Source organism: Oncorhynchus mykiss, chromosome 3 (assembly GCF_013265735.2).
Source record: "Oncorhynchus mykiss isolate Arlee chromosome 3, USDA_OmykA_1.1, whole genome shotgun sequence".
Taxonomy (NCBI): Eukaryota; Metazoa; Chordata; class Actinopteri; order Salmoniformes; family Salmonidae; genus Oncorhynchus; species Oncorhynchus mykiss.
This window is the reverse complement of record NC_048567.1, coordinates 1,594,553-1,733,846: the sequence shown is the minus strand read 5'-3', so window position 1 is coordinate 1,733,846 and position 139,294 is coordinate 1,594,553. Positions and strand designations below refer to the sequence as shown.

At 48.4% G+C, this 139,294-nt stretch overlaps 12 protein-coding genes and 1 long non-coding RNA gene across 15 annotated transcripts in view; 2 read left to right on the top strand and 11 right to left on the bottom strand.

The window, feature by feature from the left end:
- LOC118944745 (polysialoglycoprotein-like) overlaps nucleotides 1-929 on the bottom strand; it is a 3,323-nt gene extending 2,394 nt beyond the window's left edge. Inside the window, exons 1-4 of the mRNA XM_036965425.1 lie at nucleotides 869-929; nucleotides 629-694; nucleotides 408-491; nucleotides 167-272 (exon numbers count right to left, since the gene is read on the bottom strand). Of these exons, the coding sequence (XP_036821320.1) occupies nucleotides 167-272; nucleotides 408-491; nucleotides 629-694; nucleotides 869-929 (317 nt within the window). The remainder of the gene's footprint in view (nucleotides 1-166; nucleotides 273-407; nucleotides 492-628; nucleotides 695-868) is intronic.
- Nucleotides 930-15,929: 15,000 nt separating this feature from the next.
- On the bottom strand, nucleotides 15,930-24,739 carry LOC118944744 (polysialoglycoprotein-like). Its single transcript, XM_036965416.1, has 5 exons — nucleotides 24,665-24,739; nucleotides 24,425-24,490; nucleotides 24,204-24,287; nucleotides 23,388-24,068; nucleotides 15,930-17,306 (listed from the first exon to the last, which is right to left on the bottom strand). Exons 1-5 carry the CDS (start codon nucleotides 24,723-24,725, stop codon nucleotides 16,330-16,332), a joined length of 1,869 nt encoding a protein of 622 aa, XP_036821311.1. The 5' UTR covers nucleotides 24,726-24,739; the 3' UTR covers nucleotides 15,930-16,329.
- Nucleotides 24,740-28,849: 4,110 nt separating this feature from the next.
- On the bottom strand, nucleotides 28,850-32,091 carry LOC118944747 (polysialoglycoprotein). Its single transcript, XM_036965430.1, has 5 exons — nucleotides 32,031-32,091; nucleotides 31,791-31,856; nucleotides 31,570-31,653; nucleotides 31,320-31,434; nucleotides 28,850-30,152 (listed from the first exon to the last, which is right to left on the bottom strand). The coding sequence occupies exons 1-5, from the start codon at nucleotides 32,089-32,091 to the stop codon at nucleotides 28,850-28,852; spliced, it is 1,629 nt and encodes a 542-aa protein (XP_036821325.1).
- Nucleotides 32,092-36,236: 4,145 nt separating this feature from the next.
- LOC118944749 (polysialoglycoprotein-like) lies at nucleotides 36,237-38,134 on the bottom strand (the record flags this gene model as incomplete). The annotated part of the gene is made up of 4 exons (XM_036965438.1): nucleotides 38,074-38,134; nucleotides 37,834-37,899; nucleotides 37,613-37,696; nucleotides 36,237-37,477 (listed from the first exon to the last, which is right to left on the bottom strand). Coding segments are annotated over exons 1-4 (1,452 nt in total), but the record flags the coding sequence as incomplete, so codon positions are not given.
- Nucleotides 38,135-42,275: 4,141 nt separating this feature from the next.
- On the bottom strand, nucleotides 42,276-44,089 carry LOC118944750 (polysialoglycoprotein-like; the record flags this gene model as incomplete). The annotated part of the gene is made up of 4 exons (XM_036965454.1): nucleotides 42,276-43,438; nucleotides 43,574-43,657; nucleotides 43,795-43,860; nucleotides 44,035-44,089. Coding segments are annotated over 4 exons (1,368 nt in total), but the record flags the coding sequence as incomplete, so codon positions are not given.
- A 16,174-nt stretch (nucleotides 44,090-60,263) lies between these two features.
- On the top strand, nucleotides 60,264-72,187 carry LOC110519742. 3 transcript variants are annotated; one of them, XM_036965382.1, is made up of 11 exons: nucleotides 60,264-60,417; nucleotides 62,834-63,044; nucleotides 63,135-63,269; nucleotides 63,336-63,422; nucleotides 63,575-63,699; nucleotides 64,078-64,114; nucleotides 64,361-64,635; nucleotides 67,263-70,879; nucleotides 71,124-71,377; nucleotides 71,725-71,812; nucleotides 71,947-72,187. In XM_036965382.1, the coding sequence occupies exons 2-11, from the start codon at nucleotides 62,940-62,942 to the stop codon at nucleotides 72,120-72,122; spliced, it is 4,899 nt and encodes a 1,632-aa protein (XP_036821277.1). In that variant the 5' UTR covers nucleotides 60,264-60,417; nucleotides 62,834-62,939; the 3' UTR covers nucleotides 72,123-72,187. The 3 variants fall into 3 exon arrangements, with proteins under 3 accessions (XP_036821277.1, XP_036821271.1, XP_036821269.1); XM_036965376.1 differs by having other exon boundaries at nucleotides 62,834-62,987; nucleotides 63,135-63,422; XM_036965374.1 differs by having other exon boundaries at nucleotides 63,135-63,422.
- A 690-nt stretch (nucleotides 72,188-72,877) lies between these two features.
- On the bottom strand, nucleotides 72,878-80,283 carry LOC110512625 (polysialoglycoprotein-like; the record flags this gene model as incomplete). The annotated part of the gene is made up of 5 exons (XM_036975423.1): nucleotides 72,878-72,886; nucleotides 77,996-79,632; nucleotides 79,768-79,851; nucleotides 79,989-80,054; nucleotides 80,229-80,283. Coding segments are annotated over 5 exons (1,851 nt in total), but the record flags the coding sequence as incomplete, so codon positions are not given.
- A 9,207-nt stretch (nucleotides 80,284-89,490) lies between these two features.
- LOC118944469 (polysialoglycoprotein-like) lies at nucleotides 89,491-92,160 on the bottom strand. Its single transcript, XM_036963990.1, has 4 exons — nucleotides 92,100-92,160; nucleotides 91,860-91,925; nucleotides 91,639-91,722; nucleotides 89,491-91,503 (listed from the first exon to the last, which is right to left on the bottom strand). Exons 1-4 carry the CDS (start codon nucleotides 92,158-92,160, stop codon nucleotides 89,891-89,893), a joined length of 1,824 nt encoding a protein of 607 aa, XP_036819885.1. The 3' UTR covers nucleotides 89,491-89,890.
- Nucleotides 92,161-96,294: 4,134 nt separating this feature from the next.
- Nucleotides 96,295-103,741, bottom strand: LOC118944468 (polysialoglycoprotein-like). The gene is made up of 5 exons (XM_036963978.1): nucleotides 103,665-103,741; nucleotides 103,425-103,490; nucleotides 103,204-103,287; nucleotides 102,579-103,068; nucleotides 96,295-97,462 (listed from the first exon to the last, which is right to left on the bottom strand). The coding sequence occupies exons 1-5, from the start codon at nucleotides 103,723-103,725 to the stop codon at nucleotides 96,295-96,297; spliced, it is 1,869 nt and encodes a 622-aa protein (XP_036819873.1). The 5' UTR covers nucleotides 103,726-103,741.
- A 3,815-nt stretch (nucleotides 103,742-107,556) lies between these two features.
- LOC118964347 (polysialoglycoprotein-like) lies at nucleotides 107,557-111,690 on the bottom strand. Its single transcript, XM_036975422.1, has 5 exons — nucleotides 111,616-111,690; nucleotides 111,376-111,441; nucleotides 111,155-111,238; nucleotides 109,386-111,019; nucleotides 107,557-107,589 (listed from the first exon to the last, which is right to left on the bottom strand). The coding sequence occupies exons 1-5, from the start codon at nucleotides 111,674-111,676 to the stop codon at nucleotides 107,557-107,559; spliced, it is 1,878 nt and encodes a 625-aa protein (XP_036831317.1). The 5' UTR covers nucleotides 111,677-111,690.
- A 4,110-nt stretch (nucleotides 111,691-115,800) lies between these two features.
- Nucleotides 115,801-118,301, bottom strand: LOC118944466 (polysialoglycoprotein). The gene is made up of 5 exons (XM_036963971.1): nucleotides 118,241-118,301; nucleotides 118,001-118,066; nucleotides 117,780-117,863; nucleotides 117,530-117,644; nucleotides 115,801-117,103 (listed from the first exon to the last, which is right to left on the bottom strand). Exons 1-5 carry the CDS (start codon nucleotides 118,299-118,301, stop codon nucleotides 115,801-115,803), a joined length of 1,629 nt encoding a protein of 542 aa, XP_036819866.1.
- Nucleotides 118,302-122,342: 4,041 nt separating this feature from the next.
- On the bottom strand, nucleotides 122,343-124,143 carry LOC118944738 (polysialoglycoprotein-like; the record flags this gene model as incomplete). Its single annotated transcript, XM_036965368.1, has 4 exons — nucleotides 122,343-123,492; nucleotides 123,628-123,711; nucleotides 123,849-123,914; nucleotides 124,089-124,143. Coding segments are annotated over 4 exons (1,269 nt in total), but the record flags the coding sequence as incomplete, so codon positions are not given.
- Nucleotides 124,144-124,248: 105 nt separating this feature from the next.
- On the top strand, nucleotides 124,249-126,806 carry LOC118944737. Its single transcript, XR_005040038.1, has 3 exons — nucleotides 124,249-124,821; nucleotides 126,028-126,086; nucleotides 126,430-126,806. It is a non-coding gene; the product is annotated as an uncharacterized LOC118944737 (long non-coding RNA).
- Nucleotides 126,807-139,294: the final 12,488 nt, after the last annotated feature.

The following is a 139,294-nucleotide window of genomic DNA, read 5'->3' as shown; positions in this document are numbered from 1 at the left end:
GGCGTCGCCAGACGGGCCGGTCGCAGCTTCAGAGGTGGCGGCGTCGCCAGACGGGCCGGTCGCAGCTTCAGAGGTGGCGGCGTCGCCAGACGGGCCGGTCGCAGCTTCAGAGGTGGCGGCGTCGCCAGACGGGCCGGTCGCAGCTTCAGAGGTGGCGGCGTCGTCCGAGGACATGCGCCTCAGCTTCTCCTCAGAGGACAGGGCATCATTTGCCGGAGAGCTACCATGGTTTGGAGAAGCTTGGGATTCTACTTCATTGGTCTCTAAATACTCTTGAGAAAAAACAAAAGGAACAGTTGGGTATTCTACAGCAACACATCTGTTCTACACGGTCTAGGCCAAATTGCTAATCGAATTTTGAGCAACATGAACCCAACAGTTTTCAAAGTATATGTTTCAGGCCGTACCTTCTCTGGCTTGTTTAGCGTCAGACCCTATGGATCGGAGCAAGGCCAGGGCATGCACAATGGAGACGTCATTTGATGACAGCTCTGAAAAATGTAGGTTAAGGTTTGACAACATTATTTAGACTGAGTTACTCTATGCTGTTGAATGAGTGTCAAACACAGCAGCACCATAGACAGTGACAAAGAACATAGCTAGAAGGGTTGCGGAAAGAAACACTTACCTCCAAGTCTCCTCTGCAGAGAGACTTGATCTTGCTTCTGGGACTTTCCAACAGGGTAACAAGAAACTGAGGAGAAAGTGTTGACAGAAGTTGAGTTCACACAAAATAGCTACATATATTAATAGCAGTGAAGAATAAAAGATGACCAACGCGGAAGATACAGACAGTCAAATATTAATACCCAACTTATAAAGTTAAGCATATTTACCAAACAAATCCCTTAAACATTAGTGAACCAACCTTTGACAACCCCCACAGTCATCACAACGAGCAGCAATTCTCTCACACCTCCCATGATCATGAAAATAGTCTGTGTTATCAACAGGTAATGTCTTCCCATGGCCTGTATGAGGCTTATATAGGCCACTAATGACCTTAGTTTACCTGACAAACATGGCTTAACGATCAATTAACAAGCTTGATTGAGTTGTTACGTTCAGATAGAAATAGACCATGTAGAACATATGTTGATTCTTATCAAGTTGGTGGGCAGGCAATCTTTTCTACTCCATATATTGCATTTATATCTGTAATGATTAACCCTAATGGTCTCAGATCAGCAGTAGAAAGAAGTATTCCTAATTATTTTAGGTGTAATCTTCAAAGATATTAGGGGGAAATAAACACTGTACCCAAATCCACGTTTTACGTTTTTCAGACAGTGAGAGAGAAGAGGGAGGGATAGGGGGAAGCACAACAGGCCCACACTCATCCTCTCGTACCACCAGGTTCCCTTCCAGCAGATACTGGACTTCAGAGGAACTTCTGCTGCTATACCCCATCTTTACCTTTACCCACAAAGGTCCTAAACGGTAGAAAGTGTCCGGCCAACAGACAGACGCACACCTTATGACGGCAATAACCTGTAGTCCAAGGGGATAGTAGCACTTCACTGAGAGCAAAACAGACAGGGACCAAAAGATGTGGAAGAAGCAATTAGGAGGCCTGCGTCTTGTGACCGTAGCGTACGTGTAGGTATGTACGGCAGGACCAAATCAGAGAGATAGGTACGAGCAAGCCCATGTAATGCTTTGTAGGTTAGCAGTAAAACCTTGAAATCAGCCCTTGCCTTGACAGGAAGCCAGTGTAGGGAGGCTAGCACTGGAGTAATATGATATATTTTTGGGGTTCTAGTCAGGATTCTAGCAGCCGTATTTAGCACTAACTGAAGTTTATTTAGTGCTTTATCCGGGTAGCCGGAAAGTAAGAGCATTGCAGTAGTCTAACCTAGAAGTGACAAAAGCATGGATACATTTTTCTGCATCATTTTTGGACAGAAAGTTTGATTTTTGCAATGTTACATAGATGGAAAAAAGCTGTCCTTGAAACAGTCTTGATATGTTCTTCAAAAGAGAGATCAGGGTCCAGAGTAACGCCGAGGGCCTTCACAGTTTTATTTGAGATGACTGTACAACCATTAAGATTAATTGTCAGATTCAACAGAAGATCTCTTTGTTTCTTGGGACCTAGAACAAGCATCTCTGTTTTGTCCGAGTTTAAAAGTAGAACGTTTGCAGCCATCCACTTCCTTATGTCTGAAACACATGCTTCTAGCGAGGGCAATTTTGGGGCTTCACCATGTTTCATTGAAATGTTCAGCTGTGTGTCATCCGCATAGCAGTGAAAGTTAACATTATGTTTTCGAATGACATCCCCAAGAGGTAAAATATATAGTGAAAATCAATAGTGGTCCTAAAACGGAACCTTGAGGAACATCGAAATTTACAGTTGATTTGTCAGAGGACAAACCATTCACAGAGACTGTAACAGTTTTCTTCTATCTCCTCCTCTGACGAGGAAGGCAGAGGCTGCGCAACAGCCTTTTCTAAACATTTTGAGAGGAATGGAAGATTCGATATAGGCCGATAGTTTTTTATATTTTCTGGGTCAAGGTTTGGCTTTTTCAAGAGAGGCTTTATTACTGCCACTTTTAGTGAGTTTGGTACACATCCGGTGGATAGAGAGCCGTTTATTATGTTCAACATAGGAGGGCCAAGCACAGGAAACAGCTCTTTCAGTAGTTTAGTTGGAATAGGGTCCAGTATGGAGCTTGAAGGTTTAGAGGCCATGATTATTTTCATCATTGTGTCAAGGGATATAGTACTAAAACACTTGAGTGTCTCTCTTGATCCTAGGTCCTGGCAGAGTTGTGCAGACTCAGGACAACTGAGCTTTGAAGGAATACGCAGATTTAAAGAGGAGTCCGTAATTTACTTTGTAATAATCATCTTTTCCTCAAAGAAGTTCATGAATTTATTACTGCTGAGGTGAAAGCCATCCTCTCTTGGGGAATGCTGCTTTTTAGTTAGCTTTGCGACAGTATCAAAAACGAATTTCGGATTGTTCTTATTTTCCTCAATTAAGTTGGAAAAATAGGATGATCGAGCAGCAGCAAGGGCTCTTCGATACTGCACGGTACTGTCTTTCCAAGCTAGTCGGAAGACTTCCAGTTTGGTGTGGCGCCATTTCCGTTCCAATTTTCTGGAAGCTTGCTTCAGAGCTCGGGTATTTTCTGTATACCAGGGAGCTAGTTTCTTATGAGAAATGTTTTTGGTTTTTAGGGGTGCAACTGCATCTAGGGTATTGCGCAAGGTTAAATTGAGTTCCTCAGTTAGGTGGTTAACTGATTTTTGTCCTCTGGCGTCCTTGGGTAGACAGAGGGAGTCTGGAAGGACATCAAGGAATCTTTGTGTTGTCTGTGAATTTATAGCACGACTTTTGATGTTCCTTGGTTGGGGTCTGAGCAGATTATTTGTTGCAATTGCAAACGTAATAAAATGGTGGTCCGATAGTCCAGGATTATGAGGGAAAACATTAAGATCCACAACATTTATTCCATGGGACAAAACTAGGTCCAGAGTATGACTGTGACAGTGAGTAGGTCCAGAGACATGTCGGCTGATTATTCGTTTTAAGTCTAATACTGCGGGTAATGGAGTCGCCAATGACTAGAGTTTTCAATTTGTCAGAGCTAATGGTGGGAAGCTTCGGCGTCTCTGACCCCGTAACGGGAGGAGTAGAGACAAGAGAAGGCTCGGCCTTTGACTCCGACTCGCTGCTTAATGGGGAAAACCGGTTGAAGTTTGTCGGCTGAATGAGCGACACCGGTTGAGCATTCCTACAGCATTTCTCTCCAGAAACCGTGAGAAAGTTGTCCGGCTGCGGGGACCGTGCGAGGGGATTTATACTAACGTTACTATCTGTACTTACTGGTGGCACAGACGCTGTTTCATCCTTTCCTACACTGAAATTACCCTTGCCTAACGATTGCGTCTGAAGCTGGGCTTGTAGCACAGCTATCCTCACCGTAAGGCGATCGTTCTCCTGTATGAGTACAGCGACTGCAATTAGAAGGCATCATGTTAATGTTACTACTTAGCTTCGGCTGTTGGAGGTCCTGACGAACCATGTCCAGATAAAGCGTCCGGAGTATGAGGATTCTGTGTTATGCACTATAGCCCGTTACCATATGTGATTTAATATTATCTGCTGTTGGCTTGTGTGGATGTATGTATGTATGTGTTATGCAACATAGCTGACTTGAACCATTGTTCAGTTTCAGGGCCATGGGCCTTTCTCATGATGGAAAAATACAGAACTGTGCAATGAGTTGGGGGGGGGGCACATTCAGAACAGTCTTTTGTTAGATAACAGGAGCCAGGTGCCTGATAACTGCATATTCTACACAGCTACAACGACTGACCGCTGAAGCGCTTAAGGGGCTGGGACCAGCCTCTGCGCCAACAATCAACGATAGGCTGGGTGAGTCTAAACCACGCCCAGTCTACTCTGACAGGCCGGCTCGGAAGCAGGAACTACTGTCAGAGTATATTAAATATCTTTGTCAGGAACAAGTCAGTTCTGTTTTGCCCTGCGAGGTGGGACAGAGCCCATATATACGAAAATTGCATTTACCACTTATTGCTTAGCTAATAAAAGCCTCATTGTGATATTTATCCTGATACCAGATTCGAATTGACGCAACCCTGACACGAGTGAAAAAATTGAGGGAAAAACCAAAAATATAAACGGTAATTAAAAAGTAAAAACCGTAAAGTTGTCATGGAGCAAAGTAAGCAACAACACCGCAACACGTAAACAAGTCTGCAAGTTGTGACCGGAAATGGCGTCAAAATGCTGTTGAGGTATCATGTGATGCTACTAGCATAAATGGACCAACACTGAGCACATGTAGCTTAAGTCAATTGGTAATTTAAAACACAGGGGTCTGAGTAATATTGCTGGCGCATGGATATAATGCAAAATAAATGTTGCCATCACCCCAGTTACTCAAGTCAGGTCATACACCTCAACTCCAAGTAGGAACCACCAAAACAATACAGAGGACACAAGTATTACAGTTAATGTTTAATTGAGCCAAAACAAGCAAATGCAGTTACACACTGGACTAGAGTACCCATGAACTCTTGCATGTCCCACGTCAGATATCCATGGCGTCGTCGCCGGACGGGCCGGTCGCAGCGTCAGAGGTGGCGTCGTCGCCAGACGGGCCGGTCGCAGCGTCAGAGGTGGCGTCGTCGCCAGACGGGCCGGTCGCAGCGTCAGAGGTGGCGTCGTCGCCAGACGGGCCGGTCGCAGCGTCAGAGGTGGCGTCGTCGCCAGACGGGCCGGTCGCAGCGTCAGAGGTGGCGTCGTCGCCAGACGGGCCGGTCGCAGCTTCAGAGGTGGCGTCGTCGCCAGACGGGCCGGTCGCAGCTTCAGAGGTGGCGTCGTCGCCAGACGGGCCGGTCGCAGCTTCAGAGGTGGCGTCGTCGCCAGACGGGCCGGTCGCAGCTTCAGAGGTGGCGTCGTCGCCAGACGGGCCGGTCGCAGCTTCAGAGGTGGCGTCGTCGCCAGACGGGCCGGTCGCAGCTTCAGAGGTGGCGTCGTCGCCAGACGGGCCGGTCGCAGCTTCAGAGGTGGCGTCGTCGCCAGACGGGCCGGTCGCAGCTTCAGAGGTGGCGTCGTCGCCAGACGGGCCGGTCGCAGCTTCAGAGGTGGCGTCGTCGCCAGACGGGCCGGTCGCAGCTTCAGAGGTGGCGTCGTCGCCAGACGGGCCGGTCGCAGCTTCAGAGGTGGCGTCGTCGCCAGACGGGCCGGTCGCAGCTTCAGAGGTGGCGTCGTCGCCAGACGGGCCGGTCGCAGCTTCAGAGGTGGCGTCGTCGCCAGACGGGCCGGTCGCAGCTTCAGAGGTGGCGGCGTCGCCAGACGGGCCGGTCGCAGCTTCAGAGGTGGCGGCGTCGCCAGACGGGCCGGTCGCAGCTTCAGAGGTGGCGGCGTCGCCAGACGGGCCGGTCGCAGCTTCAGAGGTGGCGGCGTCCTCCGAGGACATGCGCCTCAGCTTCTCCTCAGAGGACAGGGCATCATTTGCCGGAGAGCTACCATGGTTTGGAGAAGCTTGGGATTCTACTTCATTGGTCTCTAAATACTCTTGAGAAAAAACAAAAGGAACAGTTGGGTATTCTACAGCAACACATCTGTTCTACACGGTCTAGGCCAAATTGCTAATCGAATTTTGAGCAACATGAACCCTACAGTTTTCAAAGTATATGTTTCAGGCCGTACCTTCTCTGGCTTGTTTAGCGTCAGACCCTATGGATCGGAGCAAGGCCAGGGCATGCACAATGGAGACGTCATTTGATGACAGCTCTGAAAAATGTAGGTTAAGGTTTGACAACATTATTTAGACTGAGTTACTCTATGCTGTTGAATGAGTGTCAAACACAGCAGCACCATAGACAGTGACAAAGAACATAGCTAGAAGGGTTGCGGAAAGAAACACTTACCTCCAAGTCTCCTCTGCAGAGAGACTTGATCTTGCTTCTGGGACTTTCCAACAGGGTAACAAGAAACTGAGGAGAAAGTGTTGACAGAAGTTGAGTTCACACAAAATAGCTACATATATTAATAGCAGTGAAGAATAAAAGATGACCAACGCGGAAGATACAGACAGTCAAATATTAATACCCAACTTATAAAGTTAAGCATATTTACCAAACAAATCCCTTAAACATTAGTGAACCAACCTTTGACAACCCCCACAGTCATCACAACGAGCAGCAATTCTCTCACACCTCCCATGATGATGAAAATAGTCTGTGTTATCAACAGGTAATGTCTTCCCATGGCCTGTATGAGGCTTATATATGACAAACATGGCTTAACGATCAATTAACAAGCTTGATTGAGTTGTTACGTTCAGATAGAAATAGACCATGTAGAACATATGTTGATTCTTATCAAGTTGGTGGGCAGGCAATCTTTTCTACTCCATATATTGCATTTATATCTGTAATGATTAACCCTAATGGTCTCAGATCAGCATTAGAAAGAAGTAGGCCTAATTATTTTAGGTGTAATCTTCAAAGATATTAGGGGGAAATAAACACTGTACCCAAATCCACGTTTTACAATGCTCCTGGGAAATGGGTAGGCCTCCACCTATAGTCCTTCACAGTTTTACAGCTGTGATATATTTATTTATTTACATAGATCACATACATAAATAAATATGTTAGCTGTAGGTAGCGTTGAGATAAAATTCCCATATTCTATTGCTACTAACATAAATCCTAATATATCATGTTTTCCTCATTTGCTCTGTAGGAGGTTCGTCATATGAAGGACATTCAAGTGGATGTGACCCCTAACCTGCAATAGGGGCTCAGTGAGGTGACAGACATCCTGTAATGGATCTCCAGCTAGTGTCTGAGGACCTGGAGAAGGCTGTGTCTACAGCTGTGGGGCAGGACAAGCATGGTATGAAGGATTTTATTGTTATGGATAGTCATCTCCAATCTGTTCAAATATCACTGTTGTTGATAACACACATTACCAAAATGATTCACACTTGTCTTCCTATTTCCACATAATCTGTCATGGTTCCCCACCCCAACAGGGCATAAAACCAACCTCTCTTTATTGCTACTGCTAATACACCCAAATCCAACAGCGTTTGAGTATCTTTTTGCTGTTCTTCTAACCCTGAATGGCAACATTTTATCCTAGTACACAAGCATGTCACTTTATCCATCCACACCCACTCTACTGCCGCATGGCCACTGCGGCTGAGACTTTCACCCTCTCGTTACAGGTATAGCAGGTAACCAACCCCGCCCGGGTCTTACCACCTAGGACTTACCCTTTGCAGGTACCTGCCTGCTCGGGCTTACCTTCCGGGACTCACCCTATTCTTATAGTACAAGCAGGAACCAACCTACTCGGGATTTACCCCCTAGGAGTTACCCTCTACAGGTTTGGGTTTACCTTCCGGGACTTACCATATACCACAAAGCTACGACCGGTCGTAATACAATGGGACTACTGAATAAGCTCAGGCTTTCTAGGTTCGTACCCTATAATTGGTTCAGCCTACGACTCTCATCTCCCCAAGATGTCAGAATTAGTGATAACGGGTGTAGGAACTTTGCTTACCTTGTTTCTGTTTCACTGTTTCTTAATCTCTAGTTCGACTGCAAATCGCGGTGAACCCTGCTCGCAGTGCCAACTGTTAGGTTCTAATTCTCAGAGTAAAAACTCGACGGACACTATGAATGCTTGAACCAAGTTTATTCTTCCCAGAGGGTCAAGACAGCTGCATTAGACAAAAAACATATTCACACAAGCACTGATATTTAATCCTCTCTCCAATGCTGAGTCTGCTCCTACACCTCTAAACAGCCAATGCATCTCTGTTGCTAGACAGAACCTTGGTGATATCTGTTCTTCCTCAATTCATCTGACCTGACCGCTACCCCAAAGTGCTCACTCCTCCCCAACTCAAGGCTGACATGGTGATTGGTACCAGACTGTGTCTCTTCTCATCCCAGAGGATCCCACCCATAGGATGCCTGATGGCTAACAATAACATATCCTGACATAATGTAAACGTTATACATTAAGCTCTCTCCCTCAGTGACATGAATTAGTATATTTCATATTCTCAGAACCCAACAGTAGGTTTTAAGGTGTGGCTGCATGTTTGTCGTGGACGCATCGTCACTCTTGATGTTCTTTTTCCAAGTCTGAACTGGCCGTTCTTGTCTTTCCTCAACTAATTGAAACCTCAGGGACAGACATCCTGAACGACTCTGATGTCAGAGCTCCCATCAGCCCTCTACACCTCGCTGTGAGTAAAGCCTACCTGCTCCTGTAGTGGTCTCCATATGACAAATGGCACCCTATTCCCTATTTAGTACACTACGTTTGACCAGAACCTTATAGGCCCTGATCAAAAGTAGTTCACTACATAGGGAATAGGGTGCTATCGGGGATGCAAGCATGGTGTAGATTTTCCACAGGAAGTTGACTGTCCAGACAGACTTACACACCATATTCCGATCTATTCCCGATTAGTGTAAAATACATATTCTACACAGTGATGATGAGGATGATTTCCTTATTTTGCCATTTGAGTTAATCAACCTCAGAAGAGAAGTAGAGTTTTTGTTTCTCAATCCCACGCTTGGCAGGAACCTCCGATGTTGATGCTGGGCGGGAGCAAAAATGGGCTCCCGATTGAAAGACTCTGGTCTACTTTAGAGGTCTAGCACTGTATTTCTGTTCAGGCGTACCACGGGTCTACTCTAGGACATTGATTATATTAAGAGTGAATATCTATTCAGGCGTACCACAGTCACCACCATGCTATGGAGGTCCTGGTTCAGTCTCTGCTGGATCTAGACGTGAGGGACAGCCAGGGGCGCACCCCTCTGGACCTGGATGACTTTCACTTTAGCAGTAATAAATTCATGAACTTCTTTGAGGAAAAGATTATGATTATTAGAAAGCAAATTTTGGACTCCTCCTTAAATCTGCGTATTCCTTCAAAGCTCAGTTGTCCTGAGTCTGCACAACTCTGCCAGGAGCTAGGATCAAGAGAGACGCTCAAGTGTTTTAGTACTATATCTCTTGACACAATGATGAAAATAATCATGGCCTCTAAACCTTCAAGCTGCATACTGGACCCTATTCCAACTAAACTACTGAAAGAGCTGCTTCCTGTGCTTGGCCCTCCTATGTTGAACATAATAAACGGCTCTCTATCCACCGGATGTGTACCAAACTCACTAAAAGTGGCAGTAATAAAGCCTCTCTTGAAAAAGCCAAACCTTGACCCAGAAAATATAAAAATCTATCGGCCTATATCGAATCTTCCATTCCTCTCAAAAATTTTAGAAAAGGCTGTTGCGCAACAAGTCACTGCCTTCCTGAAGACAAACAATGTATACGAAATGCTTCAGTCTGGTTTTAGACCCCATCATAGCACTGAGACGGCACTTGTGAAGGTGGTAAATTACATTTTAATGGCATCGGACCGAGGCTCTGCATCTGTCCTCGTGCTCCTAGACCTTAGTGCTGCTTTTGATACCATCGATCACCACATTCTTTTGGAGAGATTGGAAACCCAAATTGGTCTACACGGACAAGTTCTGGCCTGGTTTAGATCTTATCTGTCGGAAAGATATCAGTTTGTCTCTGTGAATGGTTTGTCCTCTGACAAATCAACTGTAAATTTCGGTGTTCCTCAAGGTTCCGTTTTAGGACCACTATTGTTTTCACTATATATTTTACCTCTTGGGGATGTTATTCGAAAACATAATGTTAACTTTCACTGCTATGCGGATGACACACAGCTGTACATTTCAATGAAACATGGGAAGCCCCAAAATTGCCCTTGCTAGAATAATGTGTTTCAGACATAAGGAAGTGGATGGCTGCAAACGTTCTACTTTTAACTCGGACAAAACAGAGATGCTTGTTCTAGGTCCCAAGAAACAAAGAGATCTTCTGTTGAATCTGACAATTAATCTTAATGGTTGTACAGTCGTCTCAAATAAAACTGTGAAGGACCTCGGCGTTACTCTGGACCCTGATCTCTCTTTTGAAGAACATATCAAGACCATTTCAAGGACAGCTTTTTTCCATCTACGTAACATTGCAAAAATCAGAAACTTTCTGTCCAAAAATTATGCAGAAAAATTTATCCATGCTTTTGTCACTTCTAGGTTAGACTACTGCAATGCTCTACTTTCCGGCTACCCGGATAAAGCACTTAGTTAGTGCTAAATACGGCTGTTAGACTAGAACCAAAAAATGTGATCATATTACTCCAGTGCTAGCGTCTCTACACTGGCTTCCTGTCAAGGGCTGATTTCAAGGTTTTACTGCTAACCTACAAAGCATTACATGGGCTTGCTCCTACCTATCTCTCTGATTTGGTCCTGCCGTACATACCTACACGTATGCTACGGTCACAAGACGCAGGCCTCCTAGTTGTCCCTAGAATTTCTAAGCAAACAGCTGGAGGCAGGGCTTTCTCCTATAGAGCTCCATTTTTATGGAACGGTCTGCCTACCCATGTCAGAGACGCAAACTCGGTCTCAACCTTTAAGTCTCTACTGAAGACTCATCTCTTCAGTGGGTCATATGATTGAGTGTAGTCTGGCCCAGGAGTGGGAGGGTGAACGGAAAGGCTCTGGAGCAACGAACCGCCCTTGCTGTCTCTGCCTGGCCGGTTCCCCTCTTTCCACTGGGATTCTCTGCCTCTAACCCTATTACAGGGGCTGAGTCACTGGCTTACTGGGGCTCTCTCATGCCGTCCCTGGAGGGGGTGCGTCACCTGAGTGGGTTGATTCACTGATGTGGTCACCCCCCCCCCCCCCCCCCACACCCCCCACCCCCACCTTGGGTTGTGCCGTGGCGGAGGTCTTTGTGGGCTATACTCAGCCTTGTCTCAGGATGGTAAGTTGGTGGTTGAAGATATTCCTCTAGTGGTGTGGGGGCTGTGCTTTGGCAAAGTGGGTGGGGTTATATCCTTCCTGTTTGGCCCTGTCCGGGGGTGTCCTCGGATGGGGCCACAGTGTCTCCTGACCCCTCCTGTCTCAGCCTCCAGTATTTATGCTGCAGTAGTTTATGTGTCGGGGGGCTAGGGTCAGTTTGTTATATCTGGAGTACTTCTCCTGTCCTATTCGGTGTCCTGTGTGAATCTAAGTGTGCGTTCTCTAATTCTCTCCTTCTCTCTTTCTCTCTCTCGGAGGACCTGAGCCCTAGGACCATGCCCCAGGACTACCTGACATGATGACTCCTTGCTGTCCCCAGTCCACCTGGCCGTGCTGCTGCTCCAGTTTCAACTGTTCTGCCTGTGATCATTATTATCTGACCATGCTGGTCATTTATGAACATTTGAACATCTTGGCCATGTTCTGTTATAATCTCCACCCGGCACAGCCAGAAGAGGACTGGCCATCCCACATATGCTCTCTCTAATTCTCTCTTTCTTTCTCTCTCTCGGAGGACCTGAGCCCTAGGACCATGCCCCAGGAATACCTGACATGATGACTCCTTGCTGTCATCAGTCCACCTGACTGTGCTGCTGCTCCAGTTTCAACTGTTCTGCCTTATTATTATTTGACCATGCTGGTCATTTATGAACATTTGAACATCTTGGCCATGTTCTGTTATAATCTCCACCCGGCACAGCCAGAAGAGGACTGGCCATCCCACATATGCTCTCTCTAATTCTCTCTTTATTTCTCTCTCTCGGAGGACCTGAGCCCTAGGACCATGCCCCAGGAATACCTGACATGATGACTCCTTGCTGTCCCCAGTCCACCTGACTGTGCTGCTGCTCCAGTTTCAACTGTTCTGCCTTATTATTATTCGACCCTGCTGGTCATTTATGAACATTTGAACATCTTGGCCATGTTCTGTTATAATCTCCACCCGGCACAGCCAGAAGAGGACTGGCCACCCCACATAGCCTGGTTCCTCTCTAGGTTTCTTCCTAGGTTTTGGCCTTTCTAGGGAGTTTTTCCTAGCCACCGTGCTTCTACACCTGCATTGCTTGCTGTTTGGGGTTTTAGGCTGGGTTTCTGTACAGCACTTTGAGATATCAGCTGATGTATGAAGGGCTATATAAATAAATTTGATTTGATTCACAGAGACTGTAACGGTTTTCTTCTATCTCCTCCTCTGACGAGGAGGTGTAGCAAGGATCGGACCAAAATGCAGCGTGTTAATTTTCATACATGTTTAATAACGAATAAACACGAACAATACAAAACCGAAACAGCCTAGACTGGTGCAAAATAACACAGAAACAGGAACAATCACCCACGAAACACTCAAAGAATATGGCTGCCTAAATATGGTTCCCAATCAGAGACAACGATAAACACCTGCCTCTGATTGAGAACCACTCCAGACAGCCATAGACTATACTAGATAACCCTACTATAATACAATCCCAATACCTACCAAAAAAAACCAAGACAAAACACACCACATAATAAACCCATGTCACACCCTTGCCTGACCAAAATAATAAAGAAAACACAAAATACTAAGACCAGGGCGTGACAGAGACAAACTGATATCTTTCCGACAGATAAGATCTACAGATCTACCAGGCCAGAACTTGTCCGTATAGACCAATTTGGGTTTCCAATCTCTCCAAAAGAATGTGGTGATCGATGGTATCAAAAGCAGCACTAAGGTCTAGGAGCACGAGGACAGATGCAGAGCCCAGGTCTGATGCCATTAAAAGGTAATTTACCACCTTCACAAGTGCAGTCTCAGTGCTATGATGGGGTCTAAAACCAGACTGAAGCATTTCGTATACATTGTTTGTCTTCAGGAAGGCAGTGAGTTGCTGCGCAACAGCCTTTTCTAAACATTTTGAGAGGAATGGAAGATTCGATATAGGCCGATAGTTTTTTATATTTTCTGGGTCAAGGTTAGGCTTTTTCAAGAGAGGCTTTATTACTGCCACTTTTAGTGAGTTTGGTGCACATCCGGTGGATAGAGAGCCGTTTATTATGTTCAACATAGGAGGGCCAAGCACAGGAAGCAGCTCTTTCAGTAGTTTAGTTGGAATAGGGTCCAGTATGGAGCTTGAAGGTTTAGAGGCCATGATTATTTTCATCATTGTGTCAAGGGATATAATACTAAAACACTTGAGTGTCTCTCTTGATCCTAGGTCCAGGCAGAGTTGTGCAGACTCAGGACAACTGAGCTTTGAAGGAATACGCAGATTTAAAGAGGAGTCCGTAATTTACTTTCTAATCATCATCTTTTCCTCAAAGAAGTTCATGAATTTATTACTGCTGAGGTGAAAGCCATCCTCTCTTGGGGAATGCTGCTTTTTAGTTAGCTTTGCGACAGTATCAAAAACGAATTTCGGATTGTTCTTATTTTCCTCAATTAAGTTGGAAAAATAGGATGATCGAGCAGCAGCAAGGGCTCTTCGATACTGCACGGTACTGTCTTTCCAAGCTAGTCGGAAGACTTCCAGTTTGGTGTGGCGCCATTTCCGTTCCAATTTTCTGGAAGCTTGCTTCAGAGCTCGGGTATTTTCTGTATACCAGGGAGCTAGTTTCTTATGAGAAATGTTTTTAGTTTTTAGGGGTGCAACTGCATCTAGGGTATTGCGCAAGGTTAAATTGAGTTCCTCAGTTAGGTGGTTAACTGATTTTTGTCCTCTGGCGTCCTTGGGTAGACAGAGGGAGTCTGGAAGGACATCAAGGAATCTTTGTGTTGTCTGTGAATTTATAGCACGACTTTTGATGTTCCTTGGTTGGGGTCTGAGCAGATTATTTGTTGCAATTGCAAACGTAATAAAATGGTGGTCCGATAGTCCAGGATTATGAGGGAAAACATTAAGATCCACAACATTTATTCCATGGGACAAAACTAGGTCCAGAGTATGACTGTGACAGTGAGTAGGTCCAGAGACATGTTGGACAAAACCCACTGAGTCGATGATGGCTCCGAAAGCCTTTTTCGAGTGGGAATATTATCTGCTATGACTACATGGTCCGATAGGAATTCAGGGAACTGTATATGGCCCAGGAGGCCTGTAAACAGTAGCTAAAAAAAAGTGATTGAGTAGGCTACATAGATTTCATGACTAGAAGCTCAAAAGACGAAAACGTCTTTTTTTTTTGTAAATGTACATTTGCTATCGTAAATGTTAGCAACAGCTCCGCAGGATGCACGGGGGATATGGTCACTAGTGTAGCCAGGAGGTGAGGCCTCATTTAACACAGTAAATTCATCAGGCTAAAGACATGTTTCAGTCAGGCCAATCACATCAAGATTATGATCAGTTCATTGACTATAATTGCCTTTGAAGTAAGGGATCTGACATTAAGTAGCCCTATTTTGAGATGTGAGGTATCATGATCTCTTTCAATAATGACAGGAATGGAGGAGGTCTTTATCTTAGTGAGATTGCTAAGGCGAACACCGCCATGTTTAATTTTGCCCAACCTAGGTCGAGGCACAGACACGGTCTCAATGGAGATAGCTGAGCTGACTACACTGACTGTGCTAGTGGCAGACTGGCTAACAGCCTTGCCTGCACCCTATTTCATTGTGGAGCTAGAGGAGTTAGAGCCCTGTCTATGTTAGTAGATAAGATGAGAGCACCCCTCCAGCTAGGATGAAGTCCGTCACTCCTCCGCAGGTCAGGCTTGGTCCTGTTTGTGGGTGAGTCCCAGAAAGAGGGCCAATTATCTACAAATTCTATCTTTTGGGAGGGGCAGAAACCAGTTTTCAACCAGCTATTGAGTTGTGAGACTCTGCTGTAGAGCTCATCACTCCCCCTAACTGGGAGGGGGCCAGAGACAATTACTCGATGCAGACACATCTTTCTAGCTGATTTACACGCTGAAGCTATGTTGGTGGTGATCTCTGACTGTTTCATCCTAACATCGTTGGTGCCGACGTGGATAACAATATCTCTATACTCGCCAGTTTTAGCTTTAGCCAGCACCATCTTCAGATTAGCCTTACGTCGGTTGCCCTGCCCCCTGGTAAACAGTGTATGATCGCTGGATGATTCGTTTTAAGTCTAATACTGCGGGTAATGGAGTCGCCAATGACTAGAGTTGGGGGGGGGGGGGGACACATTCAGAACAGTCTTTTGTTAGATAACAGGAGCCAGGTGCCTGATAACTGCATATTCTACACAGCTACAACGACTGACCGCTGAAGCGCTTAAGGGGCTGGGACCAGCCTCTGCGCCAACAATCAACGATGGGCTGGGTGAGTCTAAACCACGCCCAGTCTACTCTGACAGGCCGGCTCGGAAGCAGGAACTACTGTCAGAGTATATTAAATATCTTTGTCAGGAACAAGTCAGTTCTGTTTTGCCCTGCGAGGTGGGACAGAGAGCCCATATATACGAAAATTACATTTAGCTAATAAAAAAAAGCCTCATTGTGATATTTATCCTGATACCAGAGTCGAATTGACGCAACCCTGACACGAGGGGAAAAACCAAAAATATAAACGGTAATTAAAAAGTAAAAACCGTAAAGTTGTCATGTAGCAAAGTAGGCAACAAAACACCGCAACAAGTCTGCAAGTTGTGACCGGAAATGGCGTCAAAATGCTGTTGAGGTATCATGTGATGCTACTAGCATAAATGGACCAACAGTGAGCACATGTAGCTTAAGTCAATTGGTAATTTAAAACACAGGGGTCTGAGTAATATTGCTGGCGCATGGATATAATGCAAAACTAATGTTGCCATCACCCCAGTTACTCAAGTCAGGTCATACACCTCAACTCCAAGTAGGAACCACCAAAACAATACAGAGGACACAAGTATTACAGTTAATGTTTAATTGAGCCAAAACAAGCAAATGCAGTTACACACTGGACTAGAGTACCCATGAACTCTTGCATGTCCCACGTCAGATATCCATGGCGTCGTCGCCGGACGGGCCGGTCGCAGCTTCAGAGGTGGCGTCGTCGCCAGACGGGCCGGTCGCAGCTTCAGAGGTGGCGTCGTCGCCAGACGGGCCGGTCGCAGCTTCAGAGGTGGCGTCGTCGCCAGACGGGCCGGTCGCAGCTTCAGAGGTGGCGTCGTCGCCAGACGGGCCGGTCGCAGCTTCAGAGGTGGCGTCGTCGCCAGACGGGCCGGTCGCAGCTTCAGAGGTGGCGTCGTCGCCAGACGGGCCGGTCGCAGCTTCAGAGGTGGCGTCGTCGCCAGACGGGCCGGTCGCAGCTTCAGAGGTGGCGTCGTCGCCAGACGGGCCGGTCGCAGCTTCAGAGGTGGCGTCGTCGCCAGACGGGCCGGTCGCAGCTTCAGAGGTGGCGTCGTCGCCAGACGGGCCGGTCGCAGCTTCAGAGGTGGCGTCGTCGCCAGACGGGCCGGTCGCAGCTTCAGAGGTGGCGTCGTCGCCAGACGGGCCGGTCGCAGCTTCAGAGGTGGCGTCGTCGCCAGACGGGCCGGTCGCAGCTTCAGAGGTGGCGTCGTCGCCAGACGGGCCGGTCGCAGCTTCAGAGGTGGCGTCGTCGCCAGACGGGCCGGTCGCAGCTTCAGAGGTGGCGTCGTCGCCAGACGGGCCGGTCGCAGCTTCAGAGGTGGCGTCGTCGCCAGACGGGCCGGTCGCAGCTTCAGAGGTGGCGTCGTCGCCAGACGGGCCGGTCGCAGCTTCAGAGGTGGCGTCGTCGCCAGACGGGCCGGTCGCAGCTTCAGAGGTGGCGTCGTCGCCAGACGGGCCGGTCGCAGCTTCAGCGGTGGCGTCGTCGCCAGACGGGCCGGTCGCAGCTTCAGCGGTGGCGTCGTCGCCAGACGGGCCGGTCGCAGCTTCAGCGGTGGCGTCGTCGCCAGACGGGCCGGTCGCAGCTTCAGCGGTGGCGTCGTCGCCAGACGGGCCGGTCGCAGCTTCAGCGGTGGCGTCGTCGCCAGACGGGCCGGTCGCAGCTTCAGCGGTGGCGTCGTCGCCAGACGGGCCGGTCGCAGCTTCAGAGGTGGCGTCGTCGCCAGACGGGCCGGTCGCAGCTTCAGAGGTGGCGTCGTCGCCAGACGGGCCGGTCGCAGCTTCAGAGGTGGCGTCGTCGCCAGACGGGCCGGTCGCAGCTTCAGAGGTGGCGGCGTCGTCCGAGGACATGCGCCTCAGCTTCTCCTCAGAGGACAGGGCATCATTTGCCGGAGAGCTACCATGGTTTGGAGAAGCTTGGGATTCTACTTCATTGGTCTCTAAATACTCTTGAGAAAAAACAAAAGGAACAGTTGGGTATTCTACAGCAACACATCTGTTCTACACGGTCTAGGCCAAATTGCTAATCAAATTTTGAGCAACATGAACCCTACAGTTTTCAAAGTATATGTTTCAGGCCGTACCTTCTCTGGCTTGTTTAGCGTCAGACCCTATGGATCGGAGCAAGGCCAGGGCATGCACAATGGAGACGTCATTTGATGACAGCTCTGAAAAATGTAGGTTAAGGTTTGACAACATTATTTAGACTGAGTTACTCTATGCTGTTGAATGAGTGTCAAACACAGCAGCACCATAGACAGTGACAAAGAACATAGCTAGAAGGGTTGCGGAAAGAAACACTTACCTCCAAGTCTCCTCTGCAGAGAGACTTGATCTTGCTTCTGGGACTTTCCAACAGGGTAACAAGAAACTGAGGAGAAAGTGTTGACAGAAGTTGAGTTCACACAAAATAGCTACATATATTAATAGCAGTGAAGAATAAAAGATGACCAACGCGGAAGATACAGACAGTCAAATATTAATACCCAACTTATAAAGTTAAGCATATTTACCAAACAAATCCCTTAAACATTAGTGAACCAACCTTTGACAACCCCCACAGTCATCACAACGAGCAGCAATTCTCTCACACCTCCCATGATCATGAAAATAGTCTGTGTTATCAACAGGTAATGTCTTCCCATGGCCTGTATGAGGCTTATATAGGCCACTAATGACCTTAGTTTACCTGACAAACATGGCTTAACGATCAATTAACAAGCTTGATTGAGTTGTTACGTTCAGATTGGTGGGCAGGCAATCTTTTCTACTCCATATATTGCATTTATATCTGTAATGATTAACCCTAATGGTCTCAGATCAGCAGTAGAAAGAAGTATTCCTAATTATTTTAGGTGTAATCTTCAAAGATATTAGGGGGAAATAAACACTGTACCCAAATCCACGTTTTACGTTTTTCAGACAGTGAGAGAGAAGAGGGAGGGATAGGGGGAAGCACAACAGGCCCACACTCATCCTCTCGTACCACCAGGTTCCCTTCCAGCAGATACTGGACTTCAGAGGAACTTCTGCTGCTATACCCCATCTTTACCTTTACCCACAAAGGTCCTAAACGGTAGAAAGTGTCCGGCCAACAGACAGACGCACACCTTATGACGGCAATAACCTGTAGTCCAAGGGGATAGTAGCACTTCACTGAGAGCAAAACAGACAGGGACCAAAAGATGTGGAAGAAGCAATTAGGAGGCCTGCGTCTTGTGACCGTAGCGTACGTGTAGGTATGTACGGCAGGACCAAATCAGAGAGATAGGTACGAGCAAGCCCATGTAATGCTTTGTAGGTTAGCAGTAAAACCTTGAAATCAGCCCTTGCCTTGACAGGAAGCCAGTGTAGGGAGGCTAGCACTGGAGTAATATGATATATTTTTGGGGTTCTAGTCAGGATTCTAGCAGCCGTATTTAGCACTAACTGAAGTTTATTTAGTGCTTTATCCGGGTAGCCGGAAAGTAAGAGCATTGCAGTAGTCTAACCTAGAAGTGACAAAAGCATGGATACATTTTTCTGCATCATTTTTGGACAGAAAGTTTGATTTTTGCAATGTTACGTAGATGGAAAAAAGCTGTCCTTGAAACAGTCTTGATATGTTCTTCAAAAGAGAGATCAGGGTCCAGAGTAACGCCGAGGGCCTTCACAGTTTTATTTGAGATGACTGTACAGCCATTAAGATTAATTGTCAGATTCAACAGAAGATCTCTTTGTTTCTTGGGACCTAGAACAAGCATCTCTGTTTTGTCCGAGTTTAAAAGTAGAACGTTTGCAGCCATCCACTTCCTTATGTCTGAAACACATGCTTCTAGCGAGGGCAATTTTGGGGCTTCACCATGTTTCATTGAAATGTTCAGCTGTGTGTCATCCGCATAGCAGTGAAAGTTAACATTATGTTTTCGAATGACATCCCCAAGAGGTAAAATATATAGTGAAAATCAATAGTGGTCCTAAAACGGAACCTTGAGGAACATCGAAATTTACAGTTGATTTGTCAGAGGACAAACCATTCACAGAGACTGTAACAGTTTTCTTCTATCTCCTCCTCTGACGAGGAAGGCAGAGGCTGCGCAACAGCCTTTTCTAAACATTTTGAGAGGAATGGAAGATTCGATATAGGCCGATAGTTTTTTATATTTTCTGGGTCAAGGTTTGGCTTTTTCAAGAGAGGCTTTATTACTGCCACTTTTAGTGAGTTTGGTACACATCCGGTGGATAGAGAGCCGTTTATTATGTTCAACATAGGAGGGCCAAGCACAGGAAACAGCTCTTTCAGTAGTTTAGTTGGAATAGGGTCCAGTATGGAGCTTGAAGGTTTAGAGGCCATGATTATTTTCATCATTGTGTCAAGGGATATAGTACTAAAACACTTGAGTGTCTCTCTTGATCCTAGGTCCTGGCAGAGTTGTGCAGACTCAGGACAACTGAGCTTTGAAGGAATACGCAGATTTAAAGAGGAGTCCGTAATTTACTTTGTAATAATCATCTTTTCCTCAAAGAAGTTCATGAATTTATTACTGCTGAGGTGAAAGCCATCCTCTCTTGGGGAATGCTGCTTTTTAGTTAGCTTTGCGACAGTATCAAAAACGAATTTCGGATTGTTCTTATTTTCCTCAATTAAGTTGGAAAAATAGGATGATCGAGCAGCAGCAAGGGCTCTTCGATACTGCACGGTACTGTCTTTCCAAGCTAGTCGGAAGACTTCCAGTTTGGTGTGGCGCCATTTCCGTTCCAATTTTCTGGAAGCTTGCTTCAGAGCTCGGGTATTTTCTGTATACCAGGGAGCTAGTTTCTTATGAGAAATGTTTTTAGTTTTTAGGGGTGCAACTGCATCTAGGGTATTGCGCAAGGTTAAATTGAGTTCCTCAGTTAGGTGGTTAACTGATTTTTGTCCTCTGGCGTCCTTGGGTAGACAGAGGGAGTCTGGAAGGACATCAAGGAATCTTTGTGTTGTCTGTGAATTTATAGCACGACTTTTGATGTTCCTTGGTTGGGGTCTGAGCAGATTATTTGTTGCAATTGCAAACGTAATAAAATGGTGGTCCGATAGTCCAGGATTATGAGGGAAAACATTAAGATCCACAACATTTATTCCATGGGACAAAACTAGGTCCAGAGTATGACTGTGACAGTGAGTAGGTCCAGAGACATGTCGGCTGATTATTCGTTTTAAGTCTAATACTGCGGGTAATGGAGTCGCCAATGACTAGAGTTTTCAATTTGTCAGAGCTAATGGTGGGAAGCTTCGGCGTCTCTGACCCCGTAACGGGAGGAGTAGAGACAAGAGAAGGCTCGGCCTTTGACTCCGACTCGCTGCTTAATGGGGAAAACCGGTTGAAGTTTGTCGGCTGAATGAGCGACACCGGTTGAGCATTCCTACAGCATTTCTCTCCAGAAACCGTGAGAAAGTTGTCCGGCTGCGGGGACCGTGCGAGGGGATTTATACTAACGTTACTATCTGTACTTACTGGTGGCACAGACGCTGTTTCATCCTTTCCTACACTGAAATTACCCTTGCCTAACGATTGCGTCTGAAGCTGGGCTTGTAGCACAGCTATCCTCACCGTAAGGCGATCGTTCTCCTGTATGAGTACAGCGACTGCAATTAGAAGGCATCATGTTAATGTTACTACTTAGCTTCGGCTGTTGGAGGTCCTGACGAACCATGTCCAGATAAAGCGTCCGGAGTATGAGGATTCTGTGTTATGCACTATAGCCCGTTACCATATGTGATTTAATATTATCTGCTGTTGGCTTGTGTGGATGTATGTATGTGTTATGCAACATAGCTGACTTGAACCATTGTTCAGTTTCAGGGCCATGGGCCTTTCTCATGATGGAAAAATACAGAACTGTGCAATGAGTTGGGGGGGGGGCACATTCAGAACAGTCTTTTGTTAGATAACAGGAGCCAGGTGCCTGATAACTGCATATTCTACACAGCTACAACGACTGACCGCTGAAGCGCTTAAGGGGCTGGGACCAGCCTCTGCGCCAACAATCAACGATGGGCTGGGTGAGTCTAAACCACGCCCAGTCTACTCTGACAGGCCGGCTCGGAAGCAGGAACTGTCAGAGTATATTAAATATCTTTGTCAGGAACAAGTCAGTTCTGTTTTGCCCTGCGAGGTGGGACAGAGCCCATATATACAAAAATTGCATTTACCACTTATTGCTTAGCTAATAAAAGCCTCATTGTGATATTTATCCTGATACCAGATTCGAATTGACGCAACCCTGACACGAGTGAAAAAATTGAGGGAAAACCAAAAATATAAACGGTAATTAAAAAGTAAAAACCGTAAAGTTGTCAGGTAGAAAAGTAGGCAACAAAACACCGCAACACGTAAACAAGTCTGCAAGTTGTGACCGGAAATGGCGTCAAAATGCTGTTGAGGTATCATGTGATGCTACTAGCATAAATGGACCAACACTGAGCACATGTAGCTTAAGTCAATTGGTAATTTAAAACACAGGGGTCTGAGTAATATTGCTGGCGCATGGATATAATGCAAAATAAATGTTGCCATCACCCCAGTTACTCAAGTCAGGTCATACACCTCAACTCCAAGTAGGAACCACCAAAACAATACAGAGGACACAAGTATTACAGTTAATGTTTAATTGAGCCAAAACAAGCAAATGCAGTTACACACTGGACTAGAGTAACCATGAACTCTTGCATGTCCCACGTCAGATATCCATGGCGTCGTCGCCGGACGGGCCGGTCGCAGCTTCAGAGGTGGCGTCGTCGCCAGACGGGCCGGTCGCAGCTTCAGAGGTGGCGGCGTCGCCAGACGGGCCGGTCGCAGCTTCAGAGGTGGCGGCGTCGCCAGACGGGCCGGTCGCAGCTTCAGAGGTGGCGGCGTCGCCAGACGGGCCGGTCGCAGCTTCAGAGGTGGCGGCGTCGCCAGACGGGCCGGTCGCAGCTTCAGAGGTGGCGGCGTCGCCAGACGGGCCGGTCGCAGCTTCAGAGGTGGCGGCGTCGCCAGACGGGCCGGTCGCAGCTTCAGAGGTGGCGGCGTCGCCAGACGGGCCGGTCGCAGCTTCAGAGGTGGCGGCGTCGCCAGACGGGCCGGTCGCAGCTTCAGAGGTGGCGGCGTCGCCAGACGGGCCGGTCGCAGCTTCAGAGGTGGCGGCGTCGCCAGACGGGCCGGTCGCAGCTTCAGAGGTGGCGGCGTCGCCAGACGGGCCGGTCGCAGCTTCAGAGGTGGCGGCGTCGCCAGACGGGCCGGTCGCAGCTTCAGAGGTGGCGGCGTCGCCAGACGGGCCGGTCGCAGCTTCAGAGGTGGCGGCGTCGCCAGACGGGCCGGTCGCAGCTTCAGAGGTGGCGGCGTCGCCAGACGGGCCGGTCGCAGCTTCAGAGGTGGCGGCGTCGCCAGACGGGCCGGTCGCAGCTTCAGAGGTGGCGGCGTCGCCAGACGGGCCGGTCGCAGCTTCAGAGGTGGCGGCGTCGCCAGACGGGCCGGTCGCAGCTTCAGAGGTGGCGGCGTCGCCAGACGGGCCGGTCGCAGCTTCAGAGGTGGCGGCGTCGCCAGACGGGCCGGTCGCAGCTTCAGAGGTGGCGGCGTCGCCAGACGGGCCGGTCGCAGCTTCAGAGGTGGCGGCGTCGCCAGACGGGCCGGTCGCAGCTTCAGAGGTGGCGGCGTCGCCAGACGGGCCGGTCGCAGCTTCAGAGGTGGCGGCGTCGCCAGACGGGCCGGTCGCAGCTTCAGAGGTGGCGTCGTCGCCAGACGGGCCGGTCGCAGCTTCAGAGGTGGCGTCGTCGCCAGACGGGCCGGTCGCAGCTTCAGAGGTGGCGTCGTCGCCAGACGGGCCGGTCGCAGCTTCAGAGGTGGCGTCGTCGCCAGACGGGCCGGTCGCAGCTTCAGAGGTGGCGTCGTCGCCAGACGGGCCGGTCGCAGCTTCAGAGGTGGCGTCGTCGCCAGACGGGCCGGTCGCAGCTTCAGAGGTGGCGTCGTCGCCAGACGGGCCGGTCGCAGCTTCAGAGGTGGCGTCGTCGCCAGACGGGCCGGTCGCAGCTTCAGAGGTGGCGTCGTCGCCAGACGGGCCGGTCGCAGCTTCAGAGGTGGCGTCGTCGCCAGACGGGCCGGTCGCAGCTTCAGAGGTGGCGTCGTCGCCAGACGGGCCGGTCGCAGCTTCAGAGGTGGCGTCGTCGCCAGACGGGCCGGTCGCAGCTTCAGAGGTGGCGTCGTCGCCAGACGGGCCGGTCGCAGCTTCAGAGGTGGCGTCGTCGCCAGACGGGCCGGTCGCAGCGTCAGAGGTGGCGTCGTCCGAGGACACGCGCCTCAGCTTCTCCTCAGAGGACAGGGCATCATTTGCCGGAGAGCTACCATGGTTTGGAGAAGCTTGGGATTCTACTTCATTGGTCTCTAAATACTCTTGAGAAAAAACAAAAGGAACAGTTGGGTATTCTACAGCAACACATCTGTTCTACACGGTCTAGGCCAATTTGCTAATCGAATTTTGAGCAACATGAACCCAACATTTTTCAAAGTATATGTTTCAGGCCGTACCTTCTCTGGCTTGTTTAGCGTCAGACCCTATGGATCTGAGCAAGGCCAGGGCATGCACAATGGAGACGTCATTTGATGACAGCTCTGAAAAATGTAGGTTAAGGTTTGACAACATTATTTAGACTGAGTTACTCTATGCTGTTGAATGAGTGTCAAACACAGCAGCACCATAGACAGTGACAAAGAACATAGCTAGAAGGGTTGCGGAAAGAAACACTTACCTCCAAGTCTCCTCTGCAGAGAGACTTGATCTTGCTTCTGGGACTTTCCAACAGGGTAACAAGAAACTGAGGAGAAAGTGTTGACAGAAGTTGAGTTCACACAAAATAGCTACATATATTAATAGCAGTGAAGAATAAAAGATGACCAACGCGGAAGATACAGACAGTCAAATATTAATACCCAACTTATAAAGTTAAGCATATTTACCAAACAAATCCCTTAAACATTAGTGAACCAACCTTTGACAACCCCCACAGTCATCACAACGAGCAGCAATTCTCTCACACCTCCCATGATCATGAAAATAGTCTGTGTTATCAACAGGTAATGTCTTCCCATGGCCTGTATGAGGCTTATATAGGCCACTAATGACCTTAGTTTACCTGACAAACATGGCTTAACGATCAATTAACAAGCTTGATTGAGTTGTTACGTTCAGATAGAAATAGACCATGTAGAACATATGTTGATTCTTATCAAGTTGGTGGGCAGGCAATCTTTTCTACTCCATATATTGCATTTATATCTGTAATGATTAACCCTAATGGTCTCAGATCAGCAGTAGAAAGAAGTATTCCTAATTATTTTAGGTGTAATCTTCAAAGATATTAGGGGGAAATAAACACTGTACCCAAATCCACGTTTTACGTTTTTCAGACAGTGAGAGAGAAGAGGGAGGGATAGGGGGAAGCACAACAGGCCCACACTCATCCTCTCGTACCACCAGGTTCCCTTCCAGCAGATACTGGACTTCAGAGGAACTTCTGCTGCTATACCCCATCTTTACCTTTACCCACAAAGGTCCTAAACGGTAGAAAGTGTCCGGCCAACAGACAGACGCACACCTTATGACGGCAATAACCTGTAGTCCAAGGGGATAGTAGCACTTCACTGAGAGCAAAACAGACAGGGACCAAAAGATGTGGAAGAAGCAATTAGGAGGCCTGCGTCTTGTGACCGTAGCGTACGTGTAGGTATGTACGGCAGGACCAAATCAGAGAGATAGGTACGAGCAAGCCCATGTAATGCTTTGTAGGTTAGCAGTAAAACCTTGAAATCAGCCCTTGCCTTGACAGGAAGCCAGTGTAGGGAGGCTAGCACTGGAGTAATATGATATATTTTTGGGGTTCTAGTCAGGATTCTAGCAGCCGTATTTAGCACTAACTGAAGTTTATTTAGTGCTTTATCCGGGTAGCCGGAAAGTAAGAGCATTGCAGTAGTCTAACCTAGAAGTGACAAAAGCATGGATACATTTTTCTGCATCATTTTTGGACAGAAAGTTTGATTTTTGCAATGTTACGTAGATGGAAAAAAGCTGTCCTTGAAACAGTCTTGATATGTTCTTCAAAAGAGAGATCAGGGTCCAGAGTAACGCCGAGGGCCTTCACAGTTTTATTTGAGACGACTGTACAGCCATTAAGATTAATTGTCAGATTCAACAGAAGATCTCTTTGTTTCTTGGGACCTAGAACAAGCATCTCTGTTTTGTCCGAGTTTAAAAGTAGAACGTTTGCAGCCATCCACTTCCTTATGTCTGAAACACATGCTTCTAGCGAGGGCAATTTTGGGGCTTCACCATGTTTCATTGAAATGTTCAGCTGTGTGTCATCCGCATAGCAGTGAAAGTTAACATTATGTTTTCGAATGACATCCCCAAGAGGTAAAATATATAGTGAAAATCAATAGTGGTCCTAAAACGGAACCTTGAGGAACATCGAAATTTACAGTTGATTTGTCAGAGGACAAACCATTCACAGAGACTGTAACAGTTTTCTTCTATCTCCTCCTCTGACGAGGAAGGCAGAGGCTGCGCAACAGCCTTTTCTAAACATTTTGAGAGGAATGGAAGATTCGATATAGGCCGATAGTTTTTTATATTTTCTGGGTCAAGGTTTGGCTTTTTCAAGAGAGGCTTTATTACTGCCACTTTTAGTGAGTTTGGTACACATCCGGTGGATAGAGAGCCGTTTATTATGTTCAACATAGGAGGGCCAAGCACAGGAAACAGCTCTTTCAGTAGTTTAGTTGGAATAGGGTCCAGTATGGAGCTTGAAGGTTTAGAGGCCATGATTATTTTCATCATTGTGTCAAGGGATATAGTACTAAAACACTTGAGTGTCTCTCTTGATCCTAGGTCCTGGCAGAGTTGTGCAGACTCAGGACAACTGAGCTTTGAAGGAATACGCAGATTTAAAGAGGAGTCCGTAATTTACTTTGTAATAATCATCTTTTCCTCAAAGAAGTTCATGAATTTATTACTGCTGAGGTGAAAGCCATCCTCTCTTGGGGAATGCTGCTTTTTAGTTAGCTTTGCGACAGTATCAAAAACGAATTTCGGATTGTTCTTATTTTCCTCAATTAAGTTGGAAAAATAGGATGATCGAGCAGCAGCAAGGGCTCTTCGATACTGCACGGTACTGTCTTTCCAAGCTAGTCGGAAGACTTCCAGTTTGGTGTGGCGCCATTTCCGTTCCAATTTTCTGGAAGCTTGCTTCAGAGCTCGGGTATTTTCTGTATACCAGGGAGCTAGTTTCTTATGAGAAATGTTTTTAGTTTTTAGGGGTGCAACTGCATCTAGGGTATTGCGCAAGGTTAAATTGAGTTCCTCAGTTAGGTGGTTAACTGATTTTTGTCCTCTGGCGTCCTTGGGTAGACAGAGGGAGTCTGGAAGGACATCAAGGAATCTTTGTGTTGTCTGTGAATTTATAGCACGACTTTTGATGTTCCTTGGTTGGGGTCTGAGCAGATTATTTGTTTCAATTGCAAACGTAATAAAATGGTGGTCCGATAGTCCAGGATTATGAGGGAAAACATTAAGATCCACAACATTTATTCCATGGGACAAAACTAGGTCCAGAGTATGACTGTGACAGTGAGTAGGTCCAGAGACATGTCGGCTGATTATTCGTTTTAAGTCTAATACTGCGGGTAATGGAGTCGCCAATGACTAGAGTTTTCAATTTGTCAGAGCTAATGGTGGGAAGCTTCGGCGTCTCTGACCCCGTAACGGGAGGAGTAGAGACAAGAGAAGGCTCGGCCTTTGACTCCGACTCGCTGCTTAATGGGGAAAACCGGTTGAAGTTTGTCGGCTGAATGAGCGACACCGGTTGAGCATTCCTACAGCATTTCTCTCCAGAAACCGTGAGAAAGTTGTCCGGCTGCGGGGACCGTGCGAGGGGATTTATACTAACGTTACTATCTGTACTTACTGGTGGCACAGACGCTGTTTCATCCTTTCCTACACTGAAATTACCCTTGCCTAACGATTGCGTCTGAAGCTGGGCTTGTAGCACAGCTATCCTCACCGTAAGGCGATCGTTCTCCTGTATGAGTACAGCGACTGCAATTAGAAGGCATCATGTTAATGTTACTACTTAGCTTCGGCTGTTGGAGGTCCTGACGAACCATGTCCAGATAAAGCGTCCGGAGTATGAGGATTCTGTGTTATGCACTATAGCCCGTTACCATATGTGATTTAATATTATCTGCTGTTGGCTTGTGTGGATGTATGTATGTGTTATGCAACATAGCTGACTTGAACCATTGTTCAGTTTCAGGGCCATGGGCCTTTCTCATGATGGAAAAATACAGAACTGTGCAATGAGTTGGGGGGGGCACATTCAGAACAGTCTTTTGTTAGATAACAGGAGCCAGGTGCCTGATAACTGCATATTCTACACAGCTACAACGACTGACCGCTGAAGCGCTTAAGGGGCTGGGACCAGCCTCTGCGCCAACAATCAACGATAGGCTGGGTGAGTCTAAACCACGCCCAGTCTACTCTGACAGGCCGGCTCGGAAGCAGGAACTGTCAGAGTATATTAAATATCTTTGTCAGGAACAAGTCAGTTCTGTTTTGCCCTGCGAGGTGGGACAGAGCCCATATATACGAAAATTGCATTTACCACTTATTGCTTAGCTAATAAAAGCCTCATTGTGATATTTATCCTGATACCAGATTCGAATTGACGCAACCCTGACACGAGTGAAAAAATTGAGGGAAAAACCAAAAATATAAACGGTAATTAAAAAGTAAAAACCGTAAAGTTGTCATGTAGCAACAAAACACCGCAACACGTAAACAAGTCTGCAAGTTGTGACCGGAAATGGCGTCAAAATGCTGTTGAGGTATCATGTGATGCTACTAGCATAAATGGACCAACACTGAGCACATGTAGCTTAAGTCAATTGGTAATTTAAAACACAGGGGTCTGAGTAATATTGCTGGCGCATGGATATAATGCAAAATAAATGTTGCCATCACCCCAGTTACTCAAGTCAGGTCATACACCTCACCTCCAAGTAGGAACCACCAAAACAATACAGAGGACACAAGTATTACAGTTAATGTTTAATTGAGCCAAAACAAGCAAATGCAGTTACACACTGGACTAGAGTACCCATGAACTCTTGCATGTCCCACGTCAGATATCCATGGCGTCGTCGCCGGACGGGCCGGTCGCAGCTTCAGAGGTGGCGTCGTCGCCAGACGGGCCGGTCGCAGCTTCAGAGGTGGCGTCGTCGCCAGACGGGCCGGTCGCAGCTTCAGAGGTGGCGTCGTCGCCAGACGGGCCGGTCGCAGCTTCAGAGGTGGCGTCGTCGCCAGACGGGCCGGTCGCAGCTTCAGAGGTGGCGTCGTCGCCAGACGGGCCGGTCGCAGCTTCAGAGGTGGCGTCGTCGCCAGACGGGCCGGTCGCAGCTTCAGAGGTGGCGTCGTCGCCAGACGGGCCGGTCGCAGCTTCAGAGGTGGCGTCGTCGCCAGACGGGCCGGTCGCAGCTTCAGAGGTGGCGTCGTCGCCAGACGGGCCGGTCGCAGCTTCAGAGGTGGCGTCGTCGCCAGACGGGCCGGTCGCAGCTTCAGAGGTGGCGTCGTCGCCAGACGGGCCGGTCGCAGCTTCAGAGGTGGCGTCGTCGCCAGACGGGCCGGTCGCAGCTTCAGAGGTGGCGTCGTCGCCAGACGGGCCGGTCGCAGCTTCAGAGGTGGCGTCGTCGCCAGACGGGCCGGTCGCAGCTTCAGAGGTGGCGTCGTCGCCAGACGGGCCGGTCGCAGCTTCAGAGGTGGCGTCGTCGCCAGACGGGCCGGTCGCAGCTTCAGAGGTGGCGTCGTCGCCAGACGGGCCGGTCGCAGCTTCAGAGGTGGCGTCGTCGCCAGACGGGCCGGTCGCAGCTTCAGAGGTGGCGTCGTCGCCAGACGGGCCGGTCGCAGCTTCAGAGGTGGCGTCGTCGCCAGACGGGCCGGTCGCAGCTTCAGAGGTGGCGTCGTCGCCAGACGGGCCGGTCGCAGCTTCAGAGGTGGCGTCGTCGCCAGACGGGCCGGTCGCAGCTTCAGAGGTGGCGTCGTCGCCAGACGGGCCGGTCGCAGCTTCAGAGGTGGCGTCGTCGCCAGACGGGCCGGTCGCAGCTTCAGAGGTGGCGTCGTCGCCAGACGGGCCGGTCGCAGCTTCAGAGGTGGCGTCGTCGCCAGACGGGCCGGTCGCAGCTTCAGAGGTGGCGTCGTCGCCAGACGGGCCGGTCGCAGCTTCAGAGGTGGCGTCGTCGCCAGACGGGCCGGTCGCAGCTTCAGAGGTGGCGTCGTCGCCAGACGGGCCGGTCGCAGCTTCAGAGGTGGCGTCGTCGCCAGACGGGCCGGTCGCAGCTTCAGAGGTGGCGTCGTCGCCAGACGGGCCGGTCGCAGCTTCAGAGGTGGCGTCGTCGCCAGACGGGCCGGTCGCAGCTTCAGAGGTGGCGTCGTCGCCAGACGGGCCGGTCGCAGCTTCAGAGGTGGCGTCGTCGCCAGACGGGCCGGTCGCAGCTTCAGAGGTGGCGTCGTCGCCAGACGGGCCGGTCGCAGCTTCAGAGGTGGCGTCGTCGCCAGACGGGCCGGTCGCAGCTTCAGAGGTGGCGTCGTCGCCAGACGGGCCGGTCGCAGCTTCAGAGGTGGCGTCGTCGCCAGACGGGCCGGTCGCAGCTTCAGAGGTGGCGTCGTCGCCAGACGGGCCGGTCGCAGCTTCAGAGGTGGCGTCGTCGCCAGACGGGCCGGTCGCAGCTTCAGAGGTGGCGTCGTCGCCAGACGGGCCGGTCGCAGCTTCAGAGGTGGCGTCGTCGCCAGACGGGCCGGTCGCAGCTTCAGAGGTGGCGTCGTCGCCAGACGGGCCGGTCGCAGCTTCAGAGGTGGCGTCGTCGCCAGACGGGCCGGTCGCAGCTTCAGAGGTGGCGTCGTCGCCAGACGGGCCGGTCGCAGCTTCAGAGGTGGCGTCGTCGCCAGACGGGCCGGTCGCAGCTTCAGAGGTGGCGTCGTCGCCAGACGGGCCGGTCGCAGCTTCAGAGGTGGCGTCGTCGCCAGACGGGCCGGTCGCAGCTTCAGAGGTGGCGTCGTCGCCAGACGGGCCGGTCGCAGCTTCAGAGGTGGCGTCGTCGCCAGACGGGCCGGTCGCAGCTTCAGAGGTGGCGTCGTCGCCAGACGGGCCGGTCGCAGCTTCAGAGGTGGCGTCGTCGCCAGACGGGCCGGTCGCAGCTTCAGAGGTGGCGTCGTCGCCAGACGGGCCGGTCGCAGCTTCAGAGGTGGCGTCGTCGCCAGACGGGCCGGTCGCAGCTTCAGAGGTGGCGTCGTCGCCAGACGGGCCGGTCGCAGCTTCAGAGGTGGCGTCGTCGCCAGACGGGCCGGTCGCAGCTTCAGAGGTGGCGTCGTCGCCAGACGGGCCGGTCGCAGCTTCAGAGGTGGCGTCGTCGCCAGACGGGCCGGTCGCAGCTTCAGAGGTGGCGTCGTCGCCAGACGGGCCGGTCGCAGCTTCAGAGGTGGCGTCGTCGCCAGACGGGCCGGTCGCAGCTTCAGAGGTGGCGTCGTCGCCAGACGGGCCGGTCGCAGCTTCAGAGGTGGCGTCGTCGCCAGACGGGCCGGTCGCAGCGTCAGAGGTGGCGTCGTCCGAGGACACGCGCCTCAGCTTCTCCTCAGAGGACAGGGCATCATTTGCCGGAGAGCTACCATGGTTTGGAGAAGCTTGGGATTCTACTTCATTGGTCTCTAAATACTCTTGAGAAAAAACAAAAGGAACAGTTGGGTATTCTACAGCAACACATCTGTTCTACACGGTCTAGGCCAAATTGCTAATCAAATTTTGAGCAACATGAACCCTACAGTTTTCAAAGTATATGTTTCAGGCCGTACCTTCTCTGGCTTGTTTAGCGTCAGACCCTATGGATCGGAGCAAGGCCAGGGCATGCACAATGGAGACGTCATTTGATGACAGCTCTGAAAAATGTAGGTTAAGGTTTGACAACATTATTTAGACTGAGTTACTCTATGCTGTTGAATGAGTGTCAAACACAGCAGCACCATAGACAGTGACAAAGAACATAGCTAGAAGGGTTGCGGAAAGAAACACTTACCTCCAAGTCTCCTCTGCAGAGAGACTTGATCTTGCTTCTGGGACTTTCCAACAGGGTAACAAGAAACTGAGGAGAAAGTGTTGACAGAAGTTGAGTTCACACAAAATAGCTACATATATTAATAGCAGTGAAGAATAAAAGATGACCAACGCGGAAGATACAGACAGTCAAATATTAATACCCAACTTATAAAGTTAAGCATATTTACCAAACAAATCCCTTAAACATTAGTGAACCAACCTTTGACAACCCCCACAGTCATCACAACGAGCAGCAATTCTCTCACACCTCCCATGATCATGAAAATAGTCTGTGTTATCAACAGGTAATGTCTTCCCATGGCCTGTATGAGGCTTATATAGGCCACTAATGACCTTAGTTTACCTGACAAACATGGCTTAACGATCAATTAACAAGCTTGATTGAGTTGTTACGTTCAGATAGAAATAGACCATGTAGAACATATGTTGATTCTTATCAAGTTGGTGGGCAGGCAATCTTTTCTACTCCATATATTGCATTTATATCTGTAATGATTAACCCTAATGGTCTCAGATCAGCAGTAGAAAGAAGTATTCCTAATTATTTTAGGTGTAATCTTCAAAGATATTAGGGGGAAATAAACACTGTACCCAAATCCACGTTTTACGTTTTTCAGACAGTGAGAGAGAAGAGGGAGGGATAGGGGGAAGCACAACAGGCCCACACTCATCCTCTCGTACCACCAGGTTCCCTTCCAGCAGATACTGGACTTCAGAGGAACTTCTGCTGCTATACCCCATCTTTACCTTTACCCACAAAGGTCCTAAACGGTAGAAAGTGTCCGGCCAACAGACAGACGCACACCTTATGACGGCAATAACCTGTAGTCCAAGGGGATAGTAGCACTTCACTGAGAGCAAAACAGACAGGGACCAAAAGATGTGGAAGAAGCAATTAGGAGGCCTGCGTCTTGTGACCGTAGCGTACGTGTAGGTATGTACGGCAGGACCAAATCAGAGAGATAGGTACGAGCAAGCCCATGTAATGCTTTGTAGGTTAGCAGTAAAACCTTGAAATCAGCCCTTGCCTTGACAGGAAGCCAGTGTAGGGAGGCTAGCACTGGAGTAATATGATATATTTTTGGGGTTCTAGTCAGGATTCTAGCAGCCGTATTTAGCACTAACTGAAGTTTATTTAGTGCTTTATCCGGGTAGCCGGAAAGTAAGAGCATTGCAGTAGTCTAACCTAGAAGTGACAAAAGCATGGATACATTTTTCTGCATCATTTTTGGACAGAAAGTTTGATTTTTGCAATGTTACGTAGATGGAAAAAAGCTGTCCTTGAAACAGTCTTGATATGTTCTTCAAAAGAGAGATCAGGGTCCAGAGTAACGCCGAGGGCCTTCACAGTTTTATTTGAGATGACTGTACAGCCATTAAGATTAATTGTCAGATTCAACAGAAGATCTCTTTGTTTCTTGGGACCTAGAACAAGCATCTCTGTTTTGTCCGAGTTTAAAAGTAGAACGTTTGCAGCCATCCACTTCCTTATGTCTGAAACACATGCTTCTAGCGAGGGCAATTTTGGGGCTTCACCATGTTTCATTGAAATGTTCAGCTGTGTGTCATCCGCATAGCAGTGAAAGTTAACATTATGTTTTCGAATGACATCCCCAAGAGGTAAAATATATAGTGAAAATCAATAGTGGTCCTAAAACGGAACCTTGAGGAACATCGAAATTTACAGTTGATTTGTCAGAGGACAAACCATTCACAGAGACTGTAACAGTTTTCTTCTATCTCCTCCTCTGACGAGGAAGGCAGAGGCTGCGCAACAGCCTTTTCTAAACATTTTGAGAGGAATGGAAGATTCGATATAGGCCGATAGTTTTTTATATTTTCTGGGTCAAGGTTTGGCTTTTTCAAGAGAGGCTTTATTACTGCCACTTTTAGTGAGTTTGGTACACATCCGGTGGATAGAGAGCCGTTTATTATGTTCAACATAGGAGGGCCAAGCACAGGAAACAGCTCTTTCAGTAGTTTAGTTGGAATAGGGTCCAGTATGGAGCTTGAAGGTTTAGAGGCCATGATTATTTTCATCATTGTGTCAAGGGATATAGTACTAAAACACTTGAGTGTCTCTCTTGATCCTAGGTCCTGGCAGAGTTGTGCAGACTCAGGACAACTGAGCTTTGAAGGAATACGCAGATTTAAAGAGGAGTCCATAATTTACTTTGTAATAATCATCTTTTCCTCAAAGAAGTTCATGAATTTATTACTGCTGAGGTGAAAGCCATCCTCTCTTGGGGAATGCTGCTTTTTAGTTAGCTTTGCGACAGTATCAAAAACGAATTTCGGATTGTTCTTATTTTCCTCAATTAAGTTGGAAAAATAGGATGATCGAGCAGCAGCAAGGGCTCTTCGATACTGCACGGTACTGTCTTTCCAAGCTAGTCGGAAGACTTCCAGTTTGGTGTGGCGCCATTTCCGTTCCAATTTTCTGGAAGCTTGCTTCAGAGCTCGGGTATTTTCTGTATACCAGGGAGCTAGTTTCTTATGAGAAATGTTTTTAGTTTTTAGGGGTGCAACTGCATCTAGGGTATTGCGCAAGGTTAAATTGAGTTCCTCAGTTAGGTGGTTAACTGATTTTTGTCCTCTGGCGTCCTTGGGTAGACAGAGGGAGTCTGGAAGGACATCAAGGAATCTTTGTGTTGTCTGTGAATTTATAGCACGACTTTTGATGTTCCTTGGTTGGGGTCTGAGCAGATTATTTGTTGCAATTGCAAACGTAATAAAATGGTGGTCCGATAGTCCAGGATTATGAGGGAAAACATTAAGATCCACAACATTTATTCCATGGGACAAAACTAGGTCCAGAGTATGACTGTGACAGTGAGTAGGTCCAGAGACATGTCGGCTGATTATTCGTTTTAAGTCTAATACTGCGGGTAATGGAGTCGCCAATGACTAGAGTTTTCAATTTGTCAGAGCTAATGGTGGGAAGCTTCGGCGTCTCTGACCCCGTAACGGGAGGAGTAGAGACAAGAGAAGGCTCGGCCTTTGACTCCGACTCGCTGCTTAATGGGGAAAACCGGTTGAAGTTTGTCGGCTGAATGAGCGACACCGGTTGAGCATTCCTACAGCATTTCTCTCCAGAAACCGTGAGAAAGTTGTCCGGCTGCGGGGACCGTGCGAGGGGATTTATACTAACGTTACTATCTGTACTTACTGGTGGCACAGACGCTGTTTCATCCTTTCCTACACTGAAATTACCCTTGCCTAACGATTGCGTCTGAAGCTGGGCTTGTAGCACAGCTATCCTCACCGTAAGGCGATCGTTCTCCTGTATGAGTACAGCGACTGCAATTAGAAGGCATCATATTAATGTTACTACTTAGCTTCGGCTGTTGGAGGTCCTGACGAACCATGTCCAGATAAAGCGTCCGGAGTATGAGGATTCTGTGTTATGCACTATAGCCCGTTACCATATGTGATTTAATATTATCTGCTGTTGGCTTGTGTGGATGTATGTATGTGTTATGCAACATAGCTGACTTGAACCATTGTTCAGTTTCAGGGCCATGGGCCTTTCTCATGATGGAAAAATACAGAACTGTGCAATGAGTTGGGGGGGGGCACATTCAGAACAGTCTTTTGTTAGATAACAGGAGCCAGGTGCCTGATAACTGCATATTCTACACAGCTACAACGACTGACCGCTGAAGCGCTTAAGGGGCTGGGACCAGCCTCTGCGCCAACAATCAACGATGGGCTGGGTGAGTCTAAACCACGCCCAGTCTACTCTGACAGGCCGGCTCGGAAGCAGGAACTGTCAGAGTATATTAAATATCTTTGTCAGGAACAAGTCAGTTCTGTTTTGCCCTGCGAGGTGGGACAGAGCCCATATATACGAAAATTGCATTTACCACTTATTGCTTAGCTAATAAAAGCCTCATTGTGATATTTATCCTGATACGAATTGACGCAACCCTGACACGAGTGAAAAAATTGAGGGAAAAACCAAAAATATAAACGGTAATTAAAAAGTAAAAACCGTAAAGTTGTCAGGTAGCAAAGTAGGCAACAAAACACTGCAACACGTAAACAAGTCTGCAAGTTGTGACCGGAAATGGCGTCAAAATGCTGTTGAGGTATCATGTGATGCTACTAGCATAAATGGACCAACACTGAGCACATGTAGCTTAAGTCAATTGGTAATTTAAAACACAGGGGTCTGAGTAATATTGCTGGCGCATGGATATAATGCAAAATAAATGTTGCCATCACCCCAGTTACTCAAGTCAGGTCATACACCTCAACTCCAAGTAGGAACCACCAAAACAATACAGAGGACACAAGTATTACAGTTAATGTTTAATTGAGCCAAAACAAGCAAATGCAGTTACACACTGGACTAGAGTACCCATGAACTCTTGCATGTCCCACGTCAGATATCCATGGCGTCGTCGCCGGACGGGCCGGTCGCAGCTTCAGAGGTGGCGTCGTCGCCAGACGGGCCGGTCGCAGCTTCAGAGGTGGCGTCGTCGCCGGACGGGCCGGTCGCAGCTTCAGAGGTGGCGTCGTCGCCAGACGGGCCGGTCGCAGCTCCAGAGGTGGCGTCGTCGCCGGACGGGCCGGTCGCAGCTCCAGAGGTGGCGTCGTCGCCGGACGGGCCGGTCGCAGCTCCAGAGGTGGCGTCGTCGCCGGACGGGCCGGTCGCAGCTCCAGAGGTGGCGTCGTCGCCGGACGGGCCGGTCGCAGCTCCAGAGGTGGCGTCGTCGCCGGACGGGCCGGTCGCAGCTCCAGAGGTGGCGTCGTCGCCGGACGGGCCGGTCGCAGCTCCAGAGGTGGCGTCGTCGCCGGACGGGCCGGTCGCAGCTCCAGAGGTGGCGTCGTCGCCAGACGGGCCGGTCGCAGCTCCAGAGGTGGCGTCGTCGCCAGACGGGCCGGTCGCAGCTCCAGAGGTGGCGTCGTCGCCAGACGGGCCGGTCGCAGCTCCAGAGGTGGCGTCGTCGCCAGACGGGCCGGTCGCAGCTCCAGAGGTGGCGTCGTCGCCAGACGGGCCGGTCGCAGCTCCAGAGGTGGCGTCGTCGCCAGACGGGCCGGTCGCAGCTCCAGAGGTGGCGTCGTCGCCAGACGGGCCGGTCGCAGCTCCAGAGGTGGCGTCGTCGCCAGACGGGCCGGTCGCAGCTCCAGAGGTGGCGTCGTCGCCAGACGGGCCGGTCGCAGCTCCAGAGGTGGCGTCGTCGCCAGACGGGCCGGTCGCAGCTCCAGAGGTGGCGTCGTCGCCAGACGGGCCGGTCGCAGCTCCAGAGGTGGCGTCGTCGCCAGACGGGCCGGTCGCAGCTCCAGAGGTGGCGTCGTCGCCAGACGGGCCGGTCGCAGCTCCAGAGGTGGCGTCGTCGCCAGACGGGCCGGTCGCAGCTCCAGAGGTGGCGTCGTCGCCAGACGGGCCGGTCGCAGCTCCAGAGGTGGCGTCGTCGCCAGACGGGCCGGTCGCAGCTCCAGAGGTGGCGTCGTCGCCAGACGGGCCGGTCGCAGCTTCAGAGGTGGCGTCGTCGCCAGACGGGCCGGTCGCAGCGTCAGAGGTGGCGTCGTCCGAGGACACGCGCCTCAGCTTCTCCTCAGAGGACAGGGCATCATTTGCCGGAGAGCTACCATGGTTTGGAGAAGCTTGGGATTCTACTTCATTGGTCTCTAAATACTCTTGAGAAAAAACAAAAGGAACAGTTGGGTATTCTACAGCAACACATCTGTTCTACACGGTCTAGGCCAAATTGCTAATCGAATTTTGAGCAACATGAACCCTACAGTTTTCAAAGTATATGTTTCAGGCCGTACCTTCTCTGGCTTGTTTAGCGTCAGACCCTATGGATCGGAGCAAGGCCAGGGCATGCACAATGGAGACGTCATTTGATGACAGCTCTGAAAAATGTAGGTTAAGGTTTGACAACATTATTTAGACTGAGTTACTCTATGCTGTTGAATGAGTGTCAAACACAGCAGCACCATAGACAGTGACAAAGAACATAGCTAGAAGGGTTGTGGAAAGAAACACTTACCTCCAAGTCTCCTCTGCAGAGAGACTTGATCTTGCTTCTGGGACTTTCCAACAGGGTAACAAGAAACTGAGGAGAAAGTGTTGACAGAAGTTGAGTTCACACAAAATAGCTACATATATTAATAGAAGTGAAGAATAAAAGATGACCAACGCGGAAGATACAGACAGTCAAATATTAATACCCAACTTATAAAGTTAAGCATATTTACCAAACAAATCCCTTAAACATTAGTGAACCAACCTTTGACAACCCCCACAGTCATCACAACGAGCAGCAATTCTCTCACACCTCCCATGATCATGAAAATAGTCTGTGTTATCAACAGGTAATGTCTTCCCATGGCCTGTATGAGGCTTATATAGGCCACTAATGACCTTAGTTTACCTGACAAACATGGCTTAACGATCAATTAACAAGCTTGATTGAGTTGTTACGTTCAGATAGAAATAGACCATGTAGAACATATGTTGATTCTTATCAAGTTGGTGGGCAGGCAATCTTTTCTACTCCATATATTGCATTTATATCTGTAATGATTAACCCTAATGGTCTCAGATCAGCAGTAGAAAGAAGTATTCCTAATTATTTTAGGTGTAATCTTCAAAGATATTAGGGGGAAATAAACACTGTACCCAAATCCACGTTTTACGTTTTTCAGACAGTGAGAGAGAAGAGGGAGGGATAGGGGGAAGCACAACAGGCCCACACTCATCCTCTCGTACCACCAGGTTCCCTTCCAGCAGATACTGGACTTCAGAGGAACTTCTGCTGCTATACCCCATCTTTACCTTTACCCACAAAGGTCCTAAACGGTAGAAAGTGTCCGGCCAACAGACAGACGCACACCTTATGACGGCAATAACCTGTAGTCCAAGGGGATAGTAGCACTTCACTGAGAGCAAAACAGACAGGGACCAAAAGATGTGGAAGAAGCAATTAGGAGGCCTGCGTCTTGTGACCGTAGCGTACGTGTAGGTATGTACGGCAGGACCAAATCAGAGAGATAGGTACGAGCAAGCCCATGTAATGCTTTGTAGGTTAGCAGTAAAACCTTGAAATCAGCCCTTGCCTTGACAGGAAGCCAGTGTAGGGAGGCTAGCACTGGAGTAATATGATATATTTTTGGGGTTCTAGTCAGGATTCTAGCAGCCGTATTTAGCACTAACTGAAGTTTATTTAGTGCTTTATCCGGGTAGCCGGAAAGTAAGAGCATTGCAGTAGTCTAACCTAGAAGTGACAAAAGCATGGATACATTTTTCTGCATCATTTTTGGACAGAAAGTTTGATTTTTGCAATGTTACGTAGATGGAAAAAAGCTGTCCTTGAAACAGTCTTGATATGTTCTTCAAAAGAGAGATCAGGGTCCAGAGTAACGCCGAGGGCCTTCACAGTTTTATTTGAGATGACTGTACAGCCATTAAGATTAATTGTCAGATTCAACAGAAGATCTCTTTGTTTCTTGGGACCTAGAACAAGCATCTCTGTTTTGTCCGAGTTTAAAAGTAGAACGTTTGCAGCCATCCACTTCCTTATGTCTGAAACACATGCTTCTAGCGAGGGCAATTTTGGGGCTTCACCATGTTTCATTGAAATGTTCAGCTGTGTGTCATCCGCATAGCAGTGAAAGTTAACATTATGTTTTCGAATGACATCCCCAAGAGGTAAAATATATAGTGAAAATCAATAGTGGTCCTAAAACGGAACCTTGAGGAACATTGAAATTTACAGTTGATTTGTCAGAGGACAAACCATTCACAGAGACTGTAACAGTTTTCTTCTATCTCCTCCTCTGACGAGGAAGGCAGAGGCTGCGCAACAGCCTTTTCTAAACATTTTGAGAGGAATGGAAGATTCGATATAGGCCGATAGTTTTTTATATTTTCTGGGTCAAGGTTTGGCTTTTTCAAGAGAGGCTTTATTACTGCCACTTTTAGTGAGTTTGGTACACATCCGGTGGATAGAGAGCCGTTTATTATGTTCAACATAGGAGGGCCAAGCACAGGAAACAGCTCTTTCAGTAGTTTAGTTGGAATAGGGTCCAGTATGGAGCTTGAAGGTTTAGAGGCCATGATTATTTTCATCATTGTGTCAAGGGATATAGTACTAAAACACTTGAGTGTCTCTCTTGATCCTAGGTCCTGGCAGAGTTGTGCAGACTCAGGACAACTGAGCTTTGAAGGAATACGCAGATTTAAAGAGGAGTCCATAATTTACTTTGTAATAATCATCTTTTCCTCAAAGAAGTTCATGAATTTATTACTGCTGAGGTGAAAGCCATCCTCTCTTGGGGAATGCTGCTTTTTAGTTAGCTTTGCGACAGTATCAAAAACGAATTTCGGATTGTTCTTATTTTCCTCAATTAAGTTGGAAAAATAGGATGATCGAGCAGCAGCAAGGGCTCTTCGATACTGCACGGTACTGTCTTTCCAAGCTAGTCGGAAGACTTCCAGTTTGGTGTGGCGCCATTTCCGTTCCAATTTTCTGGAAGCTTGCTTCAGAGCTCGGGTATTTTCTGTATACCAGGGAGCTAGTTTCTTATGAGAAATGTTTTTAGTTTTTAGGGGTGCAACTGCATCTAGGGTATTGCGCAAGGTTAAATTGAGTTCCTCAGTTAGGTGGTTAACTGATTTTTGTCCTCTGGCGTCCTTGGGTAGACAGAGGGAGTCTGGAAGGACATCAAGGAATCTTTGTGTTGTCTGTGAATTTATAGCACGACTTTTGATGTTCCTTGGTTGGGGTCTGAGCAGATTATTTGTTGCAATTGCAAACGTAATAAAATGGTGGTCCGATAGTCCAGGATTATGAGGGAAAACATTAAGATCCACAACATTTATTCCATGGGACAAAACTAGGTCCAGAGTATGACTGTGACAGTGAGTAGGTCCAGAGACATGTCGGCTGATTATTCGTTTTAAGTCTAATACTGCGGGTAATGGAGTCGCCAATGACTAGAGTTTTCAATTTGTCAGAGCTAATGGTGGGAAGCTTCGGCGTCTCTGACCCCGTAACGGGAGGAGTAGAGACAAGAGAAGGCTCGGCCTTTGACTCCGACTCGCTGCTTAATGGGGAAAACCGGTTGAAGTTTGTCGGCTGAATGAGCGACACCGGTTGAGCATTCCTACAGCATTTCTCTCCAGAAACCGTGAGAAAGTTGTCCGGCTGCGGGGACCGTGCGAGGGGATTTATACTAACGTTACTATCTGTACTTACTGGTGGCACAGACGCTGTTTCATCCTTTCCTACACTGAAATTACCCTTGCCTAACGATTGCGTCTGAAGCTGGGCTTGTAGCACAGCTATCCTCACCGTAAGGCGATCGTTCTCCTGTATGAGTACAGCGACTGCAATTAGAAGGCATCATATTAATGTTACTACTTAGCTTCGGCTGTTGGAGGTCCTGACGAACCATGTCCAGATAAAGCGTCCGGAGTATGAGGATTCTGTGTTATGCACTATAGCCCGTTACCATATGTGATTTAATATTATCTGCTGTTGGCTTGTGTGGATGTATGTGTTATGCAACATAGCTGACTTGAACCATTGTTCAGTTTCAGGGCCATGGGCCTTTCTCATGATGGAAAAATACAGAACTGTGCAATGAGTTGGGGGGGGGCACATTCAGAACAGTCTTTTGTTAGATAACAGGAGCCAGGTGCCTGATAACTGCATATTCTACACAGCTACAACGACTGACCGCTGAAGCGCTTAAGGGGCTGGGACCAGCCTCTGCGCCAACAATCAACGATGGGCTGGGTGAGTCTAAACCACGCCCAGTCTACTCTGACAGGCCGGCTCGGAAGCAGGAACTGTCAGAGTATATTAAATATCTTTGTCAGGAACAAGTCAGTTCTGTTTTGCCCTGCGAGGTGGGACAGAGCCCATATATACGAAAATTGCATTTACCACTTATTGCTTAGCTAATAAAAGCCTCATTGTGATATTTATCCTGATACGAATTGACGCAACCCTGACACGAGTGAAAAAATTGAGGGAAAACCCAAAAATATAAACGGTAATTAAAAAGTAAAAACCGTAAAGTTGTCAGGTAGCAAAGTAGGCAACAAAACACCGCAACACGTAAACAAGTCTGCAAGTTGTGACCGGAAATGGCGTCAAAATGCTGTTGAGGTATCATGTGATGCTACTAGCATAAATGGACCAACACTGAGCACATGTAGCTTAAGTCAATTGGTAATTTAAAACACAGGGGTCTGAGTAATATTGCTGGCGCATGGATATAATGCAAAATAAATGTTGCCATCACCCCAGTTACTCAAGTCAGGTCATACACCTCAACTCCAAGTAGGAACCACCAAAACAATACAGAGGACACAAGTATTACAGTTAATGTTTAATTGAGCCAAAACAAGCAAATGCAGTTACACACTGGACTAGAGTACCCATGAACTCTTGCATGTCCCACGTCAGATATCCATGGCGTCGTCGCCGGACGGGCCGGTCGCAGCTTCAGAGGTGGCGTCGTCGCCAGACGGGCCGGTCGCAGCTTCAGAGGTGGCGTCGTCGCCGGACGGGCCGGTCGCAGCTTCAGAGGTGGCGTCGTCGCCAGACGGGCCGGTCGCAGCTTCAGAGGTGGCGTCGTCGCCAGACGGGCCGGTCGCAGCTCCAGAGGTGGCGTCGTCGCCGGACGGGCCGGTCGCAGCTCCAGAGGTGGCGTCGTCGCCGGACGGGCCGGTCGCAGCTCCAGAGGTGGCGTCGTCGCCGGACGGGCCGGTCGCAGCTCCAGAGGTGGCGTCGTCGCCGGACGGGCCGGTCGCAGCTCCAGAGGTGGCGTCGTCGCCGGACGGGCCGGTCGCAGCTCCAGAGGTGGCGTCGTCGCCGGACGGGCCGGTCGCAGCTCCAGAGGTGGCGTCGTCGCCGGACGGGCCGGTCGCAGCTCCAGAGGTGGCGTCGTCGCCGGACGGGCCGGTCGCAGCTCCAGAGGTGGCGTCGTCGCCAGACGGGCCGGTCGCAGCTCCAGAGGTGGCGTCGTCGCCAGACGGGCCGGTCGCAGCTCCAGAGGTGGCGTCGTCGCCAGACGGGCCGGTCGCAGCTCCAGAGGTGGCGTCGTCGCCAGACGGGCCGGTCGCAGCTCCAGAGGTGGCGTCGTCGCCAGACGGGCCGGTCGCAGCTCCAGAGGTGGCGTCGTCGCCAGACGGGCCGGTCGCAGCTCCAGAGGTGGCGTCGTCGCCAGACGGGCCGGTCGCAGCTCCAGAGGTGGCGTCGTCGCCAGACGGGCCGGTCGCAGCTCCAGAGGTGGCGTCGTCGCCAGACGGGCCGGTCGCAGCTCCAGAGGTGGCGTCGTCGCCAGACGGGCCGGTCGCAGCTCCAGAGGTGGCGTCGTCGCCAGACGGGCCGGTCGCAGCTCCAGAGGTGGCGTCGTCGCCAGACGGGCCGGTCGCAGCTCCAGAGGTGGCGTCGTCGCCAGACGGGCCGGTCGCAGCTTCAGAGGTGGCGTCGTCGCCAGACGGGCCGGTCGCAGCGTCAGAGGTGGCGTCGTCCGAGGACACGCGCCTCAGCTTCTCCTCAGAGGACAGGGCATCATTTGCCGGAGAGCTACCATGGTTTGGAGAAGCTTGGGATTCTACTTCATTGGTCTCTAAATACTCTTGAGAAAAAACAAAAGGAACAGTTGGGTATTCTACAGCAACACATCTGTTCTACACGGTCTAGGCCAAATTGCTAATCGAATTTTGAGCAACATGAACCCTACAGTTTTCAAAGTATATGTTTCAGGCCGTACCTTCTCTGGCTTGTTTAGCGTCAGACCCTATGGATCGGAGCAAGGCCAGGGCATGCACAATGGAGACGTCATTTGATGACAGCTCTGAAAAATGTAGGTTAAGGTTTGACAACATTATTTAGACTGAGTTACTCTATGCTGTTGAATGAGTGTCAAACACAGCAGCACCATAGACAGTGACAAAGAACATAGCTAGAAGGGTTGTGGAAAGAAACACTTACCTCCAAGTCTCCTCTGCAGAGAGACTTGATCTTGCTTCTGGGACTTTCCAACAGGGTAACAAGAAACTGAGGAGAAAGTGTTGACAGAAGTTGAGTTCACACAAAATAGCTACATATATTAATAGAAGTGAAGAATAAAAGATGACCAACGCGGAAGATACAGACAGTCAAATATTAATACCCAACTTATAAAGTTAAGCATATTTACCAAACAAATCCCTTAAACATTAGTGAACCAACCTTTGACAACCCCCACAGTCATTACAACGAGCAGCAATTCTCTCACACCTCCCATGATGATGAAAATAGTCTGTGTTATCAACAGGTAATGTCTTCCCATGGCCTGTATGAGGCTTATATATGACAAACATGGCTTAACGATCAATTAACAAGCTTGATTGAGTTGTTACGTTCAGATAGAAATAGACCATGTAGAACATATGTTGATTCTTATCAAGTTGGTGGGCAGGCAATCTTTTCTACTCCATATATTGCATTTATATCTGTAATGATTAACCCTAATGGTCTCAGATCAGCATTAGAAAGAAGTAGGCCTAATTATTTTAGGTGTAATCTTCAAAGATATTAGGGGGAAATAAACACTGTACCCAAATCCACGTTTTACAATGCTCCTGGGAAATGGGTAGGCCTCCACCTATAGTCCTTCACAGTTTTACAGCTGTGATATATTTATTTATTTACATAGATCACATACATAAATAAATATGTTAGCTGTAGGTAGCGTTGAGATAAAATTCCCATATTCTATTGCTACTAACATAAATCCTAATATATCATGTTTTCCTCATTTGCTCTGTAGGAGGTTCGTCATATGAAGGACATTCAAGTGGATGTGACCCCTAACCTGCAATAGGGGCTCAGTGAGGTGACAGACATCCTGTAATGGATCTCCAGCTAGTGTCTGAGGACCTGGAGAAGGCTGTGTCTACAGCTGTGGGGCAGGACAAGCATGGTATGAAGGATTTTATTGTTATGGATAGTCATCTCCAATCTGTTCAAATATCACTGTTGTTGATAACACACATTACCAAAATGATTCACACTTGTCTTCCTATTTCCACATAATCTGTCATGGTTCCCCACCCCAACAGGGCATAAAACCAACCTCTCTTTATTGCTACTGCTAATACACCCAAATCCAACAGCGTTTGAGTATCTTTTTGCTGTTCTTCTAACCCTGAATGGCAACATTTTATCCTAGTACACAAGCATGTCACTTTATCCATCCACACCCACTCTACTGCCGCATGGCCACTGCGGCTGAGACTTTCACCCTCTCGTTACAGGTATAGCAGGTAACCAACCCCACCCGGGATTTACCCCCTAGGAGTTACCCTCTACAGGTTTGGGTTTACCTTCCGGGACTTACCATATACCACAAAGCTACGACCGGTCGTAATACAATGGGACTACTGAATAAGCTCAGGCTTTCTAGGTTCGTACCCTATAATTGGTTCAGCCTACGACTCTCATCTCCCCAAGATGTCAGAATTAGTGATAACGGGTGTAGGAACTTTGCTTACCTTGTTTCTGTTTCACTGTTTCTTAATCTCTAGTTCGACTGCAAATCGCGGTGAACCCTGCTCGCAGTGCCAACTGTTAGGTTCTAATTCTCAGAGTAAAAACTCGACGGACACTATGAATGCTTGAACCAAGTTTATTCTTCCCAGAGGGTCAAGACAGCTGCATTAGACAAAAAACATATTCACACAAGCACTGATATTTAATCCTCTCTCCTATGCTGAGTCTGCTCCTACACCTCTAAACAGCCAATGCATCTCTGTTGCTAGACAGAACCTTGGTGATATCTGTTCTTCCTCACTTCATCTGACCTGACCGCTACCCCAAAGTGCTCACTCCTCCCCAACTCAAGGCTGACATGGTGATTGGTACCAGACTGTGTCTCTTCTCATCCCAGAGGATCCCACCCATAGGATGCCTGATGGCTAACAATAACATATCCTGACATAATGTAAACGTTATACATTAAGCTCTCTCCCTCAGTGACATGAATTAGTATATTTCATATTCTCAGAACCCAACAGTAGGTTTTAAGGTGTGGCTGCATGCTTGTCGTGGACGCATCGTCACTCTTGATGTTCTTTTTCCAAGTCTGAACTGGCCGTTCTTGTCTTTCCTCAACTAATTGAAACCTCAGGGACAGACATCCTGAACGACTCTGATGTCAGAGCTCCCATCAGCCCTCTACACCTCGCTGTGAGTAAAGCCTACCTGCTCCTGTAGTGGTCTCCATATGACAAATGGCACCCTATTCCCTATTTAGTACACTACGTTTGACCAGATCCTTATAGGCCCTGATCAAAAGTAGTTCACTACATAGGGAATAGGGTGCTATCTGGGATGCAAGCATGGTGTAGATTTTCCACAGGAAGTTGACTGTCCAGACAGACTCACACACCATATTCCGATCTATTCCTGATTAGTGTAAAATACATGCATATTCTACACAGTGATGATGAGGATGATTTCCTTATTTTGCCATTTGAGTTAATCAACCTCAGAAGAGAAGTAGAGTGTTTGTTTCTCAATCCCACGCTTGGCAGGAACCTCCGATGTTGATGCTGGGCGGGAGCAAAAATGGGCTCCCGATTGAAAGACTCTGGTCTACTTTAGAGGTCTAGCACTGTATTTCTGTTCAGGCGTACCACGGGTCTACTCTAGGACATTGATTATATTAAGAGTGAATATCTATTCAGGCGTACCACAGTCACCACCATGCTATGGAGGTCCTGGTTCAGTCTCTGCTGGATCTAGACGTGAGGGACAGCCAGGGGCGCACCCCTCTGGACCTGGCTGCCTTAAAAAGCCATGTGGAGTGTGTTGACGTCCTCATCAACCAGGAAGCCTCCATCCTGGTTAAAGACTTCACTCTGAAGAGGACCCCCATCCACGCTGCAGGTAGACATTTATTTTTTATTTTTATTTCACCTTTATTTAACCAGGTATGCAAGTTGAGAACAAGTTCTCATTTACAATTGCGACCTGGCCAAGATAAAGCAAAGCAGTTCGACACATACAACGACACAGAGTTACACATGGAGTAAAACAAACATACAGTCAATAATACAGTATAAACAAGTCTATATACGATGTGAGCAAATGAGGTGAGATAAGGGAGGTAAAGGCAAAAAGGCCATGGTGGCAAAGTAAATACAATATAGCAAGTAAAACACTGGAATGGTAGATTTGCAATGGGAGAATGTGCAAAGTAGAAATAACAATAATGGGGTGCAAAGGAGCAAAATAAATAAATAAATTAAATACAGTAGGGAAAGAGGTAGTTGTTTGGGCTAAATTATAGGTGGGCTATGTACAGGTGCAGTAATCTGTGAGCTGCTCTGACAGTTGGTGCTTAAAGCTAGTGAGGGAGATAAGTGTTTCCAGTTTCAGAGATTTTTGTAGTTCGTTCCAGTCATTGGCAGCAGAGAACTGGAAGGAGAGGCGGCCAAAGAAAGAATTGGTTTTGGGGGTGACTAGAGAGATATACCTGCTGGAGCGTGTGCTACAGGTGGGAGATGCAATGGTGACCAGCGAGCTGAGATAAGGGGGGACTTTACCTAGCAGGGTCTTGTAGATGACATGGAGCCAGTGGGTTTGGCGACGAGTATGAAGCGAGGGCCAGCCAACGAGAGCGTACAGGTCGCAATGGTGGGAAGTATATGGGGCTTTGGTGACAAAACGGATTGCACTGTGATAGACTGCATCCAATTTGTTGAGTAGGGTATTGGAGGCTATTTTGTAAATGACATCGCCAAAGTCGAGGATTGGTAGGATGGTCAGTTTTACAAGGGTATGTTTGGCAGCATGAGTGAAGGATGCTTTGTTGCGAAATAGGAAGCCAATTCTAGATTTAACTTTGGATTGGAGATGTTTGATATGGGTCTGGAAGGAGAGTTTACAGTCCAACCAGACACCTAAGTATTTGTAGTTGTCCACGTATTCTAAGTCAGAGCCGTCCAGAGTAGTAATGTTGGACAGGCGGGTAGGTACAGGTAGCGATCGGTTGAAGAGCATGCATTTAGTTTTACTTGTATTTAAGAGCAATTGGAGGCCACGGAAGGAGAGTTGTATGACATTGAAGCTTGCCTGGAGGGTTGTTAACACAGTGTCCAAAGAAGGGCCAGAAGTATACAGAATGGTGTCGTCTGCGTAGAGGTGGATCAGAGACTCACCAGCAGCAAGAGCGACCTCATTGATGTATACAGAGAAGAGAGTCGGTCCAAGAATTGAACCCTGTGGCACCCCCATAGAGACTGCCAGAGGTCCGGACAGCAGACCCTCCGATTTGACACACTGAACTCTATCAGAGAAGTAGTTGGTGAACCAGGCGAGGCAATCATTTGAGAAACCAAGGCTGTCGAGTCTGCCGATGAGGATGTGGTGATTGACAGAGTCGAAAGCCTTGGCGAGATCAATGAATACGGCTGCACAGTAATGTTTCTTATCGATGGCGGTTAAGATATCATTTAGGACCTTGAGCGTGGCTGAGGTGCACCCATGACCAGCTCTGAAACCAGATTGCATAGCAGAGAAGGTATGGTGAGATTCGAAATGGTCTGTAATCTGTTTGTTGACTTGGCTTTCGAAGACCTTAGAAAGGCATGGTAGGATAGATCTGTAGCAGTGTGGGTCAAGAGTGTCACCCCCTTTGAAGAGGGGGATGGCCGCAGCTGCTTTCCAATCTTTGGGAATCTCAGATGACACGAAAGAGAGGTTGAACAGGCTAGTAATAGGGGTGGCAACAATTTTGGCAGATAATTTTAGAAAGAAAGGGTCCAGATTGTCTAGCCCAGCTGATTTGTAGGGGTCCAGATTTTGCAGCTCATTCAGAACATCAGCTGAGCATATTTGGGAGAAGGAGAAATGGGGAAGGCTTGGGCGAGTTGTTGTGGGGGGTGCAGTGCTGTTGACCGGGGTAGGAGTAGCCAGGTGGAAAGCATGGCCAGCCGTAGAAAAATGCTTATTGAAATTCTCAATTATGGTGGATTTATCAGTGGTGACAGTGTTTCCTATCTTCAGTGCAGTGGGCAGCTGGGAGGAGGTGTATTCTCCATGGACTTTACAGTGTCCCAGAACCTTTTTGAGTTAGTGTTGCAGGAAGCAAATTTCTGCTTGAAAAAGCTAGCCTTGGCTTTTCTAACTGCCTGTGTATAATGGTTTCTAGCTTCCCTGAACAGCTGCATATCACGGGGGCTGTTCGATGCTAATGCAGAACGCCATAGGATGTTTTTGTGTTGGTTAAGGGCAGTCAGGTCTGGGGAGAACCAAGGGCTATATCTGTTTCTGGTTCTAAATTTCTTGAATGGGGCATGTGGGGCATTTTTTTTAAATATCCAGGCATCCTCTACTGACGGGATGAGATCAATATCCTTCCAGGATACCCCGGCCAGGTCGATTAGAAAGGCCTGCTCGCTGAAGTGTTTCGGGGAGCGTTTTACAGTGATGAGTGGAGGTCGTTTGACCGCTGACCCATTACGGATGCAGGCAATGAGGCAGTGATCGCTGAGATCTTGGTTGAAAACAGCAGAGGTGTATTTAGAGGGCAAGTTGGTTAGGATGATATCTATGAGGGTGCCCGTGTTTAAGGCTTTGGGGAGGTACCTGGTAGGTTCATTGATCATTTGTGTGAGGTTGAGGGCATCAAGTTTAGATTGTAGGATGGCTGGGGTGTTAAGCATGTTCCAGTTTAGGTCGCCTAGCAGCACAAGCTCTGAAGATAGATGGGGGGCAATCAGTTCACATATGGTGTCCAGAGCACAGCTGGGGGCAGAGGGTGGTCTATAGCAGGCGGCAACGGTGAGAGACTTGTTTTTAGAGAGGTGGATTTTTAAAAGTAGAAGTTCAAATTGTTTGGGTACAGACCTGGATAGTAGGACAGAACTCTGCAGGCTATCTTTGCAGTAGATTGCAACACCGCCCCCTTTGGCAGTTCTATCTTGTCTGAAAATGTTGTAGTTTGGAATTAAAATGTCTGAATTTTTGGTGGTCTTCCTAAGCCAGGATTCAGACACAGCTAGAACATCCGGGTTGGCAGAGTGTGCTAAAGCAGTGAATAGAACAAACTTAGGGAGGAGGCTTCTAATGTCAACATGCATGAAACCAAGGCTATTACGGTTACATAAGTCGTCAAAAGAGAGCGCCTGGGGGATAGGAGTGGAGCTAGGCACTGCAGGGCCTGGATTCACCTCTACATCGCCAGAGGAACAGAGTAGGAGTAGAATAAGGGTGCGGCTAAAAGCAATAAGAATTGGTCGTTTAGAACGTCTGGAACAGAGAGTAAAAGGAGGTTCCTGGGGGCGATAAAATAGCATCAGGCTATAATGTACAGACAAAGGTAAGGTAGGATGTGAATACAGTGGAGGTAAACCTAGGTATTGAGTGATGAAGAGAGAGATATTGTCTCTAGAAACATCATTGAAACCAGGAGATGTCATTGCATGTGTGGGTGGTGGAACTAATAGGTTGGATAAGGTATAATGAGCAGGACTAGAGGCTCTACAGTGAAATAAGCCAATAAACACTAACCAGAACAGCAATGGACAAGGCATATTGACATTAAGGAGAGGCATGCTCAGTCGAGTGATCAAAAGGGTCCAGTGAGTGGAGAGGTTGGTTGGGGGTCACGGCGATTTAGACAGCTAAATCGGTAGCAAGCTAGCATAGGAGCAAGCTAGCAAAGGATGGAGGTCTGTTATTAGCCAACTCTTGCGTTCCGTCAGTAGATTAGTGGGTTTCCGTGTGGTAGAGGGGATTAATCCAAATCACACAACAACAACAAAAATAAAAACAATAGATATAGTTATAGAGGCCCAAGAAGAAAAATAAATAAATAAAAATAAAATAAACATAGAGCATAGAGCTTCTGTAATTAAAACGTTTTTCTGACCAAGATGGCCATTTGTTTGGTCATGTTGCTAGGACGACAATGTCCACTCTAGGGATGTTACATGGTATCGTGTGAAAATGCCCACGAGACACTGATCTAAGGTCATTTTTTGTCATGTTCTCCACTAATGATTGAGGATCTAGGGAGGGTAAGCTGATCCTAGATCAGTGCACAGGGGAGACTACTATCCAGAGCCAGGTACACAGCTAGCAGGTGACAGGCTTCGATGGCCTCAGCCCCAAAATTCTTTATTATCTGCTGTGTTAACATCATGAGGATGTCATCTACCAACACCACTGTTCTAGAAATCTGTCTGTTCATGTGAAGGTTATAGTCGTCCAGCAATCTGCTCATATCCTCTCTGTTTATCCTACTCTAGCTACCAACGGTCAATCATCTCACATTCTTATATCCTCTATGTTTATCCTCCTCTAGTTACCAATGGTCAATCATCTCACATTCTTATATCCTCTCTGTTTATCCTCCTCTAGTTACCAATGGTCAATCATCTCACATTCTTATATCCTCTCTGTTTATCTGCTTAAATCACCACAGCCAGCTTCGGGAGGGCACGAACCAAGCCATCCGCACAGGAACCTTAAGAGTCCCTCAGACAGTGAGAGAGAAGAGGGAGGGATAGGGGGAAGCACAACAGGCCCACACTCATCCTCTCGTACCACCAGGTTCCCTTCCAGCAGATACTGGACTTCAGAGGAACTTCTGCTGCTATACCCCATCTTTACCTTTACCCACAAAGGTCCTAAACGGTAGAAAGTGTCCGGCCAACAGACAGACGCACACCTTATGACGGCAATAACCTGTAGTCCAAGGGGATAGTAGCACTTCACTGAGAGCAAAACAGACAGGGACCAAAATATGTGGAAGAAGCAATTAGGAGTCCAGAGACAATTACTCGATGCCGACACATCTTTCTAGCTGATTTACACGCTGAAGCTATGTTGGTGGTGATCTCTGACTGTTTCATCCTAACATCGTTGGTGCCGACGTGGATAACAATATCTCTATACTCGCCAGTTTTAGCTTTAGCCAGCACCATCTTCAGATTAGCCTTAACGTCGGTTGTCCTGCCCCCTGGTAAACAGTGTATGATCGCTGGATGATTCGTTTTAAGTCTAATACTGCGGGTAATGGAGTCGCCAATGACTAGAGTTTTCAATTTGTCAGAGCTAATGGTGGGAAGCTTCGGCGTCTCTGACCCCGTAACGGGAGGAGTAGAGACAAGAGAAGGCTCGGCCTTTGACTCCGACTCGCTGCTTAATGGGGAAAACCGGTTGAAAGTTTGTCGGCTGAATGAGCGACACCGGTTGAGCATTCCCCTCCAGAAACCGTGAGAAAGTTGTCCGGCTGCGGGGACCGTGCGAGGGGATTTATACTAACGTTACTATCTGTACTTACTGGTGGCACAGACGCTGTTTCATCCTTTCCTACACTGAAATTACCCTTGCCTAACGATTGCGTCTGAAGCTGGGCTTGTAGCACAGCTATCCTCACCGTAAGGCGATCGTTCTCCTGTATGAGTACAGCGACTGCAATTAGAAGGCATCATGTTAATGTTACTACTTAGCTTCGGCTGTTGGAGGTCCTGACGAACCATGTCCAGATAAAGCGTCCGGAGTATGAGGACTCTGTGTTATGCACTATAGCCCGTTACCATATGTGATTTACTATTATCTGCTGTTGGCTTGTGTGGATGTATGTGTTATGCAACATAGCTGACTTGAACCATTGTTAACAGTTTCAGGGCCATGGGCCTCTCATGATGGAAAAATACAGAACTGTGCAATGAGTTGGGGGGGGGGGGCACATTCAGAACAGTCTTTTGTTAGATAACAGGAGCCAGGTGCCTGATAACTGCATATTCTACACAGCTACAACGACTGACCGCTGAAGCGCTTAAGGGGCTGGGACCAGCCTCTGCGCCAACAATCAACGATAGGCTGGGTGAGTCTAAACCACGCCCAGTCTCTACTCTGACAGGCCGGCTCGGAAGCAGGAACTACTTCTTTCAGAGTATATTAAATATCTTTGTCAGGAACAAGTCAGTTCTGTTTTGCCCTGCGAGGTGGGACAGAGAGCCCATATATACACGAAAATTGCATTTACTACTTATTGCTTAGCTAATAAAAGCCTGTCATATTTATCCTGATACCAGATTCGAATTGACGCAACCCTGACACGAGTGAAAAAATTGAGGGAAACCAAAAATATAAACGGTAATTAAAAAGTAAAAACCGTAAAGTTGTCATGTAGCAAAGTAGGCAAAACACCTCAACAAGTCTGCAAGTTGTGACCGGAAATGGCGTCAAAATGCTGTTGAGGTATCATGTGATGCTACTAGCATAAATGGACCAACACTGAGCACATGTAGCTTAAGTCAATTGGTAATTTAAAACACAGGGGTCTGAGTAATATTGCTGGCGCATGGATATAATGCAAAATAAATGTTGCCATCACCCCAGTTACTCAAGTCAGGTCATACACCTCAACTCCAAGTAGGAACCACCAAAACAATACAGAGGACACAAGTATTACAGTTAATGTTTAATTGAGCCAAAACAAGCAAATGCAGTTACACACTGGACTAGAGTACCCATGAACTCTTGCATGTCCCACGTCAGATATCCATGGCGTCGTCGCCGGACGGGCCGGTCGCAGCTTCAGAGGTGGCGTCGTCGCCGGACGGGCCGGTCGCAGCTTCGCCAGATGGGCCAACCGCAGCTTCGCCAGATGGGCCGGTCGCCGCCAGACGGGCCGGTCGCAGCTTCAGAGGTGGCGTCGTCGCCAGACGGGCCGGTCGCAGCTTCAGAGGTGGCGTCGTCGCCAGACGGGCCGGTCGCAGCTTCAGAGGTGGCGTCGTCGCCAGACGGGCCGGTCGCAGCTTCAGAGGTGGCGTCGTCGCCAGACGGGCCGGTCGCAGCTTCAGAGGTGGCGTCGTCGCCAGACGGGCCGGTCGCAGCTTCAGAGGTGGCGTCGTCGCCAGACGGGCCGGTCGCAGCTTCAGAGGTGGCGTCGTCGCCAGACGGGCCGGTCGCAGCTTCAGAGGTGGCGGCGTCGCCAGACGGGCCGGTCGCAGCTTCAGAGGTGGCGGCGTCGTCCGAGGACATGCGCCTCAGCTTCTCCTCAGAGGACAGGGCATCATTTGCCGGAGAGCTACCATGGTTTGGAGAAGCTTGGGATTCTACTTCATTGGTCTCTAAATACTCTTGAGAAAAAACAAAAGGAACAGTTGGGTATTCTACAGCAACACATCTGTTCTACACGGTCTAGGCCAAATTGCTAATCGAATTTTGAGCAACATGAACCCTACAGTTTTCAAAGTATATGTTTCAGGCCGTACCTTCTCTGGCTTGTTTAGCGTCAGACCCTATGGATCGGAGCAAGGCCAGGGCATGCACAATGGAGACGTCATTTGATGACAGCTCTGAAAAATGTAGGTTAAGGTTTGACAACATTATTTAGACTGAGTTACTCTATGCTGTTGAATGAGTGTCAAACACAGCAGCACCATAGACAGTGACAAAGAACATAGCTAGAAGGGTTGCGGAAAGAAACACTTACCTCCAAGTCTCCTCTGCAGAGAGACTTGATCTTGCTTCTGGGACTTTCCAACAGGGTAACAAGAAACTGAGGAGAAAGTGTTGACAGAAGTTGAGTTCACACAAAATAGCTACATATATTAATAGCAGTGAAGAATAAAAGATGACCAACGCGGAAGATACAGACAGTCAAATATTAATACCCAACTTATAAAGTTAAGCATTTTTACCAAACAAATCCCTTAAACATTAGTGAACCAACCTTTGACAACCCCCACAGTCATTACAACGAGCAGCAATTCTCTCACACCTCCCATGATGATGAAAATAGTCTGTGTTATCAACAGGTAATGTCTTCCCATGGCCTGTATGAGGCTTATATATGACAAACATGGCTTAACGATCAATTAACAAGCTTGATTGAGTTGTTACGTTCAGATAGAAATAGACCATGTAGAACATATGTTGATTCTTATCAAGTTGGTGGGCAGGCAATCTTTTCTACTCCATATATTGCATTTATATCTGTAATGATTAACCCTAATGGTCTCAGATCAGCATTAGAAAGAAGTAGGCCTAATTATTTTAGGTGTAATCTTCAAAGATATTAGGGGGAAATAAACACTGTACCCAAATCCACGTTTTACAATGCTCCTGGGAAATGGGTAGGCCTCCACCTATAGTCCTTCACAGTTTTACAGCTGTGATATATTTATTTATTTACATAGATCACATACATAAATAAATATGTTAGCTGTAGGTAGCGTTGAGATAAAATTCCCATATTCTATTGCTACTAACATAAATCCTAATATATCATGTTTTCCTCATTTGCTCTGTAGGAGGTTCGTCATATGAAGGACATTCAAGTGGATGTGACCCCTAACCTGCAATAGGGGCTCAGTGAGGTGACAGACATCCTGTAATGGATCTCCAGCTAGTGTCTGAGGACCTGGAGAAGGCTGTGTCTACAGCTGTGGGGCAGGACAAGCATGGTATGAAGGATTTTATTGTTATGGATAGTCATCTCCAATCTGTTCAAATATCACTGTTGTTGATAACACACATTACCAAAATGATTCACACTTGTCTTCCTATTTCCACATAATCTGTCATGGTTCCCCACCCCAACAGGGCATAAAACCAACCTCTCTTTATTGCTACTGCTAATACACCCAAATCCAACAGCGTTTGAGTATCTTTTTGCTGTTCTTCTAACCCTGAATGGCAACATTTTATCCTAGTACACAAGCATGTCACTTTATCCATCCACACCCACTCTACTGCCGCATGGCCACTGCGGCTGAGACTTTCACCCTCTCGTTACAGGTATAGCAGGTAACCAACCCCACCCGGGATTTACCCCCTAGGAGTTACCCTCTACAGGTTTGGGTTTACCTTCCGGGACTTACCATATACCACAAAGCTACGACCGGTCGTAATACAATGGGACTACTGAATAAGCTCAGGCTTTCTAGGTTCGTACCCTATAATTGGTTCAGCCTACGACTCTCATCTCCCCAAGATGTCAGAATTAGTGATAACGGGTGTAGGAACTTTGCTTACCTTGTTTCTGTTTCACTGTTTCTTAATCTCTAGTTCGACTGCAAATCGCGGTGAACCCTGCTCGCAGTGCCAACTGTTAGGTTCTAATTCTCAGAGTAAAAACTCGACGGACACTATGAATGCTTGAACCAAGTTTATTCTTCCCAGAGGGTCAAGACATCTGCATTAGACAAAAAACATATTCACACAAGCACTGATATTTAATCCTCTCTCCTATGCTGAGTCTGCTCCTACACCTCTAAACAGCCAATGCATCTCTGTTGCTAGACAGAACCTTGGTGATATCTGTTCTTCCTCAATTCATCTGACCTGACCGCTACCCCAAAGTGCTCACTCCTCCCCAACTCAAGGCTGACATGGTGATTGGTACCAGACTGTGTCTCTTCTCATCCCAGAGGATCCCACCCATAGGATGCCTGATGGCTAACAATAACATATCCTGACATAATGTAAACGTTATACATTAAGCTCTCTCCCTCAGTGACATGAATTAGTATATTTCATATTCTCAGAACCCAACAGTAGGTTTTAAGGTGTGGCTGCATGTTTGTCGTGGACGCATCGTCACTCTTGATGTTCTTTTTCCAAGTCTGAACTGGCCGTTCTTGTCTTTCCTCAACTAATTGAAACCTCAGGGACAGACATCCTGAACGACTCTGATGTCAGAGCTCCCATCAGCCCTCTACACCTCGCTGTGAGTAAAGCCTACCTGCTCCTGTAGTGGTCTCCATATGACAAATGGCACCCTATTCCCTATTTAGTACACTACGTTTGACCAGATCCTTATAGGCCCTGATCAAAAGTAGTTCACTACATAGGGAATAGGGTGCTATCTGGGATGCAAGCATGGTGTAGATTTTCCACAGGAAGTTGACTGTCCAGACAGACTCACACACCATATTCCGATCTATTCCTGATTAGTGTAAAATACATGCATATTCTACACAGTGATGATGAGGATGATTTCCTTATTTTGCCATTTGAGTTAATCAACCTCAGAAGAGAAGTAGAGTGTTTGTTTCTCAATCCCACGCTTGGCAGGAACCTCCGATGTTGATGCTGGGCGGGAGCAAAAATGGGCTCCCGATTGAAAGACTCTGGTCTACTTTAGAGGTCTAGCACTGTATTTCTGTTCAGGCGTACCACGGGTCTACTCTAGGACATTGATTATATTAAGAGTAAATATCTATTCAGGCGTACCACAGTCACCACCATGCTATGGAGGTCCTGGTTCAGTCTCTGCTGGATCTAGACGTGAGGGACAGCCAGGGGCGCACCCCTCTGGACCTGGCTGCCTTAAAAAGATATGTGGAGTGTGTTGACGTCCTCATCAACCAGGAAGCCTCCATCCTGGTTAAAGACTTCACTCTGAAGAGGACCCCCATCCACGCTGCAGGTAGACATAAGGATATCACATAGAGCTTCTGTAATTAAAACGTTTTCCTGACCAAGATGGCCATTTGTTTGGTCATGTTGCTAGGATGACAATGTCCACTCTAGGGATGTTACATGGTATCGTGTGAAAATGCCCACTAGACACTGATCTAAGGTCCTTTTTTGTCATGTTCTCCACTAATGATTGAGGATCTAGGGAGGGTAAGCTGATCCTAGATCAGTGCACAGGGGAGACTTCTATCCAGAGCCAGGTACACAGCTAGCAGGTGACAGGCTTCGATGGCCTCAGACCCAAAATTCATTATTATCTGCTGTGTTAACATCATGAGGATGTCATCTACCAACACCACTGTTCTTGAAATCTGTCTGTTCATGTGAAGGTTATAGTCATCCAGCAATCTGCTCATATCCTCTCTGTTTATCCTCCTCTAGCTACCAATAGTCAATCATCTGACATTCTTAAATGCTCTCTGTTTATCCTCCTCTAGCTACCAATGGTCAATCATCTCACATTCTTATATCTTCTCAGTTTTTCCACCTCTAGCTACTGAAGGTCAATCATCTCACATTCTTATATCCTCTCTGTTTATCTTCCTCTAGCAACCAACGGTCATTCGGAGTGTTTGCGTTTGCTGATTGGAAATGCTGACCTCCAGAGTGCAGCGGACATTCAAGACGGGAATAGTCACTTGGGTTTTGGATACAATTCCTGAAATAAAGAGATTTTGAAACTGGGGCTGCATCCCAAATGGCAACCTATACCCTACTTGGTACAGTACTTTAAACCAAAGTCCTATGGGCTCAGGTCAAGAGTAGTGTACCATATAGGGAATAGGTTGCCATTTGGGACTCAGCCTGGTTATTACCAGTTTGTAATATGACCTGTTGTCTTGTGTATCAGAACCCCTCTGACGCTGTCGGTGCTGAGCGGACACACAGACTGTGTGTACTCACTGTTTCAACAAGGGAGCCAGCGTAGAAGCCAAAGACAAATGGCACAGAACAGCTCTACACAGAAGGGTTGCGAGGAGAGTTGGCTGTACGCGCTCACACACAGAAAGAGAGGGGGAGGCTTGTTCTGATCTAGGGATGGGGCCATTGAACTACTAGGGATGGCTTTGGTGTGGGATCTAGCATGGAATATGAATTATGCCCAAATATACCTATTATGATTCCTTATTATTTAATTGATTATAAATTATTCAAATCCATTCTTGCCTCCCCTCCCTTCCCTTCCTCCTAGGCGGTGACGGGTCACGAGGAGTGCAGCACAGCGCCAGCTTCCTGGTTCGGGAAGGTAAGGTGCGGAGCCATGTCCACCTGGTGGCGTTGTCCGGACACATCGGGTTGCTGGGGTGGCTCCTACACACCGCCCAGTCAGTGTGGACCCTCCCCGTCATCACAGACAACCAGGGCTACACGCCACTACACTGGGCCTGCTACAACGGTACGTACTGGACAGAGGGACAGCGAAGTGGGCCAGAGGCCACAAACAAATACACACATAAACACAGCGTTGCTTAAATCACCACAGCCAGCTTCGGGAGGGCACGAACCAAGCCATCCGCACAGGAACCTTAAGAGTCCCTCAGACAGTGAGAGAGAAGAGGGAGGGATAGGGGGAAGCACAACAGGCCCACACTCATCCTCTCGTACCACCAGGTTCCCTTCCAGCAGATACTGGACTTCAGAGGAACTGCTGCTGCTATACCCCATCTTTACCTTTACCCACAAAGGTCCTAAACGGTAGAAACCTGCGTTTCGGCATTTTCAAAACCTGTTTTGAGTATAGAAATTGGGCTGAGTGTTTGTGCTGAGAAAAGACATAAGGAGTGATGTTTCATTTAAGTTTCATGAGAGTGATTGTCATGTTTATCCGCACACTAAGACAGTCAGAACGCCACTAGCCTCTTGTCTGTAATCCATGTGGGAGGAGGGGAAATCATACATTTTGTATGAACAAATATTTTAATAAAATCATTCATGTCTTAAGCTCTGTGGGAATAAAAAAATGGTACCATTTGCTCTGATGAGTAATTGTAAAGATTTAATGCATCCCAAATGGAACCCTATACTGAATAGTACACTACTGTTGAACAGGGTCCATAGGGTTCTGGTCAAAAGCAGTGCCATTTAGGATGCTGGTATGTGAGCAACAGGACTATTTGAAGGGACCTATTACATTATTAAACCTACCTGTCCTTTGGCCTCTAGAAAGTATTTTAGAAAGTTAATAATTAATTCATGTTTTCTTTCTTGTGATATTTGTCATTTTGTGCCTTCGTTAGTTACTGAGGGGAGGTTAGGAGAGTAGGGGCACCTGTATGAGCGACAACAATGATGCACACTAAGTACTACAACGTTTGTGAAAAGCACTGATACTATCCAGAGGCATGTGAGGTGGAAAACATGTCTCCCTTGGAGAGGAGAAACATTGTAATCCAATGGTAGGACAGCAGCATTTAGATTTTCTTCTGTTGGAAAATAAATATCGATATTATTTGTCTTTGGTCTTATAATCAATGTTTTTTAACAGGTGTTGCTTGCTTTCACTTCTTCAAAAAATGAAACCTCTCAATCCTTGTATGTGATTGAATGTTCATATCCCCGTTTTTGTCTCTTTTTGAAAATCATTTTAACTGGAAATATGTGCAATACATTTGCTATGTTCACCAAATCAGCAACAAGAGTCACAGGTTCACAGGTTTTTCGTGTCATTATCATTATTTTAAACGGATGAAACTAGCATGTACATATGAAATGGTGACTGAATTCGAAACTCCCATGAATTCTTTCAGTATCTGAAGTTTGCTGTATATTTTATGAGTAATAAATGTTATTTAATGATGAACTCTGGGTTATCGGTGTGGGTTATGTATTTTATTTTATTTTGCATTGCGTCCACAACATGACATTTTTAAGGGCAATAGTAGCCTACATTTGTGTACAACTCGCAGGATTTCCATGCGTGAGCTTTCAACCGCTCAGGGCGTTGCATCAGCACGAGATTGGAAGTGCGTCAAATCTGTACAGCATTGTTACGTCATCACTGATAAACGTTGAAACTGATGAGAAACCGGGAGCAGTTCAGTCTGATTCTCGCTAGTCCTGGAGGAGCGTTCATTTTGGCAAGGAAATGTGCTGATTTTGCAAGGACGTGAGAAGAAAGAGTTCAAGGTAGGCATGTTATTTAAGCAATAAGGCCCAAGCGGTTGTGGTATATGGTCAATATACCACGGCTAAGGGCTGTTCTTACAACCCGAAGTGCTAGGACACAGCCCTTAGCCATGGTATATTTATTTTATTTATTTCACCTTTATTTAACCAGGTAGGCTAGTTGAGAACAAGTTCTCATTTGCAACTGCGACCTGGCCAAGATAAAGCATAGCAGTGTGAACAGACAACACAGAGTTACACATGGAGTAAACAATTAAGTCAATAACACAGTAGGAAAAAAAGTCTATATACATTGTGTGCAAAAGGCATGAGGAGGTAGGCGAATAATTACAATTTTGCAGATTAACACTGAAGTGATAAATAAATGATCAGATGGTCATGTACAGATATTGGTGTGCAAAAGAGCAGAAAAGTACATAAATATAAACAGTATGGGGATGAGGTAGGTAAAATTGGGTGGGCTATTTACCGATAGACTATGTACAGCTGCAGCGATGGGTTAGCTGCTCAGATAGCAGATGTTTGAAGTTGGTGAGGGAGATAAAAGTCTCCAACTTCAGCGATGTTTGCAATTTGTTCCAGTCACAGGCAGCAGAGAACTGGAACGAAAGGCGGCAAAAAGAGGTGTTGGCTTTAGGGATGATCAGTGAGATACACCTGCTGGAGCGCGTGCTACGGGTGGGTGTTGCCATCGTGACCAGTGAACTGAGATAAGGCGGAGCTTTACCTAGCATGGACTTGTAGATGACCTGGAGTCAGTGGGTCTGGCGACGTATATTGGCCATATATCACGAATCCCCGAGGTGCCTTATTGCTATTATAAACTGGTTACCAACATAATTAGAGCAGTAAAAAATACATGTTTTGTCATACCCATGGTATACAGTCTGATATACCACGGCTTTCAGCCAATCAGCATTCAGGTCTCAATCCACCCAGTTTATAATTATTTTGAAATACCCATTTATATTAATTACTGTGGATTAAATATTGTTAAATAAATGAAATTATGTGCTATTCATTCTGTAATATCAAACTACAAATTCTATGGCCGGGGAGTCATGAGAGTTGGCTAAAGGTACAGTAGAATCTGTTGTGGGTCAAATGGGGGTCTAGGGTCAAAGGCTATGACACCACCTTCACATTTACGTCCTAAATGGCACCCTATTCCCTATGTAGGCTAGTGCACTACTTTTAACTAAGATCCATACACTGGTTGGCTGGTCATGAAAAACATGCGCTCGCTCATCAATGGCCGGAATGCGTGTATCTTGTTATGACTCTAAACCTCAGCTAGCAAGTGCTCATTATGCAAATGTATTTGTTTGTCGGTAACATTTAGAGACTAAATATAGTTTACATGTTGTCAACGTTCTAAGCGAACCCTGTCTATTTACTTTGTCAATTTTACCCAGTTACATGCCAGTTTTGTTGCTAAACAACCAACCCGTCTTTTTAGGTGTCATAATACCCATAAAACCTTGCAGTCAAACAGGGAAGGAAATGGTTCCAATCGTTTTTCCACCATTCATTTTTCCCATAGGCGATTTCAGAAACACATAAAATAAGGGCTGTGTTTCATGTAGGCTTACCCTGGTGTGCCATTTTTAGAACCATGTACATCTGTCACGGACAAGGTGACTTTTAGCAATACATTTGGCTCTATTTACTCTGATTCGAAATTTGTAATTAGCATCAAAGAAGACATGCAAAACTACAAATCCCTGCAAGCTCCTAAACGTCATTTCTAGCTGACACCTTTGCTAACAGGTTTTGTGTCAATTTAAAACTTTCACTAAACAGTTCACAGAATTGGCCATTTAAAGAAATGAAGCCAATTTATTAATTACTAAATTTAGCTAACATTAGATAGTTAATCAAGAGATTCTTACCTTTGCCTCGATCAGCATGATCATCGTGGCATTTGTAGTTCTTTATGATAGCCACATTAGCAGATAATTAGCATTTCATTTAAAAATACAGGCAAATATATTGATAAAAGTCACCTTGTCCTAGAGAGATTTACAGTTATCAAAATGTCACACCAGGGTAAGCCTACCTGAAACACAGCCCTTATTTTAAGTGTTTCTAAAATCCACTATGGGAAAAGTGTATGGTGTAAAAACGATTGGAACCATTTCCCTGTTTGACTACTATGTTTTATGGGGATTATGACTCATTCCTGTGGCACTCTATAGGGCTCCGGCCAAAAGAAGTGCATTATATTGGAAATAGGGTGCTATTTCGGACACAAGCATAGATATGATGCATTATGATGTGACCATAGAAATATAATCACTAGAAAGGATAGAGCCTCTGATCACGGCAATTTGACTGGTAAACTGAACTGTACACCTGACATGATGTTCTGGTGATTTTATAGTGACCTTAGAGAGATTCCTTTTTCTGTATCTAGATCTGATAAAGATCACAGAGAGGTTGAGAGACAGACCAAGTTGGAAGAGGCTGTTCTAGAGACAGATATCCCAACTCTGTCACTAGAGGCTGAAGGAGAGATTGAGATGCAGGAAGCTGATCTGAAGACAGATGGCACATCTCAGTCACAGGAGGTTGAAGGAGAGAGTGAGTTGGACGAGGCCATTGTCATCCCATCTCAGTCACAGGAGGTATGATGTTTTGTGTTTTAATGACGCATTGAAGATTAAAATGACAAATTAATTGTCCAAGCTTGAGCTAGTAAAGGTATTCTAATCTAGGAGGCCAAAGGAGAGAGTGAGTTGAATCAGGTTGATCTGAAGACATCCACATCAACTCTAACACTGGAGGTCGAAGGAGAGAGTGAGTTGAATCAGGTTGATCTGAAGACATCCACATCAACTCTGACACTGGAGGTCGAAGGAGAGAGTGAGTTGAATCAGGTTGATCTGAAGACATCCACATCAACTCTGACACTGGAGGTCGAAGGAGAGAGTGTGATGCAGGAGAGTGATGATGTAGAAACAGCCGGGCCATCTCAATGCCAGGAGACTGAACGAGTGGCAAAGGTAAATGCTTCCAGATAACAGTGTGTGTGTGTGTGTGTGTACATGTCTGTTTGTGCACGCAGACAGTAGTTTGTAAACAGACATTACGTTAACACTGCATGGCGAATTTGATTGAATTCCAGCCTAAGTCTGCTTTCTGTCGTCCCCATCAGGCTAAAGTGGTGACCTTCACTACCATGACCCGCAAGGCTGCAGCCTCCCAGACCAGCCTCACCCTCAGCAGGGGAAAGAGAAGCTACCCAGACCTACACACCTTTGTGCAGGACATGAAGGATGGGTTAGTTGCTCTTTGGTTCCCTGTGCATCCCCTAGATATGTTCCCTATTAGAGCCTTGGTCAACAATAGTTCCGTATTTAAGGAATAGGGGCCATTTGGGACGTACCCATAGGGACAATCTCAATTGCATTCTCCTCGAGTCCTCTCTTCTCGCCTCCTTCTCAAAACCCATTGGATGAGAAAGCCCTCCCTTTTGACCATCTCGTCCTATGGGTTTTGAGAAGGAGGTGAGGTGTCTCGGGCAAATACAAGGGACTCAACTGACCAATCAGGGATGTTTGGATGTGGCCTAGTTCCGTAGAGGTCCATCCATACCGTAATCTAAGAGAATAGAGGTAATGTCATGTAGTTTAATTGTGTACCTTTTTTAATTTTCAGCCATTGGAATCTGCTGAGTGAGAATATGCGTGCCGGGGTGAGTTATAGTCACTTCTAAAGTAGTTCATGTTGGTAAGATGGACCAAACATTCCAAACTCCTATTGGTGGAAATCGTGCAGGACCTTTAATTCAGAGGTTCCCAAATTTTTCCCTCAGGCCCCCCTTTCCAGCATTGTGGAACATCCTGAACCACTGCTTTAATTGACTAGCTTGAGTAAACACATGGTGCAGCAGTGCAGCTCCGTTAACAAACTAACTCTGTATGGTCTTTTAACATTTCAGATGAGCAGAGATGAGTTTAGTGCTAGGTGCATGGATATTACAAATTGGGTGATGGAGTCTACATCCACTGTGGTCGTTCCCGCCCTTGACCTCACCATGCAGATCAGGCTCTCTGATTCGTCAAGCTCTTCTGGATCAGGAAGTAATGAGGCTAGAGAAGTGACCTCTCTTGGCCGCAGCGTCAGATTCAGCTTTCGTGGTGGACCCAGTAGACGCATCAGTTCAAGAACTACTTGCAGCACACAAACTCCCACGCCTTTCCCCTCCTCTCACAGGTACCTACCCCTATCCCCTCCTCTCATAGGTACTTACCCCTATCCCCTCCTCTCACAGGTACTTACCCCTATCCCCTCCTCTCACAGGTACCTACCCCTATCCCCTCCTCTCATAGGTACTTACCCCTATCCCCTCCTCTCACAGGTACTTACCCCTATCCCCTCCTCTCACAGGTACCTACCCCTATCCCCTCCTCTCATAGGTACTTACCCCTATCCCCTCCTCTCACAGGTACTTACCCCTATCCCCTCCTCTCACAGGTACCTACCCCTATCCCCTCCTCTCATAGGTACTTACCCCTATCCCCTCCTCTCACAGGTACTTACCCCTATCCCCTCCTCTCACAGGTACTTATCCCTATCCCCTGCTCTCATAGGTACCTACCCCTATCCCCTCCTCTCACAGGTACCTACCCCTATCCCCTCCTCTCACAGGTACCTACCCCTATCCCCTCCTCTCACAGGTACCTACCCCTATCCCCTCCTCTCACAGGTACTTATCCCTATCCCCTCCTCTCATAGGTACCTACCCCTATCCCCTCCTCTCACAGGTACTCACCCCTATCCCCTCCTCTCATAGGTACCTACCCCTATCCCCTCCTCTCACAGGTACTTATCCCTATCCCCTCCTCTCACAGGTACTCACCCCTATCCCCTCCTCTCATAGGTACCTACCCCTATCCCCTCCTCTCACAGGTACTTATCCCTATCCCCTCCTCTCATAGGTACTTACCCCTTTCCCCTCCTCTCATAGGTACCTACCCCTATCCCCTCCTCTCACAGGTACTCACCCCTATCCCCTCCTCTCATAGGTACCTACCCCTATCCCCTCCTCTCACAGGTACTTATCCCTTTCCCCTCCTCTCACAGGTACTTTTCCCTATCCCCTGCTCTCATAGGTACCTACCCCTATCCCCTCCTCTCACAGGTACTCACCCCTATCCCCTCCTCTCACAGGTACTTACCCCTTTCCCCTCCTCTCATAGGTACCTACCCCTATCCCCTCCTCTCACAGGTACCTACCCCTATCCCCTCCTCTCACAGGTACTTACCCCTTTCCCCTCCTCTCACAGGTACTTACCCCTTTCCCCTCCTCTCATAGGTACCTACCCCTATCCCCTCCTCTCATAGGTACTTACCCCTTTCCCCTCCTCTCATAGGTACCTACCCCTATCCCCTCCTCTCACAGGTACTTATCCCTTTCCCCTCCTCTCACAGGTACTTTTCCCTATCCCCTGCTCTCATAGGTACCTACCCCTATCCCCTCCTCTCACAGGTACTCACCCCTATCCCCTCCTCTCACAGGTACTTACCCCTTTCCCCTCCTCTCATAGGTACCTACCCCTATCCCCTCCTCTCACAGGTACTTACCCCTATCCCCTCCTCTCACAGGTACTTACCCCTATCCCCTCCTCTCACAGGTACTTATCCCTTTCCCCTGCTCTCACAGGTACTTATCCCTATCCCCTGCTCTCATATGTACCTACCCCTATCCCCTCCTCTCACAGGTACTTACCCCTATCCCCTCCTCTCACAGGTACTTACCCCTATCCCCTCCTCTCACAGGTACTTATCCCTTTCCCCTGCTCTCACAGGTACTTATCCCTATCCCCTGCTCTCATATGTACCTACCCCTATCCCCTCCTCTCACAGGTACTTACCCCTATCCCCTCCTCTCACAGGTACTTACCCCTTTCCCCTCCTCTCACAGGTACCTACCCCTATCCCCTCCTCTCATAGGTACCTACCCCTATCCCCTCCTCTCATAGGTACCTACCCCTATCCCCTCCTCTCATAGGTACCTACCCCTATCCCCTCCTCTCATAGGTACCTACCCCTATCCCCTCCTCTCACAGGTACTTACCCCTATCCCCTCCTCTCACAGGTACTTACCCCTTTCCCCTCCTCTCACAGGTACCTACCCCTATCCCCTCCTCTCACAGGTACTTACCCCTATCCCCTCCTCTCACAGGTACTTACCCCTATCCCCTCCTCTCATAGGTACCTACCCCTATCCCCTCCTCTCACAGGTACTTACCCCTATCCCCTCCTCTCACAGGTACTTACCCCTATCCCCTCCTCTCATAGGTACCTACCCCTATCCCCTCCTCTCATAGGTACTTACCCCTTTCCCCTCCTCTCACAGGTACTTATCCCTTTCCCCTGCTCTCACAGGTACTTACCCCTTTCCCCTCCTCTCACAGGTACTTACCCCTATCCCCTCCTCTCATAGGTACTTACCCCTATCCCCTCCTCTCACAGGTACTTACCCCTTTCCCCTCCTCTCACAGGTACTTATCCCTATCCCCTCCTCTCACAGGTACCTACCCCTATCCCCTCCTCTCATAGGTACCTACCCCTATCCCCTCCTCTCATAGGTACTTACCCCTATCCCCTCCTCTCACAGGTACTTATCCCTTTCCCCTCCTCTCACAGGTACTTACCCCTTTCCCCTCCTCTTCTTGTAGGTCTTTCTAAAAACATTATTCCCATGTCCCTTGTTATAAGTACAAATATCCATTCCAGATCCACCTAGAGAGAAATACTACTTAGGTACTTCCAAATTCTTGGATCATATGTTGTATTTTGTTATCATGTACTATTCATTTCTGTTGTGCATTCTGCAGGTCCATGACCTCTTTGCTGAGTGATGACGAAGAGCGATATGTCTCCTCACCTGAGGGTGGTGATAGAGAGATGAGACACAGACCCCACTCGGCACCACTGAGTTCTGTGTTTGGAATCTCTGAGGATTCTGTCTTCAACATGGTCCAGAGAGGCCAGTCGCAGAGTGGCATCGTACTGTCGTCCAGTTGGAGTAGACGGGAGAAATACAGACCTGTCAAAATACCAACGGACACCAGGTTTATGATGGGTATTGTAGAGTTGGTAATGAACCTTCTCAACTCCAGATTGGCTGAGCTAATGCGAAGTTTCAGTCAGGGAACTCTAGGTCCGCTGTCTGGTAGTATCTCAGCAAGTCAGCAGTTTGCCCAAGAAATGCTAAGCATGGTGTCTGCTAAGATGTATTCCCATGCCATAGAGCATATTGCGCACGGCTACAAGTCTCCCCTTGAGTTAGAGAGGGAGCTTGAGGCCATATTGGGTCCTCTGGCTGGACAGGTTATAGTCATCATCATAGATAGCATCTTTAAGGCTAAAGCCAACGGAGGAAACAAGGGACGAGCGACCAGCCCCTTGACCTATTTTCTCACTGCCGTTTCGGCAGAAATACAAAGCCTAGTTGTTCAGAGATCGGCTAGCAGACCGTCCACCAGACTGTCCAACAACGACCCACTGCTGAACATTTCCAAGTCAAAGGTCTTAAGATCAGTTCTGCTCAAAATGGCAGAACTCTTTGGCCAAGGTCCAAGTGAAACCTGTCTAGTTCCAGTAGTCCAGAGTCAGTCCGACAACTCTGTTTGCGACTGGACTCTGAATGCAGGCACCGTTCATCCAAGTCAATTTCTGTCCCACAACAGAATGTCAGAAGTGTCATCCGATGTTGTGGATCTTGTACTTGAGGTTTTTGGGATAACAGGATTTTTGGATAGCAGGAGCCCGTCAAGGCCACAGAGTGCCTGCTCCTACAACTCAGCTAGTGGAGCAATAGATATGAGAGCTCTTGCTGGGGACTTGGTCAGACAGGTGTCTGTCAAACTCAGACCCTTTGTCTCTGAGAGTCAACTCTCCACCATGTCCATGACAGATCTGTCATATATTTCTGACTCCACCTTGAAGCAGTTGTGTTGTAGCTCTGCTGTTGCTGCAGCAACGGTCTGTCAAGCAATCAAAATGGAGCTCGAGAACCAGAGACCAACCGACCTGTCAGCCAGAGACCTACTATCGTCTCTGGTAGAGAGCATTGAGGACATGGATATTTCTGACATCCTCCAGGGCCCGTCGGCCATTTTGGAGGAGGCTGCTATGATTAAGCACCCAGAGATCTCCACCTCGACAATATACAGGTCTCTGCTTCTCGACTCATCTCTCGCCTCCTCTAACATGGTCACTGAGAGCATTATCTTCAACAGCCCACGCCCATCAGAGGAGAATGTGAGTATTCAGAATGTGCTCCCTGTTGATAAAGTTGACATCCTCCATGGTCAACCAGTGGAGGGGTATATCGTCAAAGCTGAGCAATGCATCACTCAGGTCATTCAGGATGCAGCTGTGACATATACTAGCGTGCTGGATAAAACCGACACTGGGAAACTGTCAGAAGTTCTGTCTGTCTGCGTTTCCGCTGAGAATATTGAGGATGCATCCTCTGATCTATTTGGTGGAATTATTTCCGACCTGCATGAGGTATCTGAGGTCAATAAGACCTCCATGCGTACGAAATCAGGTCGCAAAATGTTCTGGATGGAAGTGAGTTCAGGTTCCCAGAAGATTTATACCAAAACCCTGGACAAACTGAGGAAGCTTTTCACCTCTCACCTTCTCACTGAGGGAAAAAATACTCCTGTGCAAATTGAGTTATATGACACTGGACTACTTGTAACTGAGACCACTGTGGAGGTATCTCCTGTACAGAAGACAGACAGTAATACCTCTTCAATGTCCTCAGCCCACCAGCTCACCCTCGACACCTGCACTAAAGGGGTCATCAAACAGGTGATCTCGGTGCTGAGGGTGGAGACTTCAAAGGAAGTCAAATGCGAGAGCATGTCAAATGCATCCTTCGACTTCAACCAGAAGTTGGACTCTATAATTTCGAAATTAGAGAGCCTCACCATTTCGAGTGACGGGACGTCAGCCAAGATTGCCAGGCTCACGCGATCTCGTAGTGCAGCCAGCAGATCCTCTAACATTTCCATCCAGAGCTTTCACAGTGCTGAGTTCCAAGCTACGGCCAAACTGATTGTGCGTGAGGCCATTCTCAGAGCTGCTAGCGAAGCCAACTGTTCTTTGCCGCAGAGCATGACTAGCAGCACCTTCTCACACCATGTGGTTTCTACAACTGAAGATATAGTGAATATGATCATGCAAGACCTTGAAAGTCTATCCCGGTACACAGTGGAGGACACAGACTCCTTCCCACTAGGAGAGAAAAAGCTGCAGTCCCAGCTCAATCCCAGAGTTGTCTTTGACACCTTATTGGATGCTGCTCATACCATGTACCACAGAGTAAAGGATAGACTGAACGTCTTTTTGTCTTTTCCACCCGTGTCAGTCACCACAGCCAAAGATGTGCTGGACTCCACCCCTGTGGAGACACTCAGATGCTCAAAGTCCCCTGACACTGCTCTTGTTAAGGACAGGAGCCGCCCTCCGTCTGTGAGAAGTGAGAAGCCATTTTCAAAAGTCAGTTTGACTAAAAGGTCTAAAGCCCTTGTGTCTTCGAGTGGCTCCTCCACAGACCACCATGTAATTGACACATGCAGTGAGGATGTCACTCTGCCTACCAGGAGTATGTCAGTTGTGAGCGACACCAGTTTGAAGAGAACCTCTCCTCTCCATGGTAGTGGATTGAGTGCAAGTTGTGAACCTCTTGTGGCTCTACAAGACGGAACAGTGGCAGTCAGCCAAGAAGGCTTTAGCAAAACTGCAAAGGAGACGCTCAGCTTGATCCTAAATGTGATCAAGTGCAGATTGGCCAACTCTGAGAGTTCATCTGTTGGGCAGAATGCAAGGGAGGAGCGTCTGATAACCACTAACATGTTAGACTCTCTACTGGAGAGCCTTGACCTGTTGCCTGACATGAGTGCTGCCAATGAGATCACAAGGACAGAATGCCATACCTCTAACGCAATGGACAAGACAGGTTCACAGTCAGCGCTTGTGAATCAACAAGAAATAAACATATCTGACACCAGTCTCATAGTGAAAACTATAATGGACACATTGAAGACAGACGACCCAGAGATGGCTTCAGCAGAAGAACATCTGGATAGACTCCTGTCAATTGAAGCCCTTCAAGATGCGTCTGGCAACCTGATCGCAAAGGTCCATGGTCTCATTCAGGAGATAACCATAAGCCGCCAGCTTCAATCCACAACTGGCCACAGAAGCCTCTCTCAACCAGCGCTGCCAAAGCCAGCACTGAGGAAGCTGTCAAAGGACGATGCGTCAGAGCTCGTTTACAGCTTTGCCCAGACTTCTGTTAGCAGACTCCTGGGGCAGTGTGTGGTTAGGCCTATGCCACCCACCGCTGACAGGGTTTTGGATCAGGTCATCAAGTTGATGACAGACATGGTGATGGACAGCCTGACTGATCTGTCCAAGTCTGCAATGGAGGATGGTAAGTGAAAGTACCTCTTCATCTGCATAGGACTTCATTGTAACATGATGCTCACTACATTGCATTTTATGATGTGAACTTTGCTGTTTGCGTCCAAAATGGCACCTTCTTCCATATTTAGTGCACTACTTTTGACCAGAGCCAGACCCTATGGGCCCAGTTCAAAAGTTGTGCACTATAAAGGGAAGAGAAGGCCTTTTGGGACACAGTGACTGATTTCTATTGTTGCGTCCTCTTCTCCCAGTTATTGTACCCAGGTCGGTCACACCAGCTTGCTCTTCTTACTCAGACACCAGCAATGCCGCAAGTGACATCACTCATGGTATTGTGGCTGACCTTAATGCTACTGAGGAATTCCCTGCCAGGGGCCTTAGCCCGGCTGATGTAAAGGCTGACGGCATGGCCCGCCTTCCCTCTGCCAGGGGGGAAGAGACTAAGAAGAACAGGAAGTGGCATTTCCTACCCAAAATTGTCAAGATTCCAAAGATCAGGATTAAGGTAGAGGGCTCAGTGTCTTTAGATTACCTCTGTAAGGCAGGGCTGAAATGTACCCTACAGATTCACTAAACCCCTATTGTCTCTGCATTAGAACAATGCTGTTGTCATTGTCTTTAGGAGGTTGAGTGAGGCCGCTGTAATACAATCCTAATACACATGGGAGAGAGAGTCAATGGATGTGTTCCAAATTGCACCCTATTCCCTATATAGTGCACTACTTTTGACCAGAGCTCGATGGGCCCTCGATGGGTCAAAAGTAGTGCCTTAAGTAGCCAATAGGGTGCCTTTTGGGATCCATGCCATATATTTTACACATGCTCAGTTGTCCTGATGTGTTTTGTCTTCAGCTGTTCAAGACAAAGGGGGAACCAAAGAGCCACCCTGAACAGGATTCTCTGCCTACCAAACGTCTCAGAGAGACTCGTATTTCACAGGGTAAGTGATAAGCATCGATAATGTCATATTGATGTATCACCCTATGGCCAGCTTGTTAAAACGGTGACTACAGATACAGGCGGACAGACAGATACACACATTCATTTTCTGATTATGAAATATTATTTTCACAGATGCTGAGTGTGAGGTTCCATCCACTTCCCCACCCAAAGAGGACCTGACAACCACACTGGCCCCTGCTCCCCAGGAGTCCCAGTCCCGTAAACGCCCTCTCATAGTCAGGGTGTTACGAGCTATCTCCAGAGCCGTCTCCAAACCATTCAGAGAAGCTTTTGGGAAGAAGAATTAGCCAAATGCCAGATTTTATTACTATTTTAATCAGAGCCTTTATTTAATAAAACATTACTGCATTGATTTCTGTCTATAGTCGTCTTACTGTTTGTGCAAGATAATGGTACTTCAAACCACATGGTCAAACGTAGTTATAGTGAAGCACTGTTTATGATTATTGATTGTGGAAATCACATTTTAATACAGAAAAGATGTCGTCACATAAAGACAGACATATAGGAGAAAACTCTGTCGACTATTCACATGATCAAGACACAACTAAAGCCATGAATGGATCATATTATTATTATTATACCTTGATTTCAACAAGGAACACAGACAGACCAAGGTTTATTTTACAGCTGGGCCCTGCGTAGACATGTTACACATTCAGTTTAGCTACAATGATTAAGAAACTACACAAGACAAACAAGACCATCACAGATAACACAAAAATACAGCAGCAGATTATTACGTTTGCACACAGGTTATTCCCCTAACAGCACAATAACTTGCATTACCCGAAAGTTACAAGCAATACAGAAATAAAAATCCTCCAATAATTATTTAAAATGGGCAACAGGGGGACAAGAGTCTCAAATTTAAGTTTAGTCTGCAGGCTTTTCCATTGGCAAGGAGCGTAACAGGAAAAGGCAGCCATACCCAACTCTGTGGAAATCGCATGGACCTCAAGTGTAATCCATGCTTGAGACCTGGTTTTAGGAATTCTAATTCTAATATTGATGAGTGATGATAAATAAGATGGTAGTTTATTCAGAAGTGCTTCATAGACAAACACGAGAACATATTCTCGTCTCATGGACAGCGAAGTCCAACCCACATTTTGATACAAAACACAGTGGTGAGTTCTGTAGCTAGCGTCCGTAATAAACCTAAGTACTCAATGATAAATAGCATCCAGCGATTTAAGTGTTGATGCCGTAGCATGCATGTAGATAATATCCCCACAATCTATAACAGACATAAAAGTAGCTTGCACAATTTGTCTTCTATTTGTACAGGACAAACATGTCCTGTCTCTAAAGAGGAAGCCTAGCTTGATTTTTAGCCGTTTATAAAGTTCGTCAATATGCATTTTAAAAGACAGTTCATCATCCAACCATATCCCTAAGTATTTATATGCAGAGACCTGATTCATTCGAGAACCATGTAAGCTCTTGTAAGTGCAAGTGTATTTTCAACCAACTTTTTGAACCTATTAAAAATCATAAAATGTGTTTCCTTTGTTTCTTGTTTTAAATGTACATTTTATTTTAACAATTTTAAAACAAGATGAACAGAGAACAGTTGTTACACTTTCTATGAAGCCCATATATATAATGCATACACTCAAGTCATACACTCATAATTACTTAATTACTTAGTGATTGAGTAGGCTACATAGATTTCATGACTAGAAGCTCAAAAGACGAAAACGTATTTTTTGTTGTTGTAAATGTACATTTGCTATCGTAAATGTTAGCAACAGCTCCGCAGGATGCACGGGGGATATGGTCACTAGTGTAGCCAGGAGGTGAGGCCTCATTTAACACAGTAAATTCATCAGGCTAAAGCCATGTTTCAGTCAGGCCAATCACATCAAGATTATGATCAGTTCATTGACTATAATTGCCTTTGAAGTAAGGGATCTGACATTAAGTAGCCCTATTTTGAGATGTGAGGTATCATGATCTCTTTCAATAATGACAGGAATGGAGGAGGTCTTTATCTTAGTGAGATTGCTAAGGCGAACACCGCCATGTTTAATTTTGCCCAACCTAGGTCGAGGCACAGACACGGTCTCAATGGAGATAGCTGAGCTGACTACACTAACTGTGCTAGTGGCAGACTGGCTAACAGCCTTGCCTGCACCCTATTTCATTGTGGAGCTAGAGGAGTTAGAGCCCTGTCTATGTTGGTAGATAAGATGAGAGCACCCCTCCAGCTAGGATGGAGTCCGTCACTCCTCCGCAGGTCAGGCTTGGTCCTGTTTGTGGGTGAGTCCCAGAAAGAGGGCCAATTATCTACAAATTCTATCTTTTGGGAGGGGCAGAAACCAGTTTTCAACCAGCTATTGAGTTGTGAGACTCTGCTGTAGAGCTCATCACTCCCCCTAACTGGGAGGGGGCCAGAGACAATTACTCGATGCCGACACATCTTTCTAGCTGATTTACACGCTGAAGCTATGTTGGTGGTGATCTCTGACTGTTTCATCCTAACATCGTTGGTGCCGACGTGGATAACAATATCTCTATACTCGCCAGTTTTAGCTTTAGCCAGCACCATCTTCAGATTAGCTCTAACGTCGGTTGCCCTGCCCCCTGGTAAACAGTGTATGATCGCTGGATGATTCGTTTTAAGTCTAATACTGCGGGTAATGGAGTCGCCAATGACTCGAGTTTTCAATTTGTCAGAGCTAATGGTGGGATGCTTCGGCGTCTCTGACCCCGTAACGGGAGGAGTAGAGACAAGAGAAGGCTCGGCCACACCGGTTGAGCATTCCTACAGCATTTCCCTCCAGAAACCGTGAGAAAGTTGTCCGGCTGCGGGGACCGTGCGAGGGGATTTATACTAACGTTACTATCTGTACTTACTGGTGGCACAGACGCTGTTTCATCCTTTCCTACACTGAAATTACCCTTGCCTAACGATTGCGTCTGAAGCTGGGCTTGTAGCACAGCTATCCTCACCGTAAGGCGATCGTTCTCCTGTATGAGTACAGCGACTGCAATTAGAAGGCATCATGTTAATGTTACTACTTAGCGTCGGCTGTTGGAGGTCCTGACGAACCATGTCCAGATAAAGCGTCCGGAGTATGAGGATTCTGTGTTATGCACTATAGCCCGTTACCATATGTGATTTATTATTATCTGCTGTTGGCATGTGTGGATGTATGTGTTATGCAACATAGCTGACTTGAGCCATTGTTCAGTTTCAGGGCCATGGGCCTTTCTCATGATGTAAAAATACAGAACTGTGCAATGAGTTGGGGGGGCACATTCAGAACAGTCTTTTGTTAGATAACAGGAGCCAGGTGCCTGATAACTGCATATTCTACACAGCTACAACGACTGACCGCTGAAGCGCTTAAGGGAATGGGACCCGCCTCTGCGCCAACAATCAACGATAGGCTGGGTGAGTCTAAACCACGCCCAGTCTACTCTGACAGGCCGGCTCGGAAGCAGGAACTACTTCTGTCAGAGTATATTAAATATCTTTGTCAGGAACAAGTCAGTTCCGTTTTGCCCTGCGAGGTGGGACAGAGGGCCCATATATGCGAAAATTGCATTTACCACTTATTGCTTAGCTGATAAAAAATAAAATAGCCTCATTGTCATATTTATCCTGATACCAGATTCGAATTGACGCAACCCTGACACGAGGGGAAAAACCAAAAATATAAACGGTAATTAAAAAGTAAAAACCGTAAAGTTGTCATGTAGCAAAGTAGGCAACAAAACACCGCAACAAGTCTGCAAGTTGTGACCGGAAATGGCGTCAAAATGCTGTTGAGGTATCATGTGATGCTACTAGCATAAATGGACCAACACTGAGCACATGTAGCTTAAGTCAATTGGTAATTTAAAACACAGGGGTCTGAGTAATATTGCTGGCGCATGGATATAATGCAAAATAAATGTTGCCATCACCCCAGTTACTCAAGTCAGGTCATACACCTCACCTCCAAGTAGGAACCACCAAAACAATACAGAGGACACAAGTATTACAGTTAATGTTTAATTGAGCCAAAACAAGCAAATGCAGTTACACACTGGACTAGAGTACCCATGAACTCTTGCATGTCCCACGTCAGATATCCATGGCGTCGTCGCCGGACGGGCCGGTCGCAGCTTCAGAGGTGGCGTCGTCGCCAGACGGGCCGGTCGCAGCTTCAGAGGTGGCGTCGTCGCCAGACGGGCCGGTCGCAGCTTCAGAGGTGGCGTCGTCGCCAGACGGGCCGGTCGCAGCTTCAGAGGTGGCGTCGTCGCCAGACGGGCCGGTCGCAGCTTCAGAGGTGGCGTCGTCGCCAGACGGGCCGGTCGCAGCTTCAGAGGTGGCGTCGTCGCCAGACGGGCCGGTCGCAGCTTCAGAGGTGGCGTCGTCGCCAGACGGGCCGGTCGCAGCTTCAGAGGTGGCGTCGTCGCCAGACGGGCCGGTCGCAGCTTCAGAGGTGGCGTCGTCGCCAGACGGGCCGGTCGCAGCTTCAGAGGTGGCGTCGTCGCCAGACGGGCCGGTCGCAGCTTCAGAGGTGGCGTCGTCGCCAGACGGGCCGGTCGCAGCTTCAGAGGTGGCGTCGTCGCCAGACGGGCCGGTCGCAGCTTCAGAGGTGGCGTCGTCGCCAGACGGGCCGGTCGCAGCTTCAGAGGTGGCGTCGTCGCCAGACGGGCCGGTCGCAGCTTCAGAGGTGGCGTCGTCGCCAGACGGGCCGGTCGCAGCTTCAGAGGTGGCGTCGTCGCCAGACGGGCCGGTCGCAGCTTCAGAGGTGGCGTCGTCGCCAGACGGGCCGGTCGCAGCTTCAGAGGTGGCGTCGTCGCCAGACGGGCCGGTCGCAGCTTCAGAGGTGGCGTCGTCGCCAGACGGGCCGGTCGCAGCTTCAGAGGTGGCGTCGTCGCCAGACGGGCCGGTCGCAGCTTCAGAGGTGGCGTCGTCGCCAGACGGGCCGGTCGCAGCTTCAGAGGTGGCGTCGTCGCCAGACGGGCCGGTCGCAGCTTCAGAGGTGGCGTCGTCGCCAGACGGGCCGGTCGCAGCTTCAGAGGTGGCGTCGTCGCCAGACGGGCCGGTCGCAGCTTCAGAGGTGGCGTCGTCGCCAGACGGGCCGGTCGCAGCTTCAGAGGTGGCGTCGTCGCCAGACGGGCCGGTCGCAGCTTCAGAGGTGGCGTCGTCGCCAGACGGGCCGGTCGCAGCTTCAGAGGTGGCGGCGTCGCCAGACGGGCCGGTCGCAGCTTCAGAGGTGGCGTCGTCGCCAGACGGGCCGGTCGCAGCTTCAGAGGTGGCGTCGTCGCCAGACGGGCCGGTCGCAGCTTCAGAGGTGGCGTCGTCGCCAGACGGGCCGGTCGCAGCTTCAGAGGTGGCGTCGTCGCCAGACGGGCCGGTCGCAGCTTCAGAGGTGGCGTCGTCGCCAGACGGGCCGGTCGCAGCTTCAGAGGTGGCGTCGTCGCCAGACGGGCCGGTCGCAGCTTCAGAGGTGGCGTCGTCGCCAGACGGGCCGGTCGCAGCTTCAGAGGTGGCGTCGTCGCCAGACGGGCCGGTCGCAGCTTCAGAGGTGGCGTCGTCGCCAGACGGGCCGGTCGCAGCTTCAGAGGTGGCGTCGTCGCCAGACGGGCCGGTCGCAGCTTCAGAGGTGGCGTCGTCGCCAGACGGGCCGGTCGCAGCTTCAGAGGTGGCGTCGTCGCCAGACGGGCCGGTCGCAGCTTCAGAGGTGGCGTCGTCGCCAGACGGGCCGGTCGCAGCTTCAGAGGTGGCGTCGTCGCCAGACGGGCCGGTCGCAGCTTCAGAGGTGGCGTCGTCGCCAGACGGGCCGGTCGCAGCTTCAGAGGTGGCGTCGTCGCCAGACGGGCCGGTCGCAGCTTCAGAGGTGGCGTCGTCGCCAGACGGGCCGGTCGCAGCTTCAGAGGTGGCGTCGTCGCCAGACGGGCCGGTCGCAGCTTCAGAGGTGGCGTCGTCGCCAGACGGGCCGGTCGCAGCTTCAGAGGTGGCGTCGTCGCCAGACGGGCCGGTCGCAGCTTCAGAGGTGGCGTCGTCGCCAGACGGGCCGGTCGCAGCTTCAGAGGTGGCGTCGTCGCCAGACGGGCCGGTCGCAGCTTCAGAGGTGGCGTCGTCGCCAGACGGGCCGGTCGCAGCTTCAGAGGTGGCGTCGTCGCCAGACGGGCCGGTCGCAGCTTCAGAGGTGGCGTCGTCGCCAGACGGGCCGGTCGCAGCTTCAGAGGTGGCGTCGTCGCCAGACGGGCCGGTCGCAGCTTCAGAGGTGGCGTCGTCGCCAGACGGGCCGGTCGCAGCTTCAGAGGTGGCGTCGTCGCCAGACGGGCCGGTCGCAGCTTCAGAGGTGGCGTCGTCGCCAGACGGGCCGGTCGCAGCTTCAGAGGTGGCGTCGTCGCCAGACGGGCCGGTCGCAGCTTCAGAGGTGGCGTCGTCGCCAGACGGGCCGGTCGCAGCTTCAGAGGTGGCGTCGTCGCCAGACGGGCCGGTCGCAGCTTCAGAGGTGGCGTCGTCGCCAGACGGGCCGGTCGCAGCTTCAGAGGTGGCGTCGTCGCCAGACGGGCCGGTCGCAGCTTCAGAGGTGGCGTCGTCGCCAGACGGGCCGGTCGCAGCTTCAGAGGTGGCGTCGTCGCCAGACGGGCCGGTCGCAGCTTCAGAGGTGGCGTCGTCGCCAGACGGGCCGGTCGCAGCTTCAGAGGTGGCGTCGTCGCCAGACGGGCCGGTCGCAGCTTCAGAGGTGGCGTCGTCGCCAGACGGGCCGGTCGCAGCTTCAGAGGTGGCGTCGTCGCCAGACGGGCCGGTCGCAGCTTCAGAGGTGGCGTCGTCGCCAGACGGGCCGGTCGCAGCTTCAGAGGTGGCGTCGTCGCCAGACGGGCCGGTCGCAGCTTCAGAGGTGGCGTCGTCGCCAGACGGGCCGGTCGCAGCTTCAGAGGTGGCGTCGTCGCCAGACGGGCCGGTCGCAGCTTCAGAGGTGGCGTCGTCGCCAGACGGGCCGGTCGCAGCTTCAGAGGTGGCGTCGTCGCCAGACGGGCCGGTCGCAGCTTCAGAGGTGGCGTCGTCGCCAGACGGGCCGGTCGCAGCTTCAGAGGTGGCGTCGTCGCCAGACGGGCCGGTCGCAGCTTCAGAGGTGGCGTCGTCGCCAGACGGGCCGGTCGCAGCTTCAGAGGTGGCGTCGTCGCCAGACGGGCCGGTCGCAGCTTCAGAGGTGGCGTCGTCGCCAGACGGGCCGGTCGCAGCTTCAGAGGTGGCGTCGTCGCCAGACGGGCCGGTCGCAGCTTCAGAGGTGGCGTCGTCGCCAGACGGGCCGGTCGCAGCTTCAGAGGTGGCGTCGTCGCCAGACGGGCCGGTCGCAGCTTCAGAGGTGGCGTCGTCGCCAGACGGGCCGGTCGCAGCTTCAGAGGTGGCGTCGTCGCCAGACGGGCCGGTCGCAGCTTCAGAGGTGGCGTCGTCGCCAGACGGGCCGGTCGCAGCTTCAGAGGTGGCGTCGTCGCCAGACGGGCCGGTCGCAGCTTCAGAGGTGGCGTCGTCGCCAGACGGGCCGGTCGCAGCTTCAGAGGTGGCGTCGTCGCCAGACGGGCCGGTCGCAGCTTCAGAGGTGGCGTCGTCGCCAGACGGGCCGGTCGCAGCTTCAGAGGTGGCGTCGTCGCCAGACGGGCCGGTCGCAGCTTCAGAGGTGGCGTCGTCGCCAGACGGGCCGGTCGCAGCTTCAGAGGTGGCGGCGTCGTCCGAGGACATGCGCCTCAGCTTCTCCTCAGAGGACAGGGCATCATTTGCCGGAGAGCTACCATGGTTTGGAGAAGCTTGGGATTCTACTTCATTGGTCTCTAAATACTCTTGAGAAAAAACAAAAGGAACAGTTGGGTATTCTACAGCAACACATCTGTTCTACACGGTCTAGGCCAAATTGCTAATCGAATTTTGAGCAACATGAACCCTACAGTTTTCAAAGTATATGTTTCAGGCCGTACCTTCTCTGGCTTGTTTAGCGTCAGACCCTATGGATCGGAGCAAGGCCAGGGCATGCACAATGGAGACGTCATTTGATGACAGCTCTGAAAAATGTAGGTTAAGGTTTGACAACATTATTTAGACTGAGTTACTCTATGCTGTTGAATGAGTGTCAAACACAGCAGCACCATAGACAGTGACAAAGAACATAGCTAGAAGGGTTGCGGAAAGAAACACTTACCTCCAAGTCTCCTCTGCAGAGAGACTTGATCTTGCTTCTGGGACTTTCCAACAGGGTAACAAGAAACTGAGGAGAAAGTGTTGACAGAAGTTGAGTTCACACAAAATAGCTACATATATTAATAGCAGTGAAGAATAAAAGATGACCAACGCGGAAGATACAGACAGTCAAATATTAATACCCAACTTATAAAGTTAAGCATATTTACCAAACAAATCCCTTAAACATTAGTGAACCAACCTTTGACAACCCCCACAGTCATCACAACGAGCAGCAATTCTCTCACACCTCCCATGATGATGAAAATAGTCTGTGTTATCAACAGGTAATGTCTTCCCATGGCCTGTATGAGGCTTATATATGACAAACATGGCTTAACGATCAATTAACAAGCTTGATTGAGTTGTTACGTTCAGATAGAAATAGACCATGTAGAACATATGTTGATTCTTATCAAGTTGGTGGGCAGGCAATCTTTTCTACTCCATATATTGCATTTATATCTGTAATGATTAACCCTAATGGTCTCAGATCAGCATTAGAAAGAAGTAGGCCTAATTATTTTAGGTGTAATCTTCAAAGATATTAGGGGGAAATAAACACTGTACCCAAATCCACGTTTTACAATGCTCCTGGGAAATGGGTAGGCCTCCACCTATAGTCCTTCACAGTTTTACAGCTGTGATATATTTATTTATTTACATAGATCACATACATAAATAAATATGTTAGCTGTAGGTAGCGTTGAGATAAAATTCCCATATTCTATTGCTACTAACATAAATCCTAATATATCATGTTTTCCTCATTTGCTCTGTAGGAGGTTCGTCATATGAAGGACATTCAAGTGGATGTGACCCCTAACCTGCAATAGGGGCTCAGTGAGGTGACAGACATCCTGTAATGGATCTCCAGCTAGTGTCTGAGGACCTGGAGAAGGCTGTGTCTACAGCTGTGGGGCAGGACAAGCATGGTATGAAGGATTTTATTGTTATGGATAGTCATCTCCAATCTGTTCAAATATCACTGTTGTTGATAACACACATTACCAAAATGATTCACACTTGTCTTCCTATTTCCACATAATCTGTCATGGTTCCCCACCCCAACAGGGCATAAAACCAACCTCTCTTTATTGCTACTGCTAATACACCCAAATCCAACAGCGTTTGAGTATCTTTTTGCTGTTCTTCTAACCCTGAATGGCAACATTTTATCCTAGTACACAAGCATGTCACTTTATCCATCCACACCCACTCTACTGCCGCATGGCCACTGCGGCTGAGACTTTCACCCTCTCGTTACAGGTATAGCAGGTAACCAACCCCGCCCGGGTCTTACCACCTAGGACTTACCCTTTGCAGGTACCTGCCTGCTCGGGCTTACCTTCCGGGACTCACCCTATTCTTATAGTACAAGCAGGAACCAACCTACTCGGGATTTACCCCCTAGGAGTTACCCTCTACAGGTTTGGGTTTACCTTCCGGGACTTACCATATACCACAAAGCTACGACCGGTCGTAATACAATGGGACTACTGAATAAGCTCAGGCTTTCTAGGTTCGTACCCTATAATTGGTTCAGCCTACGACTCTCATCTCCCCAAGATGTCAGAATTAGTGATAACGGGTGTAGGAACTTTGCTTACCTTGTTTCTGTTTCACTGTTTCTTAATCTCTAGTTCGACTGCAAATCGCGGTGAACCCTGCTCGCAGTGCCAACTGTTAGGTTCTAATTCTCAGAGTAAAAACTCGACGGACACTATGAATGCTTGAACCAAGTTTATTCTTCCCAGAGGGTCAAGACAGCTGCATTAGACAAAAAACATATTCACACAAGCACTGATATTTAATCCTCTCTCCAATGCTGAGTCTGCTCCTACACCTCTAAACAGCCAATGCATCTCTGTTGCTAGACAGAACCTTGGTGATATCTGTTCTTCCTCAATTCATCTGACCTGACCGCTACCCCAAAGTGCTCACTCCTCCCCAACTCAAGGCTGACATGGTGATTGGTACCAGACTGTGTCTCTTCTCATCCCAGAGGATCCCACCCATAGGATGCCTGATGGCTAACAATAACATATCCTGACATAATGTAAACGTTATACATTAAGCTCTCTCCCTCAGTGACATGAATTAGTATATTTCATATTCTCAGAACCCAACAGTAGGTTTTAAGGTGTGGCTGCATGTTTGTCGTGGACGCATCGTCACTCTTGATGTTCTTTTTCCAAGTCTGAACTGGCCGTTCTTGTCTTTCCTCAACTAATTGAAACCTCAGGGACAGACATCCTGAACGACTCTGATGTCAGAGCTCCCATCAGCCCTCTACACCTCGCTGTGAGTAAAGCCTACCTGCTCCTGTAGTGGTCTCCATATGACAAATGGCACCCTATTCCCTATTTAGTACACTACGTTTGACCAGAACCTTATAGGCCCTGATCAAAAGTAGTTCACTACATAGGGAATAGGGTGCTATCGGGGATGCAAGCATGGTGTAGATTTTCCACAGGAAGTTGACTGTCCAGACAGACTTACACACCATATTCCGATCTATTCCCGATTAGTGTAAAATACATATTCTACACAGTGATGATGAGGATGATTTCCTTATTTTGCCATTTGAGTTAATCAACCTCAGAAGAGAAGTAGAGTTTTTGTTTCTCAATCCCACGCTTGGCAGGAACCTCCGATGTTGATGCTGGGCGGGAGCAAAAATGGGCTCCCGATTGAAAGACTCTGGTCTACTTTAGAGGTCTAGCACTGTATTTCTGTTCAGGCGTACCACGGGTCTACTCTAGGACATTGATTATATTAAGAGTGAATATCTATTCAGGCGTACCACAGTCACCACCATGCTATGGAGGTCCTGGTTCAGTCTCTGCTGGATCTAGACGTGAGGGACAGCCAGGGGCGCACCCCTCTGGACCTGGATGACTTTCACTTTAGCAGTAATAAATTCATGAACTTCTTTGAGGAAAAGATTATGATTATTAGAAAGCAAATTTTGGACTCCTCCTTAAATCTGCGTATTCCTTCAAAGCTCAGTTGTCCTGAGTCTGCACAACTCTGCCAGGAGCTAGGATCAAGAGAGACGCTCAAGTGTTTTAGTACTATATCTCTTGACACAATGATGAAAATAATCATGGCCTCTAAACCTTCAAGCTGCATACTGGACCCTATTCCAACTAAACTACTGAAAGAGCTGCTTCCTGTGCTTGGCCCTCCTATGTTGAACATAATAAACGGCTCTCTATCCACCGGATGTGTACCAAACTCACTAAAAGTGGCAGTAATAAAGCCTCTCTTGAAAAAGCCAAACCTTGACCCAGAAAATATAAAAATCTATCGGCCTATATCGAATCTTCCATTCCTCTCAAAAATTTTAGAAAAGGCTATTGCGCAACAAGTCACTGCCTTCCTGAAGACAAACAATGTATACGAAATGCTTCAGTCTGGTTTTAGACCCCATCATAGCACTGAGACGGCACTTGTGAAGGTGGTAAATTACATTTTAATGGCATCGGACCGAGGCTCTGCATCTGTCCTCGTGCTCCTAGACCTTAGTGCTGCTTTTGATACCATCGATCACCACATTCTTTTGGAGAGATTGGAAACCCAAATTGGTCTACACGGACAAGTTCTGGCCTGGTTTAGATCTTATCTGTCGGAAAGATATCAGTTTGTCTCTGTGAATGGTTTGTCCTCTGACAAATCAACTGTAAATTTCGGTGTTCCTCAAGGTTCCGTTTTAGGACCACTATTGTTTTCACTATATATTTTACCTCTTGGGGATGTTATTCGAAAACATAATGTTAACTTTCACTGCTATGCGGATGACACACAGCTGTACATTTCAATGAAACATGGGAAGCCCCAAAATTGCCCTTGCTAGAATAATGTGTTTCAGACATAAGGAAGTGGATGGCTGCAAACGTTCTACTTTTAACTCGGACAAAACAGAGATGCTTGTTCTAGGTCCCAAGAAACAAAGAGATCTTCTGTTGAATCTGACAATTAATCTTAATGGTTGTACAGTCGTCTCAAATAAAACTGTGAAGGACCTCGGCGTTACTCTGGACCCTGATCTCTCTTTTGAAGAACATATCAAGACCATTTCAAGGACAGCTTTTTTCCATCTACGTAACATTGCAAAAATCAGAAACTTTCTGTCCAAAAATTATGCAGAAAAATTTATCCATGCTTTTGTCACTTCTAGGTTAGACTACTGCAATGCTCTACTTTCCGGCTACCCGGATAAAGCACTTAGTTAGTGCTAAATACGGCTGTTAGACTAGAACCAAAAAATGTGATCATATTACTCCAGTGCTAGCGTCTCTACACTGGCTTCCTGTCAAGGGCTGATTTCAAGGTTTTACTGCTAACCTACAAAGCATTACATGGGCTTGCTCCTACCTATCTCTCTGATTTGGTCCTGCCGTACATACCTACACGTATGCTACGGTCACAAGACGCAGGCCTCCTAGTTGTCCCTAGAATTTCTAAGCAAACAGCTGGAGGCAGGGCTTTCTCCTATAGAGCTCCATTTTTATGGAACGGTCTGCCTACCCATGTCAGAGACGCAAACTCGGTCTCAACCTTTAAGTCTCTACTGAAGACTCATCTCTTCAGTGGGTCATATGATTGAGTGTAGTCTGGCCCAGGAGTGGGAGGGTGAACGGAAAGGCTCTGGAGCAACGAACCGCCCTTGCTGTCTCTGCCTGGCCGGTTCCCCTCTTTCCACTGGGATTCTCTGCCTCTAACCCTATTACAGGGGCTGAGTCACTGGCTTACTGGGGCTCTCTCATGCCGTCCCTGGAGGGGGTGCGTCACCTGAGTGGGTTGATTCACTGATGTGGTCACCCCCCCCCCCCCCCACCCCCACCTTGGGTTGTGCCGTGGCGGAGGTCTTTGTGGGCTATACTCAGCCTTGTCTCAGGATGGTAAGTTGGTGGTTGAAGATATTCCTCTAGTGGTGTGGGGGCTGTGCTTTGGCAAAGTGGGTGGGGTTATATCCTTCCTGTTTGGCCCTGTCCGGGGGTGTCCTCGGATGGGGCCACAGTGTCTCCTGACCCCTCCTGTCTCAGCCTCCAGTATTTATGCTGCAGTAGTTTATGTGTCGGGGGGCTAGGGTCAGTTTGTTATATCTGGAGTACTTCTCCTGTCCTATTCGGTGTCCTGTGTGAATCTAAGTGTGCGTTCTCTAATTCTCTCCTTCTCTCTTTCTCTCTCTCGGAGGACCTGAGCCCTAGGACCATGCCCCAGGACTACCTGACATGATGACTCCTTGCTGTCCCCAGTCCACCTGGCCGTGCTGCTGCTCCAGTTTCAACTGTTCTGCCTGTGATCATTATTATCTGACCATGCTGGTCATTTATGAACATTTGAACATCTTGGCCATGTTCTGTTATAATCTCCACCCGGCACAGCCAGAAGAGGACTGGCCATCCCACATATGCTCTCTCTAATTCTCTCTTTCTTTCTCTCTCTCGGAGGACCTGAGCCCTAGGACCATGCCCCAGGAATACCTGACATGATGACTCCTTGCTGTCATCAGTCCACCTGACTGTGCTGCTGCTCCAGTTTCAACTGTTCTGCCTTATTATTATTTGACCATGCTGGTCATTTATGAACATTTGAACATCTTGGCCATGTTCTGTTATAATCTCCACCCGGCACAGCCAGAAGAGGACTGGCCATCCCACATATGCTCTCTCTAATTCTCTCTTTATTTCTCTCTCTCGGAGGACCTGAGCCCTAGGACCATGCCCCAGGAATACCTGACATGATGACTCCTTGCTGTCCCCAGTCCACCTGACTGTGCTGCTGCTCCAGTTTCAACTGTTCTGCCTTATTATTATTCGACCCTGCTGGTCATTTATGAACATTTGAACATCTTGGCCATGTTCTGTTATAATCTCCACCCGGCACAGCCAGAAGAGGACTGGCCACCCCACATAGCCTGGTTCCTCTCTAGGTTTCTTCCTAGGTTTTGGCCTTTCTAGGGAGTTTTTCCTAGCCACCGTGCTTCTACACCTGCATTGCTTGCTGTTTGGGGTTTTAGGCTGGGTTTCTGTACAGCACTTTGAGATATCAGCTGATGTATGAAGGGCTATATAAATAAATTTGATTTGATTCACAGAGACTGTAACGGTTTTCTTCTATCTCCTCCTCTGACGAGGAGGTGTAGCAAGGATCGGACCAAAATGCAGCGTGTTAATTTTCATACATGTTTAATAACGAATAAACACGAACAATACAAAACCGAAACAGCCTAGACTGGTGCAAAATAACACAGAAACAGGAACAATCACCCACGAAACACTCAAAGAATATGGCTGCCTAAATATGGTTCCCAATCAGAGACAACGATAAACACCTGCCTCTGATTGAGAACCACTCCAGACAGCCATAGACTATACTAGATAACCCTACTATAATACAATCCCAATACCTACCAAAAAAAACCAAGACAAAACACACCACATAATAAACCCATGTCACACCCTTGCCTGACCAAAATAATAAAGAAAACACAAAATACTAAGACCAGGGCGTGACAGAGACAAACTGATATCTTTCCGACAGATAAGATCTACAGATCTACCAGGCCAGAACTTGTCCGTATAGACCAATTTGGGTTTCCAATCTCTCCAAAAGAATGTGGTGATCGATGGTATCAAAAGCAGCACTAAGGTCTAGGAGCACGAGGACAGATGCAGAGCCCAGGTCTGATGCCATTAAAAGGTAATTTACCACCTTCACAAGTGCAGTCTCAGTGCTATGATGGGGTCTAAAACCAGACTGAAGCATTTCGTATACATTGTTTGTCTTCAGGAAGGCAGTGAGTTGCTGCGCAACAGCCTTTTCTAAACATTTTGAGAGGAATGGAAGATTCGATATAGGCCGATAGTTTTTTATATTTTCTGGGTCAAGGTTAGGCTTTTTCAAGAGAGGCTTTATTACTGCCACTTTTAGTGAGTTTGGTGCACATCCGGTGGATAGAGAGCCGTTTATTATGTTCAACATAGGAGGGCCAAGCACAGGAAGCAGCTCTTTCAGTAGTTTAGTTGGAATAGGGTCCAGTATGGAGCTTGAAGGTTTAGAGGCCATGATTATTTTCATCATTGTGTCAAGGGATATAATACTAAAACACTTGAGTGTCTCTCTTGATCCTAGGTCCAGGCAGAGTTGTGCAGACTCAGGACAACTGAGCTTTGAAGGAATACGCAGATTTAAAGAGGAGTCCGTAATTTACTTTCTAATCATCATCTTTTCCTCAAAGAAGTTCATGAATTTATTACTGCTGAGGTGAAAGCCATCCTCTCTTGGGGAATGCTGCTTTTTAGTTAGCTTTGCGACAGTATCAAAAACGAATTTCGGATTGTTCTTATTTTCCTCAATTAAGTTGGAAAAATAGGATGATCGAGCAGCAGCAAGGGCTCTTCGATACTGCACGGTACTGTCTTTCCAAGCTAGTCGGAAGACTTCCAGTTTGGTGTGGCGCCATTTCCGTTCCAATTTTCTGGAAGCTTGCTTCAGAGCTCGGGTATTTTCTGTATACCAGGGAGCTAGTTTCTTATGAGAAATGTTTTTAGTTTTTAGGGGTGCAACTGCATCTAGGGTATTGCGCAAGGTTAAATTGAGTTCCTCAGTTAGGTGGTTAACTGATTTTTGTCCTCTGGCGTCCTTGGGTAGACAGAGGGAGTCTGGAAGGACATCAAGGAATCTTTGTGTTGTCTGTGAATTTATAGCACGACTTTTGATGTTCCTTGGTTGGGGTCTGAGCAGATTATTTGTTGCAATTGCAAACGTAATAAAATGGTGGTCCGATAGTCCAGGATTATGAGGGAAAACATTAAGATCCACAACATTTATTCCATGGGACAAAACTAGGTCCAGAGTATGACTGTGACAGTGAGTAGGTCCAGAGACATGTTGGACAAAACCCACTGAGTCGATGATGGCTCCGAAAGCCTTTTTCGAGTGGGAATATTATCTGCTATGACTACATGGTCCGATAGGAATTCAGGGAACTGTATATGGCCCAGGAGGCCTGTAAACAGTAGCTAAAAAAAAGTGATTGAGTAGGCTACATAGATTTCATGACTAGAAGCTCAAAAGACGAAAACGTCTTTTTTTTTTGTAAATGTACATTTGCTATCGTAAATGTTAGCAACAGCTCCGCAGGATGCACGGGGGATATGGTCACTAGTGTAGCCAGGAGGTGAGGCCTCATTTAACACAGTAAATTCATCAGGCTAAAGACATGTTTCAGTCAGGCCAATCACATCAAGATTATGATCAGTTCATTGACTATAATTGCCTTTGAAGTAAGGGATCTGACATTAAGTAGCCCTATTTTGAGATGTGAGGTATCATGATCTCTTTCAATAATGACAGGAATGGAGGAGGTCTTTATCTTAGTGAGATTGCTAAGGCGAACACCGCCATGTTTAATTTTGCCCAACCTAGGTCGAGGCACAGACACGGTCTCAATGGAGATAGCTGAGCTGACTACACTGACTGTGCTAGTGGCAGACTGGCTAACAGCCTTGCCTGCACCCTATTTCATTGTGGAGCTAGAGGAGTTAGAGCCCTGTCTATGTTAGTAGATAAGATGAGAGCACCCCTCCAGCTAGGATGAAGTCCGTCACTCCTCCGCAGGTCAGGCTTGGTCCTGTTTGTGGGTGAGTCCCAGAAAGAGGGCCAATTATCTACAAATTCTATCTTTTGGGAGGGGCAGAAACCAGTTTTCAACCAGCTATTGAGTTGTGAGACTCTGCTGTAGAGCTCATCACTCCCCCTAACTGGGAGGGGGCCAGAGACAATTACTCGATGCAGACACATCTTTCTAGCTGATTTACACGCTGAAGCTATGTTGGTGGTGATCTCTGACTGTTTCATCCTAACATCGTTGGTGCCGACGTGGATAACAATATCTCTATACTCGCCAGTTTTAGCTTTAGCCAGCACCATCTTCAGATTAGCCTTACGTCGGTTGCCCTGCCCCCTGGTAAACAGTGTATGATCGCTGGATGATTCGTTTTAAGTCTAATACTGCGGGTAATGGAGTCGCCAATGACTAGAGTTGGGGGGGGGGGGGACACATTCAGAACAGTCTTTTGTTAGATAACAGGAGCCAGGTGCCTGATAACTGCATATTCTACACAGCTACAACGACTGACCGCTGAAGCGCTTAAGGGGCTGGGACCAGCCTCTGCGCCAACAATCAACGATGGGCTGGGTGAGTCTAAACCACGCCCAGTCTACTCTGACAGGCCGGCTCGGAAGCAGGAACTACTGTCAGAGTATATTAAATATCTTTGTCAGGAACAAGTCAGTTCTGTTTTGCCCTGCGAGGTGGGACAGAGAGCCCATATATACGAAAATTACATTTAGCTAATAAAAAAAAGCCTCATTGTGATATTTATCCTGATACCAGAGTCGAATTGACGCAACCCTGACACGAGGGGAAAAACCAAAAATATAAACGGTAATTAAAAAGTAAAAACCGTAAAGTTGTCATGTAGCAAAGTAGGCAACAAAACACCGCAACAAGTCTGCAAGTTGTGACCGGAAATGGCGTCAAAATGCTGTTGAGGTATCATGTGATGCTACTAGCATAAATGGACCAACAGTGAGCACATGTAGCTTAAGTCAATTGGTAATTTAAAACACAGGGGTCTGAGTAATATTGCTGGCGCATGGATATAATGCAAAACTAATGTTGCCATCACCCCAGTTACTCAAGTCAGGTCATACACCTCAACTCCAAGTAGGAACCACCAAAACAATACAGAGGACACAAGTATTACAGTTAATGTTTAATTGAGCCAAAACAAGCAAATGCAGTTACACACTGGACTAGAGTACCCATGAACTCTTGCATGTCCCACGTCAGATATCCATGGCGTCGTCGCCGGACGGGCCGGTCGCAGCTTCAGAGGTGGCGTCGTCGCCGGACGGGCCGGTCGCAGCTTCAGAGGTGGCGTCGTCGCCAGACGGGCCGGTCGCAGCTTCAGAGGTGGCGTCGTCGCCAGACGGGCCGGTCGCAGCTTCAGAGGTGGCGTCGTCGCCAGACGGGCCGGTCGCAGCTTCAGAGGTGGCGTCGTCGCCAGACGGGCCGGTCGCAGCTTCAGAGGTGGCGTCGTCGCCAGACGGGCCGGTCGCAGCTTCAGAGGTGGCGTCGTCGCCAGACGGGCCGGTCGCAGCTTCAGAGGTGGCGTCGTCGCCAGACGGGCCGGTCGCAGCTTCAGAGGTGGCGTCGTCGCCAGACGGGCCGGTCGCAGCTTCAGAGGTGGCGTCGTCGCCAGACGGGCCGGTCGCAGCTTCAGAGGTGGCGTCGTCGCCAGACGGGCCGGTCGCAGCTTCAGAGGTGGCGTCGTCGCCAGACGGGCCGGTCGCAGCTTCAGAGGTGGCGTCGTCGCCAGACGGGCCGGTCGCAGCTTCAGAGGTGGCGTCGTCGCCAGACGGGCCGGTCGCAGCTTCAGAGGTGGCGTCGTCGCCAGACGGGCCGGTCGCAGCTTCAGAGGTGGCGTCGTCGCCAGACGGGCCGGTCGCAGCTTCAGAGGTGGCGTCGTCGCCAGACGGGCCGGTCGCAGCTTCAGAGGTGGCGTCGTCGCCAGACGGGCCGGTCGCAGCTTCAGAGGTGGCGTCGTCGCCAGACGGGCCGGTCGCAGCTTCAGAGGTGGCGTCGTCGCCAGACGGGCCGGTCGCAGCTTCAGAGGTGGCGTCGTCGCCAGACGGGCCGGTCGCAGCTTCAGAGGTGGCGTCGTCGCCAGACGGGCCGGTCGCAGCTTCAGAGGTGGCGTCGTCGCCAGACGGGCCGGTCGCAGCTTCAGAGGTGGCGTCGTCGCCAGACGGGCCGGTCGCAGCTTCAGAGGTGGCGTCGTCGCCAGACGGGCCGGTCGCAGCTTCAGAGGTGGCGTCGTCGCCAGACGGGCCGGTCGCAGCTTCAGCGGTGGCGTCGTCGCCAGACGGGCCGGTCGCAGCTTCAGCGGTGGCGTCGTCGCCAGACGGGCCGGTCGCAGCTTCAGCGGTGGCGTCGTCGCCAGACGGGCCGGTCGCAGCTTCAGCGGTGGCGTCGTCGCCAGACGGGCCGGTCGCAGCTTCAGCGGTGGCGTCGTCGCCAGACGGGCCGGTCGCAGCTTCAGCGGTGGCGTCGTCGCCAGACGGGCCGGTCGCAGCTTCAGAGGTGGCGTCGTCGCCAGACGGGCCGGTCGCAGCTTCAGAGGTGGCGTCGTCGCCAGACGGGCCGGTCGCAGCTTCAGAGGTGGCGTCGTCGCCAGACGGGCCGGTCGCAGCTTCAGAGGTGGCGTCGTCGCCAGACGGGCCGGTCGCAGCTTCAGAGGTGGCGTCGTCGCCAGACGGGCCGGTCGCAGCTTCAGAGGTGGCGGCGTCGTCCGAGGACATGCGCCTCAGCTTCTCCTCAGAGGACAGGGCATCATTTGCCGGAGAGCTACCATGGTTTGGAGAAGCTTGGGATTCTACTTCATTGGTCTCTAAATACTCTTGAGAAAAAACAAAAGGAACAGTTGGGTATTCTACAGCAACACATCTGTTCTACACGGTCTAGGCCAAATTGCTAATCAAATTTTGAGCAACATGAACCCTACAGTTTTCAAAGTATATGTTTCAGGCCGTACCTTCTCTGGCTTGTTTAGCGTCAGACCCTATGGATCGGAGCAAGGCCAGGGCATGCACAATGGAGACGTCATTTGATGACAGCTCTGAAAAATGTAGGTTAAGGTTTGACAACATTATTTAGACTGAGTTACTCTATGCTGTTGAATGAGTGTCAAACACAGCAGCACCATAGACAGTGACAAAGAACATAGCTAGAAGGGTTGCGGAAAGAAACACTTACCTCCAAGTCTCCTCTGCAGAGAGACTTGATCTTGCTTCTGGGACTTTCCAACAGGGTAACAAGAAACTGAGGAGAAAGTGTTGACAGAAGTTGAGTTCACACAAAATAGCTACATATATTAATAGCAGTGAAGAATAAAAGATGACCAACGCGGAAGATACAGACAGTCAAATATTAATACCCAACTTATAAAGTTAAGCATATTTACCAAACAAATCCCTTAAACATTAGTGAACCAACCTTTGACAACCCCCACAGTCATCACAACGAGCAGCAATTCTCTCACACCTCCCATGATCATGAAAATAGTCTGTGTTATCAACAGGTAATGTCTTCCCATGGCCTGTATGAGGCTTATATAGGCCACTAATGACCTTAGTTTACCTGACAAACATGGCTTAACGATCAATTAACAAGCTTGATTGAGTTGTTACGTTCAGATAGAAATAGACCATGTAGAACATATGTTGATTCTTATCAAGTTGGTGGGCAGGCAATCTTTTCTACTCCATATATTGCATTTATATCTGTAATGATTAACCCTAATGGTCTCAGATCAGCAGTAGAAAGAAGTATTCCTAATTATTTTAGGTGTAATCTTCAAAGATATTAGGGGGAAATAAACACTGTACCCAAATCCACGTTTTACGTTTTTCAGACAGTGAGAGAGAAGAGGGAGGGATAGGGGGAAGCACAACAGGCCCACACTCATCCTCTCGTACCACCAGGTTCCCTTCCAGCAGATACTGGACTTCAGAGGAACTTCTGCTGCTATACCCCATCTTTACCTTTACCCACAAAGGTCCTAAACGGTAGAAAGTGTCCGGCCAACAGACAGACGCACACCTTATGACGGCAATAACCTGTAGTCCAAGGGGATAGTAGCACTTCACTGAGAGCAAAACAGACAGGGACCAAAAGATGTGGAAGAAGCAATTAGGAGGCCTGCGTCTTGTGACCGTAGCGTACGTGTAGGTATGTACGGCAGGACCAAATCAGAGAGATAGGTACGAGCAAGCCCATGTAATGCTTTGTAGGTTAGCAGTAAAACCTTGAAATCAGCCCTTGCCTTGACAGGAAGCCAGTGTAGGGAGGCTAGCACTGGAGTAATATGATATATTTTTGGGGTTCTAGTCAGGATTCTAGCAGCCGTATTTAGCACTAACTGAAGTTTATTTAGTGCTTTATCCGGGTAGCCGGAAAGTAAGAGCATTGCAGTAGTCTAACCTAGAAGTGACAAAAGCATGGATACATTTTTCTGCATCATTTTTGGACAGAAAGTTTGATTTTTGCAATGTTACGTAGATGGAAAAAAGCTGTCCTTGAAACAGTCTTGATATGTTCTTCAAAAGAGAGATCAGGGTCCAGAGTAACGCCGAGGGCCTTCACAGTTTTATTTGAGATGACTGTACAGCCATTAAGATTAATTGTCAGATTCAACAGAAGATCTCTTTGTTTCTTGGGACCTAGAACAAGCATCTCTGTTTTGTCCGAGTTTAAAAGTAGAACGTTTGCAGCCATCCACTTCCTTATGTCTGAAACACATGCTTCTAGCGAGGGCAATTTTGGGGCTTCACCATGTTTCATTGAAATGTTCAGCTGTGTGTCATCCGCATAGCAGTGAAAGTTAACATTATGTTTTCGAATGACATCCCCAAGAGGTAAAATATATAGTGAAAATCAATAGTGGTCCTAAAACGGAACCTTGAGGAACATCGAAATTTACAGTTGATTTGTCAGAGGACAAACCATTCACAGAGACTGTAACAGTTTTCTTCTATCTCCTCCTCTGACGAGGAAGGCAGAGGCTGCGCAACAGCCTTTTCTAAACATTTTGAGAGGAATGGAAGATTCGATATAGGCCGATAGTTTTTTATATTTTCTGGGTCAAGGTTTGGCTTTTTCAAGAGAGGCTTTATTACTGCCACTTTTAGTGAGTTTGGTACACATCCGGTGGATAGAGAGCCGTTTATTATGTTCAACATAGGAGGGCCAAGCACAGGAAACAGCTCTTTCAGTAGTTTAGTTGGAATAGGGTCCAGTATGGAGCTTGAAGGTTTAGAGGCCATGATTATTTTCATCATTGTGTCAAGGGATATAGTACTAAAACACTTGAGTGTCTCTCTTGATCCTAGGTCCTGGCAGAGTTGTGCAGACTCAGGACAACTGAGCTTTGAAGGAATACGCAGATTTAAAGAGGAGTCCGTAATTTACTTTGTAATAATCATCTTTTCCTCAAAGAAGTTCATGAATTTATTACTGCTGAGGTGAAAGCCATCCTCTCTTGGGGAATGCTGCTTTTTAGTTAGCTTTGCGACAGTATCAAAAACGAATTTCGGATTGTTCTTATTTTCCTCAATTAAGTTGGAAAAATAGGATGATCGAGCAGCAGCAAGGGCTCTTCGATACTGCACGGTACTGTCTTTCCAAGCTAGTCGGAAGACTTCCAGTTTGGTGTGGCGCCATTTCCGTTCCAATTTTCTGGAAGCTTGCTTCAGAGCTCGGGTATTTTCTGTATACCAGGGAGCTAGTTTCTTATGAGAAATGTTTTTAGTTTTTAGGGGTGCAACTGCATCTAGGGTATTGCGCAAGGTTAAATTGAGTTCCTCAGTTAGGTGGTTAACTGATTTTTGTCCTCTGGCGTCCTTGGGTAGACAGAGGGAGTCTGGAAGGACATCAAGGAATCTTTGTGTTGTCTGTGAATTTATAGCACGACTTTTGATGTTCCTTGGTTGGGGTCTGAGCAGATTATTTGTTGCAATTGCAAACGTAATAAAATGGTGGTCCGATAGTCCAGGATTATGAGGGAAAACATTAAGATCCACAACATTTATTCCATGGGACAAAACTAGGTCCAGAGTATGACTGTGACAGTGAGTAGGTCCAGAGACATGTCGGCTGATTATTCGTTTTAAGTCTAATACTGCGGGTAATGGAGTCGCCAATGACTAGAGTTTTCAATTTGTCAGAGCTAATGGTGGGAAGCTTCGGCGTCTCTGACCCCGTAACGGGAGGAGTAGAGACAAGAGAAGGCTCGGCCTTTGACTCCGACTCGCTGCTTAATGGGGAAAACCGGTTGAAGTTTGTCGGCTGAATGAGCGACACCGGTTGAGCATTCCTACAGCATTTCTCTCCAGAAACCGTGAGAAAGTTGTCCGGCTGCGGGGACCGTGCGAGGGGATTTATACTAACGTTACTATCTGTACTTACTGGTGGCACAGACGCTGTTTCATCCTTTCCTACACTGAAATTACCCTTGCCTAACGATTGCGTCTGAAGCTGGGCTTGTAGCACAGCTATCCTCACCGTAAGGCGATCGTTCTCCTGTATGAGTACAGCGACTGCAATTAGAAGGCATCATGTTAATGTTACTACTTAGCTTCGGCTGTTGGAGGTCCTGACGAACCATGTCCAGATAAAGCGTCCGGAGTATGAGGATTCTGTGTTATGCACTATAGCCCGTTACCATATGTGATTTAATATTATCTGCTGTTGGCTTGTGTGGATGTATGTATGTGTTATGCAACATAGCTGACTTGAACCATTGTTCAGTTTCAGGGCCATGGGCCTTTCTCATGATGGAAAAATACAGAACTGTGCAATGAGTTGGGGGGGGGCACATTCAGAACAGTCTTTTGTTAGATAACAGGAGCCAGGTGCCTGATAACTGCATATTCTACACAGCTACAACGACTGACCGCTGAAGCGCTTAAGGGGCTGGGACCAGCCTCTGCGCCAACAATCAACGATGGGCTGGGTGAGTCTAAACCACGCCCAGTCTACTCTGACAGGCCGGCTCGGAAGCAGGAACTGTCAGAGTATATTAAATATCTTTGTCAGGAACAAGTCAGTTCTGTTTTGCCCTGCGAGGTGGGACAGAGCCCATATATACGAAAATTGCATTTACCACTTATTGCTTAGCTAATAAAAGCCTCATTGTGATATTTATCCTGATACCAGATTCGAATTGACGCAACCCTGACACGAGTGAAAAAATTGAGGGAAAAACCAAAAATATAAACGGTAATTAAAAAGTAAAAACCGTAAAGTTGTCAGGTAGAAAAGTAGGCAACAAAACACCGCAACACGTAAACAAGTCTGCAAGTTGTGACCGGAAATGGCGTCAAAATGCTGTTGAGGTATCATGTGATGCTACTAGCATAAATGGACCAACACTGAGCACATGTAGCTTAAGTCAATTGGTAATTTAAAACACAGGGGTCTGAGTAATATTGCTGGCGCATGGATATAATGCAAAATAAATGTTGCCATCACCCCAGTTACTCAAGTCAGGTCATACACCTCAACTCCAAGTAGGAACCACCAAAACAATACAGAGGACACAAGTATTACAGTTAATGTTTAATTGAGCCAAAACAAGCAAATGCAGTTACACACTGGACTAGAGTACCCATGAACTCTTGCATGTCCCACGTCAGATATCCATGGCGTCGTCGCCGGACGGGCCGGTCGCAGCTTCAGAGGTGGCGTCGTCGCCAGACGGGCCGGTCGCAGCTTCAGAGGTGGCGTCGTCGCCAGACGGGCCGGTCGCAGCTTCAGAGGTGGCGGCGTCGCCAGACGGGCCGGTCGCAGCTTCAGAGGTGGCGGCGTCGCCAGACGGGCCGGTCGCAGCTTCAGAGGTGGCGGCGTCGCCAGACGGGCCGGTCGCAGCTTCAGAGGTGGCGGCGTCGCCAGACGGGCCGGTCGCAGCTTCAGAGGTGGCGGCGTCGCCAGACGGGCCGGTCGCAGCTTCAGAGGTGGCGGCGTCGCCAGACGGGCCGGTCGCAGCTTCAGAGGTGGCGGCGTCGCCAGACGGGCCGGTCGCAGCTTCAGAGGTGGCGGCGTCGCCAGACGGGCCGGTCGCAGCTTCAGAGGTGGCGGCGTCGCCAGACGGGCCGGTCGCAGCTTCAGAGGTGGCGGCGTCGCCAGACGGGCCGGTCGCAGCTTCAGAGGTGGCGGCGTCGCCAGACGGGCCGGTCGCAGCTTCAGAGGTGGCGGCGTCGCCAGACGGGCCGGTCGCAGCTTCAGAGGTGGCGGCGTCGCCAGACGGGCCGGTCGCAGCTTCAGAGGTGGCGGCGTCGCCAGACGGGCCGGTCGCAGCTTCAGAGGTGGCGGCGTCGCCAGACGGGCCGGTCGCAGCTTCAGAGGTGGCGGCGTCGCCAGACGGGCCGGTCGCAGCTTCAGAGGTGGCGGCGTCGCCAGACGGGCCGGTCGCAGCTTCAGAGGTGGCGTCGTCGCCAGACGGGCCGGTCGCAGCTTCAGAGGTGGCGTCGTCGCCAGACGGGCCGGTCGCAGCTTCAGAGGTGGCGGCGTCGCCAGACGGGCCGGTCGCAGCTTCAGAGGTGGCGGCGTCGCCAGACGGGCCGGTCGCAGCTTCAGAGGTGGCGTCGTCGCCAGACGGGCCGGTCGCAGCTTCAGAGGTGGCGGCGTCGCCAGACGGGCCGGTCGCAGCTTCAGAGGTGGCGGCGTCGCCAGACGGGCCGGTCGCAGCTTCAGAGGTGGCGGCGTCGCCAGACGGGCCGGTCGCAGCTTCAGAGGTGGCGGCGTCGCCAGACGGGCCGGTCGCAGCTTCAGAGGTGGCGGCGTCGTCCGAGGACATGCGCCTCAGCTTCTCCTCAGAGGACAGGGCATCATTTGCCGGAGAGCTACCATGGTTTGGAGAAGCTTGGGATTCTACTTCATTGGTCTCTAAATACTCTTGAGAAAAAACAAAAGGAACAGTTGGGTATTCTACAGCAACACATCTGTTCTACACGGTCTAGGCCAAATTGCTAATCGAATTTTGAGCAACATGAACCCAACAGTTTTCAAAGTATATGTTTCAGGCCGTACCTTCTCTGGCTTGTTTAGCGTCAGACCCTATGGATCGGAGCAAGGCCAGGGCATGCACAATGGAGACGTCATTTGATGACAGCTCTGAAAAATGTAGGTTAAGGTTTGACAACATTATTTAGACTGAGTTACTCTATGCTGTTGAATGAGTGTCAAACACAGCAGCACCATAGACAGTGACAAAGAACATAGCTAGAAGGGTTGCGGAAAGAAACACTTACCTCCAAGTCTCCTCTGCAGAGAGACTTGATCTTGCTTCTGGGACTTTCCAACAGGGTAACAAGAAACTGAGGAGAAAGTGTTGACAGAAGTTGAGTTCACACAAAATAGCTACATATATTAATAGCAGTGAAGAATAAAAGATGACCAACGCGGAAGATACAGACAGTCAAATATTAATACCCAACTTATAAAGTTAAGCATATTTACCAAACAAATCCCTTAAACATTAGTGAACCAACCTTTGACAACCCCCACAGTCATCACAACGAGCAGCAATTCTCTCACACCTCCCATGATCATGAAAATAGTCTGTGTTATCAACAGGTAATGTCTTCCCATGGCCTGTATGAGGCTTATATAGGCCACTAATGACCTTAGTTTACCTGACAAACATGGCTTAACGATCAATTAACAAGCTTGATTGAGTTGTTACGTTCAGATAGAAATAGACCATGTAGAACATATGTTGATTCTTATCAAGTTGGTGGGCAGGCAATCTTTTCTACTCCATATATTGCATTTATATCTGTAATGATTAACCCTAATGGTCTCAGATCAGCAGTAGAAAGAAGTATTCCTAATTATTTTAGGTGTAATCTTCAAAGATATTAGGGGGAAATAAACACTGTACCCAAATCCACGTTTTACGTTTTTCAGACAGTGAGAGAGAAGAGGGAGGGATAGGGGGAAGCACAACAGGCCCACACTCATCCTCTCGTACCACCAGGTTCCCTTCCAGCAGATACTGGACTTCAGAGGAACTTCTGCTGCTATACCCCATCTTTACCTTTACCCACAAAGGTCCTAAACGGTAGAAAGTGTCCGGCCAACAGACAGACGCACACCTTATGACGGCAATAACCTGTAGTCCAAGGGGATAGTAGCACTTCACTGAGAGCAAAACAGACAGGGACCAAAAGATGTGGAAGAAGCAATTAGGAGGCCTGCGTCTTGTGACCGTAGCGTACGTGTAGGTATGTACGGCAGGACCAAATCAGAGAGATAGGTACGAGCAAGCCCATGTAATGCTTTGTAGGTTAGCAGTAAAACCTTGAAATCAGCCCTTGCCTTGACAGGAAGCCAGTGTAGGGAGGCTAGCACTGGAGTAATATGATATATTTTTGGGGTTCTAGTCAGGATTCTAGCAGCCGTATTTAGCACTAACTGAAGTTTATTTAGTGCTTTATCCGGGTAGCCGGAAAGTAAGAGCATTGCAGTAGTCTAACCTAGAAGTGACAAAAGCATGGATACATTTTTCTGCATCATTTTTGGACAGAAAGTTTGATTTTTGCAATGTTACATAGATGGAAAAAAGCTGTCCTTGAAACAGTCTTGATATGTTCTTCAAAAGAGAGATCAGGGTCCAGAGTAACGCCGAGGGCCTTCACAGTTTTATTTGAGATGACTGTACAACCATTAAGATTAATTGTCAGATTCAACAGAAGATCTCTTTGTTTCTTGGGACCTAGAACAAGCATCTCTGTTTTGTCCGAGTTTAAAAGTAGAACGTTTGCAGCCATCCACTTCCTTATGTCTGAAACACATGCTTCTAGCGAGGGCAATTTTGGGGCTTCACCATGTTTCATTGAAATGTTCAGCTGTGTGTCATCCGCATAGCAGTGAAAGTTAACATTATGTTTTCGAATGACATCCCCAAGAGGTAAAATATATAGTGAAAATCAATAGTGGTCCTAAAACGGAACCTTGAGGAACATCGAAATTTACAGTTGATTTGTCAGAGGACAAACCATTCACAGAGACTGTAACAGTTTTCTTCTATCTCCTCCTCTGACGAGGAAGGCAGAGGCTGCGCAACAGCCTTTTCTAAACATTTTGAGAGGAATGGAAGATTCGATATAGGCCGATAGTTTTTTATATTTTCTGGGTCAAGGTTTGGCTTTTTCAAGAGAGGCTTTATTACTGCCACTTTTAGTGAGTTTGGTACACATCCGGTGGATAGAGAGCCGTTTATTATGTTCAACATAGGAGGGCCAAGCACAGGAAACAGCTCTTTCAGTAGTTTAGTTGGAATAGGGTCCAGTATGGAGCTTGAAGGTTTAGAGGCCATGATTATTTTCATCATTGTGTCAAGGGATATAGTACTAAAACACTTGAGTGTCTCTCTTGATCCTAGGTCCTGGCAGAGTTGTGCAGACTCAGGACAACTGAGCTTTGAAGGAATACGCAGATTTAAAGAGGAGTCCGTAATTTACTTTGTAATAATCATCTTTTCCTCAAAGAAGTTCATGAATTTATTACTGCTGAGGTGAAAGCCATCCTCTCTTGGGGAATGCTGCTTTTTAGTTAGCTTTGCGACAGTATCAAAAACGAATTTCGGATTGTTCTTATTTTCCTCAATTAAGTTGGAAAAATAGGATGATCGAGCAGCAGCAAGGGCTCTTCGATACTGCACGGTACTGTCTTTCCAAGCTAGTCGGAAGACTTCCAGTTTGGTGTGGCGCCATTTCCGTTCCAATTTTCTGGAAGCTTGCTTCAGAGCTCGGGTATTTTCTGTATACCAGGGAGCTAGTTTCTTATGAGAAATGTTTTTAGTTTTTAGGGGTGCAACTGCATCTAGGGTATTGCGCAAGGTTAAATTGAGTTCCTCAGTTAGGTGGTTAACTGATTTTTGTCCTCTGGCGTCCTTGGGTAGACAGAGGGAGTCTGGAAGGACATCAAGGAATCTTTGTGTTGTCTGTGAATTTATAGCACGACTTTTGATGTTCCTTGGTTGGGGTCTGAGCAGATTATTTGTTGCAATTGCAAACGTAATAAAATGGTGGTCCGATAGTCCAGGATTATGAGGGAAAACATTAAGATCCACAACATTTATTCCATGGGACAAAACTAGGTCCAGAGTATGACTGTGACAGTGAGTAGGTCCAGAGACATGTCGGCTGATTATTCGTTTTAAGTCTAATACTGCGGGTAATGGAGTCGCCAATGACTAGAGTTTTCAATTTGTCAGAGCTAATGGTGGGAAGCTTCGGCGTCTCTGACCCCGTAACGGGAGGAGTAGAGACAAGAGAAGGCTCGGCCTTTGACTCCGACTCGCTGCTTAATGGGGAAAACCGGTTGAAGTTTGTCGGCTGAATGAGCGACACCGGTTGAGCATTCCTACAGCATTTCTCTCCAGAAACCGTGAGAAAGTTGTCCGGCTGCGGGGACCGTGCGAGGGGATTTATACTAACGTTACTATCTGTACTTACTGGTGGCACAGACGCTGTTTCATCCTTTCCTACACTGAAATTACCCTTGCCTAACGATTGCGTCTGAAGCTGGGCTTGTAGCACAGCTATCCTCACCGTAAGGCGATCGTTCTCCTGTATGAGTACAGCGACTGCAATTAGAAGGCATCATGTTAATGTTACTACTTAGCTTCGGCTGTTGGAGGTCCTGACGAACCATGTCCAGATAAAGCGTCCGGAGTATGAGGATTCTGTGTTATGCACTATAGCCCGTTACCATATGTGATTTAATATTATCTGCTGTTGGCTTGTGTGGATGTATGTATGTGTTATGCAACATAGCTGACTTGAACCATTGTTCAGTTTCAGGGCCATGGGCCTTTCTCATGATGGAAAAATACAGAACTGTGCAATGAGTTGGGGGGGGGCACATTCAGAACAGTCTTTTGTTAGATAACAGGAGCCAGGTGCCTGATAACTGCATATTCTACACAGCTACAACGACTGACCGCTGAAGCGCTTAAGGGGCTGGGACCAGCCTCTGCGCCAACAATCAACGATGGGCTGGGTGAGTCTAAACCACGCCCAGTCTACTCTGACAGGCCGGCTCGGAAGCAGGAACTGTCAGAGTATATTAAATATCTTTGTCAGGAACAAGTCAGTTCTGTTTTGCCCTGCGAGGTGGGACAGAGCCCATATATACGAAAATTGCATTTACCACTTATTGCTTAGCTAATAAAAGCCTCATTGTGATATTTATCCTGATACCAGATTCGAATTGACGCAACCCTGACACGAGTGAAAAAATTGAGGGAAAAACCAAAAATATAAACGGTAATTAAAAAGTAAAAACCGTAAAGTTGTCAGGTAGAAAAGTAGGCAACAAAACACCGCAACACGTAAACAAGTCTGCAAGTTGTGACCGGAAATGGCGTCAAAATGCTGTTGAGGTATCATGTGATGCTACTAGCATAAATGGACCAACACTGAGCACATGTAGCTTAAGTCAATTGGTAATTTAAAACTGCCGGTCGCAGCTTCAGAGGTGGCGGCGTCGCCAGACGGGCCGGTCGCAGCTTCAGAGGTGGCGGCGTCGCCAGACGGGCCGGTCGCAGCTTCAGAGGTGGCGGCGTCGCCAGACGGGCCGGTCGCAGCTTCAGAGGTGGCGGCGTCGCCAGACGGGCCGGTCGCAGCTTCAGAGGTGGCGGCGTCGCCAGACGGGCCGGTCGCAGCTTCAGAGGTGGCGGCGTCGCCAGACGGGCCGGTCGCAGCTTCAGAGGTGGCGGCGTCGCCAGACGGGCCGGTCGCAGCGTCGCCAGACGGGCCGGTCGCAGCTTCAGAGGTGGCGGCGTCGCCAGACGGGCCGGTCGCAGCTTCAGAGGTGGCGGCGTCGCCAGACGGGCCGGTCGCAGCTTCAGAGGTGGCGGCGTCGCCAGACGGGCCGGTCGCAGCTTCAGAGGTGGCGGCGTCGCCAGACGGGCCGGTCGCAGCTTCAGAGGTGGCGTCGTCGCCAGACGGGCCGGTCGCAGCTTCAGAGGTGGCGTCGTCGCCAGACGGGCCGGTCGCAGCTTCAGAGGTGGCGTCGTCGCCAGACGGGCCGGTCGCAGCTTCAGAGGTGGCGTCGTCGCCAGACGGGCCGGTCGCAGCTTCAGAGGTGGCGTCGTCGCCAGACGGGCCGGTCGCAGCTTCAGAGGTGGCGTCGTCGCCAGACGGGCCGGTCGCAGCTTCAGAGGTGGCGTCGTCGCCAGACGGGCCGGTCGCAGCTTCAGAGGTGGCGTCGTCGCCAGACGGGCCGGTCGCAGCTTCAGAGGTGGCGTCGTCGCCAGACGGGCCGGTCGCAGCGTCAGAGGTGGCGTCGTCCGAGGACATGCGCCTCAGCTTCTCCTCAGAGGACAGGGCATCATTTGCCGGAGAGCTACCATGGTTTGGAGAAGCTTGGGATTCTACTTCATTGGTCTCTAAATACTCTTGAGAAAAAACAAAAGGAACAGTTGGGTATTCTACAGCAACACATCTGTTCTACACGGTCTAGGCCAATTTGCTAATCGAATTTTGAGCAACATGAACCCAACAGTTTTCAAAGTATATGTTTCAGGCCGTACCTTCTCTGGCTTGTTTAGCGTCAGACCCTATGGATCGGAGCAAGGCCAGGGCATGCACAATGGAGACGTCATTTGATGACAGCTCTGAAAAATGTAGGTTAAGGTTTGACAACATTATTTAGACTGAGTTACTCTATGCTGTTGAATGAGTGTCAAACACAGCAGCACCATAGACAGTGACAAAGAACATAGCTAGAAGGGTTGCGGAAAGAAACACTTACCTCCAAGTCTCCTCTGCAGAGAGACTTGATCTTGCTTCTGGGACTTTCCAACAGGGTAACAAGAAACTGAGGAGAAAGTGTTGACAGAAGTTGAGTTCACACAAAATAGCTACATATATTAATAGCAGTGAAGAATAAAAGATGACCAACGCGGAAGATACAGACAGTCAAATATTAATACCCAACTTATAAAGTTAAGCATATTTACCAAACAAATCCCTTAAACATTAGTGAACCAACCTTTGACAACCCCCACAGTCATCACAACGAGCAGCAATTCTCTCACACCTCCCATGATCATGAAAATAGTCTGTGTTATCAACAGGTAATGTCTTCCCATGGCCTGTATGAGGCTTATATAGGCCACTAATGACCTTAGTTTACCTGACAAACATGGCTTAACGATCAATTAACAAGCTTGATTGAGTTGTTACGTTCAGATAGAAATAGACCATGTAGAACATATGTTGATTCTTATCAAGTTGGTGGGCAGGCAATCTTTTCTACTCCATATATTGCATTTATATCTGTAATGATTAACCCTAATGGTCTCAGATCAGCAGTAGAAAGAAGTATTCCTAATTATTTTAGGTGTAATCTTCAAAGATATTAGGGGGAAATAAACACTGTACCCAAATCCACGTTTTACGTTTTTCAGACAGTGAGAGAGAAGAGGGAGGGATAGGGGGAAGCACAACAGGCCCACACTCATCCTCTCGTACCACCAGGTTCCCTTCCAGCAGATACTGGACTTCAGAGGAACTTCTGCTGCTATACCCCATCTTTACCTTTACCCACAAAGGTCCTAAACGGTAGAAAGTGTCCGGCCAACAGACAGACGCACACCTTATGACGGCAATAACCTGTAGTCCAAGGGGATAGTAGCACTTCACTGAGAGCAAAACAGACAGGGACCAAAAGATGTGGAAGAAGCAATTAGGAGGCCTGCGTCTTGTGACCGTAGCGTACGTGTAGGTATGTACGGCAGGACCAAATCAGAGAGATAGGTACGAGCAAGCCCATGTAATGCTTTGTAGGTTAGCAGTAAAACCTTGAAATCAGCCCTTGCCTTGACAGGAAGCCAGTGTAGGGAGGCTAGCACTGGAGTAATATGATATATTTTTGGGGTTCTAGTCAGGATTCTAGCAGCCGTATTTAGCACTAACTGAAGTTTATTTAGTGCTTTATCCGGGTAGCCGGAAAGTAAGAGCATTGCAGTAGTCTAACCTAGAAGTGACAAAAGCATGGATACATTTTTCTGCATCATTTTTGGACAGAAAGTTTGATTTTTGCAATGTTACGTAGATGGAAAAAAGCTGTCCTTGAAACAGTCTTGATATGTTCTTCAAAAGAGAGATCAGGGTCCAGAGTAACGCCGAGGGCCTTCACAGTTTTATTTGAGACGACTGTACAGCCATTAAGATTAATTGTCAGATTCAACAGAAGATCTCTTTGTTTCTTGGGACCTAGAACAAGCATCTCTGTTTTGTCCGAGTTTAAAAGTAGAACGTTTGCAGCCATCCACTTCCTTATGTCTGAAACACATGCTTCTAGCGAGGGCAATTTTGGGGCTTCACCATGTTTCATTGAAATGTTCAGCTGTGTGTCATCCGCATAGCAGTGAAAGTTAACATTATGTTTTCGAATGACATCCCCAAGAGGTAAAATATATAGTGAAAATCAATAGTGGTCCTAAAACGGAACCTTGAGGAACATCGAAATTTACAGTTGATTTGTCAGAGGACAAACCATTCACAGAGACTGTAACAGTTTTCTTCTATCTCCTCCTCTGACGAGGAAGGCAGAGGCTGCGCAACAGCCTTTTCTAAACATTTTGAGAGGAATGGAAGATTCGATATAGGCCGATAGTTTTTTATATTTTCTGGGTCAAGGTTTGGCTTTTTCAAGAGAGGCTTTATTACTGCCACTTTTAGTGAGTTTGGTACACATCCGGTGGATAGAGAGCCGTTTATTATGTTCAACATAGGAGGGCCAAGCACAGGAAACAGCTCTTTCAGTAGTTTAGTTGGAATAGGGTCCAGTATGGAGCTTGAAGGTTTAGAGGCCATGATTATTTTCATCATTGTGTCAAGGGATATAGTACTAAAACACTTGAGTGTCTCTCTTGATCCTAGGTCCTGGCAGAGTTGTGCAGACTCAGGACAACTGAGCTTTGAAGGAATACGCAGATTTAAAGAGGAGTCCGTAATTTACTTTGTAATAATCATCTTTTCCTCAAAGAAGTTCATGAATTTATTACTGCTGAGGTGAAAGCCATCCTCTCTTGGGGAATGCTGCTTTTTAGTTAGCTTTGCGACAGTATCAAAAACGAATTTCGGATTGTTCTTATTTTCCTCAATTAAGTTGGAAAAATAGGATGATCGAGCAGCAGCAAGGGCTCTTCGATACTGCACGGTACTGTCTTTCCAAGCTAGTCGGAAGACTTCCAGTTTGGTGTGGCGCCATTTCCGTTCCAATTTTCTGGAAGCTTGCTTCAGAGCTCGGGTATTTTCTGTATACCAGGGAGCTAGTTTCTTATGAGAAATGTTTTTAGTTTTTAGGGGTGCAACTGCATCTAGGGTATTGCGCAAGGTTAAATTGAGTTCCTCAGTTAGGTGGTTAACTGATTTTTGTCCTCTGGCGTCCTTGGGTAGACAGAGGGAGTCTGGAAGGACATCAAGGAATCTTTGTGTTGTCTGTGAATTTATAGCACGACTTTTGATGTTCCTTGGTTGGGGTCTGAGCAGATTATTTGTTTCAATTGCAAACGTAATAAAATGGTGGTCCGATAGTCCAGGATTATGAGGGAAAACATTAAGATCCACAACATTTATTCCATGGGACAAAACTAGGTCCAGAGTATGACTGTGACAGTGAGTAGGTCCAGAGACATGTCGGCTGATTATTCGTTTTAAGTCTAATACTGCGGGTAATGGAGTCGCCAATGACTAGAGTTTTCAATTTGTCAGAGCTAATGGTGGGAAGCTTCGGCGTCTCTGACCCCGTAACGGGAGGAGTAGAGACAAGAGAAGGCTCGGCCTTTGACTCCGACTCGCTGCTTAATGGGGAAAACCGGTTGAAGTTTGTCGGCTGAATGAGCGACACCGGTTGAGCATTCCTACAGCATTTCTCTCCAGAAACCGTGAGAAAGTTGTCCGGCTGCGGGGACCGTGCGAGGGGATTTATACTAACGTTACTATCTGTACTTACTGGTGGCACAGACGCTGTTTCATCCTTTCCTACACTGAAATTACCCTTGCCTAACGATTGCGTCTGAAGCTGGGCTTGTAGCACAGCTATCCTCACCGTAAGGCGATCGTTCTCCTGTATGAGTACAGCGACTGCAATTAGAAGGCATCATGTTAATGTTACTACTTAGCTTCGGCTGTTGGAGGTCCTGACGAACCATGTCCAGATAAAGCGTCCGGAGTATGAGGATTCTGTGTTATGCACTATAGCCCGTTACCATATGTGATTTAATATTATCTGCTGTTGGCTTGTGTGGATGTATGTATGTGTTATGCAACATAGCTGACTTGAACCATTGTTCAGTTTCAGGGCCATGGGCCTTTCTCATGATGGAAAAATACAGAACTGTGCAATGAGTTGGGGGGGGCACATTCAGAACAGTCTTTTGTTAGATAACAGGAGCCAGGTGCCTGATAACTGCATATTCTACACAGCTACAACGACTGACCGCTGAAGCGCTTAAGGGGCTGGGACCAGCCTCTGCGCCAACAATCAACGATAGGCTGGGTGAGTCTAAACCACGCCCAGTCTACTCTGACAGGCCGGCTCGGAAGCAGGAACTGTCAGAGTATATTAAATATCTTTGTCAGGAACAAGTCAGTTCTGTTTTGCCCTGCGAGGTGGGACAGAGCCCATATATACGAAAATTGCATTTACCACTTATTGCTTAGCTAATAAAAGCCTCATTGTGATATTTATCCTGATACCAGATTCGAATTGACGCAACCCTGACACGAGTGAAAAAATTGAGGGAAAAACCAAAAATATAAACGGTAATTAAAAAGTAAAAACCGTAAAGTTGTCATGTAGCAACAAAACACCGCAACACGTAAACAAGTCTGCAAGTTGTGACCGGAAATGGCGTCAAAATGCTTTTGAGGTATCATGTGATGCTACTAGCATAAATGGACCAACACTGAGCACATGTAGCTTAAGTCAATTGGTAATTTAAAACACAGGGGTCTGAGTAATATTGCTGGCGCATGGATATAATGCAAAATAAATGTTGCCATCACCCCAGTTACTCAAGTCAGGTCATACACCTCAACTCCAAGTAGGAACCACCAAAACAATACAGAGGACACAAGTATTACAGTTAATGTTTAATTGAGCCAAAACAAGCAAATGCAGTTACACACTGGACTAGAGTACCCATGAACTCTTGCATGTCCCACGTCAGATATCCATGGCGTCGTCGCCAGACGGGCCGGTCGCAGCTTCAGAGGTGGCGTCGTCGCCAGACGGGCCGGTCGCAGCTTCAGAGGTGGCGTCGTCGCCAGACGGGCCGGTCGCAGCTTCAGAGGTGGCGTCGTCGCCAGACGGGCCGGTCGCAGCTTCAGAGGTGGCGTCGTCGCCAGACGGGCCGGTCGCAGCTTCAGAGGTGGCGTCGTCGCCAGACGGGCCGGTCGCAGCTTCAGAGGTGGCGTCGTCGCCAGACGGGCCGGTCGCAGCTTCAGAGGTGGCGTCGTCGCCAGACGGGCCGGTCGCAGCTCCAGAGGTGGCGTCGTCGCCAGACGGGCCGGTCGCAGCTCCAGAGGTGGCGTCGTCGCCAGACGGGCCGGTCGCAGCTCCAGAGGTGGCGTCGTCGCCAGACGGGCCGGTCGCAGCTCCAGAGGTGGCGTCGTCGCCAGACGGGCCGGTCGCAGCTCCAGAGGTGGCGTCGTCGCCAGACGGGCCGGTCGCAGCTCCAGAGGTGGCGTCGTCGCCAGACGGGCCGGTCGCAGCTTCAGAGGTGGCGTCGTCGCCAGACGGGCCGGTCGCAGCTTCAGAGGTGGCGTCGTCGCCAGACGGGCCGGTCGCAGCTTCAGAGGTGGCGTCGTCGCCAGACGGGCCGGTCGCAGCTTCAGAGGTGGCGTCGTCGCCAGACGGGCCGGTCGCAGCTTCAGAGGTGGCGTCGTCGCCAGACGGGCCGGTCGCAGCTTCAGAGGTGGCGTCGTCGCCAGACGGGCCGGTCGCAGCTTCAGAGGTGGCGTCGTCGCCAGACGGGCCGGTCGCAGCTTCAGAGGTGGCGTCGTCGCCAGACGGGCCGGTCGCAGCTTCAGAGGTGGCGTCGTCGCCAGACGGGCCGGTCGCAGCTTCAGAGGTGGCGTCGTCGCCAGACGGGCCGGTCGCAGCTTCAGAGGTGGCGTCGTCGCCAGACGGGCCGGTCGCAGCTTCAGAGGTGGCGTCGTCGCCAGACGGGCCGGTCGCAGCTTCAGAGGTGGCGTCGTCGCCAGACGGGCCGGTCGCAGCTTCAGAGGTGGCGTCGTCGCCAGACGGGCCGGTCGCAGCTTCAGAGGTGGCGTCGTCGCCAGACGGGCCGGTCGCAGCTTCAGAGGTGGCGTCGTCGCCAGACGGGCCGGTCGCAGCTTCAGAGGTGGCGTCGTCGCCAGACGGGCCGGTCGCAGCTTCAGAGGTGGCGTCGTCGCCAGACGGGCCGGTCGCAGCTTCAGAGGTGGCGTCGTCGCCAGACGGGCCGGTCGCAGCTTCAGAGGTGGCGTCGTCGCCAGACGGGCCGGTCGCAGCTTCAGAGGTGGCGTCGTCGCCAGACGGGCCGGTCGCAGCTTCAGAGGTGGCGTCGTCGCCAGACGGGCCGGTCGCAGCTTCAGAGGTGGCGTCGTCGCCAGACGGGCCGGTCGCAGCTTCAGAGGTGGCGTCGTCGCCAGACGGGCCGGTCGCAGCTTCAGAGGTGGCGTCGTCGCCAGACGGGCCGGTCGCAGCTTCAGAGGTGGCGTCGTCGCCAGACGGGCCGGTCGCAGCTTCAGAGGTGGCGTCGTCGCCAGACGGGCCGGTCGCAGCTTCAGAGGTGGCGTCGTCGCCAGACGGGCCGGTCGCAGCTTCAGAGGTGGCGTCGTCGCCAGACGGGCCGGTCGCAGCTTCAGAGGTGGCGTCGTCGCCAGACGGGCCGGTCGCAGCTTCAGAGGTGGCGTCGTCGCCAGACGGGCCGGTCGCAGCTTCAGAGGTGGCGTCGTCGCCAGACGGGCCGGTCGCAGCTTCAGAGGTGGCGTCGTCGCCAGACGGGCCGGTCGCAGCTTCAGAGGTGGCGTCGTCGCCAGACGGGCCGGTCGCAGCTTCAGAGGTGGCGTCGTCGCCAGACGGGCCGGTCGCAGCTTCAGAGGTGGCGTCGTCGCCAGACGGGCCGGTCGCAGCTTCAGAGGTGGCGTCGTCGCCAGACGGGCCGGTCGCAGCTTCAGAGGTGGCGTCGTCGCCAGACGGGCCGGTCGCAGCTTCAGAGGTGGCGTCGTCGCCAGACGGGCCGGTCGCAGCTTCAGAGGTGGCGTCGTCGCCAGACGGGCCGGTCGCAGCTTCAGAGGTGGCGTCGTCGCCAGACGGGCCGGTCGCAGCTTCAGAGGTGGCGTCGTCGCCAGACGGGCCGGTCGCAGCTTCAGAGGTGGCGTCGTCGCCAGACGGGCCGGTCGCAGCTTCAGAGGTGGCGTCGTCGCCAGACGGGCCGGTCGCAGCTTCAGAGGTGGCGTCGTCGCCAGACGGGCCGGTCGCAGCTTCAGAGGTGGCGTCGTCGCCAGACGGGCCGGTCGCAGCTTCAGAGGTGGCGTCGTCGCCAGACGGGCCGGTCGCAGCTTCAGAGGTGGCGTCGTCGCCAGACGGGCCGGTCGCAGCTTCAGAGGTGGCGTCGTCGCCAGACGGGCCGGTCGCAGCTTCAGAGGTGGCGTCGTCGCCAGACGGGCCGGTCGCAGCTTCAGAGGTGGCGTCGTCGCCAGACGGGCCGGTCGCAGCTTCAGAGGTGGCGTCGTCGCCAGACGGGCCGGTCGCAGCTTCAGAGGTGGCGTCGTCGCCAGACGGGCCGGTCGCAGCTTCAGAGGTGGCGTCGTCGCCAGACGGGCCGGTCGCAGCTTCAGAGGTGGCGTCGTCGCCAGACGGGCCGGTCGCAGCTTCAGAGGTGGCGTCGTCGCCAGACGGGCCGGTCGCAGCTTCAGAGGTGGCGTCGTCGCCAGACGGGCCGGTCGCAGCTTCAGAGGTGGCGTCGTCGCCAGACGGGCCGGTCGCAGCTTCAGAGGTGGCGTCGTCGCCAGACGGGCCGGTCGCAGCTTCAGAGGTGGCGTCGTCGCCAGACGGGCCGGTCGCAGCTTCAGAGGTGGCGTCGTCGCCAGACGGGCCGGTCGCAGCTTCAGAGGTGGCGTCGTCGCCAGACGGGCCGGTCGCAGCTTCAGAGGTGGCGTCGTCGCCAGACGGGCCGGTCGCAGCTTCAGAGGTGGCGTCGTCGCCAGACGGGCCGGTCGCAGCGTCAGAGGTGGCGTCGTCCGAGGACACGCGCCTCAGCTTCTCCTCAGAGGACAGGGCATCATTTGCCGGAGAGCTACCATGGTTTGGAGAAGCTTGGGATTCTACTTCATTGGTCTCTAAATACTCTTGAGAAAAAACAAAAGGAACAGTTGGGTATTCTACAGCAACACATCTGTTCTACACGGTCTAGGCCAATTTGCTAATCGAATTTTGAGCAACATGAACCCAACAGTTTTCAAAGTATATGTTTCAGGCCGTACCTTCTCTGGCTTGTTTAGCGTCAGACCCTATGGATCTGAGCAAGGCCAGGGCATGCACAATGGAGACGTCATTTGATGACAGCTCTGAAAAATGTAGGTTAAGGTTTGACAACATTATTTAGACTGAGTTACTCTATGCTGTTGAATGAGTGTCAAACACAGCAGCACCATAGACAGTGACAAAGAACATAGCTAGAAGGGTTGCGGAAAGAAACACTTACCTCCAAGTCTCCTCTGCAGAGAGACTTGATCTTGCTTCTGGGACTTTCCAACAGGGTAACAAGAAACTGAGGAGAAAGTGTTGACAGAAGTTGAGTTCACACAAAATAGCTACATATATTAATAGCAGTGAAGAATAAAAGATGACCAACGCGGAAGATACAGACAGTCAAATATTAATACCCAACTTATAAAGTTAAGCATATTTACCAAACAAATCCCTTAAACATTAGTGAACCAACCTTTGACAACCCCCACAGTCATCACAACGAGCAGCAATTCTCTCACACCTCCCATGATCATGAAAATAGTCTGTGTTATCAACAGGTAATGTCTTCCCATGGCCTGTATGAGGCTTATATAGGCCACTAATGACCTTAGTTTACCTGACAAACATGGCTTAACGATCAATTAACAAGCTTGATTGAGTTGTTACGTTCAGATAGAAATAGACCATGTAGAACATATGTTGATTCTTATCAAGTTGGTGGGCAGGCAATCTTTTCTACTCCATATATTGCATTTATATCTGTAATGATTAACCCTAATGGTCTCAGATCAGCAGTAGAAAGAAGTATTCCTAATTATTTTAGGTGTAATCTTCAAAGATATTAGGGGGAAATAAACACTGTACCCAAATCCACGTTTTACGTTTTTCAGACAGTGAGAGAGAAGAGGGAGGGATAGGGGGAAGCACAACAGGCCCACACTCATCCTCTCGTACCACCAGGTTCCCTTCCAGCAGATACTGGACTTCAGAGGAACTTCTGCTGCTATACCCCATCTTTACCTTTACCCACAAAGGTCCTAAACGGTAGAAAGTGTCCGGCCAACAGACAGACGCACACCTTATGACGGCAATAACCTGTAGTCCAAGGGGATAGTAGCACTTCACTGAGAGCAAAACAGACAGGGACCAAAAGATGTGGAAGAAGCAATTAGGAGGCCTGCGTCTTGTGACCGTAGCGTACGTGTAGGTATGTACGGCAGGACCAAATCAGAGAGATAGGTACGAGCAAGCCCATGTAATGCTTTGTAGGTTAGCAGTAAAACCTTGAAATCAGCCCTTGCCTTGACAGGAAGCCAGTGTAGGGAGGCTAGCACTGGAGTAATATGATATATTTTTGGGGTTCTAGTCAGGATTCTAGCAGCCGTATTTAGCACTAACTGAAGTTTATTTAGTGCTTTATCCGGGTAGCCGGAAAGTAAGAGCATTGCAGTAGTCTAACCTAGAAGTGACAAAAGCATGGATACATTTTTCTGCATCATTTTTGGACAGAAAGTTTGATTTTTGCAATGTTACGTAGATGGAAAAAAGCTGTCCTTGAAACAGTCTTGATATGTTCTTCAAAAGAGAGATCAGGGTCCAGAGTAACGCCGAGGGCCTTCACAGTTTTATTTGAGACGACTGTACAGCCATTAAGATTAATTGTCAGATTCAACAGAAGATCTCTTTGTTTCTTGGGACCTAGAACAAGCATCTCTGTTTTGTCCGAGTTTAAAAGTAGAACGTTTGCAGCCATCCACTTCCTTATGTCTGAAACACATGCTTCTAGCGAGGGCAATTTTGGGGCTTCACCATGTTTCATTGAAATGTTCAGCTGTGTGTCATCCGCATAGCAGTGAAAGTTAACATTATGTTTTCGAATGACATCCCCAAGAGGTAAAATATATAGTGAAAATCAATAGTGGTCCTAAAACGGAACCTTGAGGAACATCGAAATTTACAGTTGATTTGTCAGAGGACAAACCATTCACAGAGACTGTAACAGTTTTCTTCTATCTCCTCCTCTGACGAGGAAGGCAGAGGCTGCGCAACAGCCTTTTCTAAAAATTTTGAGAGGAATGGAAGATTCGATATAGGCCGATAGTTTTTTATATTTTCTGGGTCAAGGTTTGGCTTTTTCAAGAGAGGCTTTATTACTGCCACTTTTAGTGAGTTTGGTACACATCCGGTGGATAGAGAGCCGTTTATTATGTTCAACATAGGAGGGCCAAGCACAGGAAACAGCTCTTTCAGTAGTTTAGTTGGAATAGGGTCCAGTATGGAGCTTGAAGGTTTAGAGGCCATGATTATTTTCATCATTGTGTCAAGGGATATAGTACTAAAACACTTGAGTGTCTCTCTTGATCCTAGGTCCTGGCAGAGTTGTGCAGACTCAGGACAACTGAGCTTTGAAGGAATACGCAGATTTAAAGAGGAGTCCATAATTTACTTTGTAATAATCATCTTTTCCTCAAAGAAGTTCATGAATTTATTACTGCTGAGGTGAAAGCCATCCTCTCTTGGGGAATGCTGCTTTTTAGTTAGCTTTGCGACAGTATCAAAAACGAATTTCGGATTGTTCTTATTTTCCTCAATTAAGTTGGAAAAATAGGATGATCGAGCAGCAGCAAGGGCTCTTCGATACTGCACGGTACTGTCTTTCCAAGCTAGTCGGAAGACTTCCAGTTTGGTGTGGCGCCATTTCCGTTCCAATTTTCTGGAAGCTTGCTTCAGAGCTCGGGTATTTTCTGTATACCAGGGAGCTAGTTTCTTATGAGAAATGTTTTTAGTTTTTAGGGGTGCAACTGCATCTAGGGTATTGCGCAAGGTTAAATTGAGTTCCTCAGTTAGGTGGTTAACTGATTTTTGTCCTCTGGCGTCCTTGGGTAGACAGAGGGAGTCTGGAAGGACATCAAGGAATCTTTGTGTTGTCTGTGAATTTATAGCACGACTTTTGATGTTCCTTGGTTGGGGTCTGAGCAGATTATTTGTTTCAATTGCAAACGTAATAAAATGGTGGTCCGATAGTCCAGGATTATGAGGGAAAACATTAAGATCCACAACATTTATTCCATGGGACAAAACTAGGTCCAGAGTATGACTGTGACAGTGAGTAGGTCCAGAGACATGTCGGCTGATTATTCGTTTTAAGTCTAATACTGCGGGTAATGGAGTCGCCAATGACTAGAGTTTTCAATTTGTCAGAGCTAATGGTGGGAAGCTTCGGCGTCTCTGACCCCGTAACGGGAGGAGTAGAGACAAGAGAAGGCTCGGCCTTTGACTCCGACTCGCTGCTTAATGGGGAAAACCGGTTGAAGTTTGTCGGCTGAATGAGCGACACCGGTTGAGCATTCCTACAGCATTTCTCTCCAGAAACCGTGAGAAAGTTGTCCGGCTGCGGGGACCGTGCGAGGGGATTTATACTAACGTTACTATCTGTACTTACTGGTGGCACAGACGCTGTTTCATCCTTTCCTACACTGAAATTACCCTTGCCTAACGATTGCGTCTGAAGCTGGGCTTGTAGCACAGCTATCCTCACCGTAAGGCGATCGTTCTCCTGTATGAGTACAGCGACTGCAATTAGAAGGCATCATGTTAATGTTACTACTTAGCTTCGGCTGTTGGAGGTCCTGACGAACCATGTCCAGATAAAGCGTCCGGAGTATGAGGATTCTGTGTTATGCACTATAGCCCGTTACCATATGTGATTTAATATTATCTGCTGTTGGCTTGTGTGGATGTATGTATGTGTTATGCAACATAGCTGACTTGAACCATTGTTCAGTTTCAGGGCCATGGGCCTTTCTCATGATGGAAAAATACAGAACTGTGCAATGAGTTGGGGGGGGCACATTCAGAACAGTCTTTTGTTAGATAACAGGAGCCAGGTGCCTGATAACTGCATATTCTACACAGCTACAACGACTGACCGCTGAAGCGCTTAAGGGGCTGGGACCAGCCTCTGCGCCAACAATCAACGATAGGCTGGGTGAGTCTAAACCACGCCCAGTCTACTCTGACAGGCCGGCTCGGAAGCAGGAACTGTCAGAGTATATTAAATATCTTTGTCAGGAACAAGTCAGTTCTGTTTTGCCCTGCGAGGTGGGACAGAGCCCATATATACGAAAATTGCATTTACCACTTATTGCTTAGCTAATAAAAGCCTCATTGTGATATTTATCCTGATACCAGATTCGAATTGACGCAACCCTGACACGAGTGAAAAAATTGAGGGAAAAACCAAAAATATAAACGGTAATTAAAAAGTAAAAACCGTAAAGTTGTCATGTAGCAACAAAACACCGCAACACGTAAACAAGTCTGCAAGTTGTGACCGGAAATGGCGTCAAAATGCTGTTGAGGTATCATGTGATGCTACTAGCATAAATGGACCAACACTGAGCACATGTAGCTTAAGTCAATTGGTAATTTAAAACACAGGGGTCTGAGTAATATTGCTGGCGCATGGATATAATGCAAAATAAATGTTGCCATCACCCCAGTTACTCAAGTCAGGTCATACACCTCAACTCCAAGTAGGAACCACCAAAACAATACAGAGGACACAAGTATTACAGTTAATGTTTAATTGAGCCAAAACAAGCAAATGCAGTTACACACTGGACTAGAGTACCCATGAACTCTTGCATGTCCCACGTCAGATATCCATGGCGTCGTCGCCAGACGGGCCGGTCGCAGCTTCAGAGGTGGCGTCGTCGCCAGACGGGCCGGTCGCAGCTTCAGAGGTGGCGTCGTCGCCAGACGGGCCGGTCGCAGCTTCAGAGGTGGCGTCGTCGCCAGACGGGCCGGTCGCAGCTTCAGAGGTGGCGTCGTCGCCAGACGGGCCGGTCGCAGCTTCAGAGGTGGCGTCGTCGCCAGACGGGCCGGTCGCAGCTTCAGAGGTGGCGTCGTCGCCAGACGGGCCGGTCGCAGCTTCAGAGGTGGCGTCGTCGCCAGACGGGCCGGTCGCAGCTTCAGAGGTGGCGTCGTCGCCAGACGGGCCGGTCGCAGCTTCAGAGGTGGCGTCGTCGCCAGACGGGCCGGTCGCAGCTTCAGAGGTGGCGTCGTCGCCAGACGGGCCGGTCGCAGCTTCAGAGGTGGCGTCGTCGCCAGACGGGCCGGTCGCAGCTTCAGAGGTGGCGTCGTCGCCAGACGGGCCGGTCGCAGCTTCAGAGGTGGCGTCGTCGCCAGACGGGCCGGTCGCAGCTTCAGAGGTGGCGTCGTCGCCAGACGGGCCGGTCGCAGCTTCAGAGGTGGCGTCGTCGCCAGACGGGCCGGTCGCAGCTTCAGAGGTGGCGTCGTCGCCAGACGGGCCGGTCGCAGCTTCAGAGGTGGCGTCGTCGCCAGACGGGCCGGTCGCAGCTTCAGAGGTGGCGTCGTCGCCAGACGGGCCGGTCGCAGCTTCAGAGGTGGCGTCGTCGCCAGACGGGCCGGTCGCAGCTTCAGAGGTGGCGTCGTCGCCAGACGGGCCGGTCGCAGCTTCAGAGGTGGCGTCGTCGCCAGACGGGCCGGTCGCAGCTTCAGAGGTGGCGTCGTCGCCAGACGGGCCGGTCGCAGCTTCAGAGGTGGCGTCGTCGCCAGACGGGCCGGTCGCAGCTTCAGAGGTGGCGTCGTCGCCAGACGGGCCGGTCGCAGCTTCAGAGGTGGCGTCGTCGCCAGACGGGCCGGTCGCAGCTTCAGAGGTGGCGTCGTCGCCAGACGGGCCGGTCGCAGCTTCAGAGGTGGCGTCGTCGCCAGACGGGCCGGTCGCAGCTTCAGAGGTGGCGTCGTCGCCAGACGGGCCGGTCGCAGCTTCAGAGGTGGCGTCGTCGCCAGACGGGCCGGTCGCAGCTTCAGAGGTGGCGTCGTCGCCAGACGGGCCGGTCGCAGCTTCAGAGGTGGCGTCGTCGCCAGACGGGCCGGTCGCAGCTTCAGAGGTGGCGTCGTCGCCAGACGGGCCGGTCGCAGCTTCAGAGGTGGCGTCGTCGCCAGACGGGCCGGTCGCAGCTTCAGAGGTGGCGTCGTCGCCAGACGGGCCGGTCGCAGCTTCAGAGGTGGCGTCGTCGCCAGACGGGCCGGTCGCAGCTTCAGAGGTGGCGTCGTCGCCAGACGGGCCGGTCGCAGCTTCAGAGGTGGCGTCGTCGCCAGACGGGCCGGTCGCAGCTTCAGAGGTGGCGTCGTCGCCAGACGGGCCGGTCGCAGCTTCAGAGGTGGCGTCGTCGCCAGACGGGCCGGTCGCAGCTTCAGAGGTGGCGTCGTCGCCAGACGGGCCGGTCGCAGCTTCAGAGGTGGCGTCGTCGCCAGACGGGCCGGTCGCAGCTTCAGAGGTGGCGTCGTCGCCAGACGGGCCGGTCGCAGCTTCAGAGGTGGCGTCGTCGCCAGACGGGCCGGTCGCAGCGTCAGAGGTGGCGTCGTCCGAGGACACGCGCCTCAGCTTCTCCTCAGAGGACAGGGCATCATTTGCCGGAGAGCTACCATGGTTTGGAGAAGCTTGGGATTCTACTTCATTGGTCTCTAAATACTCTTGAGAAAAAACAAAAGGAACAGTTGGGTATTCTACAGCAACACATCTGTTCTACACGGTCTAGGCCAATTTGCTAATCGAATTTTGAGCAACATGAACCCAACAGTTTTCAAAGTATATGTTTCAGGCCGTACCTTCTCTGGCTTGTTTAGCGTCAGACCCTATGGATCTGAGCAAGGCCAGGGCATGCACAATGGAGACGTCATTTGATGACAGCTCTGAAAAATGTAGGTTAAGGTTTGACAACATTATTTAGACTGAGTTACTCTATGCTGTTGAATGAGTGTCAAACACAGCAGCACCATAGACAGTGACAAAGAACATAGCTAGAAGGGTTGCGGAAAGAAACACTTACCTCCAAGTCTCCTCTGCAGAGAGACTTGATCTTGCTTCTGGGACTTTCCAACAGGGTAACAAGAAACTGAGGAGAAAGTGTTGACAGAAGTTGAGTTCACACAAAATAGCTACATATATTAATAGCAGTGAAGAATAAAAGATGACCAACGCGGAAGATACAGACAGTCAAATATTAATACCCAACTTATAAAGTTAAGCATATTTACCAAACAAATCCCTTAAACATTAGTGAACCAACCTTTGACAACCCCCACAGTCATCACAACAAGCAGCAATTCTCTCACACCTCCCATGATCATGAAAATAGTCTGTGTTATCAACAGGTAATGTCTTCCCATGGCCTGTATGAGGCTTATATAGGCCACTAATGACCTTAGTTTACCTGACAAACATGGCTTAACGATCAATTAACAAGCTTGATTGAGTTGTTACGTTCAGATAGAAATAGACCATGTAGAACATATGTTGATTCTTATCAAGTTGGTGGGCAGGCAATCTTTTCTACTCCATATATTGCATTTATATCTGTAATGATTAACCCTAATGGTCTCAGATCAGCAGTAGAAAGAAGTATTCCTAATTATTTTAGGTGTAATCTTCAAAGATATTAGGGGGAAATAAACACTGTACCCAAATCCACGTTTTACGTTTTTCAGACAGTGAGAGAGAAGAGGGAGGGATAGGGGGAAGCACAACAGGCCCACACTCATCCTCTCGTACCACCAGGTTCCCTTCCAGCAGATACTGGACTTCAGAGGAACTTCTGCTGCTATACCCCATCTTTACCTTTACCCACAAAGGTCCTAAACGGTAGAAAGTGTCCGGCCAACAGACAGACGCACACCTTATGACGGCAATAACCTGTAGTCCAAGGGGATAGTAGCACTTCACTGAGAGCAAAACAGACAGGGACCAAAAGATGTGGAAGAAGCAATTAGGAGGCCTGCGTCTTGTGACCGTAGCGTACGTGTAGGTATGTACGGCAGGACCAAATCAGAGAGATAGGTACGAGCAAGCCCATGTAATGCTTTGTAGGTTAGCAGTAAAACCTTGAAATCAGCCCTTGCCTTGACAGGAAGCCAGTGTAGGGAGGCTAGCACTGGAGTAATATGATATATTTTTGGGGTTCTAGTCAGGATTCTAGCAGCCGTATTTAGCACTAACTGAAGTTTATTTAGTGCTTTATCCGGGTAGCCGGAAAGTAAGAGCATTGCAGTAGTCTAACCTAGAAGTGACAAAAGCATGGATACATTTTTCTGCATCATTTTTGGACAGAAAGTTTGATTTTTGCAATGTTACGTAGATGGAAAAAAGCTGTCCTTGAAACAGTCTTGATATGTTCTTCAAAAGAGAGATCAGGGTCCAGAGTAACGCCGAGGGCCTTCACAGTTTTATTTGAGATGACTGTACAGCCATTAAGATTAATTGTCAGATTCAACAGAAGATCTCTTTGTTTCTTGGGACCTAGAACAAGCATCTCTGTTTTGTCCGAGTTTAAAAGTAGAACGTTTGCAGCCATCCACTTCCTTATGTCTGAAACACATGCTTCTAGCGAGGGCAATTTTGGGGCTTCACCATGTTTCATTGAAATGTTCAGCTGTGTGTCATCCGCATAGCAGTGAAAGTTAACATTATGTTTTCGAATGACATCCCCAAGAGGTAAAATATATAGTGAAAATCAATAGTGGTCCTAAAACGGAACCTTGAGGAACATCGAAATTTACAGTTGATTTGTCAGAGGACAAACCATTCACAGAGACTGTAACAGTTTTCTTCTATCTCCTCCTCTGACGAGGAAGGCAGAGGCTGCGCAACAGCCTTTTCTAAACATTTTGAGAGGAATGGAAGATTCGATATAGGCCGATAGTTTTTTATATTTTCTGGGTCAAGGTTTGGCTTTTTCAAGAGAGGCTTTATTACTGCCACTTTTAGTGAGTTTGGTACACATCCGGTGGATAGAGAGCCGTTTATTATGTTCAACATAGGAGGGCCAAGCACAGGAAACAGCTCTTTCAGTAGTTTAGTTGGAATAGGGTCCAGTATGGAGCTTGAAGGTTTAGAGGCCATGATTATTTTCATCATTGTGTCAAGGGATATAGTACTAAAACACTTGAGTGTCTCTCTTGATCCTAGGTCCTGGCAGAGTTGTGCAGACTCAGGACAACTGAGCTTTGAAGGAATACGCAGATTTAAAGAGGAGTCCGTAATTTACTTTGTAATAATCATCTTTTCCTCAAAGAAGTTCATGAATTTATTACTGCTGAGGTGAAAGCCATCCTCTCTTGGGGAATGCTGCTTTTTAGTTAGCTTTGCGACAGTATCAAAAACGAATTTCGGATTGTTCTTATTTTCCTCAATTAAGTTGGAAAAATAGGATGATCGAGCAGCAGCAAGGGCTCTTCGATACTGCACGGTACTGTCTTTCCAAGCTAGTCGGAAGACTTCCAGTTTGGTGTGGCGCCATTTCCGTTCCAATTTTCTGGAAGCTTGCTTCAGAGCTCGGGTATTTTCTGTATACCAGGGAGCTAGTTTCTTATGAGAAATGTTTTTAGTTTTTAGGGGTGCAACTGCATCTAGGGTATTGCGCAAGGTTAAATTGAGTTCCTCAGTTAGGTGGTTAACTGATTTTTGTCCTCTGGCGTCCTTGGGTAGACAGAGGGAGTCTGGAAGGACATCAAGGAATCTTTGTGTTGTCTGTGAATTTATAGCACGACTTTTGATGTTCCTTGGTTGGGGTCTGAGCAGATTATTTGTTGCAATTGCAAACGTAATAAAATGGTGGTCCGATAGTCCAGGATTATGAGGGAAAACATTAAGATCCACAACATTTATTCCATGGGACAAAACTAGGTCCAGAGTATGACTGTGACAGTGAGTAGGTCCAGAGACATGTCGGCTGATTATTCGTTTTAAGTCTAATACTGCGGGTAATGGAGTCGCCAATGACTAGAGTTTTCAATTTGTCAGAGCTAATGGTGGGAAGCTTCGGCGTCTCTGACCCCGTAACGGGAGGAGTAGAGACAAGAGAAGGCTCGGCCTTTGACTCCGACTCGCTGCTTAATGGGGAAAACCGGTTGAAGTTTGTCGGCTGAATGAGCGACACCGGTTGAGCATTCCTACAGCATTTCTCTCCAGAAACCGTGAGAAAGTTGTCCGGCTGCGGGGACCGTGCGAGGGGATTTATACTAACGTTACTATCTGTACTTACTGGTGGCACAGACGCTGTTTCATCCTTTCCTACACTGAAATTACCCTTGCCTAACGATTGCGTCTGAAGCTGGGCTTGTAGCACAGCTATCCTCACCGTAAGGCGATCGTTCTCCTGTATGAGTACAGCGACTGCAATTAGAAGGCATCATGTTAATGTTACTACTTAGCTTCGGCTGTTGGAGGTCCTGACGAACCATGTCCAGATAAAGCGTCCGGAGTATGAGGATTCTGTGTTATGCACTATAGCCCGTTACCATATGTGATTTAATATTATCTGCTGTTGGCTTGTGTGGATGTATGTATGTGTTATGCAACATAGCTGACTTGAACCATTGTTCAGTTTCAGGGCCATGGGCCTTTCTCATGATGGAAAAATACAGAACTGTGCAATGAGTTGGGGGGGGGCACATTCAGAACAGTCTTTTGTTAGATAACAGGAGCCAGGTGCCTGATAACTGCATATTCTACACAGCTACAACGACTGACCGCTGAAGCGCTTAAGGGGCTGGGACCAGCCTCTGCGCCAACAATCAACGATGGGCTGGGTGAGTCTAAACCACGCCCAGTCTACTCTGACAGGCCAGCTCGGAAGCAGGAACTGTCAGAGTATATTAAATATCTTTGTCAGGAACAAGTCAGTTCTGTTTTGCCCTGCGAGGTGGGACAGAGCCCATATATACGAAAATTGCATTTACCACTTATTGCTTAGCTAATAAAAGCCTCATTGTGATATTTATCCTGATACGAATTGACGCAACCCTGACACGAGTGAAAAAATTGAGGGAAAAACCAAAAATATAAACGGTAATTAAAAAGTAAAAACCGTAAAGTTGTCAGGTAGCAAAGTAGGCAACAAAACACCGCAACACGTAAACAAGTCTGCAAGTTGTGACCGGAAATGGCGTCAAAATGCTGTTGAGGTATCATGTGATGCTACTAGCATAAATGGACCAACACTGAGCACATGTAGCTTAAGTCAATTGGTAATTTAAAACACAGGGGTCTGAGTAATATTGCTGGCGCATGGATATAATGCAAAATAAATGTTGCCATCACCCCAGTTACTCAAGTCAGGTCATACACCTCAACTCCAAGTAGGAACCACCAAAACAATACAGAGGACACAAGTATTACAGTTAATGTTTAATTGAGCCAAAACAAGCAAATGCAGTTACACACTGGACTAGAGTACCCATGAACTCTTGCATGTCCCACATCAGATATCCATGGCGTCGTCGCCAGACGGGCCGGTCGCAGCTCCAGAGGTGGCTCCGTCGCCGGACGGGCCGGTCGCAGCTCCAGAGGTGGCTCCGTCGCCGGACGGGCCGGTCGCAGCTCCAGAGGTGGCGTCGTCGCCGGACGGGCCGGTCGCAGCTCCAGAGGTGGCGTCGTCGCCGGACGGGCCGGTCGCAGCTCCAGAGGTGGCGTCGTCGCCGGACGGGCCGGTCGCAGCTCCAGAGGTGGCGTCGTCGCCGGACGGGCCGGTCGCAGCTCCAGAGGTGGCGTCGTCGCCGGACGGGCCGGTCGCAGCTCCAGAGGTGGCGTCGTCGCCAGACGGGCCGGTCGCAGCTCCAGAGGTGGCGTCGTCGCCAGACGGGCCGGTCGCAGCTCCAGAGGTGGCGTCGTCGCCAGACGGGCCGGTCGCAGCTCCAGAGGTGGCGTCGTCGCCAGACGGGCCGGTCGCAGCTCCAGAGGTGGCGTCGTCGCCAGACGGGCCGGTCGCAGCTCCAGAGGTGGCGTCGTCGCCAGACGGGCCGGTCGCAGCTCCAGAGGTGGCGTCGTCGCCAGACGGGCCGGTCGCAGCTCCAGAGGTGGCGTCGTCGCCAGACGGGCCGGTCGCAGCTCCAGAGGTGGCGTCGTCGCCAGACGGGCCGGTCGCAGCTCCAGAGGTGGCGTCGTCGCCAGACGGGCCGGTCGCAGCTCCAGAGGTGGCGTCGTCGCCAGACGGGCCGGTCGCAGCTCCAGAGGTGGCGTCGTCGCCAGACGGGCCGGTCGCAGCTCCAGAGGTGGCGTCGTCGCCAGACGGGCCGGTCGCAGCTTCAGAGGTGGCGTCGTCGCCAGACGGGCCGGTCGCAGCTCCAGAGGTGGCGTCGTCGCCAGACGGGCCGGTCGCAGCTTCAGAGGTGGCGTCGTCGCCAGACGGGCCGGTCGCAGCGTCAGAGGTGGCGTCGTCCGAGGACACGCGCCTCAGCTTCTCCTCAGAGGACAGGGCATCATTTGCCGGAGAGCTACCATGGTTTGGAGAAGCTTGGGATTCTACTTCATTGGTCTCTAAATACTCTTGAGAAAAAACAAAAGGAACAGTTGGGTATTCTACAGCAACACATCTGTTCTACACGGTCTAGGCCAAATTGCTAATCGAATTTTGAGCAACATGAACCCTACAGTTTTCAAAGTATATGTTTCAGGCCGTACCTTCTCTGGCTTGTTTAGCGTCAGACCCTATGGATCGGAGCAAGGCCAGGGCATGCACAATGGAGACGTCATTTGATGACAGCTCTGAAAAATGTAGGTTAAGGTTTGACAACATTATTTAGACTGAGTTACTCTATGCTGTTGAATGAGTGTCAAACACAGCAGCACCATAGACAGTGACAAAGAACATAGCTAGAAGGGTTGTGGAAAGAAACACTTACCTCCAAGTCTCCTCTGCAGAGAGACTTGATCTTGCTTCTGGGACTTTCCAACAGGGTAACAAGAAACTGAGGAGAAAGTGTTGACAGAAGTTGAGTTCACACAAAATAGCTACATATATTAATAGAAGTGAAGAATAAAAGATGACCAACGCGGAAGATACAGACAGTCAAATATTAATACCCAACTTATAAAGTTAAGCATATTTACCAAACAAATCCCTTAAACATTAGTGAACCAACCTTTGACAACCCCCACAGTCATTACAACGAGCAGCAATTCTCTCACACCTCCCATGATGATGAAAATAGTCTGTGTTATCAACAGGTAATGTCTTCCCATGGCCTGTATGAGGCTTATATATGACAAACATGGCTTAACGATCAATTAACAAGCTTGATTGAGTTGTTACGTTCAGATAGAAATAGACCATGTAGAACATATGTTGATTCTTATCAAGTTGGTGGGCAGGCAATCTTTTCTACTCCATATATTGCATTTATATCTGTAATGATTAACCCTAATGGTCTCAGATCAGCATTAGAAAGAAGTAGGCCTAATTATTTTAGGTGTAATCTTCAAAGATATTAGGGGGAAATAAACACTGTACCCAAATCCACGTTTTACAATGCTCCTGGGAAATGGGTAGGCCTCCACCTATAGTCCTTCACAGTTTTACAGCTGTGATATATTTATTTATTTACATAGATCACATACATAAATAAATATGTTAGCTGTAGGTAGCGTTGAGATAAAATTCCCATATTCTATTGCTACTAACATAAATCCTAATATATCATGTTTTCCTCATTTGCTCTGTAGGAGGTTCGTCATATGAAGGACATTCAAGTGGATGTGACCCCTAACCTGCAATAGGGGCTCAGTGAGGTGACAGACATCCTGTAATGGATCTCCAGCTAGTGTCTGAGGACCTGGAGAAGGCTGTGTCTACAGCTGTGGGGCAGGACAAGCATGGTATGAAGGATTTTATTGTTATGGATAGTCATCTCCAATCTGTTCAAATATCACTGTTGTTGATAACACACATTACCAAAATGATTCACACTTGTCTTCCTATTTCCACATAATCTGTCATGGTTCCCCACCCCAACAGGGCATAAAACCAACCTCTCTTTATTGCTACTGCTAATACACCCAAATCCAACAGCGTTTGAGTATCTTTTTGCTGTTCTTCTAACCCTGAATGGCAACATTTTATCCTAGTACACAAGCATGTCACTTTATCCATCCACACCCACTCTACTGCCGCATGGCCACTGCGGCTGAGACTTTCACCCTCTCGTTACAGGTATAGCAGGTAACCAACCCCACCCGGGATTTACCCCCTAGGAGTTACCCTCTACAGGTTTGGGTTTACCTTCCGGGACTTACCATATACCACAAAGCTACGACCGGTCGTAATACAATGGGACTACTGAATAAGCTCAGGCTTTCTAGGTTCGTACCCTATAATTGGTTCAGCCTACGACTCTCATCTCCCCAAGATGTCAGAATTAGTGATAACGGGTGTAGGAACTTTGCTTACCTTGTTTCTGTTTCACTGTTTCTTAATCTCTAGTTCGACTGCAAATCGCGGTGAACCCTGCTCGCAGTGCCAACTGTTAGGTTCTAATTCTCAGAGTAAAAACTCGACGGACACTATGAATGCTTGAACCAAGTTTATTCTTCCCAGAGGGTCAAGACAGCTGCATTAGACAAAAAACATATTCACACAAGCACTGATATTTAATCCTCTCTCCTATGCTGAGTCTGCTCCTACACCTCTAAACAGCCAATGCATCTCTGTTGCTAGACAGAACCTTGGTGATATCTGTTCTTCCTCACTTCATCTGACCTGACCGCTACCCCAAAGTGCTCACTCCTCCCCAACTCAAGGCTGACATGGTGATTGGTACCAGACTGTGTCTCTTCTCATCCCAGAGGATCCCACCCATAGGATGCCTGATGGCTAACAATAACATATCCTGACATAATGTAAACGTTATACATTAAGCTCTCTCCCTCAGTGACATGAATTAGTATATTTCATATTCTCAGAACCCAACAGTAGGTTTTAAGGTGTGGCTGCATGCTTGTCGTGGACGCATCGTCACTCTTGATGTTCTTTTTCCAAGTCTGAACTGGCCGTTCTTGTCTTTCCTCAACTAATTGAAACCTCAGGGACAGACATCCTGAACGACTCTGATGTCAGAGCTCCCATCAGCCCTCTACACCTCGCTGTGAGTAAAGCCTACCTGCTCCTGTAGTGGTCTCCATATGACAAATGGCACCCTATTCCCTATTTAGTACACTACGTTTGACGAGATCCTTATAGGCCCTGATCAAAAGTAGTTCACTACATAGGGAATAGGGTGCTATCTGGGATGCAAGCATGGTGTAGATTTTCCACAGGAAGTTGACTGTCCAGACAGACTCACACACCATATTCCGATCTATTCCTGATTAGTGTAAAATACATATTCTACACAGTGATGATGAGGATGATTTCCTTATTTTGCCATTTGAGTTAATCAACCTCAGAAGAGAAGTAGAGTGTTTGTTTCTCAATCCCACGCTTGGCAGGAACCTCCGATGTTGATGCTGGGCGGGAGCAAAAATGGGCTCCCGATTGAAAGACTCTGGTCTACTTTAGAGGTCTAGCACTGTATTTCTGTTCAGGCGTACCACGGGTCTACTCTAGGACATTGATTATATTAAGAGTGAATATCTATTCAGGCGTACCACAGTCACCACCATGCTATGGAGGTCCTGGTTCAGTCTCTGCTGGATCTAGACGTGAGGGACAGCCAGGGGCGCACCCCTCTGGACCTGGCTGCCTTAAAAAGCCATGTGGAGTGTGTTGACGTCCTCATCAACCAGGAAGCCTCCATCCTGGTTAAAGACTTCACTCTGAAGAGGACCCCCATCCACGCTGCAGGTAGACATTTATTTTTTATTTTTATTTCACCTTTATTTAACCAGGTATGCAAGTTGAGAACAAGTTCTCATTTACAATTGCGACCTGGCCAAGATAAAGCAAAGCAGTTCGACACATACAACGACACAGAGTTACACATGGAGTAAAACAAACATACAGTCAATAATACAGTATAAACAAGTCTATATACGATGTGAGCAAATGAGGTGAGATAAGGGAGGTAAAGGCAAAAAGGCCATGGTGGCAAAGTAAATACAATATAGCAAGTAAAACACTGGAATGGTAGATTTGCAATGGGAGAATGTGCAAAGTAGAAATAACAATAATGGGGTGCAAAGGAGCAAAATAAATAAATTAATTAAATACAGTAGGGAAAGAGGTAGTTGTTTGGGCTAAATTATAGGTGGGCTATGTACAGGTGCAGTAATCTGTGAGCTGCTCTGACAGTTGGTGCTTAAAGCTAGTGAGGGAGATAAGTGTTTCCAGTTTCAGAGATTTTTGTAGTTCGTTCCAGTCATTGGCAGCAGAGAACTGGAAGGAGAGGCGGCCAAAGAAAGAATTGGTTTTGGGGGTGACTAGAGAGATATACCTGCTGGAGCGTGTGCTACAGGTGGGAGATGCAATGGTGACCAGCGAGCTGAGATAAGGGGGGACTTTACCTAGCAGGGTCTTGTAGATGACATGGAGCCAGTGGGTTTGGCGACGAGTATGAAGCGAGGGCCAGCCAACGAGAGCGTACAGGTCGCAATGGTGGGAAGTATATGGGGCTTTGGTGACAAAACGGATTGCACTGTGATAGACTGCATCCAATTTGTTGAGTAGGGTATTGGAGGCTATTTTGTAAATGACATCGCCAAAGTCGAGGATTGGTAGGATGGTCAGTTTTACAAGGGTATGTTTGGCAGCATGAGTGAAGGATGCTTTGTTGCGAAATAGGAAGCCAATTCTAGATTTAACTTTGGATTGGAGATGTTTGATATGGGTCTGGAAGGAGAGTTTACAGTCCAACCAGACACCTAAGTATTTGTAGTTGTCCACGTATTCTAAGTCAGAGCCGTCCAGAGTAGTAATGTTGGACAGGCGGGTAGGTACAGGTAGCGATCGGTTGAAGAGCATGCATTTAGTTTTACTTGTATTTAAGAGCAATTGGAGGCCACGGAAGGAGAGTTGTATGACATTGAAGCTTGCCTGGAGGGTTGTTAACACAGTGTCCAAAGAAGGGCCAGAAGTATACAGAATGGTGTCGTCTGCGTAGAGGTGGATCAGAGACTCACCAGCAGCAAGAGCGACCTCATTGATGTATACAGAGAAGAGAGTCGGTCCAAGAATTGAACCCTGTGGCACCCCCATAGAGACTGCCAGAGGTCCGGACAGCAGACCCTCCGATTTGACACACTGAACTCTATCAGAGAAGTAGTTGGTGAACCAGGCGAGGCAATCATTTGAGAAACCAAGGCTGTCGAGTCTGCCGATGAGGATGTGGTGATTGACAGAGTCGAAAGCCTTGGCGAGATCAATGAATACGGCTGCACAGTAATGTTTCTTATCGATGGCGGTTAAGATATCATTTAGGACCTTGAGCGTGGCTGAGGTGCACCCATGACCAGCTCTGAAACCAGATTGCATAGCAGAGAAGGTATGGTGAGATTCGAAATGGTCTGTAATCTGTTTGTTGACTTGGCTTTCGAAGACCTTAGAAAGGCATGGTAGGATAGATCTGTAGCAGTGTGGGTCAAGAGTGTCACCCCCTTTGAAGAGGGGGATGGCCGCAGCTGCTTTCCAATCTTTGGGAATCTCAGATGACACGAAAGAGAGGTTGAACAGGCTAGTAATAGGGGTGGCAACAATTTTGGCAGATAATTTTAGAAAGAAAGGGTCCAGATTGTCTAGCCCAGCTGATTTGTAGGGGTCCAGATTTTGCAGCTCATTCAGAACATCAGCTGAGCATATTTGGGAGAAGGAGAAATGGGGAAGGCTTGGGCGAGTTGTTGTGGGGGGTGCAGTGCTGTTGACCGGGGTAGGAGTAGCCAGGTGGAAAGCATGGCCAGCCGTAGAAAAATGCTTATTGAAATTCTCAATTATGGTGGATTTATCAGTGGTGACAGTGTTTCCTATCTTCAGTGCAGTGGGCAGCTGGGAGGAGGTGTATTCTCCATGGACTTTACAGTGTCCCAGAACCTTTTTGAGTTAGTGTTGCAGGAAGCAAATTTCTGCTTGAAAAAGCTAGCCTTGGCTTTTCTAACTGCCTGTGTATAATGGTTTCTAGCTTCCCTGAACAGCTGCATATCACGGGGGCTGTTCGATGCTAATGCAGAACGCCATAGGATGTTTTTGTGTTGGTTAAGGGCAGTCAGGTCTGGGGAGAACCAAGGGCTATATCTGTTTCTGGTTCTAAATTTCTTGAATGGGGCATGTGGGGCATTTTTTTTAAATATCCAGGCATCCTCTACTGACGGGATGAGATCAATATCCTTCCAGGATACCCCGGCCAGGTCGATTAGAAAGGCCTGCTCGCTGAAGTGTTTCGGGGAGCGTTTTACAGTGATGAGTGGAGGTCGTTTGACCGCTGACCCATTACGGATGCAGGCAATGAGGCAGTGATCGCTGAGATCTTGGTTGAAAACAGCAGAGGTGTATTTAGAGGGCAAGTTGGTTAGGATGATATCTATGAGGGTGCCCGTGTTTAAGGCTTTGGGGAGGTACCTGGTAGGTTCATTGATCATTTGTGTGAGGTTGAGGGCATCAAGTTTAGATTGTAGGATGGCTGGGGTGTTAAGCATGTTCCAGTTTAGGTCGCCTAGCAGCACAAGCTCTGAAGATAGATGGGGGGCAATCAGTTCACATATGGTGTCCAGAGCACAGCTGGGGGCAGAGGGTGGTCTATAGCAGGCGGCAACGGTGAGAGACTTGTTTTTAGAGAGGTGGATTTTTAAAAGTAGAAGTTCAAATTGTTTGGGTACAGACCTGGATAGTAGGACAGAACTCTGCAGGCTATCTTTGCAGTAGATTGCAACACCGCCCCCTTTGGCAGTTCTATCTTGTCTGAAAATGTTGTAGTTTGGAATTAAAATGTCTGAATTTTTGGTGGTCTTCCTAAGCCAGGATTCAGACACAGCTAGAACATCCGGGTTGGCAGAGTGTGCTAAAGCAGTGAATAGAACAAACTTAGGGAGGAGGCTTCTAATGTCAACATGCATGAAACCAAGGCTATTACGGTTACATAAGTCGTCAAAAGAGAGCGCCTGGGGGATAGGAGTGGAGCTAGGCACTGCAGGGCCTGGATTCACCTCTACATCGCCAGAGGAACAGAGTAGGAGTAGAATAAGGGTGCGGCTAAAAGCAATAAGAATTGGTCGTTTAGAACGTCTGGAACAGAGAGTAAAAGGAGGTTCCTGGGGGCGATAAAATAGCATCAGGCTATAATGTACAGACAAAGGTAAGGTAGGATGTGAATACAGTGGAGGTAAACCTAGGTATTGAGTGATGAAGAGAGAGATATTGTCTCTAGAAACATCATTGAAACCAGGAGATGTCATTGCATGTGTGGGTGGTGGAACTAATAGGTTGGATAAGGTATAATGAGCAGGACTAGAGGCTCTACAGTGAAATAAGCCAATAAACACTAACCAGAACAGCAATGGACAAGGCATATTGACATTAAGGAGAGGCATGCTCAGTCGAGTGATCAAAAGGGTCCAGTGAGTGGAGAGGTTGGTTGGGGGTCACGGCGATTTAGACAGCTAAATCGGTAGCAAGCTAGCATAGGAGCAAGCTAGCAAAGGATGGAGGTCTGTTATTAGCCAACTCTTGCGTTCCGTCAGTAGATTAGTGGGTTTCCGTGTGGTAGAGGGGATTAATCCAAATCACACAACAACAACAAAAATAAAAACAATAGATATAGTTATAGAGGCCCAAGAAGAAAAATAAATAAATAAAAATAAAATAAACATAGAGCATAGAGCTTCTGTAATTAAAACGTTTTTCTGACCAAGATGGCCATTTGTTTGGTCATGTTGCTAGGACGACAATGTCCACTCTAGGGATGTTACATGGTATCGTGTGAAAATGCCCACGAGACACTGATCTAAGGTCATTTTTTGTCATGTTCTCCACTAATGATTGAGGATCTAGGGAGGGTAAGCTGATCCTAGATCAGTGCACAGGGGAGACTACTATCCAGAGCCAGGTACACAGCTAGCAGGTGACAGGCTTCGATGGCCTCAGCCCCAAAATTCTTTATTATCTGCTGTGTTAACATCATGAGGATGTCATCTACCAACACCACTGTTCTAGAAATCTGTCTGTTCATGTGAAGGTTATAGTCGTCCAGCAATCTGCTCATATCCTCTCTGTTTATCCTACTCTAGCTACCAACGGTCAATCATCTCACATTCTTATATCCTCTATGTTTATCCTCCTCTAGTTACCAATGGTCAATCATCTCACATTCTTATATCCTCTCTGTTTATCCTCCTCTAGTTACCAATGGTCAATCATCTCACATTCTTATATCCTCTCTGTTTATCTGCTTAAATCACCACAGCCAGCTTCGGGAGGGCACGAACCAAGCCATCCGCACAGGAACCTTAAGAGTCCCTCAGACAGTGAGAGAGAAGAGGGAGGGATAGGGGGAAGCACAACAGGCCCACACTCATCCTCTCGTACCACCAGGTTCCCTTCCAGCAGATACTGGACTTCAGAGGAACTTCTGCTGCTATACCCCATCTTTACCTTTACCCACAAAGGTCCTAAACGGTAGAAAGTGTCCGGCCAACAGACAGACGCACACCTTATGACGGCAATAACCTGTAGTCCAAGGGGATAGTAGCACTTCACTGAGAGCAAAACAGACAGGGACCAAAATATGTGGAAGAAGCAATTAGGAGTCCAGAGACAATTACTCGATGCCGACACATCTTTCTAGCTGATTTACACGCTGAAGCTATGTTGGTGGTGATCTCTGACTGTTTCATCCTAACATCGTTGGTGCCGACGTGGATAACAATATCTCTATACTCGCCAGTTTTAGCTTTAGCCAGCACCATCTTCAGATTAGCCTTAACGTCGGTTGTCCTGCCCCCTGGTAAACAGTGTATGATCGCTGGATGATTCGTTTTAAGTCTAATACTGCGGGTAATGGAGTCGCCAATGACTAGAGTTTTCAATTTGTCAGAGCTAATGGTGGGAAGCTTCGGCGTCTCTGACCCCGTAACGGGAGGAGTAGAGACAAGAGAAGGCTCGGCCTTTGACTCCGACTCGCTGCTTAATGGGGAAAACCGGTTGAAAGTTTGTCGGCTGAATGAGCGACACCGGTTGAGCATTCCCCTCCAGAAACCGTGAGAAAGTTGTCCGGCTGCGGGGACCGTGCGAGGGGATTTATACTAACGTTACTATCTGTACTTACTGGTGGCACAGACGCTGTTTCATCCTTTCCTACACTGAAATTACCCTTGCCTAACGATTGCGTCTGAAGCTGGGCTTGTAGCACAGCTATCCTCACCGTAAGGCGATCGTTCTCCTGTATGAGTACAGCGACTGCAATTAGAAGGCATCATGTTAATGTTACTACTTAGCTTCGGCTGTTGGAGGTCCTGACGAACCATGTCCAGATAAAGCGTCCGGAGTATGAGGACTCTGTGTTATGCACTATAGCCCGTTACCATATGTGATTTACTATTATCTGCTGTTGGCTTGTGTGGATGTGTTATGCAACATAGCTGACTTGAACCATTGTTAACAGTTTCAGGGCCATGGGCCTCTCATGATGGAAAAATACAGAACTGTGCAATGAGTTGGGGGGGGGGGGCACATTCAGAACAGTCTTTTGTTAGATAACAGGAGCCAGGTGCCTGATAACTGCATATTCTACACAGCTACAACGACTGACCGCTGAAGCGCTTAAGGGGCTGGGACCAGCCTCTGCGCCAACAATCAACGATAGGCTGGGTGAGTCTAAACCACGCCCAGTCTCTACTCTGACAGGCCGGCTCGGAAGCAGGAACTACTTCTTTCAGAGTATATTAAATATCTTTGTCAGGAACAAGTCAGTTCTGTTTTGCCCTGCGAGGTGGGACAGAGAGCCCATATATACACGAAAATTGCATTTACTACTTATTGCTTAGCTAATAAAAGCCTGTCATATTTATCCTGATACCAGATTCGAATTGACGCAACCCTGACACGAGTGAAAAAATTGAGGGAAACCAAAAATATAAACGGTAATTAAAAAGTAAAAACCGTAAAGTTGTCATGTAGCAAAGTAGGCAAAACACCTCAACAAGTCTGCAAGTTGTGACCGGAAATGGCGTCAAAATGCTGTTGAGGTATCATGTGATGCTACTAGCATAAATGGACCAACACTGAGCACATGTAGCTTAAGTCAATTGGTAATTTAAAACACAGGGGTCTGAGTAATATTGCTGGCGCATGGATATAATGCAAAATAAATGTTGCCATCACCCCAGTTACTCAAGTCAGGTCATACACCTCAACTCCAAGTAGGAACCACCAAAACAATACAGAGGACACAAGTATTACAGTTAATGTTTAATTGAGCCAAAACAAGCAAATGCAGTTACACACTGGACTAGAGTACCCATGAACTCTTGCATGTCCCACGTCAGATATCCATGGCGTCGTCGCCGGACGGGCCGGTCGCAGCTTCAGAGGTGGCGTCGTCGCCGGACGGGCCGGTCGCAGCTTCGCCAGATGGGCCAACCGCAGCTTCGCCAGATGGGCCGGTCGCCGCCAGACGGGCCGGTCGCAGCTTCAGAGGTGGCGTCGTCGCCAGACGGGCCGGTCGCAGCTTCAGAGGTGGCGTCGTCGCCAGACGGGCCGGTCGCAGCTTCAGAGGTGGCGTCGTCGCCAGACGGGCCGGTCGCAGCTTCAGAGGTGGCGTCGTCGCCAGACGGGCCGGTCGCAGCTTCAGAGGTGGCGTCGTCGCCAGACGGGCCGGTCGCAGCTCCAGAGGTGGCGTCGTCGCCAGACGGGCCGGTCGCAGCTTCAGAGGTGGCGGCGTCGTCCGAGGACACGCGCCTCAGCTTCTCCTCAGAGGACAGGGCATCATTTGCCGGAGAGCTACCATGGTTTGGAGAAGCTTGGGATTCTACTTCATTGGTCTCTAAATACTCTTGAGAAAAAACAAAAGGAACAGTTGGGTATTCTACAGCAACACATCTGTTCTACACGGTCTAGGCCAAATTGCTAATCGAATTTTGAGCAACATGAACCCTACAGTTTTCAAAGTATATGTTTCAGGCCGTACCTTCTCTGGCTTGTTTAGCGTCAGACCCTATGGATCGGAGCAAGGCCAGGGCATGCACAATGGAGACGTCATTTGATGACAGCTCTGAAAAATGTAGGTTAAGGTTTGACAACATTATTTAGACTGAGTTACTCTATGCTGTTGAATGAGTGTCAAACACAGCAGCACCATAGACAGTGACAAAGAACATAGCTAGAAGGGTTGCGGAAAGAAACACTTACCTCCAAGTCTCCTCTGCAGAGAGACTTGATCTTGCTTCTGGGACTTTCCAACAGGGTAACAAGAAACTGAGGAGAAAGTGTTGACAGAAGTTGAGTTCACACAAAATAGCTACATATATTAATAGCAGTGAAGAATAAAAGATGACCAACGCGGAAGATACAGACAGTCAAATATTAATACCCAACTTATAAAGTTAAGCATTTTTACCAAACAAATCCCTTAAACATTAGTGAACCAACCTTTGACAACCCCCACAGTCATTACAACGAGCAGCAATTCTCTCACACCTCCCATGATGATGAAAATAGTCTGTGTTATCAACAGGTAATGTCTTCCCATGGCCTGTATGAGGCTTATATATGACAAACATGGCTTAACGATCAATTAACAAGCTTGATTGAGTTGTTACGTTCAGATAGAAATAGACCATGTAGAACATATGTTGATTCTTATCAAGTTGGTGGGCAGGCAATCTTTTCTACTCCATATATTGCATTTATATCTGTAATGATTAACCCTAATGGTCTCAGATCAGCATTAGAAAGAAGTAGGCCTAATTATTTTAGGTGTAATCTTCAAAGATATTAGGGGGAAATAAACACTGTACCCAAATCCACGTTTTACAATGCTCCTGGGAAATGGGTAGGCCTCCACCTATAGTCCTTCACAGTTTTACAGCTGTGATATATTTATTTATTTACATAGATCACATACATAAATAAATATGTTAGCTGTAGGTAGCGTTGAGATAAAATTCCCATATTCTATTGCTACTAACATAAATCCTAATATATCATGTTTTCCTCATTTGCTCTGTAGGAGGTTCGTCATATGAAGGACATTCAAGTGGATGTGACCCCTAACCTGCAATAGGGGCTCAGTGAGGTGACAGACATCCTGTAATGGATCTCCAGCTAGTGTCTGAGGACCTGGAGAAGGCTGTGTCTACAGCTGTGGGGCAGGACAAGCATGGTATGAAGGATTTTATTGTTATGGATAGTCATCTCCAATCTGTTCAAATATCACTGTTGTTGATAACACACATTACCAAAATGATTCACACTTGTCTTCCTATTTCCACATAATCTGTCATGGTTCCCCACCCCAACAGGGCATAAAACCAACCTCTCTTTATTGCTACTGCTAATACACCCAAATCCAACAGCGTTTGAGTATCTTTTTGCTGTTCTTCTAACCCTGAATGGCAACATTTTATCCTAGTACACAAGCATGTCACTTTATCCATCCACACCCACTCTACTGCCGCATGGCCACTGCGGCTGAGACTTTCACCCTCTCGTTACAGGTATAGCAGGTAACCAACCCCACCCGGGATTTACCCCCTAGGAGTTACCCTCTACAGGTTTGGGTTTACCTTCCGGGACTTACCATATACCACAAAGCTACGACCGGTCGTAATACAATGGGACTACTGAATAAGCTCAGGCTTTCTAGGTTCGTACCCTATAATTGGTTCAGCCTACGACTCTCATCTCCCCAAGATGTCAGAATTAGTGATAACGGGTGTAGGAACTTTGCTTACCTTGTTTCTGTTTCACTGTTTCTTAATCTCTAGTTCGACTGCAAATCGCGGTGAACCCTGCTCGCAGTGCCAACTGTTAGGTTCTAATTCTCAGAGTAAAAACTCGACGGACACTATGAATGCTTGAACCAAGTTTATTCTTCCCAGAGGGTCAAGACATCTGCATTAGACAAAAAACATATTCACACAAGCACTGATATTTAATCCTCTCTCCTATGCTGAGTCTGCTCCTACACCTCTAAACAGCCAATGCATCTCTGTTGCTAGACAGAACCTTGGTGATATCTGTTCTTCCTCAATTCATCTGACCTGACCGCTACCCCAAAGTGCTCACTCCTCCCCAACTCAAGGCTGACATGGTGATTGGTACCAGACTGTGTCTCTTCTCATCCCAGAGGATCCCACCCATAGGATGCCTGATGGCTAACAATAACATATCCTGACATAATGTAAACGTTATACATTAAGCTCTCTCCCTCAGTGACATGAATTAGTATATTTCATATTCTCAGAACCCAACAGTAGGTTTTAAGGTGTGGCTGCATGTTTGTCGTGGACGCATCGTCACTCTTGATGTTCTTTTTCCAAGTCTGAACTGGCCGTTCTTGTCTTTCCTCAACTAATTGAAACCTCAGGGACAGACATCCTGAACGACTCTGATGTCAGAGCTCCCATCAGCCCTCTACACCTCGCTGTGAGTAAAGCCTACCTGCTCCTGTAGTGGTCTCCATATGACAAATGGCACCCTATTCCCTATTTAGTACACTACGTTTGACCAGATCCTTATAGGCCCTGATCAAAAGTAGTTCACTACATAGGGAATAGGGTGCTATCTGGGATGCAAGCATGGTGTAGATTTTCCACAGGAAGTTGACTGTCCAGACAGACTCACACACCATATTCCGATCTATTCCTGATTAGTGTAAAATACATGCATATTCTACACAGTGATGATGAGGATGATTTCCTTATTTTGCCATTTGAGTTAATCAACCTCAGAAGAGAAGTAGAGTGTTTGTTTCTCAATCCCACGCTTGGCAGGAACCTCCGATGTTGATGCTGGGCGGGAGCAAAAATGGGCTCCCGATTGAAAGACTCTGGTCTACTTTAGAGGTCTAGCACTGTATTTCTGTTCAGGCGTACCACGGGTCTACTCTAGGACATTGATTATATTAAGAGTGAATATCTATTCAGGCGTACCACAGTCACCACCATGCTATGGAGGTCCTGGTTCAGTCTCTGCTGGATCTAGACGTGAGGGACAGCCAGGGGCGCACCCCTCTGGACCTGGCTGCCTTAAAAAGATATGTGGAGTGTGTTGACGTCCTCATCAACCAGGAAGCCTCCATCCTGGTTAAAGACTTCACTCTGAAGAGGACCCCCATCCACGCTGCAGGTAGACATAAGGATATCACATAGAGCTTCTGTAATTAAAACGTTTTCCTGACCAAGATGGCCATTTGTTTGGTCATGTTGCTAGGATGACAATGTCCACTCTAGGGATGTTACATGGTATCGTGTGAAAATGCCCACTAGACACTGATCTAAGGTCCTTTTTTGTCATGTTCTCCACTAATGATTGAGGATCTAGGGAGGGTAAGCTGATCCTAGATCAGTGCACAGGGGAGACTTCTATCCAGAGCCAGGTACACAGCTAGCAGGTGACAGGCTTCGATGGCCTCAGACCCAAAATTCATTATTATCTGCTGTGTTAACATCATGAGGATGTCATCTACCAACACCACTGTTCTTGAAATCTGTCTGTTCATGTGAAGGTTATAGTCATCCAGCAATCTGCTCATATCCTCTCTGTTTATCCTCCTCTAGCTACCAATAGTCAATCATCTGACATTCTTAAATGCTCTCTGTTTATCCTCCTCTAGCTACCAATGGTCAATCATCTCACATTCTTATATCTTCTCAGTTTTTCCACCTCTAGCTACTGAAGGTCAATCATCTCACATTCTTATATCCTCTCTGTTTATCTTCCTCTAGCAACCAACGGTCATTCGGAGTGTTTGCGTTTGCTGATTGGAAATGCTGACCTCCAGAGTGCAGCGGACATTCAAGACGGGAATAGTCACTTGGGTTTTGGATACAATTCCTGAAATAAAGAGATTTTGAAACTGGGGCTGCATCCCAAATGGCAACCTATACCCTACTTGGTACAGTACTTTAAACCAAAGTCCTATGGGCTCAGGTCAAGAGTAGTGTACCATATAGGGAATAGGTTGCCATTTGGGACTCAGCCTGGTTATTACCAGTTTGTAATATGACCTGTTGTCTTGTGTATCAGAACCCCTCTGACGCTGTCGGTGCTGAGCGGACACACAGACTGTGTGTACTCACTGTTTCAACAAGGGAGCCAGCGTAGAAGCCAAAGACAAATGGCACAGAACAGCTCTACACAGAAGGGTTGCGAGGAGAGTTGGCTGTACGCGCTCACACACAGAAAGAGAGGGGGAGGCTTGTTCTGATCTAGGGATGGGGCCATTGAACTACTAGGGATGGCTTTGGTGTGGGATCTAGCATGGAATATGAATTATGCCCAAATATACCTATTATGATTCCTTATTATTTAATTGATTATAAATTATTCAAATCCATTCTTGCCTCCCCTCCCTTCCCTTCCTCCTAGGCGGTGACGGGTCACGAGGAGTGCAGCACAGCGCCAGCTTCCTGGTTCGGGAAGGTAAGGTGCGGAGCCATGTCCACCTGGTGGCGTTGTCCGGACACATCGGGTTGCTGGGGTGGCTCCTACACACCGCCCAGTCAGTGTGGACCCTCCCCGTCATCACAGACAACCAGGGCTACACGCCACTACACTGGGCCTGCTACAACGGTACGTACTGGACAGAGGGACAGCGAAGTGGGCCAGAGGCCACAAACAAATACACACATAAACACAGCGTTGCTTAAATCACCACAGCCAGCTTCGGGAGGGCACGAACCAAGCCATCCGCACAGGAACCTTAAGAGTCCCTCAGACAGTGAGAGAGAAGAGGGAGGGATAGGGGGAAGCACAACAGGCCCACACTCATCCTCTCGTACCACCAGGTTCCCTTCCAGCAGATACTGGACTTCAGAGGAACTGCTGCTGCTATACCCCATCTTTACCTTTACCCACAAAGGTCCTAAACGGTAGAAACCTGCGTTTCGGCATTTTCAAAACCTGTTTTGAGTATAGAAATTGGGCTGAGTGTTTGTGCTGAGAAAAGACATAAGGAGTGATGTTTCATTTAAGTTTCATGAGAGTGATTGTCATGTTTATCCGCACACTAAGACAGTCAGAACGCCACTAGCCTCTTGTCTGTAATCCATGTGGGAGGAGGGGAAATCATACATTTTGTATGAACAAATATTTTAATAAAATCATTCATGTCTTAAGCTCTGTGGGAATAAAAAAATGGTACCATTTGCTCTGATGAGTAATTGTAAAGATTTAATGCATCCCAAATGGAACCCTATACTGAATAGTACA

Bases quoted from the DNA above. Each gene is read 5' to 3' on its own strand.
- LOC118944744 (XM_036965416.1), bottom strand. From the start codon at position 24,725: ATGATCATGGGAGGTGTGAGAGAATTGCTGCTCGTTGTGATGACTGTG. The intron at 24,069-24,203 runs GTACGGCCTGAA...TTTTTTCTCAAG, and splicing joins CGCTAAACAAGCCAGAGAAG to AGTATTTAGAGACCAATGAA. The intron at 17,307-23,387 runs GCCCGTCTGGCG...CCACCGCTGAAG, and splicing joins CACCTCTGAAGCTGCGACCG to CTGCGACCGGCCCGTCTGGC.
- LOC118944747 (XM_036965430.1), bottom strand. From the start codon at position 32,091: ATGATCATGGGAGGTGTGAGAGAATTGCTGCTCGTTGTGATGACTGTG. The intron at 31,654-31,790 runs GTAAGTGTTTCT...TACATTTTTCAG, and splicing joins TCTGCAGAGGAGACTTGGAG to AGCTGTCATCAAATGACGTC. The intron at 31,435-31,569 runs GTACGGCCTGAA...TTTTTTCTCAAG, and splicing joins CGCTAAACAAGCCAGAGAAG to AGTATTTAGAGACCAATGAA.
- LOC110519742 (XM_036965374.1), top strand. From the start codon at position 62,940: ATGCAGGAAGCTGATCTGAAGACAGATGGCACATCTCAGTCACAGGAG. The intron at 64,115-64,360 runs GTGAGTTATAGT...TTAACATTTCAG, and splicing joins GTGAGAATATGCGTGCCGGG to ATGAGCAGAGATGAGTTTAG. The intron at 71,813-71,946 runs GTAAGTGATAAG...TTATTTTCACAG, and splicing joins AGAGACTCGTATTTCACAGG to ATGCTGAGTGTGAGGTTCCA.
- LOC118944469 (XM_036963990.1), bottom strand. From the start codon at position 92,160: ATGATCATGGGAGGTGTGAGAGAATTGCTGCTCGTTGTGATGACTGTG. The intron at 91,723-91,859 runs GTAAGTGTTTCT...TACATTTTTCAG, and splicing joins TCTGCAGAGGAGACTTGGAG to AGCTGTCATCAAATGACGTC. The intron at 91,504-91,638 runs GTACGGCCTGAA...TTTTTTCTCAAG, and splicing joins CGCTAAACAAGCCAGAGAAG to AGTATTTAGAGACCAATGAA.
- LOC118944468 (XM_036963978.1), bottom strand. From the start codon at position 103,725: ATGATCATGGGAGGTGTGAGAGAATTGCTGCTCGTTGTGATGACTGTG. The intron at 103,288-103,424 runs GTAAGTGTTTCT...TACATTTTTCAG, and splicing joins TCTGCAGAGGAGACTTGGAG to AGCTGTCATCAAATGACGTC. The intron at 97,463-102,578 runs GTCTGGCGACGC...GGAGAAGCTGAG, and splicing joins TCTGAAGCTGCGACCGGCCC to GCGCATGTCCTCGGACGACG.
- LOC118964347 (XM_036975422.1), bottom strand. From the start codon at position 111,676: ATGATCATGGGAGGTGTGAGAGAATTGCTGCTCGTTGTGATGACTGTG. The intron at 111,442-111,615 runs GTTGGTTCACTA...CTTTCTCCTCAG, and splicing joins GACTGTGGGGGTTGTCAAAG to TTTCTTGTTACCCTGTTGGA. The intron at 111,020-111,154 runs GTACGGCCTGAA...TTTTTTCTCAAG, and splicing joins CGCTAAACAAGCCAGAGAAG to AGTATTTAGAGACCAATGAA.
- LOC118944466 (XM_036963971.1), bottom strand. From the start codon at position 118,301: ATGATCATGGGAGGTGTGAGAGAATTGCTGCTTGTTGTGATGACTGTG. The intron at 117,864-118,000 runs GTAAGTGTTTCT...TACATTTTTCAG, and splicing joins TCTGCAGAGGAGACTTGGAG to AGCTGTCATCAAATGACGTC. The intron at 117,104-117,529 runs CACCTCTGACGC...GTCTGGCGACGA, and splicing joins CGCGTGTCCTCGGACGACGC to CGCCACCTCTGAAGCTGCGA.